Source organism: Raphanus sativus, chromosome 6 (assembly GCF_000801105.2).
Source record: "Raphanus sativus cultivar WK10039 chromosome 6, ASM80110v3, whole genome shotgun sequence".
NCBI lineage: Eukaryota > Viridiplantae > Streptophyta > Magnoliopsida > Brassicales > Brassicaceae > Raphanus > Raphanus sativus.
The window spans coordinates 23,666,776-23,804,420 of NC_079516.1; the positions used below are offsets into that span (position 1 = coordinate 23,666,776).

Below are 137,645 nucleotides of genomic sequence, written 5' to 3' on the forward strand. Positions count from 1 at the left end.
AAGCCAGGACTTGTCATCAGTGTGGTAAGAAAGGGCATTTCCGTGTGGACTGTCCCCAGTTGCAAACTGGACAAGGCAAGGGCCGTGTTGAGAACAACCGGCCAGACCACAAGCAAGGCCAAACTTCAGCACCTCGAGTCTATGAGCTTTCAAGGGATGTGGATGAGTCCGGACCCTTCAAGGCGATCACTGGTATAATTCTAAAACCCATTCTTTTTAAATTTTTAAATTTATTAGAATGGCATGGTATGGAATCTAGGATGGACTAGATACTTAGTTAAGGTCTTATGTAGGGACCTTATGTATTGGTGGTGTGGAAACACATGTATTATTTGATACTGGAGCTACACATAGTTTTGTGAGTCCAGATATGATTGGAAAAGGTATGTTCCAAATGGGAACTAGGGATGATCTTGGCTTGGTGAGTGCAGCCGGTGGGCAAATGATGCACCCACTAGGTCTAGTCAAAGACATCCCAGTAATGATCCATAGTAAGGCAATGCCGGTGGATCTGATTGTGGTCCGCCTTAAGAATCACGAGGTGATCCTAGGTATGGACTGGCTTGGCAAGAATCGGGCCACCTTAGACTGTCATCGAGGAAGGGTGCAGTTTGAGAGTGGGTGTGGACCCCCGATCAAGTACCAAGGTATTAATCCGGCCTCTGGATGCTTAGTGTTATCAGCAGTCCGTGCGGCAAGGATGCTGGAACAAGGTTGTGAGGCTTATATAGCCACAATCACCACTAAGGAGGTCGTAGGGGATGGTGGCCCGGACGGGATACCGCTGGTCAGTGAGTTTGATGATGTGTTTAGGTCACTACAGGGCATTCCCCCTGATAGGTCAGACCCATTCATAATAGAACTGGAACCAGGGACGGCCCCAATGTCAAAGAGCCCATACCGCATGGCTCCAGCTGAGATGGCTGAGCTAAAGAAACAACTTGAAGAGTTGTTGGAAAAGGGGTTCATACGCCCAAGTGTATCACCCTGGGGTGCACCAGTCCTCTTTGTCAAGAAGAAGGATGGTAGCTTCAGGTTGTGCATTGATTATAGAGGGTTGAATAGGGTGACTATAAAGAATAAGTACCCATTGCCCCGGATTGATGAGTTGCTAGATCAACTGAAGGGAGCCAAATGGTTCTCAAAGATTGATTTGGCATCAGGTTATCATCAAATCCCCATTGCATCAGAAGATGTGAGGAAGACAGCTTTCCGGACTAGGTATGGCCACTATGAGTTTGTGGTTATGCCATTCGGATTGACTAATGCACCAGCAGCCTTTATGAAGATGATGAATGGAATTTTCAGAGAGTACTTAGATGAATTTGTAATCATCTTCATTGATGATATACTAGTTTACTCTAAGACCCGGGAAGACCATGAGAGGCATCTCAGATTGGTGTTGGAAAGGCTGAGAGAGCAACAATTGTTTGCCAAGCTAAGCAAGTGTAGCTTTTGGCAGAAGAGCATTGGCTTCCTAGGACATGTGGTGTCTGAGGAAGGAGTGTCTGTTGATCCGGAGAAGATCAAGTGCATACAAGAGTGGCCAAGACCAAAGAATGCTACAGAAGTAAGAAGCTTCTTGGGTTTGGCCGGATACTACAGGAAGTATGTCAAAGGGTTTGCAAGTGTGGCACAACCTATGACACAACTTACTGGAAAGGATGTCAAATTCATCTGGTCAGAAGCTTGTGAAAAGAGCTTTGAAGCCTTGAAGAACATGCTGACCAGTGCACCAGTTTTGGTGTTGCCTGAGGAAGATCAACCATATGTGGTGTACACGGATGCATCCATTACTGGATTAGGCTGTGTGCTCACACAGAATGGGAAGGTCATAGCATATGCCTCGAGGCAACTCAGGAAGCATGAGGGCAACTACCCAACACACGACCTGGAGATGGCCGCAGTGGTGTTTGCCTTAAAGATATGGAGATCATACTTGTATGGTGCCAAAGTCCAGATTCTCACTGACCACAAGAGCCTGAAGTACATTTTCACTCAACCTGAGTTGAATTTGAGACAAAGGCGGTGGATGGAGTTTGTGGCCGACTATGATTTGGACATTGCCTATCACCCAGGCAAGGCCAATCTAGTGGCAGATGCTTTAAGCAGGCGTAGGGCTGAGGTATCAGCTGAGAAAGAAGCAGAGATCCTGGAAGGGATGGTCCGGTCACTACATCTAGACACCATGGCAAGTGAGGATGAGCCTTTGGGTTTAGAGGCTGTGAACCAGGCTGATCTACTTACCAGAATACAACAAGCACAAAGCTTGGATGAGAATTTGCAAAAGGTTGCAAAGAATGATAAGACTGAGTACCAAGTCACAAGTAATGGTACCATTTTGGTACATGGGCGGGTTAGTGTTCCTGGTGACCGGGGACTAAAGGAAGAGATTATGAGCCAAGCTCATAAGTCTAAGTTCTCAGTGCACCCGGGACTAAACAAGATGTACAAAGACATCAAAAGGTATTACCATTGGATCAGGATGAAGGCTGACATTGCTGAGTGGGTGGCAAAGTGCCCTACTTGTCAATTGGTCAAGGCTGAACATCAAGTTCCAAGTGGTTTACTACAAAACCTTCCCATACCAGAATGGAAGTGGGATCACATCACAATGGACTTTGTGACTGGATTTCCCACAACCAGAAACAAGAAGGATGCAGTATGGGTGGTTGTGGACCGCCTGACCAAATCTGCACACTTCTTGCCCATCAAGAAAGGTGATGGAGTGGATGAGATTGTAAAAATCTACATAGATCAGATTGTGAGGCTGCATGGAGTGCCGGCCAGTATAGTCTCAGACAGAGACCCTAGGTTCACTTCTTATTTCTGGAGAGCCTTCCAAAAGGCCCTAGGGACAAGAGTGAACATGAGCACATCCTATCATCCTCAAACGGATGGTCAGTCAGAAAGGACCATCCAGACATTGGAAGATATGCTAAGGGCATGTGTTCTAGATTGGGGTGACTCATGGGAGAAGCATTTACCACTGGTGGAGTTTGCATACAACAACAGCTTTCACACCAGCATAGGTATGTCTCCTTATGAAGCATTGTATGGGCGGCCTTGCAGGACACCTTTATGCTGGACCCAAGTGGGGGAGCGCAGCATAATAGGTCCTGAGATTGTGGAAGAGACCACAGAAAAGATCAAACTGGTCAAGGAGAAGATGAAGGAAGCTCAAGACCGCCAAAAGAGTTATGCTGACAAGAGAAGGAAACATCTTGAGTTTGAGGTTGGTGATCTAATCTATCTCAAGATGATTACCTTCAAAGGTAGGGCAAGAGTTTCTGGAAGAAGGAAACTAGACCCAAGGTTCTTAGGTCCATTCAGGATACTTGAAAGAGTTGGGGCAGTGGCTTACAAACTGGATTTGCCATCTGAAATGGATGCTTACCATAATGTATTCCATGTGTCTCAACTAAGGAAGTGCCTAACGGATCAAGACATTGTTTTGCCAGAAATTCCAAAAGATCTTGGTAAGAACCTCACCTTAGAAACAAGGCCGGTTCGGATCATTGATCGGATGGAAAAGGCAATGAGAAAGAAGACAGTTCCTATGCTAAAGATTGTATGGGAATTCAATGGCAAAGACATTATCACTTGGGAAACAGAAGCAAGAATGAAAGCTGAGTATCCTGAGTGGTATAGTCAGTATGTGGTTGGAGAATCATCAAGTATGAACTCGGGGACGAGTTCCTTCCAAGTGGGGGAGACTTGTCATGTCCCTAGTTCTAACTAAGGCATCCGGACAGGCCATGGTGCGGGGAGATGGGCTGGCCAGGTTATAAAGACCTAAAGGCAAGCGTATCATGGTCTAAACTAAGGGTTAAGTGCATCAGGAAGCTGAGACTTGACCAGAATAAGAAGAAAAGAAGGAAATGGTAGCTGGATGAGTGATCCGGAAGCTGGACATGGTCCGGAAGCAGCTCAATCAGCTAGGTGGAGCTGGTAGGGAGCTCACACAGTCTTGGGCAGCTCACAGGAGCTGGAGGAGTAGCTCACTCAGCTCAGGCAACTAGTACTCAGCTCAACTCAGCTGGACGGAGTGATGGAGTCTTGACCGGTCATTGCGGACCATGAGTGATGGTCATGGACCGGATGCTGGTCATGGGTGTCCGTTGGGTCTAGGTTGCTTGGGCAAGGGAGCTGAGCTTGTGGGCAAACATTTGGGCTTAAGATCGATCAGCCCAAAGGAAGAAAGGGGCGGTTTGCAAGCGGTTGGGCGGTTTTGGGCGAAAAGGTGTCCGTTGGCCAAATGACCAATCACATCGTCCGGACGGTTGCCAAGCCTCTTCCCTATAAATAACCCTCTCCTCTGTCGACATAAATCATCAGAAACATAAGGGGAAACTCTGCCCAAATCTCTACAGAATCAAAGAGAGAAAAGAGAAGTGAGACCGCAAAGGCAGTCCGTGTGAAGCAAAGGAGATTCCGGTGGGTTCTAAGCCGTGGGCAAGTGAAGCTTGATCGGAAATGGATACCAGAGGAAAGGAGAAGGCTGCAGAGAAGAGTGTGGGGGCTTCCGAACACACGCCTAAGGTACTGGATGCAAACCAAGTACAAACCGCCATGAATCATCCATCCGGGTGGTTTGGCCGTTTGATCCATGAGTGGATGGTTGCATCTATTGTTCTTATTCTGTCAATATATCTCTTCTCCATCATATTCTGAAGTTATTTATGAGTCTAAACTCATGAACACGCCACCAAGGCTTGGTTAGATCAGAGTAATCTCTCCATGGCCTTGGTTGGGCATGTATGATCCGATCTCATGCTTCCAGTGGGAGTTATTGGGATTTGGCGTTTGATATCTCTTAGTGGGGATTTATAATGAATTATCAAAGTGATAGAATAATTTTATAACATTGATTTCGAGATGGTACCATGAGACCGGTTAGGTTGTTCATGGCCAAGATCAATATGATCAAGGCCGGTTCTGGGAAATCCGCTTGGACCATTCTCTTAATCATGAATTATCATGATTTATCATGTGTTTTAATTAGTTTTTGGATGAGTAAATCAATGGGTCACAAATCGGCCAGAAATGGACTAAGTGTCCAAACCATGCTTAGGTTGTATATTGCTAGGATATCGGTCATGATTCTTATGCATATGTGTTGTGGGTTTTGATTTCAGGTCCTGACAGGGATCGTGGTAAGGCTAAGGAGCCATGAAGACCTTGGCCGTGTGGGATGTGTGATGTAGTTCATGTTGTATACATTGGATTTATGTTTAGCCTATTGTGCAACTTATGATTTGAATACTATGTATGGATCACATTTGACATATATATATAAGATGATGTTTGCTTTAAGCTTCCGCATTGTTTTTATTATTGCATGAACCTCAAATGATTGAAAAATGACTAAGTAAGGTTGGACCATAACCGGCTGAATTACACTTAGATGTTTAGGTAAGGCTGCGGACTGGTTGGATCATGGGATCCAGGTTTGGGTCTTACATTACCCATAACATCGATTCATGCCTTCTGTAGAGTCTGATACTTCTAGAGAAAGGATGTTTTGATACAATAATTGAAGCATCTAATCATTAATCACCGGAATTGGTATGAATGATGGCGAAAAGTTTATATCAGATCCAATCAAAAAATGACTGGAATTTATTAAAACCACATCAAAAAGATTCCTGAGAAAAAATCGCCTAAGCGAAAAAACAGAGATCGATCTAATCAGATCGAAATTAACAACAAAAAAAAATAAAAAAGAACCATAAATATAAATCTTCTTCCCTTGAAAGATTTTGAAGTGTGAAAAGGAAAAATGGTTTTTCTCTCTCTAAACAGAAGAGAGAAGTTTCTTGTAGCTCTCTAATGGATGTTTTACTTATTGGAGTTCCATGCACATATAATAGAGGTTTTATTCATTGGAGATGCTTTTATGTGTTTCCTATGTTCGTTGTGAAAGATTTCTTTGGGTATAGTGGTAAAGTTTGTTTTGGAGTTCGTTGTTTCTATAGGTCGCCCGAAGTTTTTAAATAGAAAAGTGGGTCGGCCCAAGTTTTTATTTGCAAATTGGACACCTAATTGGAGAGAAATAATTGATGACATTTTTAGCCTTTTGATCCATAAACTCTAAGTTTTTGACTCAGTTAAGTTTAGTTTTTGACTCTATAAACGACTCAAAAACTCTAAGCTCACACGTGTGTGACCCCCTTCTCCTCCAGTCCTCCTCCGGTGACTCCCAAGATCCCGTTGCCTCATCCTTTTTTCTCCGAAATGAAATACTTTTTTTTAAATCTCTCGATCTTCCTTTCTTCTTCTTCACTGTTAACGCTCGTTCGTTAGATTTGTTTCGATAACAAAGGAAAACTCAAGACATTAAGTTCTCCAACTTTTTAGTGTGTAATTTTCTAATTGATTACAATAGGGAAAAAAAAAGAAGATAAATAATCCAGATGAGTTTCATCTGCTCTTAATTTTGGTACAATCCACGACATGAATCAGCATGGCAATTCGGTGAATATGCTATTTGGATAAGGTGTGTTATGTATTTTCCAAAAGACTTGCCTAGGATCAAATAGTACAACGGCCTTTTTAGCAAATAAAAATTATGGTAGACCCAAATCTCCAATTGATAACTTGAAAGTGATCCATATTGCCAATTAAATCGTTTGTTTTGTCTAGTGAATAGAAAGGTTTAAAATAGGCTATTTTCAGAACTAGAAATACTATATTATTTTTTTATTAGAAACTTAACAACTTTTTCGGTTTAAATAAATAAATATCAGTATATCAAACAATATAGGGTCAATTTGGATTCATAGCAGAACCATATATGAAGAATATAGCCATGCATGAAAAGCTGTGTCAATTTGGTACAAAACTAGACAACGCTCTCCTTCCCCGCGAGTGAAAAATAATTAACCCAACGATGGATATCATACTATACTATATTTGTCCAATATATAGTACATAACAATTATTTTATAACACCAACTATTATGAAGAGGATGAAGAAAATAAAAAGGTTGAAAAAGATGAAGGGTTTGTAGAGAGTACACTATACCCTAAACCCAAACTATATACCCTAAACCCAAAACCGAAACCCAAACCATATACACTAAACCCTAAACCCAAACCATATACCCTAAACCCAAATCCTAAACCCAAACTATATACCCAAATACTAAACCTTAAACCCAAACCATATACCCTAAACCCAAATCCTAAACCCTAAACCCAAACCCTAAACCCAAATCATATACCCTAAACCCAAACATTAAACCATAAACCATAAACCATAAACCCAAACTCTGAACCCTAAACCCAAACCATATACCCTAAACCCGAACCATATACCTTAAACCCAAATCCTAATCCTAAACCCTGAACCCTAAACCTAAACCTTTATCTATTTCGTGACTATGCTATATATATTATGGTATAAAATACTCGACACTCCCACAAATTTTGTATATATGAAATTCCCTAAAATTTTTTTAGAGAGAGAGAGATGATGAGTGGCGACAGTGTTGGAGAACAAAACAGTGTAATTGATCAAGTAGTACGTAAGAAGAATCAGAAGGCAGAAAAGGAGATATAAATTACAAAAGAATGGAAAAAGAAATTTATCAGACTATACTGTAATTTAAAATAGTATGGATTCAAAATTGTGATTATGAAATATTATACAAAATTTATAAAATATATGTTTGTTTTGAAATTTTTAAAACATATTATGTGTAGAAAAAAAGACTTATTTTTATTATGTAAACAACAAAATTGTTCAATTGTTTTTACAGAAATTGAAACCAATTAAAAATTGGAGGGGAAACCATATTTATAAAAAAAAAAAAAAAAAAGTAAACCCCATTCAAGGGCAATATAGTAAATATTTCACAAATATCATAGCCTTTACTTTACTATGTACATATGCTTTATTTAAATCCTACAATGTATATGTGATCAAATTTCCCAGTCAGTAAACAAAAATCCTTTTTTATCATGTGCTAAAATGTATGATAGTTCCTTTTTGTTTCTTGACGTCATATTATAAATATTTTGCTATAAAAAATCTAACGACCATATCACGAGGTGCACATGAAGTGATGAAGACAAAGTGCTATGGACGGTGAAGTATCCCCACCGCAATTTCTCATATGTAAAACACGTTAATTTTTTTTCTTTTTTATGATGATCCTAGTATCTGGAATCTCGAAAGGATCCGACTACCGCCTAATGACCGTCCGGATAATCTGAACCACTAATGGTCTATCGGAGCCCGCCGAAAGCATCCAGAAAAACTGGTGATCATCCCATGTAAATCCTACCGGTGGCCACATCTTAACAGATTTCTGCGTATTGGGTTCGAAGATTCCTCAAGATAATCACTTCTCAGCGATGCTCAAACCCATAACTTATAATGTTGAGTTTTAACCACAGGACCACTAACATGTGGTTAAAATTAATTTGTCCTCACTTTTAAAACAAAAAAAATGCATTGTAAAAGTTATAGATGTTTAATCCGGTAAAAATAAATTAAATAAAATAAATAATTCAGATTTGATAGTACCAATAAACCATACAGATGTTCATTTTCAAAAAAAAAAAAAACCATACAGATGTTACTTTAAAGAAATCGTAGTATATGAATATGGTTTGATATATAAACCGATCAAAATAAACCAATTAATTAAAAATATTAGTATATTTATATAAAATCTATAATAGTATTAATAACGTATACATAATTTCTTTTATTAATATTCTAATCATAATCAAAATATTGATTTTGATAATTTTTATTTTGTTTTAAGTTAAAATGGTTATTTTGATTTTCTCATTTTCATCAAATTAAATAAAACAATTTTTTTATTTTTGTCGATAACTCCTTGTGCTAAAATATAATTATATAATAATACTATGATCTTATTATTTACGTACTCTTATATTAATATTTAAATAAAACATAAAATATTATATTTAAAAATTAGACTAAAGAATATATTTATGCTTTTATTATTCTGATTTTTATTCATATAATTTAAAATTTGTTATAAAAATGAATAGATTTATAGTTTTTTGGTATAAAACCGAATAAATAAAAAATTGATAGTATATAAAGACGAACTAAACCAAGTTAAATATGATTCCAATATGGTAACTAATTTTCATAAATCGAAATTTCGAAAAACCGAACCGAAACCGTACCAAAATCCAAATTGAACATACCTAATAAAAATTCAATTTCAAGAATCACTTCCAAACCCCGGAAATTACTCACACGCGATCATTTAAAACTAAATAACACAACTGATGATAAAAAAAAGTAACACAACTATACCTATGGTTGAGACAACTGTAATGTAAATAAAGATTACAAAATCAGCACTATATTTCAATAAATACTAGGTGTTTTCCTACAACATGTGCAGTAAAAAAAAATTTAAAATTAACTTTAACAGATAAATATACAATTTTTTATTAATATTGTAAATTTTTTTCTAATCAATATTTTAATATAAATTTGATTTAACTAACCATTAAAATTAATATAAAAACAATCTTGTTTATTTTAAATTATATTTAAGAATGTGCATGCATATATTTAAAATTATAATCGTAGGTAGATTTTCTATCTGTTTATTTTAATTAAATATATTAAATAAATATGTTAAAATTGCATAATTGTCAAAAACTAAAATTAAACAATATTTATAAAATTTGTATATATATATATATATATATATATAAGAAACTAATGATTTAACTATTTTTGATTTTACGATTTAATTTTTATAATTTTCTTAAAAAATGTATATATTTTTGAAAATTTTATAATTTAAATGATATTTCGAAATTTGAAATGCTATAGTTGAATATATTTATTTTAATGATGATTTATGAATTATTACCATATTCTAAAAAAAATTCAAAGATATAAATCGACAATAAATGTAATATATCAGTTATTATCATATTTTAAAAAGTTTACCAAAAAGATAAATTAACATTAAATGTAATTGTCCATATCATATTAATCTACAAGACATGTCATCAATTTTAGTAGTCATGTCATATTATTTCTGTAAAAATAATTGTAGAGAAGACATGTGGCAAAATCACTTCTCAAATATAGCGTAGGGAATATTTAAATAAAAAAATTATCACCGATCTGCGATATCTACCAAATGATTAAGATTAAGCTATATAAACTACCAGGTCCGTCCCTCTTTTAAAGCTGATAAAGCATTGGCTTTAGGCCACCAAATATAAAAAATAAAACCTGGGATACATCACTAAAATTCTTTTGTAGTTTAATGGTTCTACAAGATTAATTTGACCTCTTAACCTGTGGTTCGAACAAAACCTCATCCGCTTCCACTTACTTTTTCATTAATAATTTTAGTTATATGGGCCACATTATTTTGATGGCTTTAAGCCTCTTGAATGTTTGGGACGGCACTGCAAACTACCAAATTTGAAAATTTCGTTTTATGTTTTTGAGAATTTGCACTTCATACACACAAAATTCATCCTATTTGCATTCCATACGCAATATTTCCTCAATTTTCCTCTCCCATCTTTACCATTTTTCCATCATTCTATGGTATCCTACTTATTTTAGTATATTGAGCTAATTTGCTCTAATCTTAAAGGAAGGAAATAAAATCTGAGTAGATGCTGACTCAAAGATTGGTCAAAAGACTCAAAACACAACTGCTTGGAGATAATTATCCACGTCACGCTGACTTGTTTTCTCCTCCCAACTTGTCAATTTTATTTAATAGTAAATCCTAAAATATCACAAAAACTGAACAACACAGCTGTTCTTCTCGAGTCCTTTTTTTTGCTGCTAAGGACAATTTATTTCATTATTTCACAGTTCAGGACATTATTTCACGTTACATGAGATACACGTATAGGTAAGAGCGCATGATTTTGGTGCAACAAAGATACGGACAAGAGTGACATCTTCTTTTTTTGTAATTTCATTTTGAGGACACAATACAAGTTAAGTTTCTCCTAAGGACTCACACTGTCTCCAAATATGCAGGAAGGACTTTTTGATTGGATCAATATAAATACCTTTCTTCATTCTCTTGCACCTCCATCAACATCTTTACAATATCTTCGTCATTTCATCACCTTTTCTGTCTTTAATTTGCGCATCAACTTCCTAGCACGATGACTGTTCTTGTTGAACATTGCGTCTCTGGTAACGTTTCATATTTTTCTTTTAAATTATCAGAGAACTCTGTGGTTAGATTAGTTTTGAACAATGATAGTTTATAAGACTTTTATCCATAAGCATATGGAACTTACGTTTTAACCATTTTATAGATTCAAGAATCGAGGAAAAGAAAACGAAAGAGGAGAGGGGTGATGAACTGGTGTTGGATGGAGGTTTTATGGTTCTAAAATCTAAAGAAACTGATGAATTCGATGCTCCTGATATCAATTTCCTGGGCCACTCTTTTAGGTTTGTGCTTTTTCTTTTTTCTTTTTTTTTTTGCTCTATAGAGGTATAACTTAATTGATTGACGACCCGCATGTATTAATATGTTTATGAATGTTGCGTTTCATGAAAATTTATCACAATCATTTTCTTACTATGGCTAGGGACTATGAGAATGGTGCAAGCGAGAGACAGCAGGGTGTTGAGGAATTCTACAGGATGCAACATATTCATCAGACTTATGATTTTGTAAGTTTAATTAAATTAAAGTTTTATGAGGCTAACTAAATGAAATATCTAGTGTTAATAGAAAGCTAACAACTTAGAAAATTTTGAAACAGGTGAAAGGTATGAGAAAAGAGTATGGAAAACTTGATAAAATGGAAATGAGTATATGGGAATGCTGTGAGCTATTGAACAATGTGGTCGATGAGAGTGATCCTGATCTCGATGAGCCTCAAATTCAACACCTTCTCCAAACTGCTGAAGCCATTCGCAAGGATTATCCTAAAGAAGACTGGCTCCATCTCACTGCTCTCATCCACGGTACATGTCTTCTTCTGCTATATCATAACAATATATATACAATACAAATTTATGTTTATTTTTTGATCAAAAAAAAATATACAATACAAATTTGAACATTTTCAATGTATCGTATATAATAGTTATTCACACAAAAATGACTATTTGTTTCTACGTATTTATAGTTCCAACCTTTTAATTTAAGTCGAGAGGTCCAGAATGATAAAAGGCTGCAAGTTGAACTTGTCTATGGCGCAGCTGGTTGAGTAACCTGAAATTCAATAAATTGCCATCCTCCCACGTTTAAATGTTGCATATAAAACGGCCAACAGTTCCAAAGATTTTTTTGTTGTACCGTTCTCTTTGAAGCAAAACATGTACACAGTGAAATTAATTATATCTAACCTACCGTTTTTTTTTAATACTCTGGATTAGAATACTTGCAAAAGATAAACTTATGTCAGTATTGAAAATTGAATTACTGTTGTTTTTTATACAGATCTTGGAAAGGTTCTCCTTTTGCCAGAATTCGGTGGTCTTCCTCAGTGGGCTGTCGTTGGTATGTGTATTAAATTTGAATTATCAAATTCAAATTTAATATGCCATCCTCCCACGTTATAAATGTTGCATATAAAACGGCCAACAGTTCCAAAGATTTGAATTATCCTATTATAAGTCTTTTGTGGACTATATACTTGTCTAGAATTATATTGTCGTTTAATTCTATAAAATAGCAACAAAAATGTACAGAATTTAACACTTCTACTGAATTGTAGGTGATACATTTCCAGTTGGATGCACCTTCGACCCGGCCAATATTCACCACAAGGTAAAAATATAATAGGTCTATCGGTAGTGTATTTCAGATTCTGTGAAAGACTAGTTCGATTTTAACGTAGATGATGGATAAGTTATGTTATTTAATATATTTACCATCATATATTGCAGTATTTCAAAGAAAATCCTGATAATAACATCCCAAAGTACAACACCAAAAATGGAGTTTATAGTGAAGGATGTGGACTGGACAATGTCCTTATGTCATGGGGTCATGACGACTACATGTATTTGGTAATAATCTTTTTCTTGTTTTCTCTAAATGATTATGATTTATAGAACTACCAATACTTATAATATGATTGATTTGATCATTTAATTTAGGTGGCTAAGGAGAATGGCACAACTCTTCCTCACGCTGGTCTCTTCATTATTCGATACCATTCCTTTTATCGTACGTATTCAAACGTGTTCTTATATGGTTTCACTCAGGAAATTAAGTAAAGATGTCAGATACTATTTATTACTAACATTCTTTTTTTCTTTTGAGCAATATTACTAACATTCTAATAAATAATCGTGCAGCATTGCACAAGGCGGGGACCTACACACACTTGATGAACGATGAAGACAGAGAGGATCTCAAGTGGCTCCATGTTTTCAAGTAAAATTTTATTTATTTGTTTTATGTTTTGTAACTATTATATATTCCAATATTTATTATTCTAACGTATTTGAAAAATAAAATTGCAGTAAATATGACCTATACAGTAAGAGCAAAGTTCACGTTGATGTAGAACAAGTGAAGCCTTACTACATTTCCCTTATCAACAAGGTAAAAGTAATTTCTGTATACAATAAAATATGTGTTAAATTAATATCCAAATTTGTAAAGATAGCTTGCATTTTTGTGTCTATACAGTATTTTCCGGCGAAACTAAAATGGTGAAAGATTAAAGTTGGGAGATCACTAATTACATATTTTACTTGGAGGACAAGACAGAAGGTTGATGAGTTTCTACTGCATGAACGAGAGTTTAAATTATCTAATACAAAAGTTATAATTTTCTTTTTTTCTTTCTTTTCGCAGTCACTTTAAGAATAATGTTATATCTTATCAAAATAAAATAAAATAAAATAAAATAAATTGACCTATATATCTTTAAGTTTCTCTAAGTCCCAAATTTTATCTTTGATATTCGATATCTTCGATCAATTATTAAATAAATAGGATTGGTGAAAAAATCCATTCTCCATCTTTGTTAAGTAAGCTACGATCGTAGTCATGCATATGATATGACCCTAGAGCGTTAAGGTTTCAATGAGGACCACTAAATTATGTTGAGTTGCAAAAGATAGTTTATAAATAACGAAATTTTCTTCAACTAAAGAATGGAAAGATTCGCCATAAACCATAATAATACAGTTGGAAACTACAATACGATATTAATACTTCCTACACATTCACTTCATAACATCAATACACATTCAATACGATATAGTTTAGTCTTTATTGAAAGCTAATGCTTATCATTCACTTCATAACATCACGTCAACAACACATGTATTCAATGCCAATTGGTTTGCTATGTTTAAAGTTTGAATCAATAGGCGACATTGTTCCTTCTCGTGGAGGTTTCTGTAATATTTTTGATTATACATTTGAAAAAACTAGAGGATAAAAAGAGTGATTTTGTTTAACGTGAGTCTAGATGGGTGGGATCTTCCCCACATAACATCCCTACTCTAACCACTAACATTCAAAGCATGGAAGAAAACAAATTGTTCTTTAGATTCGAATGGGACAAACGAGTGAAGAAGTAATAATATTACAGAAGTTGTCTCAACAGTGTGCTGAAAAGGAAAATAACAAGTCTTTTGAAATTTAATGGGCTTTGTCCATGAGCTGTATAGGCGAAAGTATGTTGGCTTTGCTAGTCTCGACAATGCAACCATTCATCACCATTTCCTCGAGCATGAAATGAGCTTTCTCCAGATGGAACATTATGTCCAGCTCACACTGCAGGCATGACAAGAATCACACATAGAAGACACAAAACAAGACAAAACTCTATTCAGTTAGAGACTACTAAAAACTTACCACATTTCCAAAATGCTTGTCCATAGTCTCGACCAAAAGATGTATGAACTCTAGAATCGCCAGCTCGTTCTAGAACAAAACTCCAGAGGAAAATGCGTTATTTAGTAAAATTAAAATCAACAAGCAAACACACCTAGATCATGTAGAAGGTATGGTATAAGAATAGACTTACTTCATCGTCATCAACGCCAACCATGAAAAAGAGAGACGCATAACGCCTGTAGACGATCTTGTAGTTGCGATGCTCCACAAACGAACACTGCTTGTTTAAGAACCAATCAACAAACGAAATCAAACATCAATTGAATCTAATCACAGGGCTCAATGTAAAACTAATGGCGGATCGATCTAACAAAATCAAAATTTCACAATTGATCAAAAAGGCCAAATTCCACGAGTCTAACAGAATCGAAATTGAGAGGAGATCCGAGCCTAAAATCAGGGATCGATCAGATCGAATTGGAAGAGAAAGAGAAGGAGGAGGTTAAACCTGCTGGTCGTTGCGAGCGAGGCATTTACGAACGATCTCGCCTTCGAGAGCACGACGTTCCTCGAGGGTGAGCCATTCGTAGTACTGAGCAAGGCGAGTCTGCCCTTGCTTGTTCACCATCAATATGAACCTTATTCCCATCTTCTCTTCCTCAGCGTTCCTCTCTCAGATCTTTCGACTTTTCTTTTTTTTTTTTACTTCTTCTTGAGGATACAAACGTCATCACCATTGTTTATTATTGTTTTTTTAACACGAGAATAAATTAAATTTTTCTCCGAAATAACTTTTATTTATCGGCCCATATATATATAAAACCAAAACTAAGCAGGCTTAGCTCAAACTTAGCATAGCTCATAGATATATAAAAATTATTTTATTAATTGAAAATTGTTGTTGTTAATCTTATTGGCCTCGCGCGGATATTTTTCTTTTTGCAAATTTTATATAAATATGTGAAGACGCGGATGTTGTTTAAGCCAATAATTTTTTTTTTTTGGTTTAGTACAGCCGATTTGATTTTATTCACATGATATATTTATAGTAATCATTTTTGTTGATGAATTTTACAAAATTTCGATGTAGACATTTACATTTTATAAATATTTTTCAAATATACTTACTGCGTTAAAGTAATAGAGATTTATGTATAAATTATTTCCTAATTTCGAAGATATATAATATTTTATATCTTGTTAGATCCATAAAATCTTGTTAACCTTAATTTATATTGTATTTTTTTACTTTTGAAATATTAATAAGGAAAAAAAAAGCAAGAAAATAAGGAAATATGTTTAGAGATTTTATGTTCTTAAATGTCCAAAATACTCTTAATGAATGACACATTTTTTTTCTTTTCAAGTTTCAAAAAAAAAATTAGTCAAATAATTGTAAGTTCATGTTTTTGTATATTTTTAAGCTTTTATTCAAATGTGAGAAAGCATTTGGAGTTCAACATTGTAGAGAATTGTTCATGTGTTTCACATGGTGGCAATATTCTCCTCATTGAACTCGAAAACTTGACTAATAACCGGTTTTGCAGTAGGAAAAACGTTAATAGGGGCAACCTACCGCGATTTTAGCTACTCGGCACAGTAAATGGGTAAAGATTTTAACATAACTTAACACTATTACTCAGATTAATTGCCGAAGAGTAATAAAAATAAATTGTTTAAAACCACTTAAAAAGATAGGTTTTGGGTTTACTATGGCCCGTGTGATTTTACTCAATCAAAATAGCATGCTATATTTATAGTAATCATTCTTGTTGATGGGTTTCACAAACTTTTGACGTGGGACATTTACACTTCATAAATATAAAGATCTCAAATATATTTAATGTTTATAGAGATCTCCAACATTAATTATTTCATAAAATCTCGAGGATATATAATATTTGAAATCTTATTAGGTCAATAAAATATTGTTAATCACGATTTATATTATATTATTTATTTTTAAAAAAATATTAATAAGGAAACAAATAACAATAAATTAGCGAAATTTGTTAGGTGGTTTAATGTTTTAAAACGTTCAAATTACCATTAACGAATGCCATGTTTTTTTTTCTTTGTAAGTTTCATACAAATGTGTCAAATATTTGTTAATTTATGTTTTTTTATAATATTAAAATTTTATTCAAAATGCAGAAAATGCATTTGAAGTTCAAGGTTTTAGAGAGTTGTTCATGTTTTTCACATGGTGACAATATTCTCCTATTTGAACTTCAAAAATTGGCCGATTTACCGGTTTGCAGCCAGAAAAACACTAAAAGAGGTCACCCACCGCGATTTTAGATGCTCGACACAATAAATCAATAAAGATTTAAACGGTCGATTCAACATAACCAAACACTATTATTCGATTAATTTTCGAATAATAATAAAAGTTTTATTGTTTAAACCCAATCAAAAAGATAGGTTTTGGTTTTACTGCGGCCCGTTTGATTTTACTCAAGCAAAAGAGCATGCATATTTATAGTAATCATTTTTGTTGTTAAGGTTAACAAAGTTTCGATGTGGGACAATTACACTTTATATATATATATATATATATATATAAAGATCTGAAATGTTTAATACTTACAGAGATTTTCTGTATAAGTTATATTGCCTAAAATCTCAAAAAAAATATTAATATGGAAACAAAGATCTAGTAAATAGGGAAATATGGTAGGTTATTTAATATTTCTAGCATTAAAAAGAGAAACAATCGCAGACCGGAATTGAATTAGGAAATCACGGTTTAATCTCAAACCAACAAAACGGTTAAGAAATAAACCGACGCGAAAAGTCGAAATTACCCTTAATGAAAGAGAATGAAAAGCTAAACCGCTAAGGACAATTAGAGTAAAAAATCCGAAGTGTATCATGTTTTAATAGTATACTAGATCTTGACCCGCTCTTTTAAAGGGTGGGTATGTTTCCTTTGACAAATTTATATTTGTAACAAATGTGTTTCAACATAAAATGTATATCAAGTGTCTTAGGGGGATGTATTCAATTTAGCATTTGATGTGATTTGATTTTTAATGGAGTTTTAGATGATTTTAATAAGTTGTAGAGATTTAGGTGATTTTTGTTAAAGTACTCTAGAATATCACCTAAAATAATGAGATTTGAGTTTTATTTTTTTTAACTAAGAAACTCCACCCAAACACCCTAAAATCACCTCAAAACTTTAAAATCCCACAACTTAAAATATTTTCAATAACAGTGGATTTCAGAGTACTTTACAAAATGTCAAATTCAATAACAGTTGGTTTTAAATGAGTTTTTAAAATTCATGTTTGAATAACAGTGAATTTGTAATTTTAATACAAATCACCTGAAATTCTCAGTTGAATACACCCCCCCCCCCTTAATGGTTTTTTTAGGAGTTGTTTTTAGGTTTATGTTTGTTTACATTTATACAAAATGTTAGTATTGTGAAATAATAATATTTTTATTGGAAACTGCATTAAGAAATTAAACTTAAAATTATTTTCAGTAAAATTAATTTGTACATTTACTTGTAAAATTATACAAAAGTCTAAATGAATTGTAATATTATTTAGATTAATAATGGCTATGGATATGATACACTATATTCATAATCAAGTTTTTGAATGGATACTCGAAAATATAATATATTCAAAATGTTTAATATCCATTGTGAGAACTCCTGCAAATCTAGATTTTGATCCGCTCTTAAAAATGGCGGGTATATTTTTTGTTGGAAAATTTATTCTACGTAATAAAATTATGATTTTTGATATATTATATATTTTAACTTTTTATGAACTTTATGAGAGACTCTAAAGGAGTTTTAAAATTTTTAGAATCCACTATTATTGGTTTATAGATTTTAAAAGTCTTACTAAAATCCATTGTTATTGGTTTGATGACTTCTAAATTCCACTCAAATCCTTTGTTATTCATAAAGTTTAGTTATTATGGATTTTACTATTCCATTAAATTCTATTGTTATTGGAAGGTGGATTCCTTATATTTTTACTCATGAGACTAGACTTTGAAAATATCACTTATACTCATAAAATTTCTGAAATCTGTGAAGTAGGAAAAACATACACATATTGAATATTTATCTACGTAAACACACTACACCAAACTCAATAATGGTGAAGCAACCAAACTCACATGATCTGTAATTCATTATATTTTTTTATAGTTTCATATTTGACAAAACAATTGTTTGATTTAATAATGGTGAAGAAATATAACTCATACGATAACTAGAATAGTGTTTCGAGAAAATCACAAAAGTCAAAGAAAATAAGACTGATTATTATCACAAAAAAACCAATAAAAAGAGGAACTCACCAAACATAAGGAAAATGAGAAATGTGTATCATTGTATCAATTGATGTTTATATATATATGGTTTTTTCGAGATTTTATTTTTGGAAAAGTTCTAGAGAGATTGTATATATTGCCTTATAACTAGAAATATTTTGAAAAAAATATATTATGCAAATCCATGATAATTAATAAAATCTGTTGAAATCAATACAAAGTATTTGATAGAAATTTATTAACTCTACTTAACTTCTAAAAATCTGTCAACTTTTAAAATCACTAAACTCCTTCCAAATTCTGATTCCAATAACCCCCTAAGTATTTCAAAATCTACGACCATCTTAATCATCTCTCAAATTTGACTTAAAACATTCAAATTATTGAAAGTGATGGGGCAGATGTAAAGGCAATGTTAGGTGTCACGCAATGACATATGATTGTGATCTGCAAAGAGAATATCCACTCTGTATTCGGAGAGAAGTAGAGAAGGAATGAATGGTGGGCACATTATGGCATCCCTCAACTTCTCTTTTGTGTCGGATAACTGAAAAAATCTATAATTCAATCATGTTTACAACTAATCGTCTAAAATATTACATTAGAAAGCCAAATTTAAATATATTAATTATTGTGCTTAGATATATGATATGAGCCACTGCGTTTACTCAGCAAAGTAATTTCGATTTCACTTACAACTAACCAAAATATAAACCAGAGAATATCGTATAGAGATTTTTTTTTGAGCAACTAAAACTTTATTAAAGTGATAAAAGATAATAAAAAGAGGAAAATATTTTTACAGCAATAGTTCTTTCTTACAATTTATAAAATAATGTTTTAGAAAGCAAAGTTGCTACATCCATTCTTTTAAATTTTTAAGTTTAGCTTTGAAAACTAGATAAAATAAGATTGATAACTTTTATGATTGTAGATATAAATTAAAACTAAAGTCACTTGTTACATTACAGCTAATCACCCTTATAAAATTTTAAACATTTTGTTAAAAATGTACCACGTAAAGAAGCATCAATCAGGATTAAAACGGAATCCGACGGCGGCACGGACGCTCATCCGCGGTGTCTCCTCTCCATCTTCTCCGGCTTCCGCCTTGTCAGAGTTCTGGCCAGTCACCATCCGCGGTGCTTCTGTTCGTAGAGTAATGACGCGGCGGCGGGTTTGAAGGCGTGGTGAAGATGCGTGAAGCAAGAGTTCCATCTCCGGGAGTTGGAGGCTTTCTCAGCTCCGGCGCTGCCGGCTTTTGTATCCGCGACGGGGAAGCTTCTTCGGTTCCGGCGTCTTCGGCTTTAGTATCCGGGGAGCGAAGGTTTCTATAGCCTTGCGCCGCCGGCTTTCAGTCCCTAGTAGTTTAGGGTTTAGTTTCTTTCTTCTTTTTTTCTTTTTGTTTCGTGTGTTGGTGGTTGGGCGTTCTCGTCGGAGGAGGGTGATGTACTCCGACGGTAAGGAAGGTGTAGCATGTGAAGCTTGATGGCTTTGGGTGGTTTGAGATCGCGAGAGACGCTCGATGAAGCTCTCCATGAAAGTCAGGCGAAGCGAAGATGATTGTAGCTACGGCCTCCGGTGTTTTCTGATAAGAAGAACAAGCGTGCGCCGTTGAATGAGAGGTTCCGGCGCGGCTGTTTGACGGTGAGGCGTAGTGGTATTGACCGGAAGGCGAGGGCTTGACGCGTGTCTCCTTGATGCGGGAGATTGAAACGCGTGGTTGACTAGCCTCGTTGGTGTCGGTCGTTGAGTGGGCCTGGCAAGATTGGGCCTTATGGCCAATTTGTCTGTTTGTAATTTTCAGCCCTTTGTTTGTTGGGCTTTCGGGTTTTTTCTTGTATTGGACTTATGGCCTTTGAGCCTTTTAATATAACTTTGACGGAAAAAAAAAAGAAGCATCAATCAAAACATAAAACTATGTGGTAATCTATACTTTTAAAATAAATTAAATAAAATGTTAAGATACAGCCTGTTTTTTTTTTTTTTGACGGCAAACGGCTATTCTAGATACAGCCTTTTATATAACTAACTAGTGTAAGTTAAATGATTATTTTCCTCCATTTTGCAAATATTTTGTATGGTTATAGTTTGCTTTGATTTCTCTCTATATATATTTTTCTTCACTTTAATAAATTTATATAGATTGTCAACTTGTTTACACACATATACCATTTGTGACAAAATTGTTCTATATGTTTGTGCATATCTTCTTATTGTTATTTTTTAGTTTCATGTTTCCCATTCAAATTTTCCACTTTCCTACAAATTTTTGTATAGCAAGAATATATTCATTTTCTTATAACACACAAGAATATATTCCAACAACTTTTTTTGTACTGGTAAGAATACATAAAGTATTAAATATTTAAAAATAAAATCTGCAATAAAATAATTTATTATAAACTATAATTAGTTTGATTTGACAGCCCAAAAACAGTAATTAGTTACAATTAAGCAGAAAAACATTTATTATGATTATAAATTTCTTTTCACAAAAATAGAATTTTATATTTTATAAGATTTTATTATTATAATAAAAAAATTTATTATTTTAGAGAATAATTGAATTTGCTGAGTTATCATTGGTTGAATTTAATTAGAAAATTAATAATAATAAAAATTATTTGTGAAAGGGAGAGAATATAAATTTGAACCACAACATTTCCTTTGTCTACGATCAAAAGCTCACATTAAGAGAGAGAAGTAGACAACAAGTCTTTCACATTAAAAAAAAAAAAAAAAAAAAAAACCCACCGGAGAAAAAAAAGAAGAAGAAGATGTCGTGGCAATCGTACGTTGATGACCACCTCATGTGCGACGTCGAAGGCAGCCAGCTCACCGCCGCCGCTATTCTCGGCCAAGACGGCAGTGTCTGGGCTCAGAGCGCCAATTTCCCTCAGGTTCCTCTCTCTCTCTCTCCTCTCTGTTTTGTGATTGGATCTGAGGAATCTCGGATCTGATTTCGATTTCACCATCTCGGATCTGGATCAGTAGATTGAGTTCAACCCTAGGGATCTAGAAGATTCTTTAGTTCTGGTTTTGAGATTTCAATTGGATCTAATGCGTGGATCTTCTTGATTACAGTTGAAGAGTGAAGAAATCAAAGGAATCACAAAGGACTTCGAGGAGCCTGGGCATCTTGCACCAACCGGACTCTTTCTGGGTGGAGCCAAGTACATGGTTATTCAAGGTGAGCCAGGAGCTGTGATCCGAGGCAAGAAGGTAGTAAACATGATTCTTATCTCTATTAACTAAAACCCCTTTGTTTTGTAGATCTTATGAATTCATAATCATGTGAATGTCTCTATGTAGGGACCTGGAGGAGTTACTATCAAGAAGACGAATCAAGCATTGGTCATTGGCATCTACGAGGAGCCCATGACTGGTGGTCAATGCAACTTGGTTGTGGAGAGGCTCGGGGATTACCTCATCGAGTCTGATCTCTAAATTTTTCAGTTTCAAAAGTCTCTTCTTTTCATTGTGATTGAATCGTAATGCTATCAAAACGCAAATCAATTTGAAGCTTTTGAACCAATATCTTGTTGTTGGTCTTTGTTACTACCCGGTTTGTGTGTCTTATGTAATGGCATTTTGATCATCTTTTTATCCCTCCATATGCATTGTGTTTTTTTTTTTTTTGGATTTTTATATCTCCATAGTTTTATTTTCCTTGAATTGATCTGCGGTTGGTTTACGTTTTGTGGTTTTGAAACATATTCGTGTACAATGCTTACATAAAAGAACGTTTTGTAGAAAGATAAGCTAGATGAATTTACATAAAGAATGTGTCAATGGAGAAATAGTTTAGGAACTTGGACTTTTTATACTAACGCTAGTTCTTCATCCCATCCACTAGTGCCCCTTAAGTACTAGATTCACGTTTGAAGGAGGAAACACAAAAAAATTCTCGGTCTTTTTTTTGCTTCTTGACATCTTCAAGAACCCACAAAGTAACAATCATCATTAGGCATGATCATCCTCGATCTCCCCTCTAACTTACCATGGCTGTTTATCAGATTTCTTTTATCCTTTTTGGTGTCTCAGTGACATATGATCAAAACTCACAGTTCTCTTGCCTCTCTTACTACTGTGAGTTATATAATACACAATTTCATTGATGCATACTTCCTTGCTCAACGTTCATGGCCGTTTTAAACACGGCTGGATAAAACATTCACATTGGTCTTCAAAAATTTTAAAGTTATTACACATATCAATTTAATTAAACTAGGTGATTTTTCCGTACTCATGCACGGATATAAATATTTATAAAATAAATATACTATAATAATTGATTGCTTTAATTTTTATGCATAATTTTTATTAATAATATTACAATACTTTAATTAGACATGTGATTTTAGATATGTTATATCAAGTCAATTTTTTTACAGTCGATTAAATTATCATTTAGATATATTGGATTACATTTATTTCTCTCAATTCAACTATTATATTTTTATTCTAAATATATTAAAATTTTGATTAATTTTCTTATTTGGATTTAGGTTGATTAGTCGAGTCACTCATATTGTGAGTATATTGAGTTACATATATTCTTTTAAATTGAAACTGAAATATAATTTTTTTTATGGTTTACGTGGTCGGACTAATAAAATTAAGTATACATGCTCTGTTTAGCAAAAATACAATTGATAATTAATATATAATATATATAATTAATTTAAATCAAATTAATTTTATTTATCGTTTAAATGTGCATGTATGATCATATTTTTTTGTCATCGCATGTATGATCATAATATTTATGAAATTATATGTTCATTTAAATATATATATATTCGAAAATAAAACGATGATCAATAGGAAGTTACATACATAAGTAACTGATACATTTTTTGGAAATTCATGAACACATATCAATATATAAAATTATTAAAATATTTTATAAATTCTAAATAATTAGATTTATTGAAAGATAAACTAAAATTTGTTTTAAATAATCTAAAAATGAGAATTTATTTTTACTTTGGTATTTTGGTTATGGTTATATTAAATCCCACAAACATAAAAACATAAAATTTAAAAGAAAATTTAATATTTGGAAACCATATAATTGTAATAATGAAAAGTATAATATATCTACCTCGTTAAATTTTATAGTGTTATGTTAATTTAAATATTTTATATTTATTTGATCAAAAGATGTTTATTGTTAAAATGATAGTTTTTAATATCTCTTAAAAATAAGTAGGAAAAAATTGTGATTGTATTTGAAAAAATTATATTATATAAGTAAAATATCATTTATAGATATTTTTCTGTAATTGAAAAATATTATAGTCAACAGAATATATGAAAAATAAATAAAACATTTCAATAATACTAATGTTAAACTATTTTTAGTCAATTAAATATATATCAGTTTATGTTACTTAATTATTTAATGTAATCATCTAAGAAATTAGATAGATATATCAAAATGTTTCTATTACTTTGAAAATATATATTTTGTATTCTTTAAAATTATGTTTGAAAATAAATAATATTTCTTTTCCTAATATCAAGATTATCTTTCTGAAATTATTTTTTATGAAATTACATTATATACAGATATATATATATATATATATATATATATATATATTTCATATAAGAAACAATAGATATAAAGCAAGTATTTTATTACTTCAAAAGTATATTTTATGTTATTTAAAATAGAATATTACTATCTTGTTAAATTTCCTTTTTAATGAAATCATATTATATATACATATATTTTTGTTTTTAAATTCGATTTCTAAAATTTATAAATTTTTCCTTTTTAATATATATGTTATATGGAAATTTTTTAAAAAGAAACTAAATAAAAATAATAATAATTTTTAAATGTAATATTTTAATTCATTAAAGATATCAATTCAATGTAATCAACTATCGTGAGAGTTATCTTTTTGAAATTATTTTTTATGAAATTACATTATATAAAGATATATATATTTTTCATATAAGAAACAATAGATATAAAGAAAGTATTTTATTACTTCAAAAGTATATTTTATGTTATTTAAAATAGAATATTACTATCTTGTTAAATTTCCTTTTTAATGAAATCATATTATATATACATATATTTTTGTTTTTAAATTCGATTTCTAAAATTTATAAATTTTTCTTTTTTAATATATATGTTATATGGAAATTTTTTAAAAAGAAACTAAATAAAAATAATAATAGTTTTTAAATGTAATATTTTAATTCATTAAAGATATCAATGTAATCAACCATCGTGAGAGTTAACGTGAGCGCGACACATAGGAAACTGACTTCTCAAATAATATTATAGAGATATGTATATTTTAGTATAATATATTATGATTCTTAAGTAATACATTCGATCTTGAACTCGAAATTAGAATTAAAAAGTAAAAAAAAAAATAAGTAAAATATGAGAAAACACCTTTCTTCCTTTGTCTAAGAGGGATGTATTCAATTTAGCATTTGATGTGATTTGGTTTTTAATGGAGTTTTAGATGATTTTAATAAGTTGCAGAGATTTAAGTGATTTTTGTTAAACTACTCTAGAATATCACCTAAAACAATGGGATTTGAATTTTATTTTTTTAACTAAGAAACTCCACCCAAACACCCTAAAATCACCTCAAAACTTTAAAATCCCACAACTTAAAATATTTTCAATAACAGTGGATTTCAGAGTACTTTACAAAATGTCAAGTTCAATAACAGTAGATTTTAAATGAGTTTTTAAAATTCATGTTTGAATAACAGTGGATTTGTCATTTTAATACAAATCAGCTGAAACTCTCGGTTGAATACACCCCCTAATAGTCGGTCATATTGAGATTTCACATCTCCTAAACACTATTTTAATTTGGATAGTTTCTCTCCTTCTTCTTTTCCGCTGTAAAACAAAATTCGATAGTTTCCTTTTGTTTTGGTCGAAAATTGGATAGTTTATTAAATGAAATTATTTCATATGATATTGCCATTATTTTAACCAAACAAAACAGCTTCGTTTTCTCCAGGGCACCACCCTTTTTACAAATAAACCCTAATCACATCTGGAAATCAAAAATCTAGAAGAAAAAGAGTAGAGGAAGATGAATTCCTTGGCAGATGATCTATGGGCATTAATATTTGTCCGATTACCGCTAAAGAGCATCGCCACTTTCAAACTGGTCTGCAAGAGATGGAAATCACTACTCGAATCTCCCTTTCTCCGCAACCTTTTCCTTTCTCACCATCAAAACTCGCATTCTATGTGGTCGCTCATGCTGAAAGATAACCAGCAAGAAGCCGTTGCTCACTACGGTTGCGAGATTTGGGGTCATCCACCGCAACAACTTGGCTCTTACATCGCCACTTTCGTTACCGAATTAGCCTTCTTTAGCCACAAGGAAATATACAGACACGCAAGAGCCGTGGCTTACACGGATGTCGGGTTGATTCTGATCCGTGTTGTGTCTGTCCTCAGGAACGTATCCTTGTACGTGGCTAATCCCGTTTCACGAGAATGCGTAGAAACTGATCCTCCTTGGGTTGAACCAGAGGAGGACTACTGGAACCTAGGTTTAGCCACACGAACGGACGAAAACGGCGGCGTTTTGGGTTACAAAGTCGTTCTGCTCTACGATGCAGAAAGCCGATGGACAAACAGCTTTAATTTGCTGATATATTCGTCAGAGACTGGCTTATGGAAACAAGAAACCGTACAGTTTCCTTACTCTTTTCACTACCGTCACGAGTTTAGCTATTCCATTAGCATGAACGGACATCTTCACTGGGTCGCTCGCGATGACGTGAATGATGATGAAGTGGTTGTATCCATCGACTTCTACGGTTCTGATCATCCCGTATGTCGTGTTACGAGTTTCCCTGATCTAGGAACGTCTCCACTATTCCAAAGATTCTGCACTGTTTCTCAAGGGAGTCTAATGTATATGAACATTGCCAGTCAAGGCGATGAGTACCATAAGTTAAGCGTATGGAGGCTAAAGAGCAGCTGGGAATGGAACCTAGTGTCTGAAATATCCTACATTAGTTATGAACACACTTATATCCCGTTGGCGATAAACCCTTTTGATGCTGAAACGGTCTACTTTTGGAGCAACGACTTGGACGACCAATGTTTGGTATCTATGAACTTGGGCATTGGCGAGTTTTTCATCCACGGTAAGTCGGAACGTGGCAGCACTGATGGTTGCCTTCTCAAGACCCCTGAAGGCAAGACTTTTATACAACTCGCCCAAGAATTTTCATCGTTCGTTTTACCAAAGTGGCTGTATCGGATCCCCAACACGGTGACTAATAATAGTCGACAGCCCTGGTTCATCTCTAATCCTACTTTCATATGGTGACCGCCCATGATAAGATACATGCAGCAAAGTAATCACGTATAAGAGTTTTGTGGCTTCTCATTCATTTGTTTTACTTCTCTTTCATTTTGGGTTTTACGTATTCTCTTCAAACTCATAAAACAGTATTCTTCTCTTCACCTCTATTGTCAACTGTTTTCGGTGCAAGAGTTTAGACTAGACTAATAATATTTTCTTCACCTTTATTGTGTAGTCAACATTCTTGTTGACGTAATATAAGCAAACTCATCAAAATTATCCAAACTATTTCTTTTTCAAACAAAAAAAAGAACTTTATCCAAATTATCTCTAGTGTATTTCGTTATTTTACTCTAATATAGATTTTTTTTTTGGCAATAAATTGAGATATGATCTAATTTATATTTTCTAAAATTGCAGTCTCCAATATACTAAATGATATTTTTTCTTTTATAAATAGAAACGAATAAATTTATTTCTAAATGCTATTATAGATGTAGATATATAAGTAAATGGAAATACATTTCTTTGTGTTAAAACAGTTATAAAAGACATCAATAATTACAAATACGAAATTTTTTACTCTTAAAAACTTAAAATTTAAAATTCTTTTTAGTCCATACAATTTATACATCACATTATGATTTGAAATATTTTATCTTTTACCATTTAATCTTTAAATGTTGTATATCTCATAAATAATCAAATTTATTTTTATAGATTTAAGTTATAATAAAAACTTTAAAATATGTTAATTATGTATTTTTCCTTGTCATTTAATTATGATTTATATTTTAATTCAAAACTTTATTAATTACTATCGACGTAGTAATTTGATATACTAGTTATTTATAAAAGTTATAGATTTAAATTAACGGTGACAAGTGTAAAGATCATGGCATAAAATACAAATATTTTAAAAAAAAAGTTTGAAACTTTGTTTCAGAAGAACATTTTTGGCTCAACAACATTCATTGGCTTTGTTGATAGACAAACGAGCCATTAAAAATAATCAGAAAACCATAATCAAAAGGTGAAACAGTTCATGTCTACTTCTCTGATGAGTTTGGTCCTCTCTTCTTGCCAAAGCCAACAACTGAAGATAACACAAACAAAATCGAATAAGAACCCAATTGATTATTCACTTACGAAACAAACTTATTAAATCCCATGATTAACCAAGAAAAAGTAATAGATAGACTGGAACAGAGATGACAGAGTGGAATCAGTGATCACACCGTGTTTATTTTTAAGAAAATATTATATCAGTGATCGAATATTAAGAGTGGACTAAATCATCTCTAACAAACTTTATATGACACAGAGACGCGGTAGTGTATCAGTCTTAAGACAAATAGAACAAACAAAAGTAAAAGATTATGCAATTAACCTAAAGCAATCTAATGATGAACAGCACAGACAAAACATACTAACTATTTATTGGTTGGAATCAGATTTGCTCAAGAAACTAAAATGGAACTCATAATTTACACACTAATTTTGTGATTCAACTGAATCAAGTTAAAATGACTAATCACAAGACCTAATAAGTTCAAGAACGATCAACCAACCCCTAATTCATCTTCAGAGATTGATCTCAGTCTTAACGACAACGCTAATCTAGCTGTAGAGCTATCAAATGATTTTGATTTAAGAATGCGGATTAAAAGTATTTACCGGCGGTGACGAAACGGCGGTTGTGTTGCAAACGCTTGTGAGCACGGCCACGGGGCTTCTTCTTCTTGTCCTGCTTAGCTACTTTCGGTGTCTGACCTCTCACTTTACCGGCACGAGCCAATGAACCGTGCACCTTCCCTGCGATTCATTACGAGACACAAAATCAGCAACATTTCCGAGGACAATCACCAAAATGTATTTCGAAGCAGAAAGAAACAACAAGACGAAAAGAATCACCCATCGTCGATTACGGATACTCTTGGTTTCTCTGCAGGAGGCGACGAAGGTAGGTTCACTTTTTAGGGTTAGTTGTACTTAAGACTGTAGTTTATATACTATCCACGTTATATGGGCCATTTTGGGTTTTAAATGGACCATTTTGGGTTTCAAATGGGCCTTTAATAAACCAATTGTGTATCCAAAGTTTATTTAGCTATGGTTCAATGTTCTTACGACCGAACCATAGTGTCCGTTCTACCTGTCTAACCATTAGCTTTCGTTAAAGGTTCTTACAAAACAAGCTCTGGAATCCGGACTCACTACAGGTGTTCTTGACATTGTCACTGGTACCATCCATGGTAGTTTATGAAACTGAAGAATTTTTTTTTCTTATTTTTATTTAATAGAATGACTTACTCTATGATTTATAAGCATTTTAATTAATGTGGTAATCATTTCACGAGTCTGAAACAAAAAGGAGATAGTAAACCAGTCAGGCAAGGACTCACAAAATGATAAGACCAAACTCGAATCTGTTCTTTTGTCCGGAACTTTAAAGCAAAAGAAATAAATTTACAAAATGGGAGACCGGGCAAGTGATCAAAACAAGCAAAGTCTTCTTCTATTTATGTCTTTCATCTAAAGATTAACGGGAAAAAAAAAGGAGAGATTTACATAAAATGACACATTATGAATTTATTTTGCACTAAAAAATACATAGCAACTTTGACACACTTTGTTATGCCACCTGTCTTTATTTTGACGAAAATAACATTGTTTTTTGCTAAGAAGAAGATTGTTGGTTTTAAGAAAGCTAACCGTAAGTGAACTGGTTGCATTATAGTTGAAATAAATGATAATAAAATAATAAAACAGAAAATAGATATATGGATTTATGAGAATAGACCGTGGACATCAGATCATTTAGAAAAAAAATATCCAACGGCTTGGAAGAAGCATGCCTTCTGGGGTGTAATAAACATACATTGTGGTAAGTTGGACAACAGTTGAGAGTGTTGTGGAAGGCTTCCGGTTTGGAAAACAGGGGTGGATGCAGGGGATTCTGGTGTAGTATATATGGCTGCAGGGAACAGGTTTCTAAGACTGATGTGAGTTGGTGAGCTGTGGTCGAGTAAGTCATGGTCATGTGTTTGTTGTTCAGCAGCTTTGTGGTCAAAGTTTTGGTGGACGAGTGATGTGGTCATGAAATTGTTGCAAGATGTGTAATTAGGCGATGAGTAGTGGTCAGACCGTCAGAGGTTGGGTGGATGCGTGATGTGTGGTCAGGAGGGGAGTGGTTGCGCGATGTGTGGTTAAGGACGAGTAGTGGTCATATAGGTTGTGTGGTGGTGAGGAAACAAGGGTTGGTGCTGCAGACGTTTTCTTATAATCACTGCTGAAATGGGCATGTTGTTGGAGCTCATATTGGCTGACTACAGGTAATTTAGAACCACCATACACATCTTCTTTTATCTTAACATCCTATGTGCGAACGTAACCACATAAGCACAAATTATCATTGTTGACATTAGTGATGTTGTGGTGTATAAGAGATGGCCAACTGGTTGATCTAAGGAGCGGAAGGGTTTGGAGGCGCATGTATCTCAGAAACAACTGAGTTGTGGTCAAATAAGTTGTGGTCAGGCGTTTTCTGTTCAGCAGGTTTGTGGTCAGAAGTTTGGTGGACGGGAGTGAAGAGGTTGCGAGATGTGGTTACATTTGCGAGAGGAGAACTCTTCCTTGGCGTCTTCATCGTCGTTTTTCTTACGAGCAACTCGGACTCTGACTCTTCTAGGAGGACCATGGATTCCTCTGCTCCATATCTGCTTGTCGAGCTTAACATCCACTCTAACATCCTTTGTTCCCATTGTTTTCAATGCAAACTTCCTAATCTCTTTGATGGCATTGGGTGCCTTCTTCTTGGACGTGCTGCGTACGTAATAATAAACGATCAAAACAATCAGCATCTCTAAAACCACATGGATCAATCATGAAAACGAGAGGAATCCTGATGGAAATGTACAATAAGGAGATGCTTGCTGTTCATGGCTCATCTTAAGACTAATCTTCTTCTTCTACAAACAAATGAGATGTCAGAATCTACAGACATTCAAAACATTTTACCAGCTATGAAGGCGTCTGTGGAGATTGATGGTGCACTCCCTGGTAACAATCTCCTCCTTTCTTCCCTTCCCTTTCTCCATTTTCGTCTGATATATGTTTCTCTTCAGACGGCACAAAGGAGAGAAAATTTATAAAAAAAACTACGAAAACCTTAATATAAAGTTAAGCAAGAAGTTTACAAAAAAAACCTTAATATAAGGGGGTTACTGGGAGATGAATTTTCATGAATTTTGGAAATTTTGAGATTCCTTTGTTATTGGTTCTTGGATTTCATAAATCTTAATAGAATCCATTGTTATTGGTTTAAGAATTTTCAAAATCCATTCAAATCCATTGTTATTCAAAAAGTTTTGTTATTATAGATTCTCTAATTCTAACTAAATCTATTGTTATTGGGACATGAATTCTATTCATTTTTATTCATGAGACTCAACTTTCAAAATATCATATGTATCCATGTGATTTTCAAAATCCATGTGCAACTTTTACCAACTTATGTCCAAATCTATAATTCATTACATTTTGTATATCATTACACTTTTGAAAACATAATTTATATTTATAATGTTTATCATTTTCAATATATAATTATATTTATATATATAAAAACTTTAAATAAAAAGTTTATAATAGTTTGGAAAATCATTTTCGAATTTCAAAAAGAAAATAAAAAAAACAAAAATTTTATAAAAATGTTAGAATTTGAAAACTATAATTCAAAAATTTTTTAAAGTTTTTTTATTATTCTTTATATATAACAAGTGTGCCTCTTTAATGAAACCTCTCTTGGTAATCCAAGTTAATGAAAAGCTAGACAAATCTAAGAAAATCATGATCAAATTCTATAAGTCAATGTATATACATTTTCACAATCCACATAACTTTTAAAATCAATCAACTCTTAAAATTCACAAACTCTATACAAATTCTTCTCCCAATAACCCTCTAAAGCTTTCTGTATTATTAATGTTTGGGCCTTATGAATGGGCTTTATGGTTCGCAAATATTTTGTGTTCATTCTAAACTATAGTCTATTCTCATTTAGTTCAAATATAAGTCCAGGGTATGTCAAATGGTATAGTATTTTGGAAAGCTATGATGGATTAATGGGAGCGAGCAATACTAGAGACAGTCAGTCACCTTTACACTCGAAAATAGAGGCTTTAATTTGGATAATGGAATATATGAAGAACTTATGGCAATTTAATATTACTTTTGCAACATAATATACTCAATTGGTGAATATGGATTCAGAACTAGAATAGTGACTCGTATTTGCAAGTTATTTGAAAGACATTTTGATCCTGAAAGATAACATTTACAGTTTAGAACTCATTCATATACCACATACACAAAATTCAAGAGCATAAAATATAGCACGAAGTGCCAGGAAGTAACCATAGTTTGTTATCTATATGGATGTGGAGTTGTCACTTTGATTTGTAGAGTCTATGTGAGTCTGTTTAATTTAAACAAATTTTATATAAATTTGTTTAAATTGATGACAAAAACCGCAAATACAAGATTTATTTTGAAAAAAATGCAAATAGAGAATTTAGTTAATTATAAAAATACATTTAATTAACTATACAAATAAATCTATCCAAATAACAATATTTGAATTTCATATATTTTATACATGTTTTTTATTTTAAATAAAATATTTAACTATACAAATATATTTAATTTAAATAAAAATATTACTATATTTAAAAATAAAATCCGAAAGAATTTTAGTAGTTAAATTTTTTAACAAGAATATATATACACATTAGAATTTGTATTATAAATTAATTTTATTTTTTTAACCTTATAAAAAATATGACATTATCACTAATCAAACAAATTTAATTTATACTTGTATTAATATATTTATTTTACATTATTTTTTTATCAAAACCGCAATACATTTTTTTTTATCAAAACTACACTATTTTTTCTATCAAATCTGCACGATCCCGCAAACTATAGTTGAACTATACCCACTTTAATTGAGCACTGCTTATATTATTAAAATTTCAATCACCATTCGAACTCATTTTCTGCTTAAAGGGTTTTAAATATGTTGAACCGAATCTTTGGACACATCTCCAACAATGAACATAAAGTCAATAACGGTCACAGTGATGATGTCCTGATTCGTGCTACTTTAGAGTTTAGAGTAACTATGATGATCACATGTATAATTCTTCAAAAAAAAAAAAAAAGATCACTGATGATGTCTATGGTTAGTGTAGGACGAAAGGTTGCTACAGTTTACGCGTTGATTGAACGAGTCCTTGCTTGCAAAGCATCACTCAATTTGATAGGTACACATATAAGTCCACGATGGAACCCACATACTCACTCACCACACAATACTTCAATTATGCACCCATCTCGCAGCTTCTCCAAAATAAGCAATTCAATTTTTTTGTTTTGTTATTTTTTTCAATTCCAATGAACTGTTTTATTTTCTTTGTTTTCTATATTCTTGTTTCCTCTTCCACCACCGGAGGAGAAGGAGAAACAGAGGCATGCAAGCCCACGGATGTCTTCCTCATCAATTGCGGCGCTACCTCCAACACCTCCGACACCACCGGCCGAACTTGGACGCAGGATCAGCAGAAGGATCATGCATTGAATTCAGTCAACGCGTCATTCCCTTCAGAGGCTTCCAAACTAGAATGGCCGGTTCATCAGGTTCCTTACAAGACCGTTCGGATAATCCGATCCAAATTCACTTACACTATTTCAGTCTCTCCCGGCTGGAAATTTGTCCGGTTGCATTTTTACCCGACCCGTTACGGATCCGACCTCGACGCCGTCAAGTCTCTTTTCTCCGTCACTGCGAACGGTTTTACTCTCCTCAAAAACTTCAGCCCCGGTTTAACAGCAAAGGGTTCCAGTAAACCGTTCGTTATCAAGGAGTTTATTGTCCCTGTTTTGGGTGGACACAAGACGACGCTAAACCTCACGTTAACGCCGTCTCCGCACACTCTCGCTTTCATTAACGGCGTGGAGATTGTCTCTATCCCTAACCGGCTTTACACAAAGGGAGGATTTGATGACCGCATAACAGACGTTGGTACCAACAATGACTTTGAGATAGACGCTACCACGGCACTCGAGACCGTTTACCGCGTCAAGGTCGCTGGAGATGAGGTACCTGAGATAACCGACCCTGGAATGTTCCGACAGTGGCCTTCCGATTCTGAAGCCATACAAAAAATAGAATCTGTTGATACCTCAATAATTAGTAGGTTTGCGGGTTTTGTAGAGCAATATATCAATTATACTAAGAAAACGCCTGCCTGCGTAGCGCCTAAGGCCGTGTACGGGGGGACCTATCTCGATATTGAGAACGAGAAGTACCCTAAGCAAAACCCGGATTTTGGTTTGACATGGCTCTTCCCAGTGGACGCTGGATTCAACTACCTTGTCAGGCTTCATTTCTGTGACAGTACATGGAAGAGAGCAGCCTTGCCGAGGTTCTCCATCTACATCGGTAACAAGATTGCCAAGGCTGAAACCGACGTAAGAAACCTGAGCGGTGGTCCTATGCTTCCAATGTATCTAGACTTCAAAACATTTTTATCCGGCAAAAGTGGAAAGAGACCTAATCTACGACTTGACTTGCATCCTCAAAACAAGGAAAATCAACAGTATGTCGATTGTGGTCTGGGTGGTATAGAGATTCTCAAGCTTAGTGACTCCAAGGGAAATCTCTCCGGATCTAATAAAGGTCCAATAGCTTTACATGTTCTGGCAATCATCCTCATAGCCACTGGTTCCGTAGCTGGGCTGGCGACTTTCATCATTGTCCTCATGCGCCAAACTAAGAGGAAGAATAAGAAGGACAATAATGTCGTTGTATTAAAGGTATTGCTAAAACAGTACACTTATGCAGAGTTGAAGAAAATAACCAAATCATTTTCACACACTCTTGGGAAAGGAGGATTTGGAACCGTATATGGAGGTAACCTTTGTGACGGTGTTAAGGTCGCAGTAAAAGTCATGAAAGATCTGAAGGGAACTGGTGAAGATTTCATGAACGAAATCGCAAGTATGAGCCAGACATCTCATGTAAACATTGTTTCTCTGCTTGGTTTCTGCTATGAAGGTTCAAAAAGAGCAATTGTATATGAGTTTCTAGAGAATGGGTCTCTTGATCAATTCATCTCTGTTGCAAACTCGAGCCTGATGAATGTGAAAACATTATATGGAATCGCGCTAGGCATTGCTCGGGGATTGGAATATTTGCATTATGGTTGCAAAACAAGAATTGTGCATTTCGACATTAAACCTCAGAACATTCTGTTAGATGGTAATCTTTGTCCTAAGCTCTCAGACTTTGGACTAGCTAAGCTCTGTGAGAAAAGAGAAAGCATTGTCTCATTGATGGACACAAGAGGAACTATAGGTTACATTGCACCTGAGGTGGTCTCAAGAACGTATGGTGGAGTCTCCCATAAATCAGATGTGTATAGCTTTGGAATGTTGGTCCTCGATATGATTGGAGCAAATAACAAAGAAATATTGGCAACCGCTGCTTCTAACGCCAGTTCGGTTTACTTTCCAGACTGGGTTTATAAGGAACTTGAAAATGGAGAACAAACATGGAGATTTGGTGATGAAATAACCATAGAAGAAAAAGAGACTGCAAAGAAGATGGTCTTGATTGGTCTTTGGTGTATTAAACCATGCCCATCATATCGTCCACCCATGAATAAAGTTGTTGAGATGATGGAAGGAAGTTTGGATGCTCTTGAAATCCCTCCTAAGCCGTCTGTACAGATTTCCCCAAGACTTACTACTGAATCTTCCTCACTTTCTGATAGTAACTGGAACGTTGATTCTGCAGCATGATGGAAGTCAAACACTTTTTATGATTTGCAAATATTTTTATTTTCTTTTGAATGGATAAAAAGAAATGTAAGCGAAAAGGATCATCGTAAAATTGTTTTGTGTTTCTTTGTTAAGCAATCTTTTTATTTTTGTAACACCGTTGTTAAGCGATCTACAAATCTATAAAGCTAAGCAAATTCCTTTTTTTGTTTCTCAGGAATAAAACAACAACTCTAAAATATAAACAACACAAAAATGCATAGGTATGTGTCACATTCATAGTCAATCTAACAAAGATGATCCCTTGTTCATTTATATGTTACAAAATGTTGTCAATTTGTTATTGATAAATTTTTTGGGTTTCCAATTTAAAATCAATTGACAGTAAGTAGAGTGGTCTAAGAGCATATTCAACGCATAGGTACGTTAAGAGTTGCTAAAAGACAAAAATATTAAAATTATACTATTTTTGTTTTTTTCATTTTTTTGTTAAAAGGAAAACCAGTAATTGAATGTCACATATACTAGTTATGTTAACAACCGTAGCTTGAGATGCTTGTTTTAGCAACGTTTTTCTTCCTTTTTCCTATTTTTGCTTTATTTTTTATTATTTTTATTATTTTTATTATAAGAAATGCTGTTTAGCAACCTGCTTTGCACATGTTCTAAGTCCTTTATATATTACTTAAATCTCATACATATTCTAAAATGTGGGATATTTTCTCTAAGACCCTCCTTCAAGATAATAGTGTTTATAACTATTAATTTTGCAAAATCCATCATATCCCTCTTGGATTAATCGAACCATTGTTCAGACCAGATTTATGGATCAGGGCGTAGGTCCACGCTGATATCATAAATTTATGTGTTTCCAACTTAAAATCAATTGACATTAAATAGAATGATCTAAATCTCTTATATATTACTTAAATCCCAAACATATTTCCAATGTAAGATCTTCTCTTTACCAGTTATGTTTAGCATCTTGCTACCGCTAAATAAAGATTTAAATCGCTCTTTTCTTTTCTTTAGAAGTGGACTAAATCCTGCAATTTATCACAGTAACTGCCAAACTGAATATAATGTGTCTTGTATTATTGACAATATAGTTCAAATAAATAGAGTACATGGTAATAGGGTATAGAGATCCTAGAGAATATACAACAAGCAGTGACGGAGCCAGCAATTTTTGTACTGAGGTCCGAATCATTTTATGGAGTTAAATTTTATTTTTAATGAGAATATATTTTTTCTTAAAAAGATGAATATATTTTATAAAATAGTGGAAGCTGATCCCACTCTTCCCTTCAGAGCCTACGGCCCCTGACAACAAGATTGATAGAATATATAAATACCCCAATTTGCCTTATAAGAATCGAAATTGTTATTTTCAAGGGCTTTTATGAAGATGTCTGCTAGTTGTTCATGAGTAGTGGTGAATTTGCAAGATGTAATTCCGTCACGAATGAAGGTTCAATGTGTTTAGTTCTTTTGTGAAACACCGGATTTAAAGCAATAAAAAACAGATTTGTTGTCACAAACAGGCTTCATAGGCTGATCATGTTTAACACCCAGAATCAGAAGCACTTCTTTGACCTAAAGTACTTCATGGTATGCCAGGGCCATTACACGATGCTTAACAAAAGAGCTTGAAATAGTTCTCTGTTGTTTTTTTTCCAGGAAACAGGGGAATCTTCAAGAAGCACGATAGTTCGTCGAAATAGCTGGTTCATTGAGTTGTGGGCATGCTGCCAAACAGAATCGCTAAATTCTGTGAGATGAAGGTTTTTTTTGCTGAAGAGAGAAGTACAACTTGTCCACGAGACCTTCTTAAGTAGCGAGCTAACCTTAGAGCAGCAACCCAATGGCCAGAGCGAGGAGTCTGCATAATTTGAGGGAGAATATTGACACCATAAGAGATTTCAGGTCGTGTATGAGTGAGATACACGAGTCGTCCTAGTCCCATTAGCTATATAGCTAACTAACTTTTTTAATTATATATTTTTGTAGTTATATAAATTGGACTTAAGATTTAATGGAAACCAAAATATATAATATTATTTAGAAATAATTTTTTTTATTTTTCATATATATTTTAGGTAATTTTTTTATTTGTCATGTTTTCTTTTGTTTATTTGTCATGTTTTCAATAATTTTAGCTAGTAATTTTGCTTATTTTTCATATTTTTAATTATCTTTAGCTATATTATTAGTGTTCATAATCTATATTACTATTTATAACTTTATTAAAACCTGCAAACATGTGACTTAAGACAATTCTGTCTGCATAATATTTTATTTGTTACTATTTTTATGTATGTTGGTCTATTCTTATTTTGGGTGATTATTTTTTCTTAAAGATATTTTATCAAATAAAACTCTATGTTATTGAATTTATCAGTGCAAATATTATCATTCACTTAGGACAACAAATATATATTGTGTTATTATTTAAAAATATTTTTATCATATATTGTATATTCTTTTCTCAAAGATATTTTAACAAATAAAATGCTATGTTATTTGGATTTTTTCAATGAAAATATTATCATTCACTTAGGACAACACATATATATTAAAAATATTTTATATCATAAAAAATTAAATTTAAGAAACAGGAAATGAGGATTGGTAAAAAAAAATTTAACTCTAACATTTATACCTTAGATGAGGGTCTAGTGAAAACATTGACCATTTATCTCCAATATAACATAGGACATACTCAATATCTTTTTATCTTTGATTTTTATGAGTTATGACTCATGACTATACATACAAGTTAGGGCCGTACATTCCAAAAGAAGAAGAATATATTGTTTCTCCAAAATAAAAATGAAACATTATTTGGTAAAACGAGAAAAACAATAATGAATGTAGTGTATAAAATCTTTATAGAACTAGGTTAAGATATGCGTTTTGCGCATGATAAATATTATATATATATATATATATAATATATATATATATATATATTTTTTACATATTATATGTTTTTACATATTATAATAAATAATAAATATATATTGAATAATTAAAAATTCAGTGACTGCTACGTATATATAAATTGGTACAAATACATAAATAAATTTTATTAATCGAAACAAACAGTTATTCTATTTTTTGATTATTTTTATTTTTTTTTAACAAAAATTTTAAATTACTGGTAACAAAAAAAACTGTGGGGTGTTTAATAATTTTAGTAATTTATCTCTATAAAAACATTCAATGCAAGTTTAAAATATATATATTAAGTTGTCAATATCTATTCATTTTTTTCAAAAAAGTCAAAGAAAATTTCGAAACTAAAATAATTATGTATTTATATGGTAAATAATTTATTTTAAACAATATTAATATATATACTAATATTTATTAACTAAAGTTTCCTATTTATATAATTTTGTAATCATTTGTATCTTGTTATAACAGAAATTTTAAATCATGGATCACAAAATTTAATGTGAAAATTTTAACAACTTTATTTATTTATAGTCATTTTTAAAAATTCAAAATATAACATACAGAAAAATCTAAAATTTTATATATAGTTTATGTGGTTGGTTAATTTATTTCAATAAGTTATAATTTTTAAGAAATGATAGAGAATAGACTAATTTTATCAAATAATTATTATTGAAAATTATTAATTGTCATATATAATTAAGTTAGATTAGGTAATTCCATGATTTTTATATAAAGAAACAAATGAAAAACATTAATAGTTAATTTATAGGTGGTTAATAAAAACTTATTATATGTTTAGATGGACCGACATATTTTTCTAAGGATTCTAAAAATAATTGTGGATGATGATATGGCTACAAAATGTTATAAGACTTCTCTTTAATATATAAAAAGAATATCTGAGATTTTCAACATTCCTAAGTTATTTTATGCAGTAAATAGTATACTACATTAACAAATACCTACATGAATGAGTGTCTAATTTGTTATATTAATTTTTCGAACGTATAAACAATGATTTTGAGTATTATTAACATGTGTAAATAATTTTTCCCGCATATACAGGCAAAACATTTATTTTAATAAATAAAATATGTAAATGCATTATCAGATAACAAATATTTCAGGTTGAGTAAAGTTAAGACGTAATATTCTGTGATGTGGTTAACAAAAATATCAATCAAACCACCATGAAAATATTTCCACTCTAAGAACAACAATGATGTTTAAACCCCTATCAAGATGTTCCTTGAATATCTTATCGAATGCATGTTACATTTCCAATGTGTACCTGAACATGGGAACGAGACCAGCAGATTTAGCAAAGAGCAAAAAAGGTACATTTCATAGATGAGAAATCGCTAAACACTTAAAGAGAACAATACGTGATATTGTTCAGATGAGCTAACTTTTACATTCTTCTATCCCAAAAATATAAATTTTCTTTAAAAGACTTACATGCTAAGTATTGGCGGAATCAACTGCTCGAGTTATTTCTCCGCCATCAGATAGGGAAGAACATTCCGCAATGAACCCTCGGGATATATGCATAGAAGGATTAGGAGGTACTTCAAGAGCATCCAAACTTCCATCCAGCATGACGACCACTTTGTTCATAGGTGGACGATCTAATGGGCATGGTTGAATGCACCAGAGACCAACCAAAATCATCTTCTTCACAATCTTTTTTTCTTCTATGGTTATTTCATCACCAAATCTCCATGTCTGTTCACCATTTTCAAGTTCCTTGTAAATCCATTCCGGAAAGTAAACCAAACTTGCATTGGAGGCGGCGGTTTCTACTATTTCCTTGTTCTTAGCTCCAACCATCTCCAGGACCAACATTCCATAACTATACACATCTGATTTATGAGAGACTCCGCCGTAGGTTCTTGAGAACACCTCAGGTGCAATATAACCTATAGTTCCTCTTGTGTCTATCAATGACAGAATGCTTTCTCTTTTCTCACAGAGCTTGGCAAGTCCAAAGTCTGAGACTTTAGGACAAAGATTACCATCTAACAGAACGTTCTGAGGTTTAATGTCGAAATGCACAATTCTTGTTTTGCAACCATAGTGCAAATATTCCAATCCCCGAGCAATGCCTAGCGCAATTTTATATAATGTTGTCACATCCTGAGTCGACGAATTTTCTCTAGATATGAATTGATCGAGAGACCCATTCTTCAGAAACTCATACACAATTGCTCTTTTGGAACCTTCGTAGCAGAAACCAAGCAGAGAAACAATGTTAACATGAGATGTCTGGCTCATACTAGCGACTTCGTTCATGAAATCTTCACCAGTTCCCTTCAGATCTTTCATCACCTTTACTGCAACCTTAACACCGTTGAAAAGCTTTCCTTGGTAGACAGTTCCAAATCCTCCTTTCCCAGTGTGTGTGAAAATGATTTGGTGATTTTCTTCAGTTCGGCATAAGTGTACTGTTTTAGCAGTACCTTGAACGTGACAACACTATTGTCCTTCCTATTCTTCCTTTTGATCAATAAGATGGTGACAGTAAAGAAAGTCGCCAGTCCAATGGCAGAACAAACCGCTATGATGATTATCACCGAAACATGTGGATGTTGCTTGCTGCCACCTCCCACTCCCAACATTATTGGATTAAGCTTCTGTCCGGCGAGATTACCCCTAGAGTCATTAAGCTTAAAGATCTCTATACCATTCAGAATAGCATCGTTAGAATACTGGTTGGGACACAAATCAAGTCGTAGATTAACTCCCTCTCCATTTTTGCTTGTGTTTGAAGCCAAAAATGTCTTGAAATCTAGATACATCGGAATCAGAGGGCCACCGCTTAATAAAACCACGTCGGTCTCAGCCCTAGCAATCTGATTTCCAATGATGATAGAGAACATGCGTTGGCCCGGTTTTGTTATTTTCAGCATAGTCTCACAGAAATGAAGCCTAACGAGGTAGCTGAATCCAGCGTCGACCGGGAAGAGCCACGTCCAGTTCAAATTCATGTGGTCCTTGGCGTCCGGCCTCACGTAAAGAGTTGTGTACACTTCCCTTGGCGCAACATAGGCTGGTGTTTTCTCCGTATAGTTGATCGGAAAATCAATTATAATCGCATTTACCCAATCCCCGAGTGGGGAACCGTGATCGGGAAGCCATTGTCGGAACATTCCAGTGTCTTTGACATAACCACCAATGCTGTTTCCACCTCCGCCAACATCCACTCGGTACACCGTCTCGAGTACTGTGGTATCATCTATCTCAAAGTCCTTACTACTACCGACGTCTGTTATGTACCCATCAAAGCCTCCCTTTGTGTAAAACCGGTCAGGCATGGAGACAATCTCCAGACCGTTGATGAAAGCTAACGAGTTTGGTGACGGCCTAAACGTGAGGTTCAGCGTCTTGTTTCCACCCAAAACAGGGACGATAAACTCCTTGATTAGACGGCCTGAGGCTGAAGCATTTACCCTGAAGTTCTTGAGGAGAGTGAACCCGTTGACGGTGACGGCGAAGGACTTGACGGCGTTTAAATCCGATCTGTAGGGGCCAGGAAAAAAATACAACCGGAGGAATTTCCAGCCGGGAGAGACTGTAAAGCTGTAAGTAAATTTGGATCGGAATATACGAACCGTCTTGTAAGGCACCGCGGGAACATATATCCACCATTCTTCACTTTTGGAAGCCTTTGAAGGGAATGATGCGTTGACTGGATTCAACGAGAAAACCTTCGGCTGCTCCGGCGTCCAAGTTCGGCCTCGGCTGTCTATGGTGTTGAAGGTAGTGCCGCAGTTAATGAGAATGACGTCGGTGGGTTTATATGCGGCCGTGTCTCCTTCTCCAAAGAGAACAGATAAAACAAACAAAACAAAACAGATCATCGGTCTTGGAAAAAGTTATAATAATAGTAAGAGAGAGCAGGGGATGAGAAGAAGATAAGAGATGAGTTGCATAATTGTTTTGTGCCGACAAAAAAGGGTCTTGTCTTGTATAGAGATGAGTATATGGATCAACCGTTGACTGAGATATTCGGGACCATTATTCAGTTCTTGTTTATCTTGCATTGGCCGCATAGTTTGATTTAATACTATCCACATGACCATGTCTAAGTAGAATCATAAGCATGTGTGATTTAGGCATTTAGCTATGAGCCATGACCAAACTACAACTTAAATATCATAAAAATTTACCAGTCAGTTAATTTACAAAATTGTAGTTTAGCTGAGAAGTCCCATAAAAGTTATGATTCAGTCATTTTTCTCGGAACATACAAGTTTGGTTCTCTAGAAAAGATCTCAAAGAACACGTTCCTGATTTTGATTTCAGTAGACTTACTGAGACTTGTGACACAAGAAAGGTTAAGACAATGGAGTTTGGATGTTCTGGCTACATGCTTACTTTGTCATCTGGCGGCTGAGAATCAACAACACTTGTTTGTTGACAGAACACAATTTTTATATTCAAACTTGGAACGGGCCATGTGTTACTTAGAAGAGATGATGGTGATTACAAAAGAAATTATGGTTGGTGAAAAAGTGGCGGTTGATATGAAATAAACGATGATGGTTATGGAAGAAGCGGTGGTGACAATTAATAGAAAAAATTATGTTTTTTAAAGAATACTAGAGCTCGATCCGCACATCCATGCGGGTTTTGATTTTGATTTTTTAAGTTCAACTAGATCATGACCCGCTCGACTGAGCGGGAGTCAATTTTTTTTTATCTTTATTTGTACTAAATGTTATACATGATTGCAATGTGTATTAATATAAAATTTTGTTAAATAACAATGTGTACTAATGTGTTTAAATAAGCAATGTGTTTAATTACTAAATTTGATTTTTAAATTTTATGATAACATAAAGTAGATTTTTTATATATATTATTTAAAATATATAATGTTATATATTTTTTATTTTCAATATTTTATCATACAAAATTTACATTGGGGTATTATATATATGAAAATATGTGCAACATAATATATTTATATATTATATAAACATATCTACGATTTTCGTAAAGACCATGCGCACCCGCACAGGTTTTATTTTTAAAATGTATTCTATATTTTTAGCTTTGTGTAGTATCGAGTTTGTATAATTCAATTTTGTGTTTAAAGAACAATATCAAAACTGTCTTTCATATGTAAAAATAACACTTTGCAAGCACGAGTTATGTCTTTTTATTGTAATACAAAATTTGATATACAACTTATGTTTTTTTGTACGTTACGAAGTTTAATTTTTTAAATAATTATTACATAATTTCAATGTGAATTTTATCTCTGAGATCTAATACATTTTGTGTGTAATGGTTCAAAGCATTTTTGATATATATTATATTTTAGTTTGGTTTGTTTTTAGTATTATTGTATATGTATAATACTATACAATATTACTATATTCTATACAATATATAAAGTTATGTGTTATTTGTTTTAGAAAGTAGATTAGGCCCAACGTAGTTAAAGAGTAGTCATATCTTTATGTATTTATGTATGTGTCTATGACTTATCTACTTAATGTTATTCGTACTAATAAAATCAATATGGCTAATGAAAGTATACTGATCAATTTAAAATGAATTGTATAGGGTAATTTTAGTACTATTAATATTTTTAGTATTTTTAATATCTATTTTATTTAAATCGACATGTAATAAATGTGAAAACCATGTATGGAATATGGACAAATAGAGGAATTGTATTTAAGGAAATACATCAATGCAAAGTTAGACTATGATACATATTATATATAAGGAATAAGACATTTAATTTAAATATATGAGGTCCACCTTTAAAATCCACCTAGAAAAAGTTGTAATGTTTCTGATTTAATAAGATAGATTAGATTTGGATCCGCGCAACCGCGCGGGTGTTAATTTTTTTTGTTTTTTACATAAATATATAGTTTTTACTTCAAGAATAGTATATATTATTATTACAAATATGTTTATATGCATTAAACAAAAATAAGTATGTTTTTTATCTTTGTTTCTATATTTTTGTTTGTTGAATAAGTGTTTTATTTTTATTTTTTTGGTTTTGTATTTTTTTGTCAATTTTTTGTATCTTTGTTTCTATATTTTTGTTTGTTGAATAAGCGATGTAATCTTTGTTTCTATGTTTTTGTATCTTTGTTTGCATGTTACAAACTTAAGTATGTTTTTGTTTTTCCATCAAATCAATTATATAAAAGTGTAACATGTTTTTGTATCTTTGTTTCTATATTTTTGTTTGTTATATATTTTTATAAATTTTTAAAATATGTAGTTTGGTAAAATATAAAATAATTTTCATTACTAAAAAAACATGGTAACTGGCTTGAAAATTATAAATTTTAACAAAAATTCAATTTATATCTTCTTTGATTATAATTAAAAAAATAATTGATTAAACAATTAGTATTTGTTTTTGTTATTTTTAAAGGTGAACTATCGGATATCAAACAAATAACATTGACATATATTAAAATAAATTACATACGATGTATACTATTAAACATATATTAAAAGTCTAGATTTAGTCTAAATATTAAAAATAAAATGCATTTGAAAAATTAAATAAATCATAGATATTTAAAATATAGTATATATTATTTCGTATTAATAGTTTTTACCAATTAAATGGGACAATTTTTAAATCAAAATAATATACTTAACCAAAAGTAATTTTGCATTCTAAATTATCTTTAAACCAATATACAATTATTGTAAGTTCAAATAAATAACCTAACTGAATTTTTTTCCGGGAAAAAATAACGTGATCTAAATCTTCAGTCAATCAATGATCATCATCTCGTGAAACAATAACGTGCTATAAACATAACTTCAATCCTCCAATCTTATATACCATATTCTCCAATAGGCGTCATTGATTTCTTAGTATTGATATATTGTTTGTATATCGTTAATATATATCTTTTTTTTTTTTGCTAAAAGGTAAATATCATATATGAAGAGAAGAAATTACAAGGTAAAATCTTATGTTTGCATCAAACTTGGCAAAAAGAAAGAAAAAACAAGGTGATGCATAAGAAGAAAACAAATTGCTAGAGGCCTAAGACAGCCACTTGGTCATAAGGTTTCTGAAACTTTTAAAGTCCTTCCTAGAGGAGATGATGTTTCTCAGCTCTCTATCAATGTTTCTGAAAACCGTCGCCGCCGGGATGGAAACAAGGTTGTGCGTCAGGTTGTTACGCTGTTTCCATATGTGAAACACCAGTGCTTGTGTTGCTAGTCTCCTCAGCAGTGATGTGCTCTTAGAGCGCGGAGCTCGTATCCATGATAAAAGCTCAGCCCAGTCTGTTAGAAGCCTGGTTGGCGGTAAGCATCTTCCAAAAATGTAACTCCACACCTCTCGGCTGTAGTCACAGGTCAACAGCAAATGGTCCCTAGTTTCTGGTTCTTTGGAGCAGAAGGCGCAGAGTGGTGAGATCGGCAGACCCCATGATGCAAGCCTTGCTCTTGTCGGCATCCTGTCATAGTTAGCAATCCACATGGTGAATGCGTGCTTAGGTAGCGCTCCCTTGAACCACACCACGTCGTGCCAGTCTTGGATCTCCCGTCTCGGTTTTATGGTTTCCCATGTATCAAATGCACTGAAAACAGAAACAGGAGAATCACCAGCAATCCATTCATAAACATCAAGAATATCATGAGGTAATGGTAGAGTTATAGTGGTGAGATAAGAGTGTAGATCAACTTCCTGTTGTGATCGTGGATGAGGCAAGTTCCAATTCGATCCGCTGATTGCATCCGACACCGATGAATCCCTTCTTACTCTCAGCGCTCTTGGTCCCAAGGGACCTATATGATTGATAAGCTGACCGAATGGGGTCCAAGAGTCGAACCAGAAGCTGGTAGTCTCTCCATTTCCTAAAACTGACTTGCAGAATTGGATCGCTAGAGGTCTCAATTTGAGAATTCTTTTCCATGCCCAAGAATCTGTTTGTGCCGCTTCTATTGACCAGAATGACTGGTTGGATAGGTGGATACTACGGTGCCAGTCAGCCCAAAGAGACGATGACTGAGTGAGCAGTATCCAGACAAATTTTAAGCACAATATTTGGTTCCAGATCGAGATGTTTCGAAGCCCCAGGCCCCCTTCCTGCTTTGGGAGACAGACTGTGGACCATGCTACCTTAGCCATTCCTCTCTTCTCGATATTTCCAGACCACAGAAACCGGATACATAGCGATTCAATATTTTTTATGCATCCTTTGGGCAGTATAAAAATAATACACTACAAGAAAACATGACTTTAACGACTACAGAATTGGTAGTAAATTGGTCGTTAAAAGGGATTTACAACCAAATTACGACCAATTGTGATTGGTCGTTAAACGCTGGTCGTAATCACCAATTGGTCGTACATTGGTCGTAAATTTACGACTCAGAGATTTGGTCGTAAATCAGTCGTATATTTACGACTACGAGGATTGGTCGTAAATCAGATGTACAATTTTAGTGGTAAATTAGTCGTAAAATGTGGTCGTATATTAGATGTAAATTAGTCATGAGTTTACGACTAAAGTACATCGACGTGGAGGTAAAATGGTCATAAATTAACGACTACCTTACATCTAGATCATATATACCTTAGTCGTTAGTTTAAGACTAATTTACAACGCACAGTAAAATTTAATTACTAAATTATTTAAATAAAATAAAAAAATAATTAAATAATTAAAATTCATAAAGTTAAAAAAAAAATACAAATTTGATATATTCCATAAAACATAATATATAACATTCATGAAATTAAAATATTCAAAATACAAAATAATTAAAACTGAGTTTGGCTCTCGGAGACATTGTCTGAAGAGCGGGAGGTAGAAGCTGATGGATCCGACGTCTCACCGAGAAAGGTACTCCCATATGAGGTCCCTCGGTTTCTAAGTCTCTTTCTACCGCTAGCCAAACAATATCGTCAATCTGAAAAAAAATATGGATGGTTATAAAAAATTCAAATAATTATTTAAAAATAATCTAAAACAAATAATCTAACTTCATCCTAAACTAATTCCAAACCTAAACTAATTACATCCTAAACTAATTCCAAACCTAATCTAATCACCTAACTAACCACCTAGAACTAAAAAAAAAATACCTAGAGAGAGAAGTCGATTGGTTGTAAGGGAGAGGGAAGTGAGATGTGAGTGTGCAACCAAATGGCTATGCGATGGGTATATATAGAATTTTAGGGTGGTCGTAAATTGGTCATATATGTACGACCAAATAAAGACTAATGGTCGTACAATGATCGTAAATGTACGACCAATTTACGACTAAAGGTGCGTTTGGTCGTAAATTGGTCGTTCATTAAAGACTAATTTACTACCAATGGTGGCATTGGTAGTAAATTGGTTGTTTATTAATGACTAATTTACGACAAATAGTGCATTATACCCAAAACTCGAAACCTAAACCCCAAACCTCATAACCTCAAATGTTCTAACATAATTGTGTTTTACTATTATTAAACTTTTGGTATTGCATTTCAAATTATATATAACTTATCATCATGTTTGCTCAATTATATATGAAATTTTGTTTAAAAAATAAAACTTTGTATTTTGAGTATGAAAGTGTATAAAACTTATGAGATTTGGGATATGATATTTGAGGTTTGGGGTTTAGGATTTCAAGTTTATGGCATAATGCACTATTGGTCGTAAATTAGTCATTAATAAACAACTAATTTACTACCAACGCCACCATTGGTAGTAAATTAGTCTTTAATGAACGACCAATTTACGACCACACGTGTCATTGGTCGTAAATTGGTTGTTTATTAATGACTAATTTACGATCAATAGTGCATTATACCCTAAACTCGAACCCCAAACCCCAAACCTCATGACCTAAATTGTTCTAACATAATTATGTTTTACTATTATTAAACTCTTGGTATTGCATTTCAAATTATATATAACTTATCATCATGTTTGCTCAATTATGAAATTTTGTTTAAAAAATAAAACTTTGTATTTTGGGTATGAAAATGTATAGAACTTATGATATTTGGGATATGATATTTGAGGTTTGGGGTTTGATGTTTAGGGTTTCAAGTTTAGAGCATAATACACTATTGGTCGTAAATTAGTCATTAATAAACAACCAATTTACTACCAATGCCACCATTGGTAGTAAATTAGTCTTTATTGAACGACCAATTTACGACCACACGTGTCATTGGTCATAAATTGGTTCTTCATTAATGACTAATTTACTACCAATAATGCATTATACCCTAAACTCGAAACCAAAACCCTAAACCCCAAACCCCAAACATCATGACCTCAAATGTTCTAACATAATGAAACTTGATCACTCGTCATCAGAAACATCATCCACTTCATCATTTTCTTACTTATTTGTGTTAGACCATTTGTGTTTTACTATTATTAAACATAATCCGGGATATAAAGAACTTTCAGAAGATACAACGTTCGAAGCCAACGAAGATGAATTTGAAGAAAATGATGAAGTGGATGATGTTTCTGATGACGAGTGATCAAGTTTCATTATGTTAGAACATTTGTGTTTTACTATTATTAAACTTTTGGTATTGCATTTCAAATTATATATAACTTATCATTATGTTTGCTCAATTATATATGAAATTTTGTTTAAAAATAAAACTTTGTATTTTGGATATGAAAGTGTATAAAACTTATGATATTTGGGATATGATATTTGAGGTTTGGGGTTTAGGATTTCAAGTTTATGGCATATTGCACTATTGGTCGTAAATTAGTCATTAATAAACAACCAATTTACTACCAATGCCACCATTGGTAGTAAATTAGTCTTTAATGAACGACCAATTTACGACCACACGTGTCATTGGTCGTAAATTGGTTGTTCATTAATGACTAATTTACGACCAATAATGCATTATACCCTAAACTCGAAACCCAAACCCCAAACCCCAAACCTCATGACCTCAAATGTTCTAACATAATGAAACTTGATCACTCGTCATCAGAAACATCATCCACTTCATCATTTTCTTACTTATTTGTGTTAGAACATTTGTATTTTACTATTATTAAACATAATTCGGGATATAAAGAACTTCCAGAAGATACAACGTTCGAAGCCAACGAAGATGAATTTGAAGAAAATGATGAAGTGGATGATGTTTCTGATGACGAGTGATCAAGTTTCATTATGTTAGAACCTTTGTGTTTTACTATTATTAAACTCTTGGTATTGCATTTCAAATTATATATAACTTATCATCATGTTTGCTCAATTAAATATGAAATTTTGTTTAAAAATAAAACTTTGTATTTTGGATATGAAAGTGTATAAAACTTATGATATTTGGGATATGATATTTGAGGTTTGGGGTTTAGGATTTCAAGTTTATGGCATATTGCACTATTGGTCGTAAATTAGTCATTAATAAACAACCAATTTACTACCAATGCCACCATTGGTAGTAAATTAGTCTTTAATGAACGACCAATTTACGACCACACGTGTCATTGGTCGTAAATTGGTTGTTCATTAATGACTAATTTACGACCAATAATGCATTATACCCTAAACTCGAAACCCAAACCCCAAACCTCAAACCTCATGACCTCAAATGTTCTAACATAATGAAACTTGATCACTCGTCATCAGAAACATCATCCACTTTATCATTTCTTACTTATTTGTGTTAGAACATTTGTATTTTACTATTATTAAACATAATCCGGGATATGAAGAACTTCCAGAAGATACAACGTTCGAAGCCAACAAAGATGAATTTGAAGAAAATGATGAAGTGGATGATGTTTCTGATGACGAGTGATCAAGTTTCATTATATTAGAACATTTGTGTTTTACTATTATTAAACTCTTGATATTGCATTTCAAATTATATATAACTTATCATCATGTTTGCTCAATTATATATGAAATTTTGTTTAAAAAATAAAACTTTGTATTTTGAGTATGAAAGTGTATAAAACTTATGATATTTGGGATATGATATTTGAGGTTTGGGGTTTGGGATTTAGGGTTTCAAGTTTATGGCATAATGTACTATTGGTCGTAAATTAGTCATTAATAAACAACCAATTTACTATCAATGCTACCATTGGTAGTAAATTAGTCTTTGATGAACGACTAATTTACGACTACATGTATTAGTTGTAACTTTACGACCAATTTACGACCAATTGTGCTTTAGTCGTAAGTTGGTCGTAAAGTGGTTCCAAAATTACGACCACGAATCTGTAGTCGTTAATATTGGTCGTTAACGCCACGTTTTCTTGTAGTGATAGAAGATATTCTTCTTAGTTGTTTCTATATTTTCTAGCAAAAATTTAGGAAACAATGAATGAGGAGTCCATGGGTTAAGTTCAATCAGTCTGTTAAGAATATTTTTTTTAATAATGTTGAAGTAACAGGATATTGTATGATAATTAATATGTGATTTTTTTTTCAAGTTTTTAAATAAATGGTTAGAGTACTCTATATTTTAAAAAAGTCACGAAAATCTTCTACAATTTAAAAGTAGATTTTGCTTTGATTAGTTATAACCGAATATGAGTTGATATTTATTTCATTTTAATAATAATGCAAAAAATAAATGCATATATTATTATTTTTGAATTAAGAAAGAATAAATGCATATATTATTCTAAAATTCTTATAGACGTTAACAATGGATATCATCTTCTCCAAATGCATCAATGTGTTTTCCAAATTATTCACATATGTTCAGAGATCACAATTAAGCAAATAACCTTTAGTAGATCATAGGACAACTAAAACAACGTTAAACTTTACAGCAACCAAGTGAATATTATCCACTATGAGAACACAATATGTCAAATAATCTGGAAATAGGTATGTGAATGGTTTATATAGTTCGATGAATTTACAGTCTGGTTTTGCTAGAGTAGATATTGAGTAATGGTTCATGTACATCCCCTATATATTAATCCTGGAACATTGCAACATTGTTTGGTAGCCACGTGTCATCATGAGAATTATTCTGAGGATTGTTAGAGAAATAAGTTGGTCCATCTACACATATATTATAGTTTTTATTAAATAACTATTAAATCAATTATTAATATATAAAAGAATATTCTCTATTGTTTCCTTAAATAAAAGCTACGGAACTTCCTAATATGATTGACATATATATCACCATTAATGATTATGAATAATAAAGATTTGATAATAATTTTTTATCCTCTATACTTTTCGTTTAATTTTATTTGTTAAAAAAAATTAAACAATCACATTAAACATATAATAAAAAAATTTATATTTTTTCTTATATGTTGTATTTCGAATTTTTTAAAACGATTATAAATTACTAAAAATGGTACAAGCCTCACATTGAAAATTTTGTGATCAATGGTAACTTTTTTTCAGTTCAGCCTATCGTTTTTAATGGGTCTTGAACATTTTTTAATGATTAACTAAATAAATCACGTACATAAAAGAAAGTGTTTTGGTTTAAAAATTGTTGCATACCTAAAATCAGTATGAACCATCGTCACTTTCATTTAAAATTTGGTTACAATAAAAAATATATGGTTGGGAAAAAATTCGAATCCAAATAACCGAACCAAATCCAATCTACAAAATAGTATAGAACTTTAATCAATTTGGTTAGAAATCTAAACATGTTTAAAATTTTGGTATCTAAAAACCAGAACCGAACCCAATTCGGACCAAAATATTTTGGGTATCCGAGTATATTCGAATCAAATTTATATACTTAAATATATTATTTAAAAAATTAATATCTCAAAGAAATAAACAAAATACTTAAGTTGTTTTTAAATTGTCCAAAATATTTAGAAATATATAAAAATAGTAAAAAATATATATTTAAATAATTAAACATTACTCAAAATACCAAAATACTAAAAATATCTATTCATTTTCTATCCAAATATTTAAGTTAAACCAATTTTTATGTTAAATTTAAGTATTTTGGTATACATTATTCAAATTTATATGTAACATATTATTTTTATTTTTATGTTTTGAGAAATTTAAAGTATATATGAACTTTAAGTTTTTAAAAAATTAAATGGGTTATCTGAATCTAAAACCAAACCGAATATATAAAGATCATGGTTATTTTTCATTTGTACTTCACTTTTAACAGGATAGATAGATTTGCACTCTATGCCTACAACTTTTACCATACTTGCACTTCTTACTTTATTTTTCCCCAAATTTTTTTCCTCCTACATCACTTTTTTCCCACAATATTTAGGTATTTTCCTAATTACTACATTTTTCTTATATTTTCAGCAAATTTACCCTTTTTTAAAACTGGTAAAAAATATAATATACTTAATATATATTCTAAAAATATCAGAGGCTTTTTTTTTTATACGTAGATTTTTAATTACACATATATTTGTTTAGTATACAATCCAATTTTCCAAAATAATAAACAGACATAACAAAATGATACCCATTTCATTACTTAATCGTTCATTTGGGCCCATGTGAACAATCAGGCTATATCTATCGCATTTCAAGTTTCTTCTCCCGGAAGCTGGCGGGAAAATCTAAAACTTTGGCGCGAACCGAAAAGCCCATCTGTGCTTTCCTCCTCGAATATCAATCTTATATTAAAAACGCAACCCTACCAAGTGCTCGACGGAATCTCGAAGATGTACGTAGTGAAGCGTGACGGAAGGCAGGAGCCTGTTCACTTCGACAAGATCACAGCTCGTCTCAAGAAGCTCAGCTATGGCCTCAGCGTCGATCACTGCGACCCCGTCCTCGTCTCCCAGAAAGTCTGCGCCGGTGTCTACAAAGGCGTCACCACCACTCAACTCGACGAGCTAGCCGCTGAAACTGCCGCTGCCATGACCGCCAATCATCCTGACTACGCCTCCGTGAGTCTCGCTTTTGATATTCACCCAGAATCCAATTCCAGTGTTCAATTGAATCTTCATGATTAGTGTGAACGCATAGAGAAATGTAATCAAAGCTGTTGAGATGTTTATATTTTGATTGTTTAAATGGTTTGTACGCATAGAGAGAGACGAAGCTGTTGAAACTAAGAAATTGTTTTCGTTTTAATGTTAATTTGATTGTTTCAGTTGGCTGCAAGGATTGCTGTCTCTAATCTCCACAAGAACACTAAGAAGTCATTCTCTGAGACGTGAGTCTTGTTTTTTGATCTTATGTTTCAGTGATTGAATATGAGTTAAGTTTGATGGATTTTGTGGGTATCTTGTTCAGGGTTAAAGACATGTACAATCATGTCAATGAGAGATCTGGACTTGAATCTCCTCTAATTGCTGATGATGTGTTTGAGATCATTATCAAGGTATAAAGGATTTTTTTTTTTTTGATACGAGGGAGAGGTTTACTTTTGAGTTTTACTCATCTCTTGTTTTTTATTTTGGTAGAATGCTACTCGTCTGGACAGTGAAATCATCTATGATCGTGATTTTGAATATGACTACTTTGGATTCAAAACTCTTGAGAGATCATACCTCTTGAAAGTCCATGGCAAAGTTGTTGAAAGGCCACAGCACATGCTCATGAGGGTCTCTGTTGGCATTCACAAAGATGATATTGATTCTGCAATCCAAACTTACCATTTAATGTCTCAGCGATGGTTTACTCATGCTTCTCCCACTCTCTTTAACTCAGGAACTCCACGGGCTCAAGTAATCTACTTTTTCTTTTCTTTTCTGTTTTTGCATCTGCATTAGAGCTTTACTCATGTGCGTTGTTTGCATTTGCAGCTAAGCAGCTGCTTTCTGATCTGCATGAAGGATGATAGCATTGAAGGAATATATGATACATTGAAAGAGTGTGCGGTTATTAGTAAATCAGCTGGGGGTATAGGTGTTTCAGTTCACAACATCCGTGCTTCTGGAAGTTACATCCGTGGCACTAATGGAGAATCTAATGGTATTGTTCCAATGCTGCGGGTTTTCAATGATACTGCTCGTTATGTCGACCAAGGAGGAGGCAAGAGAAAGGGTATATACATTTCGTTGCTACTATTATCATGATTGTTTCTCAATTGCTAGTTGTATCTTGTCTTATGTATATTTATTTTCAACTGGTGAAGGAGCATTTGCTGTATACCTGGAGCCATGGCATGCTGACATTTTTGAGTTTCTCGAGCTACGAAAGAATCATGGGAAGGTACTCTCGCGAGATCACTCACTATCCCTACAATATAATCTTGAGTTTGTTTAATACACTCTACATTACACTTTATTTTATTTTATTTTTCAGGAAGAACACAGGGCTAGAGACTTGTTTTACGGTCTTTGGATACCAGATCTTTTCATGGAAAGGGTCCAGAATGATGGGCAGTGGTCGCTCTTTTGTCCTAATGAAGCTCCAGGTTTGGCAGATTGCTGGGGTGCAGATTTTGAGAGGCTTTACAGTCAGTATGAGAACCAGGTGAGTGATTTAATCTTGGGGTTTACTACTTCACTTTGAGAATTCAAACTCTTAATATCATAATACCTTTTCTATGTATTTGTTTTTATCTTTAGGGTAAGGCTAAAAAGGTTGTCCAGGCACAGCAGCTCTGGTACGAAATCTTGACATCCCAAGTTGAAACAGGGACACCATACATGCTGTTCAAGGTAAGAAACCGTCCGTAACTATGTAGCCACTCGCTATAATTATATAACCTCAGGTTCTCACTCTTCATTTTTACTGCAGGATTCATGTAACAGGAAAAGCAATCAGCAAAATCTGGGTACCATTAAGTCTTCCAATTTATGTACTGAAATCATCGAATACACAAGTCCAACGGAAACTGCTGTGTGCAATCTTGCATCTATTGCTTTACCCCGATTCGTTAGGGAGAAGGTGAGTTGAAAATGGTGTTTCTTGTGATTGATTTTGCTCTGTCACTTGGCGCATAAGTGTTGACATGTCTTACCCCGCACAACAGGATGTACCCTTGGACTCACATCCATCCAAGATCGTAGGTAGTCTGGGCTCCAAGAATCGCTACTTTGATTTCGACAAGCTAGCAGAGGTCAGCGCTTAGCTACTTAATCCATTTTGATAGGTTTCCATATCTGTAATTTTGATGTTAATTTTTTAAACTTATATTCTGTTTCTTCAGGTGACTGCAACCGTCACCGTTAATCTCAATAAGATAATTGATGTGAATCACTATCCTGTGGAGACAGCCAAAACTTCAAACATGCGTCATAGGCCTATCGGTATTGGTGTACAAGGTCTTGCCGATGCATTTATTCTACTGGGAATGCCATTTGATTCCCCTGAGGTAACCTTTTTGAGATGATTGAATCAACCTTTCAAAGTAGTTTGTTCTCTGGTCTGAGCAGCCTTTTGCAATAATATCAGGCTCAACAACTGAACAAAGATATATTTGAAACCATATACTACCATGCACTCAAGTCATCGTCAGAGATTGCTACAAAGGAAGGTACATATGAGACTTACCAAGGAAGTCCTGTGAGTAAGGTATGTATCTCTCTCAGCAAGTTATTTTTTTAATATCTGTTCAAGATTGTCATAAAAACTCTTGTTGCTAATTGCCTTGATGATTCTTTTAGGGTATTCTTCAACCTGACATGTGGAATGTAATACCTTCGGACCGCTGGGACTGGGCTGCTCTCAGGGATATGATTTCAAAGAATGGAATTCGAAATTCTCTTCTAGTAGCACCAATGCCAACCGCTTCAACCAGCCAGATTCTTGGGAATAATGAATGTTTTGAACCGTATACCTCAAACATTTATAGTCGCAGAGTCTTGAGGTAAGCTGAGTAAAAGAGTACACCACAAAGTTACGTTTCTGGTTTCTCCATAGGCTCAATCATTGCTCTTTCCTGTATTTTTTTCAGTGGTGAATTCGTAGTTGTAAACAAGCATCTTCTTCATGACTTGACTGACATGGGACTCTGGTCTCCTACTCTGAAGAACAAGATAATCTATGAGAATGGTTCTGTTATAAATGTCCCGGAGATTCCTGATGACTTAAAAGCAATTTATAGGTATAGGTTTTGCTCATTCTTTTATGCTCTGATTACTCTCGTGTTCTAATTTTTTAAACCTGTGTGCAAATGACTCAGAACTGTGTGGGAGATTAAGCAGAGAACAGTTGTTGATATGGCCGTTGATCGTGGATGCTTCATTGATCAAAGCCAAAGTTTGAATATACACATGGACAAACCCAACTTTGCCAAACTCACTTCCTTACACTTCCACACTTGGAAAAAGGTAACAACTTGTCTTAAAAGCTCGACTTAAAAACTCTCAATAAGAATGTTGATGAATCTTTTCAATATGATCGCATAGCTTCAGAAACTCTCTTGCTCCCGACCTGACAAAATTGTAAATTGTTGTGAATATTGAAAGGGTTTGAAAACGGGGATGTACTACTTGAGGTCACGTGCTGCAGCAGATGCTATAAAGTTTACAGTAGACACAGCAATGCTAAAGGTAAAACAACCAACACTTGTGTGTGTCACTGTATTTACACTTAAACAGCGAAGTTGACATTTGCCCGTGCTGCAGGAGAAGCCTAATGTAACTGAAGGAACAGAAGAAGACAGTGAGACGAAGATGGCACAGATGGTTTGCTCTTTAACAAACCGTGAGGACTGTCTCTCTTGTGGAAGTTAAAACACAAAGAAACAATAGAAAGTTGATCAAAACGCCTCTTTTACACTTTTGTCTTTTTTCGTATGTTGTTTTATCATGTATGGGGTTAATCACAAATAATGTAATCTAGTTCTATAAAGTTGTCTTTTCGTGCGTGAAAGTAAAATGTAATCGAGATGCTGGCATGGTGCGGCAGTGAAATATCTATCTGGTAGAAGCTTAGGTAAATTATATAAAGCTTTAATCATTTTTGTACTTTTGCAAATGACTATCTGACCTGTCTTCAGGATCCTATCTGAGTCATGTTCGGGTTCTAATTTTTGGTTCATCAATTTTGCACAGCCCTAGTGGGTATGCTTACATCAACAGTTTACATCAAAAAGTGATTTCACAGTTTACATCAAAAAGTGATATCTCAAAAAGAGCTTCATGGATACCTTCGTCTTCGTTCAAACCGTAAATTTCAAATGATCAACTTCTTGATTTGATTTAAAAAAGGTGCAACACGAAACAAATGCATAATAAGAGAAAGTTCTAACTCCTTGTTGAAAAGGGTAACGAAAGGAGCATAGCATAGTGTTGTGGTTCAACTTCAACAAAAACAACTTAAATAAAAACCCTTCGGCTAAAGCTTTTACTCAAAAAAAAAAAAAACAAACAGTTTCTGGAATAAAAGCTTAAGCTTGACGGTTTCTTTGCTTGGCACCGGACTTGGCAACCCTAATGCTTTTGCTGATGACACTGAGTCTGGCAAGAGCGAATTTCTTCAAGTCTGGCCTGTAGTAGTTGTCAACCACCTGATTCAATTTCCACACAATTAACCCGGTTATGACAAAATTAACACATGTAAAACCAATACAAGTAGGCATTATTAGACGTCTAGTTGAGACAAATGACACTAAGTTATCATAAACAGAATCATTATGCAGAGATCAATGCCAAAACCCAAGTGTGACAGTTCATCTAAGACCCACGCCAAAGGACCCTTACATGAAAACAAACATCTAAAAGTAGTGGAGATACACAGATACCTGGTTAACAACAGCCTTGGACATCCTGGGGAATTCCTTCTTAAGGATAGACTTGTTGACAGAGACCTTAGGCTTGTTCTGCTTCTTGGTCTTGGTGGTGGCAAGGACAACACCTTGTTCCTTGTCAGCTGGCTGGATGGTCACTGTCTTCTTGTTTGCAAGACCTGAAGACAAGACGAAAGATAGAGAGACATTTTAGTCCAGTTCAAGCAGCCAACTCAAATTTTGTATCAGAGAATCCATAGCAAAATCTATAACGATTCCTTAAAACACAAAACATAAATACTTCTAAAGTTTTAAAATTTCAATAAATAAATACTAATCACACTTCATGTGAACCCTTCAATAGATAGAAAGTAGCCACATTTCTCATTCAGACAACCATATTCAAGAGTAAGATCAAGCTTAACTAAAGCATCCGATGTTAAACAATAATCTTATATTCAAGAAACAAGCTATGCCCATACACTAAACAAACAACAAGTTTCAATTCCAATACAATATCTAATCGACAAATCAAGAGAAATACAAATCATTTACTGAATATTTTACCAGAGTGCTTGTAGGAGTTGAGGTTGCAGAGATTGTTCTTCTCTTTGCTGAAGAGAACTTTGGCATTGCCTCTACCGAACTGTTTGACCAAGAAACAGTTGTTTCTCTTAACGATCTCCCATACCAATTGTCCCGGTACTGTCGCCATTTCCAAGACCTATTCTAACATCAAACCAAACCAAACCAATCGAAATAGAAATGAATACTACTAAATCAACAAGAACAGATCGATGTAGATGCTACTGAGAACAACTGAGAGACTGGATATAAACGCTCACCGTGAGAGAGACTCGGGTTTAGATGGTGATGATGCCGGAGCGGAGCTTTTTTGTGATTTGACGAACAAACTAATTTATATATGACCTCCGTAAAACAAAACCCTAATTTAAACGAAAAGTCTAAAGTACCCCTAAACATCATTAAAAAATTTCGAAAATGCCATAAATCGTGAACATTAGCTCAGCGGTTCCTTAATCAAAGTTGAGGGTTTTAGATCCTTTGATTCATTTCTTGTTTGACCGAATTAGAGAGATAAATGGGGAGGAGGATACTGAACGACGCGTTGAGGACGATCGTGAATGCGGAGAAGCGAGGGAAAGCTTCGGTGGAGTTGAAGCCTGTCTCTACCGTTATGTCTTCCTTCCTCAGAATCATGAAGGAGAAAGGTGCGATTTTTCACTCTGATTTTCTATGATTCTTTCTTCTGGGAACAATTGGGTTTCGATTCGTTTCCTTGGTCAAGATTTATGACATAAGTTTGTGGCTGATATGTTTGTAGATAGTATTCATATGCTCAAAATTTTCTCTCACTCGTAAATGTATGTACAGGTTACATTAAGAACTATCAAGTCCATGATCCGCACAGAGTTGGAAGAATAACTGTTGACTTACAAGGAAGGGTTAATGATTGCAAAGCTCTCACTTATAGGCAAGACGTCAAGGCTAAAGAGATTGAGCATTACACCGAACGCACTCTTCCAACCCGCCAGGTTTCTTTTTTTCCCTTTTCAAAGATCTTGAATATATGCATCTAAAAAATAGTAGCAGTAACTTAGACCTTGTTATATTATGTGCAGTGGGGTTATGTTGTAGTTACAACTCCTGATGGCATTTTGGACCATGAAGAGGCTATCAAGCGGAATGTGGGTGGTCAGGTCCTAGGTTTCTTCTATTAATAAGTTGCCGGAAAGAGGTTCAAAATCTGAGACACCATGTCATTTTGTCTGATTTTTCATCATTACTTGTTTGTTTCTTGCACTTGTACTTCCAGCAAAATGGCAATTAGATAACAATAATACTTAAATCTCTTGTGACAAAGTTTCCATTGTTCTATAATATCTTTAGCTTCACAAATAGAGATGTTCCTATTCTGTTCATAAGCACCAAGAGTAATATAGGCAAAAAGGAAAGAAACAAGCATAGTCACAACACCAAATGCTTCAATCTGTATAATGTGTATGAATATCAACTTCAGTCAGAGTAAACACCAAAACGGCAAAAAAGAAGAAAAGAACATGTATTATCACACCACTGCTTCAATATGTATAATGTGTATGAATATCAAATTCAGTCAAGAGTAAAGAATGAGTTTGGAGTGATCTTTGTGACAAAGAGTAAATGTATGAACAGACGGAGGATGAGCACATTCAGCGGCGATTAGGAGTACGAAGAGCTCCAAGCCTTGCAAAGATATCATCACAATCTGGGAGGTTGGGATGAACATGACTAGCCCTTGAAGGAGTCTCTGGATCTGGTGATTTTACAGTTTGTGGAACAGGGACTGTCTTTTGCCCTGAAGTTGATTTTGGAGATGGCTGGTCACGAGACTCTTGGTTGGTTATCGTTGGTGTAACTGGAAATGAACGCTTCTCATTAGCTTTCACTTGCCCCTTTGTCCTTAGAGAGATCCCAGCTGTTCTAGCTGGCTTGGCACTGACTCTTTCGACTTCTTCTTCATCATCTTCATACGAGGTTGAAGCTGGGATCTTGAAGGTTGACCTATTTTGATCTCTCACTCTCGTTGTTGGAGTATGAGTCTTCTCTTGACTTCTGGCAAAAGCTCGTGCTGGAAGTTCTTCCTCTGAGTCATCATGGCTGAAACGAGAATGAAGATATGAGGTTTGAGGTTTTGTTTCTCTTCTTCTTGAACGAAGTTGGATCTCTGAGTCATCGTCATCACTAGAAGATGGTTGTGGTGGCGTAGAGCTTGGTCTCTTCTCACTGATGCTTGCTTTTCTGCTACTTCTAGGAGTAGACACCGACTTGCCAGCATCATCAGTTCCTTTATGTTCCTTTCCAGACTTGGAAGGTGCTTCGTTTCTTGCCAGGCTCATTCTATATGGTGGGAGTGTCTTTTTGTTCCTGAATCCACCGACCAAAGGTTTAAAACTCAGACTAGTCTGAGCATCTGCCTCAGAATCTGATTCATCCCGTGTTTTTGACTCATCTCTGCGCTCATCTGTCTCTAAAGGGAAAAACTCACGTCCCCCAGGATCAGAGACTTCAAACTTCTGAGATCGATGAGATGTCAGATTCACCGTTTCATCAACTTTACCTCTGTGTCTCGGCTGATCATCTTCACTTTCTGAATTCTGATCATAGTTGTCAAACTTAGCATGGCGATCTGGCTCATGGTAAGAAGCCGGAGGACTTGTAGGGACATCATCAAATAAAGGAGAACTTGGTCTCTCTTGGAAGACTTGTGAGCTTGAGCTATGATTTCCATGAGACTTACTATGGTCACTTTTGAAGCTCCATGAAGCAGCTGGTGTTGAGGTAAGATTAGGTGCGTTGCTGCCAAGTAATGAGAATCCCACCCCATGATCATATTCATCTTCTTCAGCATCGAATTTAGGTTTGTCAAAAAAGGAGCTATAATCATGAAAAGTACCAGCAGCATCATCATCATGTCCATGATCATCGAAATCTTTATCTTTAAAGCTGCTCTGAGATTGGTGATCATATTCAGTGGCAAAAATGTTTTCCTCCACGGCTTTTGGTGACTTTATATAATCAGAGTCAATGACATGCTCATCAGAATAATTGCTAGAATGTGAATGAGATGAAGCTCTGCTTAACTGCTTCCTGAGATGAATATCTTCCAAGTAACCAACATTTAAATCTATCTGATCATCCTCGCTTGGCTGCTTCTCTCTACCTGTTTTACCAAAGGAACCGCTCTTTCTCGAGTTATCCATGTAATGTCTTTCTGATGGCTGAACTACATGAGAAATCTCAGGTTCCTTTCCCCTATCATATCTATCTTGTTGGGTTCTGTCCATATCTTCATTCTGCATCCTAACATTGTGTCTTGGAGATGAATAATCTCCAGAAAAACTCTGGCTTTGTACATTCGATCTGTCACGTCTATGTGAAGGCTCGTTTCTGAAATTTACAGATGCAGAGGATATATGAGACTCTGCTGAATTCTGCCTCGTCATCCTTTCTTTGCTAGAAAGTTCAGCAGCTGCTCTAGCAGCAAAACTTGCTCTCTCAGCGGCTTCAGCAGCCGCACGTGCAGCATCAGTAGAATCAACAAACTCTGTTTCCCACCTTTGCTTACTTTCGCCATGATTTGGATTTCTACATTCTCCTTCATCAGGCCTAGACCCTGTCAAACAAAACCAACTTCTTTGAATGATCCATATCAAGAAACAAAAGCAGAAACAGCAGGAAGGAAACCACTTACGAGAAGGTGTTGCATGTGGATGATGATAGTCCTCAGCCGTCCCAGAAGTAACATTGTTGGTACGGCTTGAAGATCTTCCATCACTTGCGTAATAAGAGTTCTCTGATGAATGATGCCTTTCGCTTGTTTCACGTTGAACATTGACATGAGCTGGAGCTGGAGCTGGAGCTGGAGCTTGGACGCTTGGATATTGTTCCTTGTTTGGGATTCTAGATGAATCCACAACGTTTACACTACTCGCTGACTGAAACGAGCTTGCTCCACTCTACGACACAAGTAAAAAGTTTACGGTTGGTGTTAAGGATGCCTTAACACTAGACAGACATGTTATTGTTATTACTTACCAACAACTTGTCTTTTGGATCCGGTTCAACAAAAGACTTTGCTTCCCAAACGACATTATGCTCCTCAGCTATCTCCGTCAAAATCTTGACCTTTGTTGGACCATCAGGGGCTTTGACAGACAATTTATCCACCAACTAGAAACATAAACAAGATCATAATCAAGAAACTGTTGGTTAATACAAAATCAACAACAGGAACAGGATGCAACCCACTTACCAGGCGACTGACACCAGAATCTGGACGCAGCTCAATAGCAGAGGTAGCAAAATCCTTCCCGTACTTGGTAGTGAATTGCTTGACGATCTCTGAGAGCTCTGGAACATCTGATAACCTCTGGGAAGCGAATAAGACGCTCGCGACCGCTTCTTTCAGATCAATGGGGCAGTTTCTGTAAGTAACATATCACAAACGATCAAGCACATTATACACACAACAAAGAATGTATAACAGTGTTCACCAAAAAGGAGCAAAGTTTAGCTTACTTTTGAGACTCGATAACACCCAAACGAACAACAATGAGTTCGCAGTAGATCCCAATGAGCTCATAGGCAGCCACTGTCTTCTCTTCCCTCACCACATGTTCCACCTGAGAGAAACATAACGAACCACAGTAACAAACAACATAAATATAAGTGTGGTTTTGACTGAAAGACATAAAACAAAACACATTCACAATGCCATCAATACAGAACATGACTGAAAGAAAGAAAGAAAGAAAGATTCAGAGTTGTTCTTACCCTAATTCTAGCGGTAGGTGTGTTCCCAGCTTCGAGCAATTGAGCCAACTCTCGCCTCAGCTGTTTAATCTGAATCTCCTTTTTGTTCTTGAGGATCTTCAGGCGTGAATTCGCCATTTGCAAAGCTGTTTTGCTACACACACACACACAAACATACAAATCAGCATAGAAAACAGATGAAACAGTAACATAGAAAAGATCAGACAACAAACGCTAGAATCATAGCAGAATCTGTAATTGGTTTTAACATTATTCTCAAGCAAGAGGAATCGAATTAATTTTTACCATTTAGCAGGCTTAAAGCCTCGATGAAGAACCTTCTTCATGGAACGAAACTTAAGCAAACACACACAGAGAGAGAGACGAAGATCGGAAAGAGAAGCTGATCGAATCTGGTGATAGAAAGAGAATAGAGAGAAACTAGGGTTTGGAATTTTCCAAGGGGACAAACCCCAGAAGAAACGTATATTGTTGTTTGATTCAGAGGAGGATGAGGACGGAATATGAGAATAGAATATTAATATTAGGTTGGACTTTGCCCGAATATATATGTTTTGTCAGCGACGTGTAGAGAAAGCCGTGGACACTATGATCAAGAAAGGACTAGGAAAGTTCCTACTCGTCGACTTAATTTTAATTCGGACCTTATTAACTTCTTCTTTGGCATGGACACATTTACCAGAAACCGGAAAAGTCGAACCGCGTACAAAAAACCGAAAAAACCTAAATCACAAACGAACGGAACTTTTAAAATATTTAAAGGAATCCTATATTTCTATAGTTCGAAAACTGAAACCAAACCGAAACCATCAAAATTTTAATATATAACTATAACTTTATAATACTATATATACTTTTTATCCAAAAAAATTACAATTTTAATTATTTGTTTAGAAATAACAAAATATTCTAAAAATACTATTTATAAACTAAATTACCACAAAAACTGATAAATTATCCGAATAGTTTTCTGTTATTTATAATATTTCAAACTATCCGATATTTTATTCAAAAACCTGAATTATCCAAAAAAGTTTCCAAAAAAACTGAATGATTTAAAAACTTTACCAAACTAATCGACCGTTAAAAAAATTGATATCGGATTGAACCCAAGTTTTTCTCAGATACTAATGATTCTCTAACATTGCTTTCCGAGCCGAAAATCAAATACACAAACCAAAACCAAACCAAATATCATAAATACAATCTCTAAAACCCAAAAATCGTAAACAAAAAGAACTTACCGAAAAACAGAACCACTACCAAAATACTCAGTCCTAGTAGGAAAGGCTAACTCGTATTTCAATAATGAGCAGTTTCGATCTGGAGATGCAATCACATCATATCTCGCACATTCACTCTTTGAAAAAAAAATTATATACCTTTAGTTTTTTTTAACCAGATAAGTCATACGCAAATTGTTGACGTATCTACAACAATTTTAGGTAAGGAATGTCAACATGTCATGGTTGAAAACTTGAAACCATTAGCTCAGGAATACCAACATGTTTTGGTTGAAGTTATAATTTGTAGACAGAAAAGTATGATGATTACTGGTGCTCATATTGTACATGTGGAGCTTGTATTTACGAATTGATAAAAATTAATAGAAAAAAAATTATTTAAATTATCAACATCAAATATGGTTGAAACAAAACACAACATTTACGTAGATAAAAAATAAAATTTTGCTGATAAATCATTTTAATCATAAACTTTCTATGATCATATCATTTTATTTATATCGTTATAGTTAACTAACACCTTAAAATGATTTTTATTTTTAATGCAGATAATTTTTTGGCAAAAATATAAATCAAATGTTTTTCGAAAATTAGATGTTAACTTTTAGAATAAATTATTTAGCAACTTTATTGTATGAATATGAATATTGAATAAATAAAATTATATTTTTTCAAAATAAAATTTATATATTTTCAATTAGACTCTAAAATATGATCTATTTTTCCACGATAACTATCATATAGCATCAGATCCCCACCAAACTATGACCTAGTGCTAGACCTCCATGAAATAAAAATTGTAGACATATTTCTCTCTGAATTGATAGTTTGGAACTTAATTATCCATAGACCAATGATTTTAATTGTTTTACTTATTTTAATTGGTTTATTTTTAACCAAATGATTTAAATCAATTAAATAGAAATTGAATTTTTTAAAAACATATAGATATAGATATATTATTTTCACTTTAAAAAAATAAAAGTTTATGTTTAATAATAAAAAATTATTTTCAATTTTCTAAAATATAAGAAATTAACTATATATAGAGAAATAAATAAACAAAAATCATATACTACACATTTTAAAAAATTAAGTCCTTTATTTAGATAATATGGTTTACTTAATCTTTAACATATAAAAAATTGTACTTTATTTTAAATAAAAACAAAAAATATATAATAAATAAAATAAAAATTTATTTACATATCAAAGTAATTTATTTTACATATCTTAAATATTTGTCTATGATTGTAAGTAGATGTTTTATATAAGAACTGTGATCCTTGGTCTAAAAGTGCAAAACATGAATTAATTTTATTTTTGTATTTACTATTCAATTTACTGAATTTTTATTTTATTTATATTTTATAATTTCTTATTTAAATGATGTGAAAATAGTCGACTTACTGTAATTAAAATTACATGTTATTGATTCTTTTATATGTTACAGATTAAGTAAACCATATTATCTAAATAAAGGACTTTAATTTTTTAACTAAGTTTTATAGATTAATTTGTAGTATATGATTTTTATTATTAAATAAAAACTTTTTAAAGTAAAAATAATATATATATATATATATATTTTAAATTTATTTTTTTGTTTAATTAATTTAAAATCAGTTAAAAATAAACCAATTAAAATCATTGGTCTATGGGTAATTAAGTTTCAAACTATCAATTCGGGAGAAAATACATCTACAATTATTATTTCATGGAGATCTAGCACCATGTCATAGTTTGGTGGAGATCTAATACTATATGATAGTTATCGTGGGGAAATAGACCGTCGACCCGATAAAAATTAGTAGAAATATATTATTTAAATTATCAGCATCAAATATGGTTGAAACAAAACACACATTTACGTAGACAAAAAATAAAATTTTGCTTATAAATCATTTTAATCATAAATTTTCTATGATCATATCATTTCATTTATATTGTTATAGTTAACTGACACTATACTTAAAATGATTTTTACTTTAACATCTGAAACGTGAATAACTATGTAGAACTTTTTTCCCAAACACAAACAGATAATTTTAAAATCAATATCAAAGTAACGAAATCCTTTTGTGTCATTTCAGTTTTATCTAATGCCTTACGAAACAAGTTTTATTACATGAAATGAAATGAAATACATGAAATGAGTTGTTTCCTTTACATGTTTGTTTCAAATAAAAGTGACAAAAGCAAACTATAAAAAAGTTTTTCATTCCTAAGCAAGATACAGTAGAATTTGAATGATGAGGTTAAAGATTTCTATATTTAATACTAGGGTCGGCCCGCCCTACGGGCGGGATGTGAACTATAAAATAATTTCAACAGCTAATATATAAATTAAAAATATTAAGATCTGGATACTGAAATTTTAGGCATGTATATCCGGATCCGGACCAGTTATATATTTTTAAAATATTTAAACATAATTATATCTATATATGTATACTATAAATATTTAGTTTAAAATGTTTATTTTTATTTTGTTTAACATTTAATATATACTTATTTTAATGTGATGAGTTCTAATTTTTATTTGATGTATATGTTGTGAGACCATACTATTATAATTATTATTTATATTTTTTGTTGTGGGTTTTTAGTTTGATGAAAACATAATTTTATTACAATTGACCAATTTTCCTATACAGTATAGTTTTATTTTAGAAATGAGAATATCCAAATATGTTTTATTTGTTTATTTATATTTGATCTAACTTGTATTGTCAATGTTTTTCCCTTTTATATCATCTATATCATTCACAATGTGTAATTATAAAGATTTATACATCATATAAGTTTTTTTATTCTACTTCATCTATTCCTATTCTTAGAAGAAATAAGATTAATCTTCTATGTCATTTGATTGGATTTTGTAAGTTATTCTATAACAGTGATTTATATTTATATTAAAGTTTATTAATATTTTTAAAAGCATTAATACATATAGAACTTATAGAAATTTCATTTGCGAAAACATAGTTAAAATATAATTTATATTTTAAATTAATTTTGTTTGTATTTATAATCATACATTTGCAAGTTAAACTATAACCATAAAATAAATAATTATATTCCACGAACGGATTATGAGCCTCACAAAATTTGGAGTATTTTAAAGCTGGAAAAGAAAAAGAAAAATTGGAGTATCTTATATATTTGATAAGATATCCAAGGTTTGAGAATACCCATAAGCGTATGGACATTGTATAGTCAGAAAGCTTGAAGTTGTGGTTGCTCCGGGTAATGCCAATGGTCGCTGGCCTCACCTGCTCGCCGACGAATAGTTTGCTAACCCCACAAGACGCTGCTTTTTTCAGAGAGATGAAGAGATCGCGATCTCCGGAAGATTATAGATTTTGCCGGAAACGACGCATCAAAGGTTTATATATATAAGGATCTAGCAGACGAAGAGCGCAATAGGTTGATTCGTAGTGGGATGGAGAATAAAGACGATTTAAGATTAAACCACAAACACCGTTACAGAATCTAGAAAGTCTCAGCGCCAAATGAAAACAGACGAAGAACACGAAGGAGAACATCTGTTTAGGGATTCCGTAGAACAGTGTCGATGGGCCTAGTGCCGAAGAGCATTTTATTTGCGCTGGACGAAGCCCACTGCGAAGCCCATTTCGAGAGAACAAAGTTTAAGTGATACGGTGCGTATCTGATGTGTCAACTCGTGAGACTTCTAATTTATGACGTGGACGCTGATGTGTCAGCATGAGAGATTCAACTCTCTTTTATATATATAGATTCAATGCCAGTAAATAAGCAGTGATAATGAGAAGTGTATATCTGTATAATATTTTGGCAAAATATAAATCGAATGTTTTTCGAAAATTAGATGTTAACTTTTAGAATAAATTATTTAGTAACTATATTTTATGAATATGAATATTGAATAAATAAAATTATATTTTTTTTCAAAATAAAATTTATATAATTTTAAATTAGACTCTAAAATAATAAGTTACTATATCATTACTGTAATAATTATTTATTACATAATTATCAAGATTTGTTTTTAAAATATTTACGATTATTATACCACTTTTTGTAACTATTTGTATAGTCCTAATTGGATTCGTTTTCATAATCTTATTTTCAAAAATGTAATTTTGTTTGAAAAATATTAATATATCGTGAAGTCATATTAAATGGTATATGGATTCTTCGTGATTCCAATGATGTAGCAACATTTTGAAATTTTGTAACACAAAATTGTATAAATTTTGTAACACAAAATTATATAAATTTTGTAACACAAAATTATATAAATTTTGTTTGAAAATATTTATATAAACATAAAAAATCATGAAGAATCCATCAACCAATAATTCTTTTTATTTGAGAATCAAAAGTTGAATTAACATTTCACTAACAAATATTTTCACAGTAAAATTATAAAACGTAAAATTATATAAGTAGCTAAAAATTGATTGTAAATAATTATTAAAAGTTTTCATAATCATCTTATAACTAAATACTCAATTAATGATAAATTAACTAATTATTTTAGAACATAAATGAAAATTATATAAATTTTAGTTTGAGAAATTAAAAACTTTTATTTTTGGTTTGAACTATTTATTATATATATGATTTTATTTATTTGTGTGTTTAATTATTAAAAATATATTTTTAATATTTAAAATATTGAAAAGTGTTGATTTATATTTGTGCAAAAAAATATCAACTTTAAAAGCCATTTTAGATTTATAGTTAGTAAACTATAACAGTTCACTAATGATATGATAACAGTTAACAAAAATTAAGTGTTTTTGGTTTATTTTTAAATAAAGTTGAAAGTTGATTTAAATGACATTTTCACAAAAATTAACTGAAAAGAAAAATGCAAATATCGTAAAGTGCACCAAAGTGATTGGTATGGATTTTTATGTACTAGGAGGATTTCTAGAACTATTTATGGCGACCGAGGGCTTGAAGCCTTGAATACTCCTACACAAAAACTAATATCAATTCTGGACCCGTATGTACAATTCATTAATTCATGACGAATCAGTGAAGAAAAAATTGAGATCTGACTATTTAGAGAGGATATAAGAAGGTATGGCATGATCTATAGTTATTGGAAAGATGGGACATGAGATTGAGTTGATAAATGCTTTCAGAAAATTTATAATTTGAACATAAGAATAGAAAAAGACTATCTGACCAAGACTAGCAAATCACATAGCGACTTATAGTATACAAGAATAACATCTTAAAACCATTCAGTGGAACATGAATAAAGCTAATCTAAGCTGAGACTTGCAGTGGAAGTAGTTACCAGTAATCACCATCACCACCAAAGAATCTTCTAAAACTACCAAAGGACCAATGTGATGGCCTTGTAGGCCAAGAGTATATGCATAGCAAAACTCAGAGCTCTGTTCTCATACCATTGCCTAGTTGACTGAACATAATGCCGATATCCATTCCTTGATTAACCGTTGGTATGACTACCGAGTAAGGGCATTGTTTTGAAAATCCAACTTTTTTGTTTTTGGATTGTTTTATCGATTTGCTTAGCTTGTTTACGCATTTCTGGAACTTCTTATGGCAGCTTATGTTAGTCATACCTGCCCAAATGGGTAAACAAATAACCAGAGGTTTCAGCGTAAGCGTGTCAACTCAAGACTATAAGGTTTAACATCTACAATTCGTTTAAACTATAGCTTAAGAAAGAAAAAGCACGGTAGTATGCTTTAGATCACTAAACTGTGGCCACTAAACTAAACAAAGTATCATCATATGAAGAAAGCAACAAGGAAAGATAAAAGATCCCTAAAGCAGTAGAGTCACTTAAGATCACCTGAACTTGATCATACTCGATATCCTATCACTCTGCACTACTAGGCCATTTGTTGAGAGAGATCGAAAATATCTGACTAGGTACATTCTAGTCTAATTTTACTTGTATACTTAATCTGTAGCTACAGGAGTTAATTTCAGTTTATAAGGCTATTATCATATAGGAATATACTGCACACAGAGCCGGCCCTTAGTAGAAGCTGACCAAGCACCTGCTTCCGGCCGCTAAATAATAAGTATTAAATCGGCCACATATTTCAAAAAGTTTCATTAGCTTAAATGGTTACTGCATAACCTTTGACTTCGAAAGGGAAGGGGTTCGAATACCTCCTCCTGCAACATTTGATTTTGATTTTTTATTTGTAATAATAGGCCAATTTTCTTGTTTTTGCTTTCAGCCCCCCACTTTCTAGGACCGGCTCTGACTGCACATATCATTCTTCTCACAATTCAACTAAACTATAAGAACGGTAGTGAAACTTATGATTTGCATACTTGAATGATCGAAACAGTAAGTGATTTGGGTTCTTGAATGGTTTTACCTTTGGCCTCAACGCAACTGTCATGGACCATACAACAAGCATCAAGATCATCACAAGGCTCCTCGCCAGGACATCCAGAGTGTCCAATCCCACAATACTTTCCATATCTTATAGAAAGTGCTGTAAAGGAATATATACGCAAGTGAGAAGTTAAAAACAAAAAGAATGTTTAAGACAGAACAAAGAAACACACTTACTGTCGCAATTCTGTGCAATGCAGGTTCTTGTGCACTCCTGTCACAATTTGATTCAACAACAAGACGACAAAACAAATCATTAACGAACTGAAGAGAGCAAATCATTTTGAGAATCTGAGGTTCCATTTATTAGTCAGTTTACGACAATGTTTTTTTTTTTGTCTAATCTTGGAAACTCAGATTCAGAGGATGAAATGTCAAAAGGAAAGAAAGGTCAAACCTCGCAGCTAACGACATCGACGAAGAAGATGACAAGGAAGAAGAAAGGTCCCGCGAAACGCGTCGAAGCAGAGCGAACCATCATCGTCTCTGTCTCTGTCGTCGTTGACTCTCTCTTTAGGTGATTGCCTAGTAAGAAGAAAGAAGCTTCTGGATTTGATTTTTATCGTCCTTTTGTCTTCTTCGCTAAGGTTTCGATCTCATTGGTCTTCCTCCTCCTTTCTCGCCGCTCCTTCCTTAATTCATACCATATATTTTATTGTTTTTAGTCAACCCAAATAAATTCATTTCGAAATTAAATTAACTGAACCGGATCGGTATAACAAATCAGACCGGTTATGCTTTCAAATTAAATCAGACCGACGGTTAAGTAACCGTGAATAAGTAACCGTGAACATAAACGTTGTTGTCTCCCTAAAACCCTAGACCCTTTCCTATTCGAATCTTCTCTCCAAAACCCTAATCCTCTCTCTCACTCACTCACTCACTCACTCACTGTGTGCAATGGCTAGTACGAAGAACAACCACAACGAGCAAGGCTCTGATCAAAATCAGAACACAAAGTTACCCTTCGAATAATAGTTTGAATAACTCAGATGGTTTATTGACATGATATACAGAGGTATATAAAGCCTCGTCTGTTACAATCTCGTATCTACACTTCCTATAATACAGGAGTTGTTATTTGACAAAGTCTATCTATGCAGGAATATAGAAGGCATATTCTATCACCCTCCCTCAGTGTAATCGTCGGGTTGTCGGACGGTTAGACTGGTACGAAATTCTTTGAACAGCGAGGAAGGTAAGCCCTTTGTGAAGATGTCTGCATACTGTGAAGTTGTGGGAACATGAAGCACCTTTACTTGTCCAAGTGCCACCTTCTCACGAACAAAGTGGAGGTCTAGCTCGACATGTTTTGTACGCTGATGTTTGACTGGGTTTGCAGACATGTAAACAGAGCTGATGTTGTCGCAGAAGACCAGAGTTGCTCGTGATATGGGATGATGAAGTTCCAGAAGTAAGTTCCGTATCCAGCAAGTCTCTGCAACAGTGTTTGCTACTCCTCTGTATTCGGCTTCAGCGCTCGATCGGGAGACAGTTTGTTGGCGCTTGGAAGACCATGAGATGAGGTTGTCTCCTAGGTAGACACAGTAGCCTGAGGTTGACCGGCGTGTATCGGGACAGCCAGCCCAATCAGCATCAGAGTATGCAATGAGACTGTGTTCCTTGGACTTTGACATTTGAAGTCCATGATCTTGAGTTCCTTGTATGTAGCGGATGATGCGTTTGAGAGCCGCTAGGTGAGGAGTTCGAGGATCATGCATGAAGAGACAGACCTGTTGAACGGCATAAGCTATATCAGGTCGTGTAATGGTTAAATACTGCAACGCCCCTGCAAGACTCCGGTACTGCTTTGGGTTGTCGATTCTGTCTCCAACTTCCGCTGAAAGCTTGGAGTTGACATCCGATGGTGTTGATATTGGCTTGCAGTTCATCATACCCGCTCTCTCTATTATTTCCAAAGCATATTGCTTTTGTGAAAGGAAGATGCCTGACTTGTTATAATCAACTTTGATGCCCAGAAAGTAAGATAAGCGTCCCATGTCTGTCATCGGAAATTCTTGCTTCATTTTGGCAGTGATATGCTGCAACAAAGAAGAGCTTGAGCCTGTTAACACGATATCATCAACATATAGTAACAGAAACGCCAGGTCATTTTTGTCTTTGTAAACAAACAGTGACGCATCAGATTTCGTTGTGACGAAGCCAAGGCGTGTCAAGAAGCTACTGAACCGTGCGTTCCAAGCACGAGGCGCCTGTTTGAGGCCGTACAGAGCCTTCTCCAGTTTGCATACATAATGTGGATGCTTCTTGTCTACAAAACCCGGCGGTTGATGCATGTATATGTCCTCCGAAATAGAACCGTGTAAGAAAGCATTTTTCACATCTAGTTGCTTCATTTCCCAGCCATGATTTACTGCAAGATGTAACACTGATCGGATTGTTGCAGGTTTGACTACAGGACTGAAGGTCTCGTCATAGTCAATGCCTTCTTCTTGTCTCTTTCCGTTAGCCACCAATCGTGACTTGTGTCTCGTCGGGTTTCCATCTGCATCATGTTTCAACTTATGCAACCACAAAGAGTTAATCACATTAACACCAATAGGCCGAGGCACCAGCCTCCATGTCTTATTAATAATTTGAGCATCATATTCCTCTGTCATCGAGGGATTCCAATTGGGATCAGCTAAAGCTTTAAGAGGATTGGTTGGAATTCTAGAGCTCGATGAAGTAAGAAGAGAAAAGATCTTTTTCGGTTTGACTATACCTAGCTGACCTCTTGTTGTCATCCGTGGAGGATTAGGAATGACCGGAGGAGGAGGAGGAGAGCTAGCTGTAATCGTAGGCAGAGAAGCTGTGTTTGGTGTAAGTGTTTGAACAGGTTGGTTTTGTAAGATAGCTTGAAAAAGAGGAGAAGGTTCACAGTCTAGAAAAGTATAGGATGAGAGATCTGTCGCATGTTTCTGAGCACCTGGAAAGGTAGTCTCATCAAAGACGACATGTCTAGACATTATGATGCGATTGGTTTTAAGATCAAGACACCTATAGCCACGATGATTGATCGGATAGCCCAAGAATAAGCATGGTGTGGACCTAGCTGAAAGTTTGTGAAGATGAGAGTGATTAACATTTGGAAAACAGAGACAGCCAAATACCCGAAGGTGATCATAAGTAGGCCTGCGACCAAAAAGAAGAAAGTGAGGTGTTGTATGATTTATAGAAGAGGAAGGCAAGATATTGATGATATGAGCAGCAACATGAAGCGCTTCAACCCAATATGTTGGCGACATTTGAGCTTGAAAGAGAAGCGAGCGGATGGCATTATTGATTGTCCTAATCATCCTCTCTGATTTCCCATTTTGTTGAGAGGTGTGAGGACATGAGAACCTGAAAACAGTGCCCTTATCGGCCAAGTGTTTAGTGAACTGAGAGTTGTTATATTCCCCTCCATTATCGCATTGTAAAGCTTTAATGGTTACCCCAAATTGTGTTTTAATGAAATTAGAGAAATGAAGGTATTTGGAGAAGACATCACTCTTTTGTCGCAATGGATAAACCCAAAGATAGTGTGTAAAATCATCAAGAAAGAGAACATAGTACCTAATACCACTTAAGCTTGCGATTGGTGATGTCCAAAGATCAGAATGAACAATATCAAATGGTTTAGTACTTTTATTCGAAGATAAAGAAAAAGGAAGCTTTAGGTGTTTACCCAATTGACAAGCATTACAAAATGGTATGCTGTCTTTATTACACGAAAAAGAGTTTGAAGAAAGGAGAGACTTTAAAAGCTCATTATTTGCGTGTGCCAAACGCTTATGCCATAAAGAAGGAGTTGCTGCAACAAAAGCTGAATGTTCTTGTGATCCAGGAAGATGCTGAGGAACAGAATAAAGATCCCCTGAACTTTCACTGCGGAGAAGAGTTTTCCGAGACATGAGATCCTTCACAGAAAAACCAAACGGATCAAACTCCACAGAACACCAATTATCTTTAGTAAACTTTCGAACTGAAATAAGATTTTTGATGATATTTGGTGCAACAAGAACATTATTCAGATGAAGAGGACGAGTGGTAGAAGGAATAAAAGATTTTCCACTCGAGAAAATAGGGATAGAAGAGCCGTTACCCACGATGACAGTGTTTCTGGTGTTCAACTTATCAACAGACTGAAGGTTACCTGGGCTTGACGTTAAGTGCGACGTAGCTCCCGAGTCCATGTACCAGTTGCTGGTTGGTTCCGCTAATGTCATGGTGTTGAACATCTCAGCAAAGTCTCTGGTGGGCTGATAAGCATTGTCCATCAGATGTGCCTCAGTGGGGGCTTGAGATGCCGCTCGTGGAGGTGCCTGCTGTCGCTGAGGTTGCATCCATTGGTTCTGTTGCTGCCAACCGTTGTAAGCATTCCAGAACTGAGGGGGCATGTTCCATGGCACATGGGATTGACGATTGTTGTAGTTGTTGTATCGACCTCTTCCCCTGCTACCACGTCGATTTCCTCTGCCACCGCGATGTTGGTGACGATGCTGATTATCATGACGCTGGGCTGGAGCAGCACTTACGAGTGCTGTTGAGGAGGAGGCATGATCAGCGTGAGAGGCAGTGGCCCTGTGTGGTTTCTTTAGACGAGTCTCCTCCAGCTCAAGCATGTTGCGAGCTTCTTCAAATGAGGGAAACGGTTTCTGATGTTTGATCACGTTAATGATGTGATCATACTTCTCATTCAACCCGTTGAGAAGATACATAACAAGAGTCTTGTCAGGTACAGCTGCATCAACATTCTCGAGAAGATCAGCAATGGACTTCAAACCTTGAGCGTACTCGCGGATTGATTGATCGCCTATCTCCTTCGTACGGAGATCATTGTCCAATTGAATTGCACGAGACTCTTTGTTATTGCGGAACTGATTCTCGATACGAAGCCAGACGTCCCTAGCAGAACCACCGGCTTTGAACGTTGATTTGAACAGAGGCGGCGCAAGAGTTCCATAGATCCAGAGTTTGACAAGGCCGTCACGCTTCTTCCACTGCAGATCATCATCGTCTGTGGGAAGGGATGTGCCATCAACGTGCCCTAGTAGATCACACGTGAGGCAGTGCATGTGAAAAAGTTCTCTCCACGCATCATAGTTAAAAACATCAAGATCAAGCACCAATGGAATGTGCGTCTTGATATTCGTCACTCCAAACCCCCTCTCGATTGTAGCCATTATGATTTGATCGAAGAAGAGAAGTAAGAAAGATAACGATAGAGAAATTCAAACAGAAAAGAAAAAGAAGCAGAGGATCAAATAGAATCCTGCTCTGATACCATAATAGTTTGAATAACTCAGATGGTTTATTGACATGATATACAGAGGTATATAAAGCCTCGTCTGTTACAATCTCGTATCTACACTTCCTATAATACAGGAGTTGTTATTTGACAAAGTCTATCTATGCAGGAATATAGAAGGCATATTCTATCATCGAAGAAACTGATGAAACAATGTGCGATGCAGATGTAGCTGATGACATAACCAGCGCCGATTACTACTTCGATTCTTACTCCCATTTCGGTAAAAAAAACCCTTGAAAATATTCATCCTTTAAGCTAACTCTGTAAAGTGCTGACTAACTCTGTTTCCATTTGATTTGGTTTTTGCAGGTATTCATGAAGTAAGTGTCCCTTTGCAGTTTTGATTCGAAACCCTCTGTTCTGTAGTTTGATGTCTGACTTAATGATGATTGTCTTGTTTATTCAGGAAATGTTGAAGGATGTAGTGAGGACAAAGAGCTACCGTGATGTTATTTACAAGAACAAGTTTCTTGTCAAGGACAAAATAGTTCTTGATGTAGGAGCTGGAACAGGGATCTTGTCTCTCTTCTGTGCTAAAGCTGGAGCTGCTCACGTTTACGCTGTATGTATAGTACACAGCTATGTTCTTCTCCTCCTGTAATCAATTTTGGATACATTTGATTGACAAATGATTCTTTGAATAGGTTGAATGCTCTCAAATGGCTGATACTGCAAAGGAGATCGTTAAGTCAAATGGGTTTTCTGATGGTAATAATCTGATTGGAGTTGGCTGTAACAAGCTTTGTTGTAAAGTGTTCGTAAACAGCCTTGTTACTAACAACTGTTTTGGTTATTTTGGGAGGCAGTTATAACGGTTTTGAAAGGGAAGATTGAGGAAATCGAGCTTCCGGTTACTAAAGTGGATGTGATTGTCTCTGAATGGATGGGTTACTTTCTTGTTTATGAAAACATGCTTGATACCGTCTTGTATGCTCGCAATAAATGGCTTGTAAGTGGAAGTTTTCGCCTTGTTAAACTCGTGATGATGGTTCATTATAGTTTTAAAAACTTCTTGTTTTTTGTTGTTGTTAGGTTGATGGTGGAATTGTTCTACCAGATAAAGCTTCTCTCTATCTTACTGCCATAGAGGATGCTCATTACAAAGAAGACAAAGTTGAATGTGAGTGACCTTTTGCACATTTCTCCAGTAATTTATTTGTTTCCTTTAATTTACAGCCTCTTGTTGTTTGTTTCTCCTAAACAGTTTGGAACGACGTGTATGGGTTTGACATGTCATGCATCAAGAGAAGAGCAATCACTGAACCTCTTGTTGACACAGTTGATGGCAACCAAATCGTGACTGATAGCAAGCTACTGAAAGTAAGTAAAGATTATACTAAAAGTAGTTACTGATAGCCCTCTTTAGTTAGTTACCTTTTCCTAATGCAAAATCAAATTTGTTTTGGCTTTTTTTTTCTGAAGACAATGGATATCTCTAAGATGGCTTCTGAAGATGCTTCTTTTACAGCTCCATTCACGCTTGTTGCGAAACGGAATGACAATATTCATGCTCTTGTAGCCTACTTTGATGTATCGTTCACCATGTGCCACAAGCTGATTGGTTTCTCAACAGGTAACACACTTTTGATGATTATATGATATTCTGAAACAGCAGGCAAAAGTAGGTTCATGCTATGGGTTCTTTGTCGATGTTTGGAACTCATGAGACAATCACAAAATGCATTGCAGGACCAAAATCTAGAGCTACACACTGGAAGCAAACAGTGCTGTACCTTGAAGATGTGTTAACCATATGCGAGGGTGAAATGATCACAGGAAGCATGACCATCGCACCTAACAAGAAGAATCCCAGAGATGTCGACATAGAGCTAACTTATTCTTTGAATGGCCAGCATTGCAAGCTCTCAAGGACCCAACTCTACAAAATGCGGTAAAAGCTATCTCAAAAGGAAGCAGTAGAGCTAACCTTCCGCAAGTTTCATTCATCATCTTGAGTCTGAGAAAGACAATGCTCATTTGTAGTTCTATTGTTTTCCATTTTTTGCAATTTTTTAGAACAGAAAAAAACACAAATCTCTCCCTAGCTTCTGTTATAAGCTCTGCCTCTCTCTCTCTCTCTCTCTTTTCCTGGAAACTAGACGTGAGGATGGACATAGTGGAGAAAAAACATTGAACTAGAACAATCTATTAATATTGCTTTTCGTTCTGTAGTTTATTGACAGTTTCTGGAGTTACAGGCATACCCTAAAAAGGTATGGAACTCAAGGTTAGATCATTCCATGAGTGCTATCAAAGAAACAAAATCGAATGAAAAAATTGACAAATTTACCTACATAGATTTCAAAATTTTTGTCCATCTCAGCATCTTGATGTTTTTGATACAAATGGTTCAACTGTTCAAGACCATCAAATGCTCATGATCTAAATGTTTTTTTTTGTCATCGCTCAAGATGTACTCTGATAGATTAATCATTCCACAAGCTTCTTCTTCTACTACTTCCTTCTCCCTCTCTGAATTTTCCATCTCTTCTTGTTCATCTTCATCCTCCATCTCTTCCATGACCTTGTTCTCATTTAATGATGGTTTTTGGCGCAAATGCTTCCCACAGAATTGGATCCTATCCGACATAACAAACCACAAGTAATGAAACAACTCATACATCAAACCAAATTCCACAGTAAATTGACAATCAAAATATGTGTACGTACATTTTGGAACACAGAGGTGGGTTCTTGAACGGATGAGTCAGTTCTTGCTTTCACTTGTACTATACTCAACATATTAATTGGGTCTGAGTTACCAATAGCCTAGTACAACACATTCAATGTAAGTCTAATTTTTTTTGTAAAGGTGATTTCACTTAGTTGGGTCGTTGGATCAATCACGACATGTCTTTGGTCAGTCTTTACGCACTAAGGTTAATCTTCAATGTTCATTCTATTTTAATTTTTTCGTGTACAGCAGATGTCCTTGTGAACATGTTTACAGTGCCGGAACCGCCTCTAGATTCTCCTCTTCTGGTTAGCTTTCTAACCGTGCGTGTATGCTATTCTCTTAAGTTTGTACATAGTGGTGACAGACAAACTGAGAACCTTTGACTGGTGAAGGAGGTTACTTAGTATCCATCTTTACGCTTCAGCCATATATATATATATTCGCCTTTTCGAGTGGAATCACTTACGAAGTTACAGTTAAACCTCTGCCTATGCAAGAGATCTGAAGAAAAAGTTGTTCATCTGTTAATATTGTGAGAATCATACTACCATGCTATTGTTTGGAGAGTGACTAAGTAGATACCTAGGATAAGTGTTCCAACGGTTATCTGGCCGTGTAGATCACTTATGCTATTTATTTCCATTAAAAATTTCGAGACCTGGTAAAAGAATCATGGCAAAGTAATACTAATATATGAGGATCAAGCCTAAAGAGAAACTTACGGAGACATAACTGATACAACAAAAAAAAGAATAAATACAGTGAGAGTGAGTAAACTATAACAGTTTAGAAGACACAAGTGTGATATTAGAATATACCACCGCCGTTGATATCATCGAAAGAAAAGCACAAACGAATATTCGTTCACACACAAAAAGCCTAATAACTCATTCTTACTCGATTGCTATTACTATTTAGAAACTAAAACATACCGAGGACATGAAAAAAGTTTTTTTGAAGAAGACCTCCTGGAATAGCTACTGCACGAACTACACGAAGCTGCGAGCAAAAAGTACAATAACTCTCTCAAATGTTTCAAAAGAACAGAGAAAGCAGAAAAATGTAAGAGCGTGGAAACATGCAAACCTTAACAAAGTGAGCTACTGTTTCAACCTGTGCAATATAAATGGGTTACTGGAATGATTTATGGGCTGAAACGAGCAAAGAGATGAGACACCAAAAAAGGGTTATGGATGGGAGTGAAACATCAATTGGTTATTGAAGAAGGAACCCTGCTGGACAGCTAATGCGGATTTGGAGACAGAGCTACAAGGAAGAGTTGAAATACTTGCTCAACTTAAGTATCATTAATTGCAAACAAGGTATGGAAGATCAAGCAGTGCATACATATATACATGATGATCAGTCTGAAACTGGACAGATGGATGTTGGTCTTGAAGATGTAACGCTCATTCACATGCTGGCTGAATGTAGAACTATCGGGCTAAGGTTCCATATATAGACCTGTCCATATGTCTAGTCACAAAAGCTGTACAAGTATGTGTTCATAAACAGAATGGAATGTTGAAAAAAAAGAATATGTGCTTTTATGTTGAAAAATATGTGCTCAGGTGGAGACGCCGCGGAGAATGAAAGATTAGAATGAAACCGTTTATTTTATTTTGTATTTAAAAGGGCCATTAAAGTAGAACAAAGCCCCTCCTAAATAGTCCATTTTGGCCCAAGAAACCAGTGCTAAGTGCTTCTGACCTAGGTTTATATTATTCTAAAACCTCTAGTAGTAGTAGTGACCTGCGCTTTCACCCATTCTCTTTAGCTCACGCCTCCTTCTTCTCAGACTATAGATTTCAGCTCTCAATAGCTTAAGAATCTTTCTTTCTTTTTTTCTTTTTTTTTTGGGTCTTAGATAAGCAAATGAGCATGGAAAGAGTAGAGTTGCCACAACTTCACGAGCATCCTTTGATACCTTTCAATCGCTTTGTTTCTAGTCGGTGCGACAGCGGCTGCAGCTTACTCAGTTACTATATCTATGGAGGGTACCGTTGCAATGAGCTGGGGTGTGAACAAGCTGTGTTCCATAAAGATTGTGCTAATATCAACCACTCTTTCCATCCCGACCATCCTCTCAAACTCATCATCCCTACCCTTCCCTTAGAAGATTCCCAACGACATAGATGTTTCTGTGGAAGAAACCACTTGTTCTTCCTGAAAATTCCTACGGAGGAGTTCACGAGCATCCACTCAAACTCGTCTGTGACCCTAATTCTTATAGGAAATGGCCAATCTGCAAAGTGTGCAGGAGACCTGTATACATAGGAGCCCATCTTTATATAGATGTCAGGAGTGCGAAGAATTTTTCATCCATATAGACTGTCTTGATCATTTTCATGAAGCATACCATACTTTCCACCCCCAACACCCACTCAAGTCACTTGATAAGTCATATGTCCCTGATTATGCCGATAAAAATTGTCTTCTCTGCGGGAAGAATTTGAATTTGGTTCACCAACTTCACCACTGTGATGTTTGTAATGTCAGCATATGCAGATCATGTATGAGAAATCCACCACCGGTTGACGTTGACTGCCTGAAGACACATGAGCATCAACTTCATCTTGTTCCAAGACTCAATTGACTTCACTTGTAATGCTTGTGGGACTCAAGGTAGCCGAAGCCCTTATTTCTGTCTTCCATGCAATTTCATGATCCACCGTGAGTGTATTGATTCACCACGTGTCATCAACATCAACCGCCACGATCACCGTATCTCTTACACCCCTCGCCTCGGTCATGGAGAGTGGAAATGCAGAGTTTGCCGTAAGAAAGTGGATGGATTCTACGGGGCTTATACTTGCTCAAAGTGTCCTAGTTTGGCTGTTCATGCAAGATGTGCATGAACACTGGTGGCCCTATGCTCAGAAAATTAACATGAAGGCGAGTACGTAGGATAATACTGATACTTATCAGATATCATTTTCTGCAAAATTCTTTCTTTTTCTTTTGTTTTGGCACAAGATTGTAAATCTTTCGGAAATGCACTCTTGAAACCATGTCTTTGTATAGACTATGCTCAAAGAGATTGCTCTCGGGGAAGATTTCAATGATTGCAAAGGCGAACATGGTTGAGGGCGAGCTTTTTTATTCTTGTTGTTGTACTCTTTATAGTTGCATTGTATTTGTTGTTGTACTCTTTATAGTCGATTAACTCGAAAAACTCTCTACGTAAGAGATGGTAATTTTACAGGTTGGTATCATTACAATACGTTGAAGATTGTTCTAAATTTCTTACCATTTGGGTCTTAGATAAACAAATGAGCATGGAAAGAGTAGAGTTGCCACAACTTCACGAGCATCCTTTGATACCTTTCAATGGCTTTGTTTCTAGTCGGTGCGACAGCGGCTGCAGCTTACTCAGTTACTATATCTATGGAGGGTACCGTTGCAATGAGCTGGGGTGTGAACAAGCTGTGTTCCATAAAGATTGTGCTAATCCCTTGAAAGAGATCAACCACTCTTTCCATCCCGACCATCCTCTCAAACTCATCATCCCTACCCTTCCCTTAGAAGATTCCCAACGACATAGATGTTTCTGTGGAAGAAGTTTCATATTCGGATATTGTTGCTCAATATGTGATTTCAAGTTGGAATTGGGGTGTGCGAAGAGACCAGAACCACTTGTTCTTCCTGAAAATTCCTACGGAGTTCACGAGCATCCACTCAAACTCGTCTGTGAGCCTAATTCTTATAGGGAATGGCCAATCTGCAAAGTGTGCAGGAGATGGAGAGCTCGAGATCGAGAGAGATGGAGTCATGGAGAGCTTGAGAGTTGAGATCGAGAGAGATGAGATTGGGAGATAAGAGTGACGGCCAAGTGAAAAAAATGATTTTCCCCAATTAAAAACCCTAGAGATTTTAATGATTTGGACGGCAAATGTCCATTTGGTCTTGTCAATTGGTCTTTGGGCGTATTTGGGCGTTGTCCAGTTGGACAACAAAATATTTTGGACGAATTTGGGCATGTCCATATTAGTCCATATTAATTTGGACATGGACGTCCATGGACAGAGTGTCCAGTTGACATCCCTAAGGAGACGTGTATACATAGGAGCCCATCTTTATAGATGTCAGGAGTGCGAAGAATTTTTCATCCATATAGACTGTCTTGATCATTTTCATGAAGCATACCATACTTTCCACCCCCAACACCCACTCAAGTCACTTGATAAGTCATATGGTGGTGAAGTCCCTGATTATGCCGATAAAAATTGTCTTCTCTGCGGGAAGAATTTGAATTTGGTTCACCAACTCCACCACTGTGATGTTTGTAATGTCAGCATATGCAGAGAATGTATGAGAAATCCACCACCGGTTGACGTTGACTGCCTGAAGACACATGAGCATCAACTTCATCTTGTTCCAAGACTCATTGACTTCACTTGTAATGCTTGTGGGACTCAAGGTAGCCGAAGCCCTTATTTCTGTCTTCCATGCAATTTCATGATTCATCGAGAGTGTATTGATTTACCACGTGTCATCAACATCAACCGCCACGATCACCGTATCTCTTACACCCCTCGCCTCGGTCATGGAGAGTGGAAATGCAGAGTTTGCCGTAAGAAAGTGGATGGATTCTATGGAGCTTATACTTGTGCCAAATGTCCTAGTTTTTCTGTTCATGCGAGATGCGCAACAAGAAGTGATGTATGGGACATGGTCGAACGAGAAGGGACACCAGACGAAGAAGAGGAAATTGCGCCTTATGAGGTGATTGATGATAACACCATAAGACATTTCAGCCATGATCATCATAACTTACAATTCAACAAGGATGAGATGATTCTATCGGAAAACACACTATGCAAGGCATGCGTCTTCCAGATTGGTGAAGAACCCTTTTACATTTGCAAGCAACAAGAATGCGATTTCATTCTCCACGAAAAATGCGCAAACCTTCCACGGAAGAAACGTCATGTGCGCAACAACCTGCCTTTCACGCTTCGTGCAGATTCTCACTCCTATTTTCGGGGTGTGACTTGTGATCAGTATTCCACAGGTTTCAGGTACGAATCTGTAAATTCTGTGCCTATAGATGTACGATGTGCTTCGATTTCAGATTCACTTGATCACGAAAGCCATCCTCATCCTTTATACTACTACAACTGGGCCATTGACTATCGTAAGAGTTGTAGTAGATGTGGTAAGGTGGACACCATTTACTTTTATTGTGATGAGTGTGAAGACTATAAAGTGGATGGCAAGTGTGCTATGTTACCGAAAAAGGTATTGAGAAACAGATATGATGATCATCCTCTCTTCTTGTCATATGAAGACATGAATGTGGATGAAAAATATTGGTGTGAGGCATGTGAAACCAAAGTAGATTCAAAGAGAGGTTTCTACACATGCAATGATTGTGGAGTCATTTTGCATATTTCATGTGCACTTGGAGACTTCTCATATATCATGCCAGGTTCCTTTATTTCTGTTAACTTCGATTTTGGATACATATATATCAGGGAAGGTTCCATGACAAGCTCCAATGAAGAAGTGGTGTCCAACACCTCTATTTGTAGACCACTTTGTGCTGTGTGCAACTCTCGATGCAAACTCCCTTCGGTTCTTAAGCTTTCCAAAAGCGGAGGAGTTGTTCTATACTTTTGTTCTTTAACATGTCGTGAACACTTTGGGCGTAATCAATAAGCATATCTATCTTATTAAAACAGAAACATTATGACTTCTTCTAGGTGGATTTTTAAGTTGGACATCACATTATTATTCTTAGTCTAATCTTTCATTTAAATATTTCCTTAAAGAGTTAGATATCAACCATCCATTAATTAACTCCACAATAAGATCTATGTCTTACATTATATACATCTATTAAACAAAATATCTATTCTTTTCGTTAGAATATACTCACATTATCATATTTATATTATATCATAGTACAAATATAACAATCCCTCTCTTTTATTATAGTCAAATGAATACAATAAACCTCTCTTTTATTATAGTCAAATGAATACGATAAATGTCTCCAATATTTACACGAGTCTGAGTTATTAAAAATAAAAATATAAATAGATAGAAATAAAAATAAATATTACACATGTTATTAAAAATATAAATATTATTACACGAGTAGGTTGACAAAAAATTACAAAAATTACACGAATCTTTAGCCAGTCATTATACAACTAAACCAATTGATTCAATTAACCAAATAACTCTCAACCTACAATATCGGATTTAAAAAACAATTATTTGGCATCAAATACTGATGAATCTTTAAATTTTTAAATAGCTTGATACATAACTTTTAAAACTCAATACTAAAGATATCAGAATATATTTTTTTGATTCTCAAATAATCGAGGTTTACTTTGAATATACACTGAATAGAATATACTAACGTATATTCTTATTTCAAAAACATCAATTTATACTTTTAAAAAAAATCGATTATTGAAAAACCTCTTCACCAAGTTGAGTCTACTATACCTAAAATCTCGGTTACAATCAAATATTCACAATCAAATTGCCAGATTTGAAAAATCATGAATATGGAAAACCCTCTTCTCCAAGTTTATTCTACTATACCTAAAATCTCGGTGTCAATAGATTTTGTATTTATTATATCTAACTTAATAGGTTAGAAAATATTCAATTCCTCCCACTTAAAATGTGTGTACAAGTACTTGCCTTCGTATTTATCATTGGACATTCACAAAACATTTAGAAAAAACTCCCAAAAAGCACAATGTCAAAACCAAATCGTATTGTTTGATATTATGTTAGTGTTTTCACCATACAGTTATATCTCTAATACACCAATGAAAAACTATTAATAGAAAAAACAGTTTTAACATTTTTCTTAAACAATGAGAAAACTCGAAATTATATAAAACCATATTATGTGAAAATGACAAACTTCAAATTATATTAACTATTATAGAATATATGTTATGTGTTAAAAATAAAAAATAAATCCGCGCGGTCGCGCGGATCATGATCTAGTTTTAATTAAAAAAGAAAACTTTGTATCACTGTTCTAAATTTCTAATGGAAGTTATAATATCTGTTGTATCAAACGGTGTCTCGCCTGAACACTGGTGGCCCTATGCTCAGAAAATTAACATGAAGGCGAGTACGTAGGATAATACTGATACTTATCAGATATCATTTTCTGCAAAATTCTTTCTTTTTCTTTTGTTTTGGCACAAGATTGTAAATCTTTCGGAAATGCACTCTTGAAACCATGTCTTTGTATAGACTATGCTCAAAGAGATTGCTCTCGGGGAAGATTTCAATGATTGCAAAGGCGAACATGGTTGAGGGCGAGCTTTTTTATTCTTGTTGTTGTACTCTTTATAGTTGCATTGTATTTGTTGTTGTACTCTTTATAGTCGATTAACTCGAAAAACTCTCTACGTAAGAGATGGTAATTTTACAGGTTGGTATCATTACAATACGTTGAAGATTGTTCTAAATTTCTTACCATTTTAGCCATAAAGAATCTCAAAACATTATAGAGAAGAATGAATCAAAGTTACAAGTTTGTTTAGTGGTTATCTTTGTGTAAGAGATTTTATACAGTTTCCTCTTCAGTCATCTCCTGATCTCTTAGAAACATCTATACATCCGGCGACGGTTCTCCATTCATTGTATTTGCCTAGCTTGAGATCAAATGTGGCTTTGATGTTGTGTTGTGTCGTGTCTTCTATTGAATCAACATCAAGAATCGTGAAGAGAACCTTGGATCATTTGTGATATAAGCTTCGCACTCTCTGAACGATACAAACCTCCTTTGAAACCAATCTGATGATACAGATGAAAGAAAAGACAAGTCTAAAAGTTGATTTTGTGCCAAAGGTGTCTAGAGAAACAGAACGACGTAGATGTTTTAGATATACCTCAGTTGAGCTATCGGGAGAGAACCACCGTAAGAGCACTCCTAAATGTACAACGGCCGGTATCAATTTGAATAGAAATGGTGTCGTTACCTGCAACATATTCACTTTAATTTTTTAAATCACCATTGAGTTTGTTTTCATGTACATGTCAAATTGTCGTATGTAAAACTGAACTTTAATTGAATATGGTGTGGATGTGGACCATACCAGGCTTAGAGCAGTTGTTCCCAGAAGCAGGAGGTACAGTTTGCTCTGCAATAAACACAAAACATATGAGCAAGCTGTTATTATGGTACCACACGGTGACTGGAAGATACAACCTTAGTTGCATCAAAAGAAAAAACTAAAGAGGCATTTGATTGCTTACCTCAATAAGGTGAAGATTAGATGCTCGACTTAGCAGAACAAAAGCAAATTCCCCAATCTGCGCAAGCGACATTCCAACCTATAGACAAGAAATCTGTTAGGCTTCTCACTACGAGAAAGTTTTTGAGGCAATGTGGAAGGGGGACAAAGAAGAAAAGAAGGGTTCACTTCTTACAAGTACTGCAGTTTTGTTATTGTATCCAAAGACTTTAACAACGATTGCAACGACCACAGTCTTTATCACTATCACCAGTAACACGGCTGCTACCAGAATGTCAACATGGTTCCACAAGAAGTGCATATGTATCAGCATTCCAATACTAGCGAGGAACAGCGCTGCAAAAAAGTTGCGGATGGGTTCCACCTGAAAAGGAAGCACGGCAACGATAAGAACAGCTCTATATGGTAAAGAGTAAAGAGAAGATGGGAAAAGATCCTCAAGTTCGAAAGAGTTAAAGTTGGCTTCTTACTTGTTCAAGAGTATGCTGGGCGAGATCAGTTGTTGATATCATCACTCCTGCCGCAAAGGAACCCAACTCAAGACTTAGACCGAGCTTGTCACTACACTGAAGAAGCAAAAATATAACTGAGTATATCAACTGACAAATTGAGATCAGACATGTGCAAACACCCAAATAGATACGAAGAACAAAAGGATCAGACTAACCCAAGCGACAAGCAAACAAAATGCTACAGCGGCCAACTGGTAGAGCTCGTTAGTCTGCCAAAAGATTGAGACTAACGCTTACGTTGATAATCATTTCAAAGACCAAAAACGGAAGCAGGTAAAAATGTGTGTATACCTGAGAAGAAAGGCTTGTCATAAGCTTTAGAAACCAAGGTACCCAGGTACGTGACAATACAAACAAAGCAGCCAAAAACGCAATCAAAATAGCCAACCTAGAGAGAAATTACCGCACGGTCAAAAGAAATGAAGTAATAAAAAATTGTCAATATTTTTTCACAGAACTTCCCGGAAAATAGAAGACATACGATTTAGCCATGGACAACATTCCTTGAAGGACACCAGATGTGCCACCAAGAACCGGAAGGAGAGCAAAAAGCAAACCCACAGCACAATCCTAGAGATTCATGAAGCCATATATTAAAAATCTAATGAAAGCAATTGTTGCATACAACATATTAATAGCTGAAATCCAGGTGTTGAAATACTATGCTATTTTTTGGAGAGTGACAGAGTAGATACCTGAAGGATAAGTGTGCCAACGGTTATCTGGCCATGTAGAGCACTTATACTATTTTTTTCCATTAAAAATTTCAACACCTGGTAAAAGAATCATGGCAAGGTAACAATAACATATGAGGATCACGCATAAAGAGAAAATTAGGGAAACATAACTGGTACAAAAAAAAAGATTAAATACATTGAGAGTGAGCACAAGGAGTAAAATATACCACCGCTGTTGATGACATCGAAAGGAAAGCACCAACGAATATTCCTTCTGTTAGTTTACCGCCGCATAACTGCAATGCAATGAAGAAGCAGCTAAGTCAACCCAATGCATTCGTTTGCATGATTCATACCCAATACGCCTAATAACTCATTTATAATCAATTGCTATTACTATTTAGAAACTAGAACATACCGAGGCTGTTATCCCACTCAAGCACATGAACAAAAAAATTTGAAGAAGACCCCCTGGAATAGCTACTGCACGAACTACACGAAGCTGCACCAACAAAATAACTGTCTCAAAAGTGTCAAAGACCAAAGACGAAAAATATAATAGCTTGGAAACATGTAAACCTTTGCTGCAGAGAACTCTAATCCTAAAGCAAAAAGGAGAAAGATTACACCAAACTGAGCTACTGTTTCAACCTGTGCTATACAGAAAAAAGAAGTAATTAAGTCCTTATCGACCATAAATATTAACAGTCAATCTCTTAGTGATGAAAACTTCCGTACAAATGTAATATGAAGAGATAAAGGAGAAACTTTGAAGAACTAAAGCAGTTGTAAGCTACCTGCACCATTTCACTAACAAAGCTTAATCCACCCGGTCCAATGACAGATCCAGCCAATAGATACCCAGTAATGACCTGCCATGTAAGTAGTGTATACATACTAAATATCGCTGTCACTGTTCGATGATTCAAGGCCAACAAAATCAATTCTAGACTTTTGGAAAGAAGAATACTCAAATGCTAACGTAATAACGTTGAAATTCAAAAGCTCCCGCAAAGGAAGCGTGTACTCACCGGTTGACCAGCACAAGCAAAGGCAATTCCACCACAAGTAGCAGAAACAATGACGACCACCAAATCTGATATCAGCCTACATACAAATGTACCGTTTAAGAGAGATGTCCCCAACAAACAAAAAAAAAATGTTCGGTCAGTTCTTATCAAATTAGAAACAATCAAAGAACTTACTTCCTTAACGAATGATATACTTACCTTAAATCTAGCTGCAGTACAGGGTACTTGGATTTTGGATTGGACATGATAAAAACGTTGTCCTGGATTTGGAATTGCAGAAAATTCACAATTCACGAAACGGGTATACATAATAGATTTATATTCGTTCTTCAGAATATACATGTGTAAGCTTACCTTCCTATCAATGAGCCTTGGAGTATCTTCTACGCCATTCTCGTTATCCAGATTAAAGAATGATCTATAGAATAAAAGGAATTATTATGTTATAGTTTGCTTTTAGCCTTTGAAACAGAATTAGATAACAGTAACTGCACAAATCGACTCGAAAAAGGGTAAAGTATGCATCAGAAAGACTCACTTCTCCTCCTTGGTCTTGGTCTCATTTTTCTTGGGCTTAACTCGAGCAACAGTCTCCAGAACAGCCTAATGAGCATATAACTAAATGGCTTAATAAAAAGAAAAGAAACAAACAACAAACATTGAGTAGTTTGCTGTGTATAAAGCAATAAGACCACAATTGAACTGGAACGAAAAAAAAAAGATAAAAAAAAATTTGCAATTAACCAACCTGCTGATCAGCAACACTATTATTAAAGCTTCCTGGATCAGGAACTGCAAAAGCAAAACAAGACAAAAGCAATTCACAAACAGCATCTTCAAAGAGTTCGACAACATAGTGTATATAACGAAATTTGAACAAGCAACCCTACTAGACCATCCAAGAGTTATATCCACTAGACCAATCAACTCTCCATTGGTCAATAACTTTACCATTTTTCAACACGCAATTCATTAAATTCTAGAAGGCATGAGTAATCTATACACCTACTAAGCAGACACAACTTCTCCAATGCATATATAATACAGATGTCAGCATTAGCTAAATCAATGATAAATCCCCTAAAGAGGATCAATTTTCACCAAAACTAAATCTGAGAGAAACTGAAATTGAGTGGAGAACCAAAATCAAAACCCTAGTCTCCACAGCGAACCAAATGTTAGAGGACTGAAAGGATACGAACCATCGTTCTGGTCATTCTCCGGAAACTCCTTCTCAAGTGCCCGATCGATCATATCGGCGAAACTGTCCTCCTTTGGTTTCGCGTTCGTCGCATTGGACTCCGCGGCGGTTCCGTTGATCTCGCGTGCGATAAATGAGTCAGCCTCGATATCGGACTCGGCGGAGAAGGCGAGAGAGAAACTACAGATCAGGAGAAACGCCAGAAACCTCATCGATTCCACGGAGATGAATTCGCCGATTTTACACCGCCGCATCTCAGTGATGGTTGTGGCGCGGCGGAGAGAGAGAGGGAGAGAGTGATTGTGAAAGATAGATTCTGCTTCCGTCTTCTTCTTCTCTCTTTCCGGTGGTTGGAGAACAAGAAAGAAAACAGATCGAGGGAAATTTAATATTAATTTAATTTAATAATAGTAAAGAAAAAAGGTGACATTTGCTGAATTTGCACAATAAATACAACTTTTTGACATTTGTATTTCTTTGTAAGCTTTTTTATTGAAATGTTTCGTTTGGTCTTTTGGATTGTATTGTTTGGAGATTTCTTTACCAAAACAACAATTTTTTATTTTCTTTGATAAAGATGAAAGACTTATAAATATATTCAATTGTTTTTGCTTTTTTTTTATTATACTAAATAGCTTAAATTTGCTTAAAAACTGTTATTTCAAATGAATCTAAGTTTATTGATAGGGTTGTACTAAGCATGAAATTTGGTATGAAAAAAAAAATATTTTCTGATTTGTAAAACATTTTTTTGTTGTAGTTTTAATTTTTCTAACTAGAAGCTAAAAAAAAAACTAAAAGCTAAAATAATAGAGGTAAAATTTTTAGCTAACGCAAGAAACTACAAAAAATTACCTCGAAAATGAAAAATTATATGGTAAATTGTGGTTTTAACATATTCATGACAATATCGGTGTATGTTTTTCTTTGTTTCTAACCATTTCATATTTGATGTGAGATTAGATGCAACAGTTTACAGGCTGTCAACCTAGTCAAGAATGTCAAACTAAAATCGAAGATCTGAACAGCAGATTGTACGGCATGAGACAAAGATATTTGAGGTGTATTAATTTAATTTCTTGTATATTAAACTATCTTGCCCCTTATAATTCCTTTTAAGCTATAAGATTTATTTGCTAAATAACGCTATAAGATTGTTATTCTAAACTTACGTTTAAACTGAGACAAAAAAAACTCTCTGCGAGTTCGGATACATAGATTTATTTGGATCGGGTATTTTCGGTTTTGGTTTAATCGGTTTGACAACAATTCTACCAAAGTGAACCGAAAAACTTGTTTCAGTTCAATTTGTTTTTCGGTTAATTTCGGTTTTTATTATTTACGATCAACCAATTTTTTTTGTTTCGGTTAGATTTTGATGTAATTTTCTTAAAAACTTCACATATTTTCAGTTATTTTGGTTAAAACTTAATTATGTTTTGTTATTTTGGTTAATTTGGTTCGGTTTTGTTTATTTTCGGTCATTTTCGGGTATCTTTGCTTTTTATATTAGAATGCTCAAAACAAAAAATCAAATCAAACCGAACTGAAAAATGAATTAATTTTCAAAACCTTACCAAACTAAACCGAAATTAAGACAATAACCAAACCAAAAACATAAAATATCAGTTTGGATCGGTTTGGCTTGATGAAAAATTGGCATACAGTTTCATATGAGCTGAAAAGCTTTGGAAGTCCAGTTCCTCGGATTCGAGTTGATCACAACAAAAATTATCAGGCTGGTTTTTATTGGTTTTCCAACTAATGAATAATATGCACGTGCAGTTACATAAATGTATGTTTTCATGAACAACTCTATGATGATTATACTCTACGTAACACATGGATCAATTGTGTATACAATTCTACATGCAATACAATAAGATTTTCAGTAAACTTTGCGTGTACAAACAACCTTGAAAATAATATTGTGAGTATCAAACTCTAAACCTAATTTAACACTCAAACATTTGTCCAAGGAGTTTTCACAAGATAAAACAAGTTAGATCATACATAATTGGTAATTGGCTTTACAAATTAAAATGACTAGTATGAGCTCCCGTGCTTCGCGCGGGTGAATTGATTTACTGTATTACAAAAAATTTAAAAATTAAACTGTAGTAATAACATATCAAGATAAATTATTAATATTTAGTCACACATTGACACATAAACTTAATACATTGTATAAAACTATACGTTTCATAGAACATGTTTAATATATAAATGTATATAAATATTGATTAAATCTCTTAAATGAATATTTACTGCACACACGTTTTTATATCTAAATTATATATCTGCAGAAATTTCATAGCTAGATTAGTAAAGTTAATAAGATTTAAAATTATATATACATATATCATTAGTATCTCAATTGGAATCTGGTCTCCCTACGGAGCTTCAGATATATGACATGATAGAAATTAAATGCACTCTAATTTTCCTAATTTCATTTTAAGTTTTATCATGTTTTTTTTTCACAAAAGCTTGAATTCCATTTATTTGCTGTATAAAAATGTACACAAAGTTTAGTTTCATTTGTTAAAAAAAGTTTAGATATCATATCAAAATTAGAATGTATTAAAACTATTTTTGGTGTATATTGTGCCTTATGAAACTTGAATACTTATACTTAGTTAAAATCAATATATTTTAAGATAATGTAGAATTCTAGATCCAGTGAGGTAACTGATGAGATCCTTCACACAATTTATGTCCTGATATACTGCTATTGTAATTCTAGATTCAGGCATTTTTGTTTTTAAGAGAATTACAAAATCTGATAACAAAATATGTACGTAACGATTAAAAAGTTAACAAATAACATCACCACATTTCTATAAAACTATAAGCACAAAAAATGATTACCAACCTCACCAGATTACGTCTTCATCAAGATAGTAGACATGAGTGTTTCTCGTTGGACGTTGCCCTTATTACATGAGTGTTTTTAACTCCCATTTACTGCCTTCTAATTATCATTGATTTTTTTTTTCTTGTGGGACGTCTCATGTCTCTTAAGGGCCTTTTACGGTTGTATGTATGCTTTAACGCGAGTCTCTCTTACAGTCTTCCTTCCCTAAAATATCATCATCACACAAAAAGCACATTTCAGCAAAGAAAATTTTGATTTAATCTATTTTCAAACTGCTATTGACTTATTTTCTTCACAGCTTATCTTTTTCATGATGCATTATGTAGCGCTTGCCTGTATCTATAAAATCAAGAACAAAAAAAAAGCTATAAACAGATTAGAAGAGAAAATTGTCTATGAAGAAAAATCAAATGGCAGAAATTATAATTTGAGCAAGAACAGTTTAGACTTTTAGAATTACGAACCTGGACTTTAACGTTCATTTGGCAACTTTGGTGTATGTTCCGCGTATCCGCCATCCACAACAAATGTGTTTTCTCCACGTCCTTGAAAGGATTTTTCCAAGACTATTGTTATGCAACTTTTGGCCAATAGAAGTTTTCGATCTATCTGGTTGGGATTTGAAATTTTTACCACACTTTGAAGAGAGTTAGGTGCCGAGCCCTTACAAATAATATTGGAATATTACAGTTTCCAGAATAATAAGTGAGTTAAATCTTCTGTAGAAAGAAAGAAAAACTGCTCCAAAAATCGTGAGAACATGGGAGTAGTGGAAAAATATCAGGGATTTCTTTGTATAAGAAAATAGAAAATAGTTAATAGACAAACATACGCAATTATTTTTTGATTTATCTGTATTTGCATTTTTAATTTGTAAAATAAATTCCACATGTCAAAATTGTATACAGTTTTTTTCCAGGTTTTGTAAAAAATAATTATTTAAAAAGTTTTTTCCACATATCGGATTCTGATTCGCAAGGCGACTTGCGCTTTAGTATATAGAGATACGTCTTTGTAGACTAGGTATTGTCAGGGTCGTGCCTGACAATTTTCGGTGTAGAAGCTAACAAATTTTTTTTTGGCCCATGATCTAATAAAACATGAAAAATATTAAAAAAATATATCCAAGTTTTTCGAACCCCAGACAGAGAAATATACTTTACTTATCTTTTATCACCATAACTAATGAGGAACTGATTGCAATGATCAAAGAACCTTATGTTTGGCCAAATTTTGCTACGAAATTGGAGAGGATAGAGACACTGCTCATATGCTTCCCGGACTTCAAGATTTCTTATGTTCCAAGAGAGCGTAATCATATTTCAGATTTTTTAGCTAAGACAGCTAGATTCTTCCATATGAAGGTACATTTTGTTGGTTGTTCTATTTCGGTCTGATTATCCAGACCACCTCAAGATTGAGTAATAGAATAGCCGTTTGCCGTAAATTAAAAATTAGTGAGGAACTTCGGCAACAATTGTGCCAACAGTCCCACTAGACTAAACTCAATGTGCCGCCACGGTTGAATCCGCTTGACCACCAAAATAGATTTGTCGGTGTGATTTTATAAATCATCCGATAGTCTAGAATATTCAACGCTGAAAGGAAAAGATAACATACACTAACCGGGACTTCTAGCTCTAGTGGTAAAGGGCTCACAGCTGTGAGTTCCGCCACCTAGGTTCGAATCCCGGCCACTGGAGAATTAACATTTCGGCATCGCCAGAGACAGAGGACCGACACGTCACTACAACAAATATGGACATTGATAGCAGACGATTAGCGCTATGTTAATATTTTAATAGCGTTTTTATAAATGCTATTACATCCACCGCTATAATAGGATGACAGGTTATGATAGCGTTTTTATCAAGTGCTATAATAGAGTAACATATAATAGCATATTTGTTAATGCTATTTTTTATTTATTAATAACACATGAATCGTGCTATATTAAACTATATAATAGTGGATATACGTTGCTATAAATAATTTATTTGTAGCTATATTTCGTTGCTATGATTCATGTTATGATAGCCCATTTTTGGTGTGATTATTTTATGTTTAGTAGCACTGATATTGAATTGTATATATCTCTATTTAAATAAAAATATTAATTAAATTATTAATTAATATATTTTAATCCAAATTAAAATTAAAATTGATTTTTATATAATTGATAATTGGTTTTAAAAAGTTAATATATTATTTAAAAATTGTTTACAAATGCCGGTTTAATTATTAAACCCGGTTTCAGACAAATTCGGTTTAGAAAACAAAATCTAAACCGTTCACAAAAAAATCTAAATCTAAACATAATTAACCCTAACTAAACCTAATTAACTTCTTCAGTCTCCGCCGCTGCTCGCATCTCCACTCACGACCATGCTGCTCGGATCGCCACCGCACGACCAACACCGGCTTACACCACCGCTGCACCACGCTTGACCGGAGACGAGTCTGCCGCGCCTCACACCAATGCCTCTCTTTCACTGCTCCTTAATAAATCTGTATACAAAACAAAACTCAATTAATCATAAGTTTATTAGAAGATGACGAGAAGAAGAGAGCAGATAAGAGAAATGTGAAGTGAGTTGACCTGTGGTGCTCGAGTCTTCTGTTTGTTTCCAACCGGAGTGGTGGTGGTGACGAGCGCCTCGTTGGTGGGGGTGACGAGCATGTCGGTGACTGTAGTGGTGGTGAAGAGTGCGAAAAATCGAAGGGAATAGTGGTGGCGGTGGTGGTGACGATTTCGTCGGCTCCGATAAGTGTAAAAGGACGAAGCTTTCTTTTGATCAAAACTTAGAGATGAAGAGAATAAAGAAGATCGATGAGAGGAAGCAGGGTAGAGAAAATGTGTGAGAGAAGAACTACGAGAGATATCTTTTAACCTTATGAATTCTTGTCCATTAGATTTAGGATAATCAACGGTTGTGATTAAAAGAAAGACTGATCTGCATCCTTGTATATGATTGGTCCATTTGTAGTTAAATAATAAAAAACTCGATTAAGTTATATCCGTTAGATTGAGATCAATCAACGGTGGAGTTGATATGTTAGTTATCCTCACCATTCTTCCTTATTGGTCAAAGTTTTTTCTCTTTTTTTTTTTATTTTTTTCTGCTTTTTCTTTGTTATACTGTTTTTTTTTTAAATTAAAAAAATTTGGATCTTTAAAATTTTAATAACTGATGTTAATAATCTTATATTAGATTAATGATTTTGTATACAGAGTTCAAGTTTGGGTTTGGAGTTTTAATATAGGGTTTGAGATTTAAAATTCAACTTAAAAGTCTATAAATATTAGAATTATTGAAATGTATAGTTTATAATTTGGAGTGCGTATATAGTTTTATATATATATATATATATGCCAATCTCCGTCTAATAACATCACACTAAACATACAAACCCCTAAACTATTATTGTTTAAGAAATACAATTTAGGGTATATAATCATGGTTTTGGAATTTTGAATCAGATATATAGTCGGAGATTAAATTTTTCAAAAATTACTAAACTTAGAGTTTTATATTTAATTATTGCTTTTAAATTATTAATAAATATAATTTTCTCAAACAAAACACAAGTAAATCATAAAATAGCATGTAACTTTCATTAAATTTTAAAACATACAAAGTCAATACATGAAAACATGATCATAAAGCAAAAGACATTGACACTCATCGATGAGTTTGGATACGAAGTTGCAGAGACTGCAAAGTATCACAAGAATACAAAACCAAGTTCAATTTCATAATCTCTCTCGCTTGAGATGATACATTTTCCAGTGGCCTTCCAGTAGTGGCTCGATTCACCCTACTTCCACTCGGACACTTCGATGAAGCATACGTAATGCTCTGTTGATGATACCAGTCGTTAGTTTAAGGGAGTGAAGCTGGAATCATCTTAGAAACGTAGAGCATGAGAGGGCCATTTGGATCATAGTTCCTGATGGCAGTGGCATACGATCATCAAGGGGACCTTCATACAAGTTCTCAACACGGTTCCTTTGTGCAGTATGGGGAGATGGAAGGTGAAAAATCATCATCTCAAGAAGTGCAGTACTTCATCTGAACACCAATCTTCTGCAACATAGGCCACAACATGTCCTTATGGTCATTCATGCAAGTAGCAATGATTTGCTTGTTGGGTTCATAACAGAACTGGACAAACCCACGCATGCAGATAGCAGAACCGGTGTTTTTGCTGCTCCACTTTCTGGTGGCAGGGTCAAAGAAATTCTCACCCCACAGCCTCTCCATTATTTTAGTCTCATCAACACCAAACTAAAAGACCAGTAATCCACCGATATTGGGTCTTCAATCAAAAGACCAGGGGAAGACACTGAATTATAAAGGAGAGAAGTAATCTGTATTAAGAGACAAATAAAAAAAGAGAGCTAGTATTTTACATTTGGCTTTGATAACAAATCGCAAAGCTCTAGGAGAGACTAGTGGAGCAGAAACGAAGCTGAAGCTATACGGAACAGCTTCATGAATTCGTCAGACACTGAGGAGCCGCCAACTGAGAGACACGGAGTAAACAAGTTAGGGTTAGGAGCCACTCTTTGAGTTGGAACAGAGTCGACAAACGGAGGTTGAGATCCAAAACTACAAGTTGTACGGACAGATCTGAGAAGGGAAAGAATAAAAGAGATGACAGATCCGACTGTTCTGGTGGGTCTGGAGGGATTGGTGGCTCTGGAGGTTCTCACGGTGGTACATAGAGCAGCGGGAGATGGTGGTGCCACTGCCAGACGAAGCGGTGGCAGCGACGTCACCGGCGAGATCTGAGTTTGGTCGAAAACTCAGTGAAAGAGGATGGAGACATCCATCATTATCATGACCAGTACGTTCTCCATCGTTTTCGTTTATCACCACCATTAAAAAAATAGCTTAAGAAAAAAGTAGTCTTTTATCTTTTTTCTTGGAGACGAAGAAGACGACAAAACAAGACAATGTTTTGTTGTTGTTTTTTTCTAATCCTATGAAAACCTACGATTTTGATATTTGGCAGCGAAAACCCTTTTATTTTCCTAAGTGTTGACGCTAATTGGAAAAACTATGATGATTTGTGACTTTTTAATTTTCGTTTACTGATTTTGGGCATAGCATAATTATAATGCTGTAACTTTGATATCCAGACTTTCAATTACCTTTTCATAGCAGTTACGAAAATTGTGCTATTATAATCTGCTATTAATACACATATTTGTTGTAGTGCGTGGCAACACGTGACTAGTCTGGACCATTTAAGTGGGGTCGGGATACCTCTGTATAATTCAAAAAAAAAAGATAACATACACTAATCAACATCCCAATCCCCTATATATTAATCTTGGAGCATTACAATATTATTTGGTAGCCACGTGTCGTCATGAGAATTATTCTCAGAATTGTTAGAGAAATAGGTTGGTCCATCTACACATATATTATAGTTTTTATTAAATAACTATTAAATTAATTATTAATATACAAAAGAATATTCTATATTCTTTCCTTAAATAAAAGCTACAGAACTTCTTAATATGATTGACATATATATTACCATTAATGATTATGAATAATAAAGATTTGATGATAATTTTTTAACCTTCTATATTTTTTCTTTAATTGTATTTGTTAAAAGAAATTAAACAATCACATTAAACATATAATAAAAGATTATATTTTTTCTTATATGTTGTATTTCAAACTTTTTAAAACAACTATAAATTACTAAAAATAGTACAAACTCCACATTGAAAATTTTGTGATCAATGGTAACTTTTTCAGTTTAGCCCATTGTTTTTAATGGGACTTGAACATTTTTTTAACATTAACTAAATAAATCACGTACATAATAAAAAGTGTTTTGGTTTAAAAATTGTTGCATACCCAAAATCAGTATGAACCATCGTCACTTTCGTTGGAAATTTGGTTACGATAAAAACTATATGGTTGGAAAAAATCTGAATCTAAATAACTGAACCAAATCTAATCCAGAAAATAGTACAGAACTTTAATCAAACTGATTAGATATCTGAACATGTTTAAAATTTTGGTATCTAAAAAACTGGAATCGAACCCGATCCGGACCAAATTATTTCTGGTATCCGAGTATATTCGAACTAGATTTATATACTTAAATATATTATTTTTAAAAAAAATTAATATCTAAAAGAAATATACAAAATACTTAAGATACTTTTAAATTATCCAAAATACTTAGAAATATATAAAAATAGTAAAAATTATATATTTAAAATAACTAAACATTACTCAAAATACCAAAAATACTGAAAATATCTATTCATTTTCTATCCAAATATAAGTTAAACCAATTTTTATGTTAAGTTTAAGTATTTTGGTATACATTATTCAAATTTATATGTAACATATTATTTTTATTTTTGTGTTTTGAGAAATTTAAAGTATATATGAACTTTAAGTTTTTAAAAAATTAAATGGGTTATCTGAATCTAAGCCCAAACCGAACATATAAAAATCGAACCAAATTTGCAAAGATCCAAACTGAACCTAACTAAACCAAATGATACCTACCCGCATGTCATCTCTAATCAAATGTAAAAAAGTTATTGATAACAAAATATGTATTATTTAAAATATTTAGATATAACATATTTTAAAAAAAGGTTACCCCGCGCAAGGCGTGGATTATCATCTAGTTATTATATAAGAAGTTATAAAATATTTTTTTTGAAAATGAAAAAAAAAAGTTAAAACCGGGTCTATTAAAGATACAGATTTAATTCCCGGGTGGAAGTATAACCCACGGATAGATTCTATTTTAGACGTTCAAATGAGTCGAAAGCAATAGCTCATATCCGTGTGGTCGGTGGATTTGAACCCGGGTTCGCTTTATTGGGTTTTTTAAAGTATCTATTCAAAACCAAGAGCGCCCACAGGAGTGAAATAGCTCTTTCGCTTAATCCCGCTTAGACGCACATGGACTTTTCCATTGTCGGATTGAGCCATCAACCTAACATATTTTAGCTGAGTTAGTTTATTCTATTTCTCGAGACTTATTAATTAAACAATTAGATAAAAGATTTTATTGTCTCAAATCTTTTTAAGTAAGTGAGTAGATCGAAACCCAAGAACAACTTATAGACCTAACTTTAACACCAACCATACAAAAAAATGTATTAAGCACACAATACAATGAAGCATGATGGGGTCTAAGTCCAGCGAATACTGTATAACTTATATGAGCTAGTGGTAAGGAAAAAAAAAAAGCTAGTGGTAAGGAAAAGCACTTTCCTTGTAAAGAAGAAAGAAAATTCACATAAATTAGGTTAGAAGAAATCATAAAAGAAAATTCAAAACTTTTGATCACATGGTTGTGTGTAGGACTGAACTTGGACTTTTCTTTAATCCTATTGTTCATTTTTTCATTTTCAAGGAAGATACTTTTACTTATGTTCATTTTATTTAATTGTAATGACACTCCCAGAGTTAAAAACCAGTATTGAAAGAAGCAAATGGTTTTGCCTCTCCAAGTAGGCAACTATGGCTCCCAAAGAAAGAGAGACATCATACTCACTCCATGACTATAAATACTCCTCAAATCAATAACTTATCCATTCAATTTGTGTCTGTGAACAAAAAGGCAAAAAAAGAAGATGGGTTTAATCAAAGAGAAAGAGATGGAGATGCCAGTCATTGATTTTAGTGAACTGGATGGAGAAAACAGAACCAACACTATGTCACTTCTTGATCATGCATGTGATAAGTGGGGCTTCTTCATGGTATGTAAATATTTTAATCCACAAATCAAGTTCCTAAGTAATAGTATGCATATGTAAACGTTCCTAGATCCAGTTGTAGTGTATACCCTTAAATGCGGGCTGATAAATTGTCAGGTTGATAATCATGGAATTGATAAAGAATTGATGGAGAAAGTAAAAAAGCTGATTAACTCTCATTATGAGGAGCATTTGAAAGAGAAGTTTTACCAGTCAGAGATGGTCAAGGCTTTGAGTGAAGGCAAAACCTCAGATGCTGATTGGGAAAGCACTTTCTTCGTTTGGCATAAGCCGACTTCAAACATATCCAAAGTCCCAAACATTTCAGATGAACTCATGTAAGTAACTAAAAAAAAATATGTATATCCACTTTTTTACCAATTTCTTTATTTGGACAAAGTTTTTACCATTTATATGTCTTGCCTATTATAATAAACAATGTGTGGGGATGAAACTTATATTGCAGCAAGACAATGGATGAATATGTTTCTCAATTGCACAAGTTTGCAGAAAGGCTCTCTAAACTCATGTGTGAAAATCTTGGTCTCCCTCAAGAACACATAATGAATGCGTTCTCCGGTCTAGAAGGTCCAGTTTTTGGGACAAAAGTGGCTAAATACCCAGAATGTCCTCGTCCAGAGCTCATTAGAGGGCTGAGAGAACATACTGATGCTGGAGGAATCATATTGCTCTTGCAGGATGATCAAGTGCCTGGTCTTGAGTTCTTAAAAGATGGGAAGTGGATTCATATCCCACCATCTGAGAACAATACCATTTTTGTCAATACTGGTGATCAACTCGAGATATTGAGTAATGGAAGGTACAAGAGTGTTGTACACCGTGTAATGTCGATGAAGCAGGGAAGTAGACTGTCGATAGCTACATTTTACAATCCAGCTGGTGATGCTATAATATCTCCAGCTAAAGAGCTATTGTACCCAAGTGGCTACCGGTTCCAAGACTACCTTAAGCTTTATTCAACCACTAAGTTTGGAGACAAAGGCTCTAGATTCCATACCATGAAGAAAATGGAGAATGGGGATTCCGTCTAGGATGCATCTGAACGTAACGCTTCTGTATTTCACATAAAATTCTATTTTTATCAAAACTTTGTCTTCTTCTTGTGTATCTTTCATAAAGGAATAACAATTATGTAAGGATCATGCTGATTCGACTATTATGCTTTATTAAACTTTGAAGGTTCTTTTGTACTTTTAAGGATGTCTTTTTGTAAAATATTTTGAAGGATGTTCTTAAGATATTAGTTTGTTTTGGCTAAAAAGATTTTATATCTTTTCAATTTTTTTTTTTGTTAAAGATTTAACTTTTTATCTATTAAAACAACAAAAACACAAAAGATATTTCATGTTAATCGATAATTCAATATGAAAAAATTATTAAGAGAATGATAAATTAGTTACCAACATCCATATGGTCGTAAAAGAGAACTTAAGACAATGAAAAAAGATGTCAAACCATAAAACTTAGACAATGGTGAAACAAAACAGTCTTTTGTATAACTTTTCGAGGGATCAAAGTATCAAACTCGCGGTTGCTTCTTTTTTACTTACTAGCAGACCACAAACTAAACCAAGTGGTATTATGTGTAGCTGTTTTTTCAAGAGTAAGGACTAATGTTGTTCAACTTAGCAACATAATAGTTGATTCCTTTTTTGATCTTCCAAATTTGTTTCTACATGCACTTCAGTCTTCAACTTATGGCCCAGCCCAACATTTGCAAGTTTATTCATTGTTTGGTTGTTTTGGGCTTATCGTCTTCCTTTTCAACATTTTCAATTTTACTGACAGTAAGTTTTAGTTCACTGCAAATGAGTTGGGTTCGCGTGCCTAATTCCCGTTGGGGTTAGGAGTGATACCTTCTATTTGGATGAATATTTTTACCATTTAAAACAGTTACAGCGTCAGTGGGACGTTAGAAAAACAAAAGTTACCACAAGTTCATTCCCTGTAAATCAGCACCAAACCGGATTGACTGTACCGGACCGAACCTCGTCTTCTGTAAATTAGCATTAAACAATTCTCACACTTCCCATCATCTCTAACCAGTAACCAGTCCACTGAGGCAACTCTTTGTTTAAGTGAGGAAAAACAGAGACAGTCCTCTCACTTTCACAACTTCTTTTCCTTTCTATTTATAAGCAACCAGAAATTTAAAAAAAAACTCAAAATTTCGAGAGTTAATGGCGTTAGCGAATAACTTAACGGCGATACTGAACTTAGTAGCGTTACTCTGTTCCATACCCATAACGGCGTCAGGAATATGGCTCGCCTCAAAGCCCGACAACGAGTGTGTCAATCTCCTCCGCTGGCCCGTTGTCGTCCTCGGCGTTCTCATCCTCGTCGTCTCTGCTTGCGGCTTCATCGGCGCCTACCAGTAAGTTTTAAAATAAAAGACAGAGCCTGACAACGCTCTGAGCTCACTTTGAATCATTTCTCAGGTACAAGGAGACTCTGCTGGCTGTGTACTTGTGCTGTATGGCCATACTTATCGGACTTTTGCTGGTGGTTTTGATATTCGCTTTCGTCGTGACCCGACCCGACGGGTCTTTTCAAGTTCCGGGTCGTGGTTATAAAGAGTACAGGCTCGAAGGGTTCTCGAGTTGGCTGAGAGAGAACGTTGTGGATTCGTGTGAGGTTTGGTCAAGCCCATCGGACTTGTTCATCGGCTGGGCCGAGTTGCACAAGTTACGCGTGGACAACCTATGGGCCTAATCGTTAAAGCCCATTAGGTTAAGTGCTGACAATACAAAGAAGGAGAGATCACGACAGAGATCTCCAAGCTAAGCTTCTGGGAGGCACGAGTCTCAAGCATCCAGAGGGAGCTTCCATGGCATCTCTTAGAGAGATAGAGTAAGCTAGAGATGATATGTTGTTCTAGTCTTAACTCTTAGCCATGTACTCTTGTATTATCTCTTTATGCTCTCTAGGATTTGTATATCCAGGAACAGAGCGAGTAATGATCTTGTAAACCACATCAGAGGTGTTTTCCGATACTTCATAGTGGATGTTGTGGATCCTGGATCCACCCCAGATGTAGTGTGTTGCGGCCGCGAACTGGGTTAAAAACTCTTGTGTCATGAACAAGGATTGAATCAATGGGAAAGATCAAAGGGACCAGGGGATGTTACGAATCCCCAAGGAAGTCTTGTTAGAGTTACGATTGACTCTACAAGTGGTGTCAGAAGAACCACGAATTCCGCAACAAGTGGTATCAGAGCATAGGCTCATTGATTCATGGAGTCCACGTCTCGAGGAGGAGAGACATATGAAGATGGTGGTCACGTGGTGTTACCCTAATCAGAGTAATACACCGAGATCAGATCAGGTGAAAGAGATATTTCGGTTTACAAGAGAAGAAGAAAAAACTGTTCGACTTTCTTCGCGGCAGTTGCACAAGTTTACGGAGGAAGGATTCACAAGTCAGTTGAATCGGTTGAGATGATTTCGAGTTTATGAAATCAGGGTTTCTCTACAGTTCTCCAAGGGTGCAAGAATCTGCTACTATGTGAGAAGGGTTTCAGGCTACTCACAAGTCGAGATGGTGGCAGGCTGCTAGCATAAGAAACAGAGGTTTCAGAGCTGTCTTTGATCTGCAGTCACAAGGAGTGTGTGACAGTTACAAGGCGTGTGTGACTATATGCATTAGAGTTTCAGATTTCTTCATATTCTGCAAGTTATTGGAGTTGAGAGCATAGTGGAGCACAAGGGATTTTCGCACTGGTGTTTTGTATGGGATTATCTGAAGATTCAGTGAGGGATTTCACGGTGTTCTTGGGTTATCTCTACATGGTATATCAGTCGCAGGTGGTGTGTTAATCTATGGGGTTATTTCAGCTCGGTATCTCATGGAATTCTTGGAACTAAGGGACGCCTTAGAATCTTGAATGATATGAGTGTTTCATGGCTGTTCAGATGGTATTCTTTAGTCAGCGTGAAGGGTGTTGCAGAAGGGTTTGAAAGAGATCGACTCATGCGGGTTCGTCTATGTGAGATCACGGAAGTCTACAATTGGGTAGAGGTTCAGAGAACAAGATACCACAAGGCTGATATTTTCAGAGGGAATGCAGTGTGGTTTTTCTAAGCAGATATGTGTTTGGCATAACACATAGTTTTCTGCTGGGATGGATCTGCGAGAACGAGGAGTTACTTGTTCAAGGCAGAGTTCGGCTGAACAGGTGGCGGTGTCAAATCGATATTGATTCAAGATGGAAACAAGTATGTTTCGGGTTTTCTGCTTGGGATTCAGTAGTAGTTTGTTTTGGCTTCTCAGGCATATGAGGGGAAACAAATGGGTCTACAAGGTTTCACGGTTGCAGAGGTAATGATTTGTTTGAGCAGAGGTTGAGCAGGAATTCTTTGCGTCGAAAGTCTTCTTAGCAGGTTGAGCTAAGCGGCGGGTTCTGTTGGCAACAGCAGCGGTTCAGAGAGATGTTCAAGGAAAGGTGTTCATTCAGGTTGTTACAAAGGAAATTCTCAGGATGGGGAGTTTGGTGTCTACAGGCTATTGAGGTTTGGGATTGAGTCAAAGAGCTTCTGGTTTGAGGCAATGGTGATTCAGATTCTGCAAGAGCTTCAAATTAGCATCGACATCAGCTGGAAATTCTGGAGAAGAAGAATCAGTAGATTTGTAGTCACAATCACATGATTATTTCAAGAGTGACGAACCAGGGATGATGCTGAAAGATAGGCATTGTCAAGGAAAGAAGCAGATGGCGTTTGTATGTGGTAGGCAAAGACAACGTCAGAGACAGAGGAAGAAAGGTTCGCAGTGGAAAATCTTAATGCACGTGATGGTTTCAGGTCTATGAAATCATGATGAGAGACTTGCAAGGGATGCAGTGGTTGTTGGCAAGAAAGGGAAGACTCGCGCAAGCTGCAGCAGAACAGCTGCACAAGTGGGCGTGTTCGTGATCAGAGTGTTAGAGATTGATTTGAGTCGTTTGGGATGTATGATATCTCAAGGAAATACAGACTCATCTTAAGTCAAAGCTAGGCTTAAGGAGAATGAATCAAAGGTCGTCAATCTCACAGTCACAAGGACTGAAGGTTTTCAGAGATCACAAGGAATAGAGGTTATCTTTGCGAAAGATGATCAACGGATCTTGCAGCTGCACAGGTTGGTTGTCGTGTGACAACAAAGTGTCAAAACAGAGGTGATTTGTTTTGGGTCAGTACAAGTCAGGCTCGTGGGTGCATGAGAGGAAAGGTTTTCTGGCTGGTAAAAGAAAGCCAGAGAAGTCACCAAGTCAGTGTGACAGGAATATGTTGTACCTCCACGAAGAAGAAACTAGAGTATAGGATAAGTGTGTAAAAGCCTACACAAGGGTATGTTGGAGCAAATGGCTATTTGTGGTAACAACATGCAGAAGCTTTAGTTAGGTCGTGTGAGTGACGGGGAAAACCTAAAGATAAAAAGGTGATTCAAGGTTAGACTTAGCTTGAAGATTCTGGTCAAAGGCAGAGGAAAATGCGCAGGCAGAATCGGGTTGAACAGGTTGTTATGAATGGTTGTAATCCTGAGGATAACGGATATGAGACAACAGTCATCAACACTTGTTCAAGAAGCAGAAAGTCGCTACCACAGCTAAGAGAAGCGTGTGTGAGTTATACCTAGAGGAATCATCGAGGATGTCTGAGTCGGAAATTCCAGATGAATAGACTCAGAGGAGAAGTAAAGGACGCCGGTTTTGGTGTCACGGCCACAGTGGTCAAGGTGGAGCTCTCGGATAAGAATTGAAGCTCAAAGGCAAAAGGAGAAATTTGCAGACTTGACCAGATCGGAACTTCGTGCTTGAACAAGTCAGGGTTCAAGTATAGCTACAGCTTGAGAAACTCGTCATGGGTTCGAGTTTGACACGACAGAAGCTGTAAGGGAGTATCTCAGGAGCATCACAGTAGATGATGAGAGATATGTTCAAAGGCCGACAAGAACATTGAACAGTTGCATAAACTTAGTTACAAAGACATGGTACTTCTAATGGGTTATTTGATTCAGGTGGAGCCACTGAGATTATATAAGGATTGATGCATCAGGGATATATATATATAATCTGATTCAAGGTGGAGTGAGTTACTGGTTTAGAAGATGTCTTGATTGGTTCAGCTGAAAGGTAGAAGTTTCGGGTTAGCAACTTTGTCAGCTCAAGGGAGTAAGAGCTGAAGGGGAAAGGTTATATCCATGATAAGGGGCTTGTGGATATGTTCAGAATGTCAAGGCCAGGAGTGTCAGGATCAGTTAACAAGTACAAGGCGCATCATCAGAAGATTTGTAAGAGGAGTCTTACATAAGGGAACTTGTAGGCGAGACAAGTAAATCGGCATATGTATCAGGAATACACTGCAGTGAGGTTGATACAGAGGACCACGAAATCTGAGCCGAGTATGATGCAAGAGGAAACGTGGTGAAGTGCTTGGTTAAACTGAAGGGAAGTAAGTATCAAGAGATACTGAAATATTGAGCAGTGAAGATGAAGAATGGTGAGATGAAGCAAAGTAAGAAACTGTTAGAAGACATTGCAGGGATTGCAGGGAAGTGTCTTACAGTTTGCAGAGATTGCAGGGAAGTGTCTTACAATTTGTCCATCTCAGGAAGAGAAAGACTTGTTCTCCACAACTAGGTTCATCTTAAGCTCAAGTCATGGAACTGAAAGAAGCTTCATGAAAGTCTAAATGCAAGGAAAAGCCGATTGCATTTAAGGGAACATAACAAGTGTAGTTCTGGATATATGGTTGCATCATAGAAGAGAGGAAGTTTCCTCAAGGAAGTCCATTGGCTAATGGCAGGTTCAATGACTAGCAGGCGTGTTCAAGTCGTTGATGGTGATGCACATGTTTCGGCATTGGAGACATCTCAGTACAAGAAGGATATTGAGGAAATTAATTCACAGCTGAGTAAAGGAGGGATATCAGGCATTCTAGATAAGATATCACAGGCAGCTAGTGAGGAGAGCCAAGGCGTATCATGGTGAAGATGGTATGAAGCTCGGTTCATTTAACTAACAGTGGGGTCTAAATCTGTTAGTGGGGTTCTGTAGTTGCAGAACAGGTTGATCAGATGGTGGAGCAAATATATTTGTGTCGAAAGTCTTCCTAATCAGGTGGTGTTAGGCGGCGTGTCCTGCTTGTGCAGCGGTACAAAGTGATGCTCAAGTGCAGTCTGTTCAAGAACATCAAGGGTAAGTTAAAGACTGTTTCAGAGATATGGAGCACGAGTGACTTCAAGGGTTTGCGGTTGATTTAAGGAGGATTATGTGGTAGCAATGTTTGTTAACAACATAAAGGGTGAACCAAGGTTGTGTCGAAAGTCTGTCCAGCAGTGATGGTTGGATGGCGGGTCCTGTTCAGAGTAACAGCGGTACAAAACGTGTTCAAGGCTGGAGTGTTTAAACAAGTAGAGAATCAGAGGTTGTTTCAGGTTTGAAGCATATATGGTTCGAAAGCAGCTGCACATAATTCAGGTAATTTTGGTTCAAGGCTCAGTGCACATGACTGGAATCGAAAGGACAAGGAGAAAATCAATTTGCAGAAAGATGTTCAGGTTTATGTTCAAGACTTGAACAAGTTCGTGGTTTTGACAGCAAGGCTTTGTTGTTGATAAGTTCACGAGGAGTAAGATATGAAGTAACACGACTTCAATGAGGAGTTGAGCTTGACACTTGGAGTGTAGCAGCTGGGTTAACAACTCAAGACAATGGATGAAGGTGATGGAAATTCAGAATGACAATGGGATTGTCACATACCCTTCATCAAGCATGATGTCTATTTTTCATTGATGGGGCTAAGTGGATTTAAATATTTAATCTACAGCAGTTGTGGTGTATAAGTGTAAGCTTATGCAGGTTTCAAGAAGATCATGAGAGGACTTCAAGTTAAGCTCAAGGTGGAGCTGAGAGAAGTGAGAAGAGATAAGAGAAGACATGGAGATGCAGAGGATGAGCAGATTTGCTCAAGTTTCAAGAGGTGTCGAGCACAAAGGAAGGGTTATGGACTTGGACCAAACAGGTGGAGATTTGTGAGGTTTGGTCAAGCCCATCGGACTTGTTCATCGGCTGGGCCGAGTTGCACAAGTTACGCGTGGACAACCTATGGGCCTAATCGTTAAAGCCCATTAGGTTAAGTGTTGACAATACAAAGAAGGAGAGATCACGACAGAGATCTCCAAGCTAAGTTTCTGGGAAGCACGAGTCTCAAGCATCCAGAGGGAGCTTCCATGGCATCTCTTAGAGAGATAGAGTAAGCTAGAGATGATATGTTGTTCTAGTCTTAACTCTTAGCCATGTACTCTTGTATTATCTCTTTATGCTCTCTAGGATTTGCATATCCAGGAACAGAGAGAGTAATGATCTTGTAAACCACATCGGAGGTGTTTTCCGATACTTCATAGTGGATGTTGTGGATCCTGGATCCACCCCAGATGTAGTGTGTTGCGGCCGCGAACTGGGTTAAAAACTCTTGTGTCATGAACAAGGATTGAATCAATGGGAAAGATCAAAGGGACCAGGGGATGTTACGAATCCCCAAGGAAGTCTTGTTAGAGTTACGATTGACTCTACAAGTGGTATCAGAAGAACCACGAATTCCGCAACAATTCGAAAAACTGGGGGAAGATAAGGGCTTGTTTGGCTGATTCTAATGTTTGTCCTAAGCTTAGCCAACAGTTCATCACTGCTGACCAGTTCTTCTCTTCCTCTTCCATCACTCCTCTTCAGGCATGTTCTCTCTTCTCTCTCTTCCTTTTAATTCTCTTTTGAACCTGAAACTTCTAGTTTGTTACATTTTGGACCCAGATTTTTCGTTTCCTATTTTTTAAAATTTTATTTAGTAAGCAATTTGTGGTTAATTGTGGTAGGTTAGGACTTAAGAGTGATAAATCACAGTAAATGGAGTTAACTGCGATACAACGCTAATTAACATCAACTTAAAGTGCGAAATCAAAATGTAATAGTGAAAAAAATGTAATAGTGCAATAAGAAACGTTAGTCATTAACGCGGTAAATTTGTCAACTAGTCAATCAAAATCATAATATCACTCTTGACATGATTATTGTGATGATTTTTTAAAAAGAAAACTTATCAATTAAGATTATATGCTTAATGAAGATAAGATGCGATGGTACCATCAAGGTTATGTGAGACCTACGGTTTTATCATTTAATGAAAAAGAAAGAGAAAAAGGTCTCATCATTCAAAAATTAAAACAGAGGTCTCAATTCATGAAGTTTATAAAAATTCACTTTAGCTTTTGTGAAGTTCAGAAGAGCATTTTACCAAAAAAAAAAGTTCATAAGAGCATTGTTCTTATTCTCTACGTTCCTTTTTCATAATGGCCTTTAACGTTTAAGTTCTCGTTTGAAATTTTTAGTTTTAAAAAAATCCTCATTAAGATGGAACAATCTATTCGAAGTAAAATGGTTTCTGAACAAATCAAACTTTATGTTTCAGTGTAGGAGAGGAAATCCTATTAAATATCTGAACGTATTACTCAAATTCTAGGCATATGTAATCACACTTATTGAAAACATATTAACAGGACAAACTGCAGAATTAATAGAATAGATAGATGCTATCCAAAGAAAATTGAAACTAAAAGATGTAGAAAGACTCTTTTCTGCATTTTAAAAAAAATATTATTATTTTGAATGAAAAAAATCTTTTTCAAAAAAAAAGAAAAGAAAACATACAATTGAAAGTTGGTTATATAAAATGCATATCTAGTCCTAGGAGGCTGGTGTAGAAGTTCCTGGAAACCAACAGTCCAAAACAAAATATAATAAGATAACTGGAATGAAAGTCAAAATAACACACTTATCTTACATAGGGACCCACAATGCACCAACGATATGGTACATGATAAAATAGGTTTTATCTGTCTTTTTCATCAACTCATCTTTTTTTATCAACTTCATCAACTCACCCACATTATTCAAAGATACCCATTCTCTTTTAGAGCATCTCCAAACACACTCCATAAATTATGCCAAAATTGAGAATAGAATTGAAAATGGAGTAGAAAATGGAGTGATGACCAAAAAATAAAAGCATTACTCTATAAATGAAGTAATGCTTTTATTTTTTGGTCATCATTCCATTTTCTACTCCATTTCCAATTCCATTCTCAATTTTGGAGTAAAATATAGAGTGGGGTTGGAGATGCGCTTAGAGTTTATATGGTCTTTTTCATCTCGACTTAAACTTAACAAAATTTTCAAGTTTTTCCTTTCAAAAACAAATTAGAGCACTCTTAACATTAACTGTCCTAATTAACATTTTACCAAAAAAAAAAACATTAACTGTCCTGTCTTTTATGCTTAGAACATGGAGAGATTAACGACATAGCTTGCGAAATTATGTTCAAACAAATACTGACCAAAGTGGTTACTACAGACACATATATAATATGTATCTGAATAAGATTAAATTTTTCTGATATTTGTCATCAAATACAGTATAACCTCTATAAATTAATATTTCTATAAATTAATACAATTTCATATTTTTAAATTGATTTTTGATTCAATTAGTATCTTGATAAATTAATAATCTCTATAAATTAATAAAAAATTATAATTTTGATGTACTTCCAATATTATTAATTTATAGAAGTTTCACTGTAATTTTCCACGTAAATATGCAAACGTTTTAGATCAGTTAAATGATTTTATATCTTTAGTTCTAGCAACATCCAAGTTGTAACAAAATGGGAACCACTAATAATTAGATAAGCCTAGTTGATGAGATTTTGCTGATTGTATATGTCTATAGTAATTAGACATTATTCAATGTTGGACCAATTATTTGATTCAATAATTACAATCACAAGTTTTTGTCCCCATCAATAAGCATAATGAATAATTATACCTCTCCCATGTTCTACCATTTACATTAGGGACTTGGTGTGTGTTTTCTCCATATGAACCCACAGCTCCTACCATTGGAAACAAAAAATACTATTCCCTCCGTTTCTAAAAGATTCATATTCTAGAGAAAAAAATTTGTTTCTAAAAAATTAATTTTTGTATTTTTAATACATATTTTATTAAACAATCAAATTTAATGTGTTTTTTAATATATATGAAAATCTTAGAATATCAATATTTTAGAAACGAATGGAGTATACTTTTAAAATCGTTAAATGTGCTCCCTTAAAATTTTGTAATTATGGACTCCGAGAAAACGTATATTTTAGTCTCGCTGTTTATGTTCAGTGCTTTAAAATGTATGTCTTCTCCAATTGAACTCACCGTTCTAACTATTTTAAGCAAAAATAATAATTGTTAGCTTAAAATGTTCAGAACTTTGGGTGCATTTAGATAAATTATACACTAAAAGTAAACACTTGTGTTTGGTATTAGCTTTTATATGCAAAAATATTTTATAAAACATTGAAAAAGTCAAGAGAAATATCCTAGGATATCAATAAAACATTTAGTTGTTACAAATATAAATTCTAAATATCAAAATAACTAATTTTTTTTTATTAAAGAGGTAAATATATATTTGTATCATTTGGGTTAACTAATATATACCTTATGATTTATAGTTAAGGAGTAGAAATTTGGGATTGAGATTTAAAATTTTATAAAATAAAAAAAATATTAAATTTTTGAAATGAAAAATTTAAAAATAGTTTCAAACAATATTTTCGAATTTCAAAAAAAAATTGAAAAAATGAAAGAAAAAGTTTTTTTTAAACAAAAATTATTAAAAGTTCGAATTTGAAAACATATAATCTGAAACTATAATTTAAAAAAAAATATTTATATTTATATATCTATGGTATAAGAGTATTTTTTCTATTAAATGAAACATTTTGATCAATTTCTTCCTTGTATCTCTTTGTGAAAAAACTTGAAAATAGCCTAAAAATAGAATTGACCAAAAGTTATCAGTAGTTAATAAAAATTAAAAGGCTGTATATTTCAAAATTTTGAGTTTTTTTTAAATCTCATATAAACCTAAATGCTCACACAAAAAAAATCTAAGTCTTGAATTTCCGAATACTTCCCCTAAATTTTCCAAATCCTTACAAGAGACAAGACCATCTGATTATTTAATTACTTACAAGATTTTTTTTTTTTTTTTGAAACTTACTTACATGATCTTCAAGCTTGCATAACAATTAAATACGTTGAAAGATATCTCAAAACTGTCATTATCATATTTTCATTTGTTGAGGAGCTTTTGATCAAATCTAAATTTGACACTGTTTTTCTATTTGTACAGTCCGGATGCTGCAAACCGCCGACCGTGTGTGGCTACAACTTCGTGAACCCGACACTGTGGCAAAACCCAACCAACATGGCTGCAGATGCAGACTGTTACCTATGGAACAACGGTCAAAGCCAACTTTGTTATAATTGCAACTCATGCAAAGCTGGTCTTTTGGGAAACCTTAGAAAAGATTGGCGCAAAGCAAATCTCATACTTATCATCACTGTGGTTGTTCTCATTTGGGTCTATGTTATTGCGTGTAGTGCGTTTAGGAATGCTCAGACTGAGGATCTCTTCCGCAAATACAAACAGGGTTGGGTCTAAAGTGTATATATTTGTTTGTAGTTTGTTGATATTGGAGTATATTGGAAAATAACTTGTGATATTACTTTGTTTTTGGAAAGGCCTTTTTCTTTTGCATGGATTTTGTATTTATGTTATATATGTTACATCGCGTGTGAAGAAAGAAGATATGTTTGAACCAATTTATACAGTCAAGTTAGTCTCATTGTTCTGGATTGGAGTGTAAACCGATTGAATCAGGATCCATAATCTTAAACGTTTCCTTGTGTTTATTAGGATCCACACTCCACTTCTTCATCTATACCTCTCCTAAACGTTTCCTTGTGTTTTGTCTATAACAGATGTTGACTATGTTCATTCGAAACTAATTTGTGTTTGATTGGAAAACGGTTCTATGCTAAATTAGACAGATTTCGATTGTGGGTTTAGTCGAAGACGTTTTTATTCAGATGAGAAAAAGTTTAGTCGGTGTACAAAAGAGGAAACAAGCGGTGAGAAAGAGAGACCGGAGCTCGGAAGCTATCGGTCGAAAAAGTATAACGGCAAGAATACAAGATGAAAACTATAATTCTAGCCGCCAGGTGAGTGTGTGTGATCTCGGATCCTCTCCTCGTTGTCCCCTTGTTTCCTTTTATAGCTGACGTCTCTTGATCTCGTGACCTAATCTTCGTGACCTAAACCTCGTGGGTTTTCGTCTATTGGACCGAGTGTTCATCCTCGTTTGGTGGGCTTCGGGGTGCCGCTTCCTCAGGAGTCGAGCCGTCGGCTAAAAGTAATCTCTAGCCGAACAAACGAGAACGGATCCCCCCAAACCGTCGAGCCGAGCCAATGTGAAGTCGTAAATGAGCTGGACCATCTATCTTTCGGACCTTGTGGGAGGATGTAAATCATGTCCCTACAATTTGTATCTTTTATATACGTAGGAAATTAATAACCATCTTTATTTGTTGTATTCTTAGGCGTTACTTTAGCACTACGTACTTTTCTAGGTTATACATCCACCTGTGCATTGTCTATACATTTTGATTAAGATATATCGACTACTTCTTACAGTTTCAAACTAAGAAATCTTAAACCTTTGGTTAAAACATAACTATCAACAAAGACTTATCTTTTGTTTAGGCTTTCCAAGTCTCGTCTTATAGTCGAAGTGTATGACATAGGCACAAAGCCCTTCTCATCCATCTTTGATATCTTGTCATTAACAATAGCAAAGGCCTTATGAACAGAGAAAAAAATTGTGTTTGACAATTATTATTATTATTATTATTATTTTTTTGCTAAATGATTTAAGTGATTGACAATTATTTTGGATCTCAGTTAAATTATAATTTGATAACTCTGGAATTAAAATGTAGAAAATGATCAAAACTTGGCTGTCACTATAGCTTAATGCATTTCTTACCTTTAAAATAATATCATCTTGAGATCATTGTAGTTTCCTAACGTGGTAGAAACTACTAGGTAAGTTCCTCTGATCCATAAAATAGTTGTATATGTTAATTTACGCTGAATGGTTACGATTTTAACATTATAAACTAGAGTTTGACCCGCACGCCCGTGCGGGTGTTATTTTTGTTTCATAGATGTTGAATATTAGTTGTACAATCTATTTTTTTCTGGCTTGTCCTCTTTTTGTTAACTTCAAAAAAAAAAAGTTTATGTTCATTGATCGATGACATATTAGAGTTTCTGGCTTTAGGATACCAATGTTTTTGTCTCTTACTAATATTATATTTCTAAATTTACTTCCAATTTCTTTATTAGAGTTTGTGACTTTAGGATATCAATGTCTTTTTCTTTTACTGAAATTGTATTTCTAAATTTACTTCCAATTTTTTTGCCATGTTTACATATTTAAACTACTCAGTAATAAATATCAAAACCATAGAAGAAAGATGTATCATAATGTTGTTTATAAATATTTGTTTGCATTTGTCATATTTTCATTTTTTTCACCTTCAAATTCCAAATGAAAATAAATGGATTAAAAATAAAATTTTTAAAGTTGATATATGAAATTGGATTTGTATTGTATTTTTCTTGTATATATTGAAAACCTTTTTTAATAATGGTTATTGAAAATATTTTAGTAAAAATAAATTCTTGAATATATGTATATTTTTTGAATCAATTTTTTATATAAATAAATATTCAATATTATTTTGATTTGAAATATATATATATATATAAAAGTATGCATTCATATTTTCAAACAAATCTATTTTTCTAACTGCTAACCATATTTCAATACAAATTTTGTTTTAACTCCTATACATATTATCAAACAAACGTTTATTTGTAGCATATGTTCTCAATTCAGATTATGTTGTCTAATAATGATATGAAAACAATAATCTGAAACTGAGTTTTTTTTTCAACTGAAACTGAGTTTTTTTGTAATAGAAATACATTTTGTAATCTCTTTGTAATATATTACTTGACGTATTGTTGTAAGTATATCGTTTATAATTTTTCATCACATTTTGTATATATATAATAAGTGATTAAAAAGTGTTAGCTGAAGTGGTTGGTGTGCATTTTTGGGCCAGCAGATTCGGGTTCAAAGCCCAGAACGTTGATTAATGTTTAATATTGCTCCGTTATTGTTATCCTCGAGTAATGTTATGGTTTAAAAAAAGTATGTTATGGTTTAGTATTGTTGTAAAACGGTGTGTTTTATATCAATGGCATACAATTGTAATTTTTGTGAAAAATTTAGGACTAAATACTATTTGTACTTCAGTTTTAATAGATTAAATATCTTAGGGGATATATTCAATTAAGAGTTTGAAGTGATTTGTATTTAAATGACAAATCCACTGTTATTCAAATGTGGATTTTAAAAAACACTTTAAAATCTTATATTATTGAACTTGACATTTTATAAAACACTCTAAAATCCACTGTTGTTGAACAAAATTTAAGTTTGAAATTTTAGAGTGCTTTAAGTGTTTTTAGAGTATTTGAAGGGAGTTCATTAGTTATAAAAATAAAAATACAAATCCCACTGTTTTAGATGAGATTCTAGAGTATTTTAACAAAAATCACGCCAAATTCTCTAATTCTCCTGCAATCATCTAAAAACTCATTAAAAATCAAATCACTGCAAATTTCAGATTCAATACACCTCCCTTATTGCATATAACAATCCAACTATTGTGTGATAATGTAAAATTCACATTATATTTAAATTCATAATATTTAAATGTTGTTTTATGTTTTCTGAATGAAAGAAACTTGGTTTTGTATTTCATGATTAGACCGGAAGGTGGAAAACCAAATCGTATTTCATTTGCGTAATATAGTTTCCCACTTTGTTGCTATCTATAAATAGTTTCCGTCCAGTGAGTACTGAGCATCCATCTCGTGATCCTCATTTCCCGGATCTCCAAAACTCCGACCCGACCCATTTACGCGACCCGAACCGGGTCAACCAGAACAATGGATAAGCCTACCTTCGTAATCTCACCGAAAGAAGCTGAATCCGCCGCGAATCAACTCGGCGTCTCCGTCCTCCAGCTCCTCCCTTCGCTGGTCAACCCTGCGAAATCCTTCGCCCGACCACCGATCTCAAAATTCCACGTCGGAGCCGTCGGACTCGGATCGTCGGGTCGGATCTTCCTAGGAGTCAATGTCGAGTTCCCAGGCCTCCCTCTCCACCACTCCATCCACGCCGAGCAGTTCCTCGTCACCAACCTCACCCTCAACGACGAGCGTCACCTCCGTCACTTCGCCGTCTCCGCCGCGCCGTGCGGACATTGCCGCCAGTTCCTCCAAGAGATCCGCGACGCGTCGGAGATCAGGCTCGTGATCACCGATCCGAACGCCGCCGCGGCGGATCCCGACGCCGATTCAGACGGATTCCTCCGCCTCGGGAGCATCTTGCCGCACAGATTCGGTCCCGAGGATCTTCTCGATAGAGACTTCCCTCTCATCCTCGAGCGCCACGATAACAACCTCGCGATCTCGGATCTCGATCCGATCTCCAACGGAAACGCCGCGGAGTTGAAACGTACGGCTCTGGCGGCGGCGAACAGATCGTACGCGCCGTATAGTTTGTGTCCGTCGGGTGTTGCGCTGGTGGATTGCGACGGGAAAGTGTATAGAGGTTGGTACATGGAATCGGCGGCGTATAATCCTAGCTTGGGGCCAGTACAGGCGGCGTTGGTGGATTACATTGCTAACGGAGGGGGAGGAGGTTACGAGAGAATCGTCGGAGCTGTGCTTGTGGAGAAAGAAGACGCGGTTGTGCGGCAAGAGCACACGGCGAGGTTGCTTCTACAGATGATATCGCCGAAATGCGATTTCATTGTCTATAATTGCCATTGACCTTTTGAGATAACATACACCAGAAAAAAGAAAATAAAAAAACGAATATAATAAAAATAAAATGGACTTTCTATTCGTAATTATTTGGTAGCCCCCAAATAAACAAAAAAAAATAGTAATTATTGAAACTTAAAAGTTGAAAGCGATGCCTTTGCTCTGAATGATGAATGGATGGTGATGAGACGTAAGAGAATATAAGAAGACTGTTTTATCTTATTTGTATTATATATTAATTATTCGAATACATTATTACGTTCTTCTGTACTCGGAAAAATTATATTTGGTTAATCATCTTTTATTTTTTTTCATTCAAAATAATAATATTTTTTTTAAAATGCAGAAAAGAGTCTTTCTACATCTTTTAGTTTCAATTTTCTTTAGATAGCATCTATCTATTCTATTAATTCTGCAGTTTGTCCTGTTGATAAAAGTTGTATCCATTTTTTAAATTTTATAACTCCCTTTTAATACATTTTAATACACTTTATCTATACACTTATAACTGTCCGTGCTTTTAATCTAAACAACAACTTCTCTTCCATCTCGAAAATTAACTGACCTTACACCTTTATATCTCGGTCCAATTGAATAGATTTTAAATCAGACTCATTACTATTAGTCTAGTGGGTTGACTATCACATAGAAAGACTCAAAATAAAATCAGGTCCATTACGTGTGAGTTAGGTCTTGCCGCATTTTCTTTAATACATTTTGCGCTCTAACTTACATGTCAACGCCTTTCTTCATTTTTATTTGTAAATTTAATCAACAAAGTTATTTATTTTTAAAATATTCAAAGCCTAAAAATATATCCATCCTCATAAGTTTGGTCCAACTATTTGAAAAATCGATTTATAGATGCGGGTTATGAGTAATTTATGCGGAATGAATGTGGGTTGATGAATGTTGGATCGTGACTGCCCGTCGACCCGCGAAATATTAAGAAAATAAAAATTAAAAAGTAAATTTAAAAAAATACAGGAATTTAAAAATAATAATTTAAAATTTAAATCATGTATAAATTTGTATTATAAATATACTTTAATAATAAAAATCAAATAATAAATTTAAATATATATATATATATATATAACCCGCGGATAACTACAAAATTAAGCAGAGCGGGTGCGAGTACAAAATTATTTGTTTGTGGATTGTGCGGATCAGATTTTTTGACCAAAACAAAATTGAAAACCCATGGATTAGCGGGTCAGCGGACGAGTTCGACCCACAACCCAATTTTAACCGTGCATATACCAGATCAATTTTTAAATTGCTATTATTTAATAAAATATATTTTGATTAATATTTATACATAAATATGATTTTAAAAACAACACAAATATAATCACAAAGAAAAAATATCAAAAATTAAATTTAAAACAAATATATACCCGCCCTTTTAAGGATGGGTCAAAATCTAATATCTATTTTAAAACTCAATACTAAACAAACATAACTAAATAATTTTAAAATAATTTTGAGAGATTCGTTTAATAAAATCTCTAATAATAATGTTATTACTCGCACCAGTGTTTGTTTTAAATTTTATACATATATAGTTTTTAAACATGAATATTGTTAAATTATTCTTTTGTATTGAATGCCGTTTTACTTTTTATTATACACAATTTTTAATTTTGGTAAATGTGTAGTTTCATTCGCTTTTTAATTGTATTATAAATTCAAATATAACTCACTTCGTTTAGATTTGGTGAGTGAACAGTTTCACGTGAATTCACCAGTTTATTTTAAAAGGTTTGACATCTTTAAAAAGAGATAAATTTTCTAATTAGATATGTTTTCTATTAAAAGGTTTGACATCTTCGATGTCTGTATTGTTTATGGTAATATGGATTATACTCTGATTTCCATCTAACCGGTTTAGTGTACATTGCAATTAACAAACTTGAATGAGTTATAAACAATTTGTAACCAACACAAAGTGGTTTATATTTCCAAACTAAAATAGAGTGTTAATTGCAACACAAACCAAAATCCATATATGTAAATTAAAATCACGTTTTATGATTGTTTTAAATAAGAAAAATGACAATTAATGCTAAAAAGGATTAATTAGTTTTCAATGACATTCACTTGTAATTATAAAGGTGAATTATGATTTAATTCCAAATTGTACTCCAATTTTAATAGTTTAAGATATTCCTCTCTAAAGTTTAAATGTCAGCTATCACATCACAAAAGCATGGACGTATATGTGAATCAAACAGAAGAAATTATTCTGTTTGCTTATGCTTGTTTAGCTCAAATCAGAGAGAAAAAGATCCTATCTTTTCAAATGAACCAAAGAAAATTCAGTATTAATCCGGTATAGTTCTTCTCAGCTGGGCGAACAAAAGGAATACCAAAATCGAAATCTCAAGGTTAGCCATATCATCCTCTATTTTTGTTACAGATAAAATAAGACTACTTGTCTTGGCGAAATTTTATGTAGATGTAGTGTATGATGTTGCGTGGGCCACTTAATCAAGGACAATGAAGACATCGACTTATCAATAAAAGAATAAGCTATGAATGTTGTTTACACCATCAATGTAAATATTGATGCCTTAACATGAATTTTCGAAAAGCAATAGTAAAATAAGATGGTCCACAAGCAACTCCTACTATGAGTGGTTAACAATTAGTCTAGAAATTTTAGATCACTAATGTTCAGATGGAAGATAGTATACTTTTGTATAACGTTTTTTTTTGTAAAACACTTTTATATAAAGTTAAGCCTTGGGGTTTATAAATTCAGGGTTTATGATATATAAAAACACTTTATAATAGATGCCGCAAAAAAACACTATAATAGTTTGAAAGCATTATAGACCATATATTCTAACCAATAGCTAAGTAAGCCATGAATCCAAAGCTAAACCATGCAACAAGCAAGACAATAAATAAAAATATGATAATGACAGTTTTGACTTTTGAGATATCTTTCAACGTATTTAACTTTTATCAAAAAAACTAGCAATGCAATAATCAACATAATCAAGTCATTATTTAGAATGGAAACAACTAACTTCTCGTTTGAAACATTTATTAGTTGGGTTGAGTCTAAACCAGTGTTTTAACTGGATCGGACCGACCGGTCGAACCGGTCCGACCGTGACTCGCTGAAGAAGCTGGATCCGGTTCGGTTTAAAATCCGGATTTAATAAAAACCAGTAAAACCAGCTGAAACCCGGTAAAACCGGTGACCCGGTTTAATTTTAAAACCCGATTCTTAAAAATTAACATATAATTAAGTGTTTTTATTTTACCATATTCTTAAAATTTGAAATATTAGTTGTAAAAATAAATAAATATGATTGTTTTAGCTGTAAATCATTTGTTTTTTTTTCACTTTTTAGTTTACATAGTAATCAGATTTATGTTTGTTGTTTATTTTGAGTTAATAAAAGAAGAATATAGAAAGTATTATATGTAGAAGTAAAGTCTATATAGTATAAATATATAATTATATACATTTTTATATAAATAAAAACCCGGTTCGAACGGTTGAACCGGTCTAACCAATCAACCAGTAGTTTCACCGAGTTGGTGTCCGGTCCGGTTTTCAAAACATTGGTCTAAACATAACATTATATGATATCAACAATTACAAATAGTTAAACTACTTACAAAATATATTTGGAAAACATGTATTATAGTTTTGCATCAAAATATATTTCAAAAAGTAATTGATATTTTACTAACTGTTCCTATTTTTTTTAAAAAAGAAGTTAAGATGGTATATATAATTCGACCATATTAGAAAATTAAGATCACATTCAGACATAACAACGAAGGATTAGTGAACAAAAAAAAACTTCAAAAACGAATAATAAAAATAAAATGTACTTTCGTAATTATTTGGTACCCAATACAAACAAAAAATAGTAATTATTGGAACTTAAAAGTTGAAAGCGAGTCTCTTGCTCTGAATAATAGTAATTATTGGAACTTAAAAAATAGTAATTATTGGAACTTAAAAAATGGATTGTGAACTGTGATGACTGATGAGACTTAAGAAGACTCTTTTTATCTTATTTGTAAATGTGTTGACAAAAAAACACTGTTATGTTTGCTTCTACTTTGTTAAATTATATTTGGTTAATCATTGACAAGAAAAATATTTGGTAATCATCTTTTTGAATTTTTTTTTTCTTTCAAAATGAAAATAATGTTTTCAAAATGCAGAGAAGAGGAAAAGAGTCTCTCTACTAAAATATTCTCAATCAATTTTCCGTGGAAAAACTCATTATTATATACTGTGTTCTTTTTTATTAAAATATCTATTTTAAAAGTCAATATAAAACAAACATATATTACTTAAAAATAATTTTGAAAGATTCCTTTAAAGAAATTCTCTAATAATAATATTTTTGTATCCCTCTCCAAAGTTTAAATGTCGGCTATCACATCACGAAAGTAAGTATGCTTATGTGAATCAAACTCAAATGGAAACACAAGAAATTGTTCTGTATGCTTATGTTTGTTTAGCTCAAATCAAAAAGAAAGGATCCAATCTTTTCAAATGAACCAAATAAATTTTCAGTCTAATCCGGTATAGTTCTTCTCAACTGAGCAAACAAAAATGTGGAATGATAAAATCGACGCAAGGAATAAGACTAAATCTTAGGTTAGCCATATCATCCTCTATTTTGGTTACAAATAAAGCAAGACTAATTGTTTTGGCAATTTTTATGTAGTGGATGATGTTGTGTGGCCACTAATCAAGGACAATGAAGACATCGGCTTATCAATAAAATAATAAGTTATGAATGGTCTCTACAAAATCAATGTACATATTGATGCCTTAAAATGAAATTTTGAAAAGCAATAATATAGTTAAGATGGTCCACAAGCAATTCCTACTATGAGTGGTTAACAATTAGTCTAGAAATTTTAGATCACTTAATGTTCAGACGGAAGATATAGTACACTTTTGTATAAAGTTTAGCCTTAGGGTATATAAATTTAAGGTTTATTATATATATATAAAAACTTTGTAACAGTTTGAAAGCATTATAGACCTTATTCTAACCGATAGCTAAGCAGGACATGAGTCCAAAGCTAAAACCACGCAACAAACAATACAATGAAAACAGGTTTAAAAGGTGCAATAATCAACATAATCAAGTCACTATTTAAAACAACTAACTTCTCGTTTGAAACATTTATTACTTGTGTTGGGCCCAAACACAACATTATATGACATCAACAATTACAAATAAAAAAAAACTACGTACAAATTTGGAAAACATGTATATTATACAATAGTTTAGCATCAAAATATAATTCTAGAAAATAATAGTTAATTTACCAACTGTTCCTGTTTTTCTTTAAGTGAAGATGGTATAATTCGACCATATTAAAAAAATCAAGATCACATTGAGACTAAACAAAGAAGGACCAATAGTGGTTTGGACAACAAACTAAAGTGCAAGATCTATGTCTATTTGTTTGTCAACGAAAGATATATGTCTAATAAGTGACATATTCTTAATTCTATCCTTTTTAAAAGTTACAAAGATTCATAAAACATTATAACAAGAAAGTATCATCTAAAATAAAATTTCCATACTAAACTAACAAATACTAATATATACCAAATTATAGAAAATGGTTACATGTGGAGTAAATAACAGACAATACAAATTCAAAAGGATAGCTAAATTTATCTTGAAACAATAATGCAGAATATGTACTAAAATACGGTTCCTAAACCGCAAAAAAATAATAGACATAAAATTTAGCCTACCTAAATAATATAGAACATTAAAACACACATGTCATATGTTTACAAAGAGAGCAAAATTAGAGTCCAGCTAGTATTGATTTCTTGATTTTTGACATCAATCATAAAAATATTATTTAAACATAAGTATCATAGAGAAACCGAGAAATATCCATTAACATTCTAAAAGAATACACCATGATTCAATAGGTTTTCCAAGACCCATCAACTATGTACAGCTAATATATTAATCTTATATATGAATCACGATGCGGAATGCCACAAGTGCTCAAACATCCAAATTTAGCTATAAATTTGAGCTATAAATTTGCAAGAAGATGCATATTTCGGAATGTATTGTAAAATGTAGAACACAGAAGTGTAAAGACATGAAGCATAATGTAAAATGTAAGACGCTCAATGCACAAGTCTATTGTAAGATACAAAATGTATTATAAAATATAGAATGCAGAAGTATAAAGACATGATGCAAAATGTAGGACACTCAATGCATAAGTGTGTAAATTCAGAATGTATTGTAAAATATAGAATGCAGAAGTGTAAAGACATGATGCAAAATGTGCATACAACAACCAAATGAATGCAGAAGTGTAAAGACATGATGCAAAATGTGCATACAACAACCAAATGAATGCAGAAAGCGAAATGTAGGAAGCTCATACAACAGTTAAATTTAGTAATACAACTACATGATTGTCATTCCCCCAAATTCAGAATGTTAAACAAAGGGTTTAGTGGATATAACCCATATAGTTTCTAGAGTCGAGCAAGTTAAGAAGTTTGAAAAGCAAATACCTGTCACAGAACTGCTACACTTCAAATTTCCTCAGAATCTCTTAAACAACATGCTCCTTCTGAAGCACAAACCTGAAGAAATAAAAATAATTAGTCTTTACTTACTTAGTATTCCCAAGCTTACCTTGTTCCTTCTAATACTTAAGCCGTTTGGTTTTATCCCCAAATTCAGAATGTTCAACAAACGGTTTAGTGGATAACCCATATAGTTTCTAGAGTCAAGCAAGTTATAAACTACATCAGACTAAAAAAGTTACAAAGAGGTTTGAAAAGCAAAATACCTGTTGCATAAGTCTGATGCACTTGAAATTTCCTCATAATCTCTTAAACAGCATGCTCCTTCCGAAGCACAAACCTGAAGAAATAAAAAATAATTAGTCTTTACTTACATAGTATTCCCAAAGCTTACCTTGTTCCTTCTAATGCTTAAGCCGTTTGGTTTTATCTGCCAACCCTTGATAACTTGTTACAATCAGCTGGTCGTTAATTTCCATCCAGCAAATCTTTTTTTGTAAGCCATGAGGAGTGAAGCCATGGGTAGTAAATCACAGTCTTTTGCCTTGAGACTTATGAGCCGTTTGGTTTTAATTGCCATCCCCAAACAACTTTTTCTAAGCAGCTGGTCGTTAACTTCCATCCAGCAAGGCTTAGAACTGCCCCATTGACATTGTCTTTCGTATTATGTTTCCATCCAACAAGTCTTTTTATCGATCTGTCTTTTGTAAGCCATGAGTAGTGAAATAAGGAATCTGTTTTCAATTAGTAGTCTCTGTCTTGAGATCTTAAGACGTTGGCCATTACTCTATCCGTCCATATAATCTAAAACAGATTCTGTCAAGCCGTGGGTAGTAAAAGTGTTCGTCTTAACTCATAAGACTTGTAAGCCGTGTGGTCTTTTTTTTTTTCATCCACCAATGACTTTTTTTCTGGGTTATTGGTCGTTATATCCAATCCAACAAGTCTTAAACCTCCTACATTTTCTTTGTCTTTATCAAGACATTTGTTAGCCGTGGGTAAGGAATCTGTTTTCAGTTATAGTCTATGTCTTTAGACTTCCTCAAACCGTTCAAATAACTGAAAATAGATTCTCATCAAGCCGTGGGTAGTAAATCTTTGTAAGCCGTGGGTTGGAAGGAATCTGTTTAAAGTTATAGTCCTTGTCTTAAGACTTCCTCGTAAAAGTCTTTTGTCTTTAAGACTTGTAAGCTATGTGGTCTTATTTTCCATCCACTAATGACATTTTCTTGGGCTGTTGGTCGTTATTTCCAATCCAACAAGCCTTAAACCTCCCACATTTTTTTGTCTTTGTCAAGACATTTGTAAGCCCTGAGTAATGAATCTGTTTTCAGTTATAGTCTATGTCTTTAGACTTTGTTCAAATAACTGAAAACAGATTTTCATCAAGCCGTTGGTAAGGAAGGAATTTGTAAGCCGTGGGTAATGAATCTGTTTTCAGTTATAGTCTATGTCTTTAGACTTTCTCAAACCGTAACCATTGAAATAACTGAAAACAGATTCTCATCAAGCCGTGGGTAAGGAAGGAATCTGTTTTCGGTTATGGTCCTTGTCTTAAGACTTCCTCGTAAAAGTCTTTTGTCTTTAAGACTTGTAAGCCGTGTGGTCTTATTTTCCATCCAATGACGACATTTTCCTGGGCTGTTGGTCGTTATTTCCAATCCAACCAGTCTTGAACCTCCTACAGTTTCTTTGTCTTTGTCAAGACATTTGTAAGCCCTTAATGAATCTGCTTTCAGTTATAGTCTATGTCTTTAGACTTTTTTCAAATAACTGAAAACATATTCTCATCAAGCCGTGGGTAAGGAAGGAATTTGTAAGCCATGGGTAATGAATCTTTTTTCAGTTATAGTCTATGTCTTTAGACTTTCTCAAACCGTAACCAATCAAACAACTGAAAACAGATTCTCATCAAGCCATGGGTAAGGAAGGAATCTGTTTTCGGTTATGGTCCTTGTCTTAAGACTTCCTTGTAAAAGTCTTTTGTCTTTAAGACTTGTAAGCCGTGTGATCTTATGTTCCATCTACTAATGCCTTTTTTCTGGACTGTTGGTTGTTATTTCCAATCCAACAAGTCTTAAACCTCCTACATTTTATTTGTCTTTGTCAAGACATTTGTAAGCCGTGGGTAAAGAGGAATCTGTTTTCAGTTATAGTCTTTGTCTTAAGACTTTTTCAAAATGTAACCATGAAAATAAACTGAAAAGAGATTCTTGTCAAGCCGTGGGTAGTTAAAGTCTCATCTTTAAGACTTGTAAGCCGTGTGGTATTATTATCTATCCACTAATGATTTTTTTATGGGCTGTTGGTCGTTATTTCCAATCCAACAAGTCTTAAGCCCCTCGCATTGTCTTTGTCTTTGTCAAGACATTTGTAAGCCGTGGGTAAGGAATCTATTTTCTGTTACAGTCTTCGTCTTTAAGACTTTCTCAAACCGCAACCATGCAAATAACTGAAAACAGATTCTTCTCAATCCGTGGGTACTTAAACTTCTTTTGTCTTTAAGACTACTGAGTCGCATGCTCTTATTTGCCATCCCCTAACATCCTTCTTTGTACATGCACTACCAACCCATATTCTCGGTCAAATTAACAATCTTACAATAGGGGATGGCATAAGTTTCTTCTAGAGGTAACAAGGGACAATGTTCCCAAATAAGAATCTAACAGAACACTATTAGATTAGTGTCTGTCTATGATCTTTTTTGTAAGCCAAGTGGAGTGAAGTACGGAATCTGTTTTCAATCTTAGCCTTTGTCTTAAGACTTTCTTAAGCCGTTGGTTGTTACTCCATCCATCAATAGCGATCAAAAACAGAATTTTGAAAGCCGTGGGTAGTAAAAAAAAGTCTTTTGTCTTAAGACTTGTAATCTGTGTGGTGTTATTTCTATCCAGCAAGTCTTATATTTACCCCATTTTCATTGTCTTTTATCTAAAAGATATTTGTAAGCCGTGGGTAAGGAATCTGTTTTCAGTTCTTAGTCTTTGACTTAAGACATTCTTAAGCTATTGGTCGTTAACAACTCCATTCCATTCAAATAACTGAAAACAGATGGTGGATAAAGCCGTGGGTAGTAAATCACAGTCTTTTGCCTTGAGAATTATAAGCCGTTTGGTTTTAGTTGCCATCCCCAAACAACTTTTTCTAAGCAGCTGGTCGTTAATTTCCATCCAGCAAGGCTTAGAACTGCCCAATTGACATTGTCTTTCGTATTATGTTTCCATCCAACAAGTCTTTTTACCGATCTGTCTTTTGCAAGCCATGAGTAGTGAAATATGGAATCTGTTTTCAATTAGTAGTCTCTGTCTTGAGATCTTAATCCGTTGGTCATTACTCTATCCATCCATATAATCAAAAACAGATTCTCGACAAGCCGTGGGTAGTAAAAGTGTTTTGTCTTAACTTTTAAGACTTGTAAGCCGTGTGGTCTTTTATTTTTCATCCACCAGTGACTTTTTTTCTGGGTTGTTGGTTGTTATATCCAATCCAACAAGTTTTAAACCTCCTACAGTTTTTTTGTCTTTGTCAAGACATTTGTAAGCCGTGGGTAAGGAATCTGTTTTCAGTTATAGTCTTTGTCTTTAGACTTTCTCAAATCGCAACCATTCAAATAATTGAAAACAAATTCTTCTCAAGCCGTGGGTAGTAAATTTTTGTAAGCAGTGGGTAAGGAATCCTTTTCCAGTTATAGTCCTTGTCTTAAGACTTTCTCAGTCCATACCATTCAAATAACTGAAAACAGATTCTCGTAAAAGTCTTTTGTCTTTAAGACTTGTAAGCCGTATGGTCTTATTTTCCATCCACTAATGACTTTTTTTTCTAGGCTGTTGGTCGTTATATCCAATCCAACAAGTCTTAAACCTCCTACAGTTTCTTTGTCTTTGTCAAGACATTTGTAAGCCGTGGGTAAGGAATCTGTTTTCAGTTATAGTCTTTGTCTGTAGACTTTCTCAAACCGCAACCATTCAAATAACTGAAAACAGATTCTCATCAAGCCGTGGGTAGTAAATCTTCGTAAGCCGTGGGTAAGTAAGGAATCTGTTTTCAGTTATGGCCCTTGTCTTAAGACTTTCTCATAAGTCTTTTGTCTTTTAAGACTTTCTCGTAAAAGTCTTTTGTCTTTAAGACTTGTAAGTCGTGAGATCTTATTTTCCATCCACTAATGCCTTTTTTTAGCCTGTTGGTCGTTATTTCTAATCCAACAAGTCTTAAACCTCCTACAGTTTTTTTTGTCTTTGGCAAGACATTTGTAAGCCGTGGGTAAGGAATCTGTTTTCAGTTCTAGTCTTTGTCTTAAGACTTTTTCAAACCGCAACCATTCAAATAACTGAAAACAGATTCTCATCAAGCCGTGGGTAGTAAAAGTGTGGTGTTTAAGACTTGTAAGCCGTGTGGTATTATTATCCATCCACTAATGTTTTTTTCTGGGCAGTTGGTCGTTATTTCCAATCCAACAAGTCTTAAGGCCCCCTCACATTGTCTTTGTCTTTGTCAAGATATTTGTAAGCCGTGGGTAAGGAAAGAATCTGTTTTCAGTTATAGTCTTTGTCTTTAAGACTTTCTCAAACCGCAACCATACAAATAACTGAAAACAGATTCTTCTCAAGCCGTGGGTACTAAAACTTCTTTTGTCTTTTAAGACTACTGAGTCGCATGCTCTTATTTGCCATCCCCTAACATCCTTCTTTATACATCCACTACCAACCCATATTCTAGGTCCAATTAACAATCTTACTACAGGGGATGGCATAAGTTTCTTCTAGAGGCAGCAAGGGACAATGTTCCCAAATAAGAATCGAACAGAACACTATTAGATTAGTGTCTGTGTAGAATCTTTCTTGGGGTTTGAAAAATAAAAACAAAACAAAATCAAAACAATGTTCCCAAATAATAATCTAGCAGAACACTATTAGATTAGTGACTGTCTATGATATTTTTTGGGGTTTGGAAAACAAAATAAAAACGAAACCAAAACAGTGCCCAAACAAGATTTGGTAGAACATTAGAAGAACGTCTACCAAATATTTAGCTTCTGATAAAACCATAAGAAAACAAAAAGCTTTAAAGTCGTATTAAAAGAAGAATCAAAAGGAATCCTAATTTCAAAAATCTCAAAACAAAACTGGAATAAAAGAGCTTTCAAAATAAAGCGGGAAAGTCTAGGACATACATAGAATTTACCTTAGAGAGAGGGTGTGAAGCGGAGTCAAGCGCCGAACAAAGATCACTGCAAAAAGTTAAGATCTTCAGGAACACTTCTGTTATAAATATCATACGTAATGGTATTACAATGCAAGTGTAACAACACAAGAAATATATACCCTTGTTATCCTCACAGGTTGTCATCATTGCTTTTGAGGTAATGTTGTGTCATCTGCTCTAATTCAGACTGCTTGTCACACCTAATCTCATCAATCTCCTTCATTTTCGTCCACCAAAGGCTTCAATCACTTGAATCTTGTTCAGAGCCTCTTCTTCTTGAAGCTTTACTCTCCATTTCTGTTATAAAACTACAAAGGAACAAGATATAAATAAAAAAAGCGAGTATAAAAAGAAGTCACGAACAGTAAACAGTGTCGCAAAAGATGATAACTAGATACAGATCAGCACTGATTGCATATCAATTGCCTCAAACTGGTTACGCGAAACCCTAACTTACAACTTAACCATGATTTGAATAGTTCTGGAAACCCTAAAACAAAATCGCGACATGAGAAGGATTTATACGAAACTTAGAAACCCTAACATAGACAGAGGCGTACCTCGACGACGACGAGCAAGAACTCCTAACCAATCAGATCGGTTTCTGTCGAATAACGAGAGAAAATGAAAATCTGATCAACATCAATTACAAACAAAATTGCGATGAGAGAGAGAGATTTTATGCGAAGTTTTAGCAAATTCACGATTTGTAGAGATCGAAAAACACTTACTAATCTGAAAATTCAAAGGGATTTGTTGTTTCAGAAATTTCTGGAAGCGTCTCGGATCGATAGAGTTCTTGAAAGAAGAGAGAGAATACGAGACTAGGTTATGGAGAGATCAATTGATTTGGGAGAAAATGTTTTTTTTTTGTATTCTTATTGTGTTTCTTTGATAAACATGCCGTCTCTCCCTGACGGTTCGATTTCTAATTTGTTTGAGTCGGTTCTTGATCAAGCGTTTGACAACACGCGATTCTTCTAACGGTTATTTTAAAAAAAATATGAGTTGTAAATTCTAATCAAACCGGTCTTGCGTTATTAGAAAACCAACCTTAAACCGAACCGGTTCTTTTTCCATGATGCCTATATAATATACGCCGTCGTTTTACCCCTATGTAATTTTGTTAATTTCCTTTTTCTTTTTTTTTTGTGCACCTATTTCCTTTTTCTTCTCTCTCTGTGTGGAATAAGAAAGACAACGCAGAGGAGGAGAAGAAAGTGAGAGAATGGCGTATGTTAGTATGGGTGAAGCTCACCGGCGAATCACTGAGTACCTAAACCGCTTCTGCGACGCCGTTTCGTATCAAGACTCATCTATGCTTTGTCGCCTCCTATCTTTCTCTTCCAATTCCCCGTCTCTCATCTCACTCGCCGACGCACTCAACGTCTTCCAGGTGCTTAGATTTCTCTGATTTGGTTATATTTTTCGAGACCCATGTCGTAAAATTAGCAGCTTGGATTCAGTAGGAGTATGAATTTGTGATATGATCCTTTATGTGTGTAAAGTCTGTAGCTTTTAGGTTCAATTTCAATCCAAGATGCTTACAGTATGATCTAATTTGAGTCCTCAATGAGTATGAATCTTGAATTTAGGGCTCGAAAGAGTATGAGTAAGTTCTGTTGGTAAAGTTTGTAGCTTTTAGGTTCAGTTTCAATCTAGGATATCTCTACAGTGTTATCCTCCAGTTGGATACTCCTGTTTGTGGTGAAGTAGTTGTATGTTTGTGATTTTTAATAAGTTTCGGATTAGGGCTTGATTGAGTTCATGTGTTTACTGGATATGATTGGGGTCAGGATTTCTGAGAATGTATGTTGCCAAGCTAGCTAGTCTTCTTTATGTAGATGAATTTGACTCTTTTTGAATGATGCAGGATGCCAGCAGTTTGATAAGACAATCTGAGAAGTTCTCAGAATACGGCGAGATCCTAGCTCACTTGTTCCGTTCTCTACAAAGTTACCGCGTTGGGAATCTAGTCGAAGCATACCTCGCTTTTGACAAGTTTGCAAAGTAAAGTTTTCTTGTTCCCTCTCTCTGCTGTGTAATTTGATCTCAGGGGGTTTTTTTACCTGTTGGAGAATAGATAAGCTTCTCTCTCTCTTTTTGTGTGTTCACAATCTCTGATGTTGGATTCTATATATGTGCAGTGCTTTTGTTCAGGAGTTTCGTAATTGGGAATCTGCCTGGGCACTTGAAGCTCTCTATGTAGTTTGTTATGAGATTCGAATTCTTGCTGAAAAGGTACCCTCTCTCTCTCTCTCTCTCTCACTTCAATATCTCACTCATTCACATCTCCGACTTTGAGTCCTGAGAGCATGTATTGGTTTGCTATGGCAATGTAGGCTGATAAAGAACTGACCTCCAACGGAAAATCCCCTGAGAAACTAAAAGCTGCTGGATCTCTTCTGATGAAAGTTTTTGGAGTTCTTGCTGTAAGCTTCCTTAGTCTTTGTTAATTTTTGACTTTTGTGTTGAGTTTCTTCTTTTGGGGATCCTTATTTAGTTTTCTAAACTGTAGGGTAAAGGTCCAAAACGAGTTGGAGCATTGTATGTGACTTGCCAATTGTTCAAGACCTACTTCAAGGTGAATGAAAACTCATGATAACATGGTTAACACTCGCTTGTAATGTGATCAGCCATTTACTAAAAGTGTGTCCCTTGTTTCTCTATTTTCAGCTTGGAACTGTGAATCTTTGTCGAAGTGTAATAAGAAGTATTGAGACTGCTCGGATATTTGACTTTGAGGAGTTTCCAAGAAGAGACAAGGTCTTGTGAAAATCCTCTGCAATCAGTTTTTTGTTGCCTCCTGATTTGGTTATACATTTAACTTATGTATTCTTTTTATTCACAAACTATGCAGGTTACATATATGTATTATACCGGAAGATTAGAAGTCTTCAACGAGAATTTTCCTGCTGTGAGTCACTAATAGAACGTTCATTTTGTAGTGTTATTAGTTGAAGAGTTATTGATGAGGACATGTTCTTGTTTAAATCTTGCAGGCTGATACAAAGCTATCATATGCATTACAACATTGCAACCCCAGAAGAGAACGGAATATAAGGTATGTTTGTGGTTTTGCTATCTGATTAGTGATTAACCTCATGCGTTTCATTTCTTAATGAGAATAACTGGCTTATATTCAGGATGATATTGAAGTATTTAATCCCAGTGAAACTTTCTTTAGGAATCATACCAAAAGATGAGCTCTTACAAAAGTATAATCTTCATGAGGTAACAACCATTCCTTTTGTTTTCTAAAATTCTCCTCAGTTCTATGTCAAACTTAACTCTCTTTATCCAACTTTTCTATGTGTTCAGTACATGAATGTTGTGCAAGCTCTGAGGAAGGGTGATCTCAGGCTTCTTCGACATGCTCTTCAAGAACACGAAGATCGGTATGTCTTTCTGTTGACATCTTACTGCTGTACTTATCTACATCTTAATGTTAGGTCCTTGTGTTAGACTAGTGTATGAGCATTGTGATTAGCGTAGGTGGCTTCTAGTGTATTGTAGCTGTGTCGACAGCTCAGCAATGACTCGTTAGTTATGGAGTTAACGTGTTAAATGAGAGTAGAGATGCTCCTGTTAGTCAATCTGCATAAAAGATTGTTTAATTTGGATTATTAGGTCACTGAACAACTTAATATCAATCAGGTTCTTGAGGTCCGGTGTGTACCTTGTCTTGGAAAAGCTGGAGCTCCAAGTCTACCAGAGACTCATGAAGAAAATGTAAGTAGTAGTTATAAAACACTCTCAGATTACTTCAGTTTCATAACTCTTCTTTTTATAAATGTTTCAGTTATATCATCCAGAAGCTGAGTGATCCAGCGAGAGCTCACCAACTGAAGCTTGAAGTGATTGCCAAAGCACTTAGATGGCTGGAGATAGATATGGATCTCGACGAGGTTTCTTCTACGTTTCCATCTCTCCTTCATTGCTTTTGATTGCTCTTTGCATAGAAATTTTATAAACTCACAGTTCTGATAACACTATTGTTTGCAGGTGGAATGTATAATGACGATCTTGATATACAAAAACCTTGTGAAAGGTTATTTGGCACACAAGAGCAAAGTGGTAGTTCTAAGCAAGCAAGATCCTTTCCCTAAACTGAACGGGAAGCCTGTTAGCTCATAGAATTTACCTCCACCGTGCAGGCTCTGCCATCCTTGTTGTATTAAATAACACCATGTTTTAAACTTTAAGTTCTTTTTGATAGTTCGATAGATTTTATATGCATAAGGATGATCTAAAAATTATCAGAACATCCCGAATCTTTTTACAGCTTAATGATTCTCTTTTTTTTTTCTTGCTCTACTGTTTCACGAATTGTTGGCTTTTGCGCCTTCAAATAAAATAAAGTTTGACATTTCATAGAACTCTTCTTTAGCTCCGTCCTTGTTAGAGCAATTCAAACAGTTTAAAACCATGCAAGTCTCTAAAAGAAATAAAAATATTAGTATTATGTTTTCTAATAAAAAAATTTACATTGTTATTCAGTCAAAACAACCGATGATGAAACCTTGAGAATTGTAAAAGAGTAAAGTTATTGAAACTTGCAATCAAGAAAACAAAAAGTTGAGTAGAAAAACAGATTCAGAGAAACTACTGTATCCCAAAAGTTTTTCATATCACAAAAAGACTTGAGCTTTTCAGGCAGCGAGATCAGGAAGTGTGTTTTGAATGTTGTAAGGCATCAAGATGTTGAAACCATCAGCCGCAGTTGAGACGATCATCCCTGGAATCTGGTTGTGCCAGTGAAGTTCCTTCAAGTCCTTTTGCCCCTGGTGAACGAAGAGTAGCTGAGGAGGCAAGTCTTGAGGTGTGTTGACTTGTTCCTTGGTCTGTGCTTTGAACTCTGCTTCCTCTTCTTCATCCTTCTCTAAGGATAAATCCCATATCCTGAAGATTCAACAAATAGCCAAGAAAAACATTAGACAGTGTTATCGGTTTTACTGGGGATTATCAATGTTTTCTGTATAGAGGCATTGTGGCTTACGTGAGCTGGTTATCGCCGGAAGAGACTGCAAGTGTGGAGGATTCATGAGGGCTCCACTCAATCGACGTGATAGGTTGCTTATGATACTCAAAATGTGCTACCTTAGCTTTATTCACATCCTAGTTCAAGATTCAAATTCTTTCACATCAGAATCTTGTTAAGATATTGATATAAAAACTATAAAAAACTACGGTCTTCAAAGTACACTGATAGCTCTAAGATCATGGATAGTGAACGTCCCGTCATCACTCCCTGATGCCAACATGCAACTAGCCAGCCTTCAATGAAAGAGGAAAACCAACGAATGAGACAATTTGCAGGTAACACACAACCAAGTTACACATCAAAGTGGACAGAGAACCTGTTCCATGAGATGACATTCACATCTGCGTTATGTGCTTTGAAAGATAATGCAGGCGTCTTCCCACCTCGGACATCCCATAGTGCAACAGTCCCATCCACAGAACATGACGCAAACACGTTGGCTTCACCTGGACTCCACTGGAAACAGAGGAAAAGAGAATATTAAGCCGAAAGGAGACAAGTAACAATCAACACACAATATAGCTGCAAAGAAACAATCATACTTGTAAATCTTCAACACTTGCGGTGTGTCCTGAAAACGGAATAGGATCAACAGTCCATGAACCAGAAGCTGGCTCCCATAAATGAATCATACTCATGCAGTCACCTAAGGGGTTGAAAAAAAAAGAATTAAATACACCTTGACTATATTGAGAAAGCATGTAACCGTGTGAGAATTGTTGAAATTTTCTGTGACAAAGTATACCGGAGAGGAGTCTTCCAGCGGTTGCAGGACTCCAATCTATAGCGTAGCCTTCATCTTTGTGGCCAGAAAAGTTAACTAAGGGTGCTTGGTTTAGAATCGGTGAAGTTCCATCTTTGCCTTCTGTTTCTGATTCCGCTAAAGCATTAAGATGAGAGCTCATGTCCCACACCTTCCCACAAAAACCCGTTTATAAGAGACACATATATAAACATTTACAGCAAGCAGACAAAAAACATAATAAAGACACTATCTTACCTGTACATGAGCAGAATCTGCCCAAGAGACACAGATATGAGGATTTTGTGGCATTGCACGTATGCGGTTAACACATCCATGGTGAGCAACCCTGCGAACCTGTATATCCAAACAATTTTTGAGACAAAGTAACAACCATAGAGACTTTCTCCACTTCAGATACAGACTAGGCGAACGTTACCTGAATATTAGGAACAGAGGAAGCTCCATCTTCGCTTTCCTCATCGCTATCACTGTCCTCATCTTCATCATCCTCATCCACCATACCATCATCACCATTCACTAGCGGCTTGGGCACTACATCACGTCTCTTACCAGATACGTTGCTGATTTTAAATAACCCTATGGAGTTCCAAGGTGCTTTCTCAGCCTAGACAAAAGAGGAAAGAAACCACTCAAACGTAAGATTCTAAAGCAAAAAACACATTCCAAGATATAAAGAAGTACAAGACGTACCTGAGTCCCAGCCACCATATACAATGTGTGTGGAAACTCAGTTCGGTTCAAACCCAATTTATCACCTAAAATATCAAAACTGAAACAAAGAAAATAAAAACCATCAAAACACCAAGCTTACATTTTTTTAAAGACAATTTCATAAATAGAGTATAACTTTCTCATGGAATATCTCTACACGTTACCTCAAACAAGGCCAGCCAACATGGAAGCCATAAAGGGAATTATAAGCAGAAGGGTCACACTGAAGCTCTTCACCCTCTTCTAGCTTATCAACACCTGGCTGCCAAACCCTTGTTGGCATCGATGGAGTTGATGAAGAAGACGCTTCTCCGTTCTTCTATCAAATGTCAAACATCCAAATTCAATCTATCAGGTTTTGATTCGAGAAAAAAAAACATATTGAAAGTTAAAAAAAAGTTCGGGATTCAAAATTCAAAACCTTGTTCTTCCTCTTC

General features: G+C 34.6%; 21 protein-coding genes and 1 long non-coding RNA gene across 29 annotated transcripts in view; 12 read left to right on the forward strand and 10 right to left on the reverse strand.

The window, feature by feature from the left end:
- Positions 1 to 10,749: 10,749 nt before the first annotated feature.
- LOC108807408 (inositol oxygenase 2) lies at positions 10,750 to 13,878 on the forward strand. Of its 3 annotated transcripts, XM_018579692.2 has the most exons (12): positions 10,751 to 10,886; positions 11,018 to 11,179; positions 11,305 to 11,443; positions 11,584 to 11,668; positions 11,761 to 11,965; positions 12,444 to 12,503; positions 12,721 to 12,773; positions 12,893 to 13,015; positions 13,106 to 13,175; positions 13,307 to 13,385; positions 13,475 to 13,556; positions 13,644 to 13,878. In XM_018579692.2, exons 2-12 carry the CDS (start codon positions 11,149 to 11,151, stop codon positions 13,668 to 13,670), a joined length of 954 nt encoding a protein of 317 aa, XP_018435194.1. In that variant the 5' UTR covers positions 10,751 to 10,886; positions 11,018 to 11,148; the 3' UTR covers positions 13,671 to 13,878. The 3 variants fall into 3 exon arrangements, with proteins under 3 accessions (XP_018435195.1, XP_018435194.1, XP_056843948.1); XM_018579693.2 differs by lacking the exon at positions 12,444 to 12,503 and having other exon boundaries at positions 10,750 to 10,886; XM_056987968.1 differs by lacking the exon at positions 10,751 to 10,886 and having other exon boundaries at positions 10,951 to 11,179.
- Positions 13,879 to 14,489: 611 nt separating this feature from the next.
- Positions 14,490 to 15,531, reverse strand: LOC108807304 (AP-4 complex subunit sigma). The gene is made up of 4 exons (XM_018579575.2): positions 15,313 to 15,531; positions 14,995 to 15,081; positions 14,823 to 14,891; positions 14,490 to 14,741 (listed from the first exon to the last, which is right to left on the reverse strand). Exons 1-4 carry the CDS (start codon positions 15,451 to 15,453, stop codon positions 14,607 to 14,609), a joined length of 432 nt encoding a protein of 143 aa, XP_018435077.1. The 5' UTR covers positions 15,454 to 15,531; the 3' UTR covers positions 14,490 to 14,606.
- A 6,249-nt stretch (positions 15,532 to 21,780) lies between these two features.
- Positions 21,781 to 22,741, forward strand: LOC108806395 (profilin-1). Its single transcript, XM_018578497.2, has 3 exons — positions 21,781 to 22,006; positions 22,191 to 22,328; positions 22,419 to 22,741. The coding sequence occupies exons 1-3, from the start codon at positions 21,884 to 21,886 to the stop codon at positions 22,551 to 22,553; spliced, it is 396 nt and encodes a 131-aa protein (XP_018433999.1). The 5' UTR covers positions 21,781 to 21,883; the 3' UTR covers positions 22,554 to 22,741.
- Positions 22,742 to 26,188: 3,447 nt separating this feature from the next.
- Positions 26,189 to 27,445, forward strand: LOC108808127 (F-box protein At3g28330-like). The gene has a single exon (XM_056987095.1). It carries the CDS (start codon positions 26,189 to 26,191, stop codon positions 27,443 to 27,445), a length of 1,257 nt encoding a protein of 418 aa, XP_056843075.1.
- An 869-nt stretch (positions 27,446 to 28,314) lies between these two features.
- On the reverse strand, positions 28,315 to 57,015 carry LOC108809292 (40S ribosomal protein S30). 2 transcript variants are annotated; one of them, XM_056988387.1, is made up of 4 exons: positions 57,003 to 57,015; positions 29,336 to 29,357; positions 29,099 to 29,236; positions 28,315 to 28,517 (listed from the first exon to the last, which is right to left on the reverse strand). In XM_056988387.1, the coding sequence occupies exons 2-4, from the start codon at positions 29,337 to 29,339 to the stop codon at positions 28,471 to 28,473; spliced, it is 189 nt and encodes a 62-aa protein (XP_056844367.1). In that variant the 5' UTR covers positions 29,340 to 29,357; positions 57,003 to 57,015; the 3' UTR covers positions 28,315 to 28,470. The 2 variants fall into 2 exon arrangements, with proteins under 2 accessions (XP_056844367.1, XP_018436939.1); XM_018581437.2 differs by lacking the exon at positions 57,003 to 57,015 and having other exon boundaries at positions 29,336 to 29,412.
- LOC108808129 (60S ribosomal protein L31-1) lies at positions 30,988 to 31,521 on the reverse strand. The gene is made up of 2 exons (XM_018580319.1): positions 31,442 to 31,521; positions 30,988 to 31,246 (listed from the first exon to the last, which is right to left on the reverse strand). Exons 1-2 carry the CDS (start codon positions 31,519 to 31,521, stop codon positions 30,988 to 30,990), a joined length of 339 nt encoding a protein of 112 aa, XP_018435821.1.
- LOC108807413 (probable receptor-like protein kinase At5g39030) lies at positions 33,812 to 36,472 on the forward strand. The gene has a single exon (XM_018579698.2). It carries the CDS (start codon positions 33,881 to 33,883, stop codon positions 36,287 to 36,289), a length of 2,409 nt encoding a protein of 802 aa, XP_018435200.1. The 5' UTR covers positions 33,812 to 33,880; the 3' UTR covers positions 36,290 to 36,472.
- Positions 40,277 to 43,188, reverse strand: LOC108834120 (probable receptor-like protein kinase At5g39030). Its single transcript, XM_018607480.2, is given in 3 exon segments — positions 40,277 to 40,523; positions 40,691 to 41,631; positions 41,634 to 43,188. Coding segments are annotated over 2 exon segments (2,397 nt in total). The 5' UTR covers positions 43,093 to 43,188; the 3' UTR covers positions 40,277 to 40,523; positions 40,691 to 40,693.
- On the forward strand, positions 53,768 to 58,071 carry LOC108805986 (ribonucleoside-diphosphate reductase large subunit). The gene is made up of 17 exons (XM_018577995.2): positions 53,768 to 54,093; positions 54,301 to 54,362; positions 54,443 to 54,530; positions 54,613 to 54,876; positions 54,955 to 55,195; positions 55,287 to 55,363; positions 55,457 to 55,627; positions 55,723 to 55,815; positions 55,895 to 56,044; positions 56,130 to 56,216; positions 56,307 to 56,471; positions 56,552 to 56,671; positions 56,764 to 56,966; positions 57,054 to 57,203; positions 57,282 to 57,429; positions 57,568 to 57,651; positions 57,727 to 58,071. Exons 1-17 carry the CDS (start codon positions 53,866 to 53,868, stop codon positions 57,832 to 57,834), a joined length of 2,439 nt encoding a protein of 812 aa, XP_018433497.1. The 5' UTR covers positions 53,768 to 53,865; the 3' UTR covers positions 57,835 to 58,071.
- A 264-nt stretch (positions 58,072 to 58,335) lies between these two features.
- On the reverse strand, positions 58,336 to 59,812 carry LOC108806660 (60S ribosomal protein L28-1). Of its 2 annotated transcripts, none has more exons than XM_018578830.2 (4): positions 59,675 to 59,812; positions 59,397 to 59,553; positions 58,845 to 59,008; positions 58,336 to 58,610 (listed from the first exon to the last, which is right to left on the reverse strand). In XM_018578830.2, the coding sequence occupies exons 2-4, from the start codon at positions 59,542 to 59,544 to the stop codon at positions 58,491 to 58,493; spliced, it is 432 nt and encodes a 143-aa protein (XP_018434332.1). In that variant the 5' UTR covers positions 59,545 to 59,553; positions 59,675 to 59,812; the 3' UTR covers positions 58,336 to 58,490. The 2 variants fall into 2 exon arrangements, with proteins under 2 accessions (XP_018434332.1, XP_018434333.1); XM_018578831.2 differs by having other exon boundaries at positions 59,397 to 59,558; positions 59,675 to 59,739.
- Positions 59,813 to 59,868: 56 nt separating this feature from the next.
- Positions 59,869 to 60,749, forward strand: LOC108812612 (40S ribosomal protein S15a-5). The gene is made up of 3 exons (XM_018584913.2): positions 59,869 to 60,061; positions 60,225 to 60,385; positions 60,473 to 60,749. The coding sequence occupies exons 1-3, from the start codon at positions 59,932 to 59,934 to the stop codon at positions 60,569 to 60,571; spliced, it is 390 nt and encodes a 129-aa protein (XP_018440415.1). The 5' UTR covers positions 59,869 to 59,931; the 3' UTR covers positions 60,572 to 60,749.
- A 66-nt stretch (positions 60,750 to 60,815) lies between these two features.
- Positions 60,816 to 64,695, reverse strand: LOC108812611 (uncharacterized). The gene is made up of 7 exons (XM_018584912.2): positions 64,452 to 64,695; positions 64,167 to 64,299; positions 63,912 to 64,015; positions 63,646 to 63,817; positions 63,429 to 63,563; positions 63,085 to 63,349; positions 60,816 to 63,006 (listed from the first exon to the last, which is right to left on the reverse strand). Exons 1-7 carry the CDS (start codon positions 64,490 to 64,492, stop codon positions 61,043 to 61,045), a joined length of 2,814 nt encoding a protein of 937 aa, XP_018440414.1. The 5' UTR covers positions 64,493 to 64,695; the 3' UTR covers positions 60,816 to 61,042.
- A 5,829-nt stretch (positions 64,696 to 70,524) lies between these two features.
- On the reverse strand, positions 70,525 to 72,411 carry LOC108836182 (phospholipase A2-beta). The gene is made up of 4 exons (XM_018609372.2): positions 72,193 to 72,411; positions 71,973 to 72,009; positions 71,776 to 71,895; positions 70,525 to 71,001 (listed from the first exon to the last, which is right to left on the reverse strand). The coding sequence occupies exons 1-4, from the start codon at positions 72,274 to 72,276 to the stop codon at positions 70,802 to 70,804; spliced, it is 441 nt and encodes a 146-aa protein (XP_018464874.1). The 5' UTR covers positions 72,277 to 72,411; the 3' UTR covers positions 70,525 to 70,801.
- Positions 72,412 to 72,618: 207 nt separating this feature from the next.
- LOC108808130 (probable protein arginine N-methyltransferase 1.2) lies at positions 72,619 to 79,253 on the forward strand. Its single transcript, XM_056989961.1, has 10 exons — positions 72,619 to 72,762; positions 77,222 to 77,311; positions 77,401 to 77,411; positions 77,498 to 77,653; positions 77,736 to 77,799; positions 77,898 to 78,040; positions 78,124 to 78,211; positions 78,296 to 78,411; positions 78,514 to 78,664; positions 78,781 to 79,253. The coding sequence occupies exons 1-10, from the start codon at positions 72,696 to 72,698 to the stop codon at positions 78,984 to 78,986; spliced, it is 1,092 nt and encodes a 363-aa protein (XP_056845941.1). The 5' UTR covers positions 72,619 to 72,695; the 3' UTR covers positions 78,987 to 79,253.
- A 2,178-nt stretch (positions 79,254 to 81,431) lies between these two features.
- Positions 81,432 to 87,179, forward strand: LOC108808131 (uncharacterized). Its single transcript, XM_056987096.1, has 2 exons — positions 81,432 to 83,546; positions 83,602 to 87,179. The coding sequence occupies exons 1-2, from the start codon at positions 83,041 to 83,043 to the stop codon at positions 85,427 to 85,429; spliced, it is 2,334 nt and encodes a 777-aa protein (XP_056843076.1). The 5' UTR covers positions 81,432 to 83,040; the 3' UTR covers positions 85,430 to 87,179.
- LOC108813353 (K(+) efflux antiporter 4) lies at positions 87,140 to 91,799 on the reverse strand. Its single transcript, XM_018585888.2, has 20 exons — positions 91,431 to 91,799; positions 90,977 to 91,020; positions 90,767 to 90,831; positions 90,583 to 90,646; positions 90,427 to 90,488; positions 90,229 to 90,304; positions 89,995 to 90,069; positions 89,777 to 89,848; positions 89,616 to 89,699; positions 89,425 to 89,493; positions 89,216 to 89,293; positions 89,002 to 89,090; positions 88,812 to 88,908; positions 88,676 to 88,729; positions 88,479 to 88,574; positions 88,184 to 88,372; positions 88,010 to 88,087; positions 87,850 to 87,894; positions 87,643 to 87,732; positions 87,140 to 87,547 (listed from the first exon to the last, which is right to left on the reverse strand). The coding sequence occupies exons 1-20, from the start codon at positions 91,681 to 91,683 to the stop codon at positions 87,464 to 87,466; spliced, it is 1,764 nt and encodes a 587-aa protein (XP_018441390.1). The 5' UTR covers positions 91,684 to 91,799; the 3' UTR covers positions 87,140 to 87,463.
- A 9,973-nt stretch (positions 91,800 to 101,772) lies between these two features.
- LOC108829559 (1-aminocyclopropane-1-carboxylate oxidase 1) lies at positions 101,773 to 103,318 on the forward strand. The gene is made up of 3 exons (XM_018603189.2): positions 101,773 to 102,060; positions 102,175 to 102,395; positions 102,524 to 103,318. The coding sequence occupies exons 1-3, from the start codon at positions 101,935 to 101,937 to the stop codon at positions 103,107 to 103,109; spliced, it is 933 nt and encodes a 310-aa protein (XP_018458691.1). The 5' UTR covers positions 101,773 to 101,934; the 3' UTR covers positions 103,110 to 103,318.
- Positions 103,319 to 104,119: 801 nt separating this feature from the next.
- LOC108831501 (tetraspanin-2) lies at positions 104,120 to 114,775 on the forward strand. The gene is made up of 4 exons (XM_056989058.1): positions 104,120 to 104,452; positions 104,517 to 104,701; positions 110,665 to 110,786; positions 114,301 to 114,775. Exons 1-4 carry the CDS (start codon positions 104,259 to 104,261, stop codon positions 114,610 to 114,612), a joined length of 813 nt encoding a protein of 270 aa, XP_056845038.1. The 5' UTR covers positions 104,120 to 104,258; the 3' UTR covers positions 114,613 to 114,775.
- Positions 114,776 to 117,819: 3,044 nt separating this feature from the next.
- Positions 117,820 to 119,216, forward strand: LOC108831499 (cytidine deaminase 1). The gene has a single exon (XM_018605041.2). The coding sequence runs from the start codon at positions 118,036 to 118,038 to the stop codon at positions 118,921 to 118,923; it is 888 nt and encodes a 295-aa protein (XP_018460543.1). The 5' UTR covers positions 117,820 to 118,035; the 3' UTR covers positions 118,924 to 119,216.
- A 6,105-nt stretch (positions 119,217 to 125,321) lies between these two features.
- LOC130496211 (uncharacterized) lies at positions 125,322 to 131,618 on the reverse strand. 3 transcript variants are annotated; one of them, XR_008935325.1, is made up of 5 exons: positions 131,419 to 131,618; positions 131,248 to 131,291; positions 130,807 to 130,995; positions 125,752 to 130,712; positions 125,322 to 125,542 (listed from the first exon to the last, which is right to left on the reverse strand). It is a non-coding gene; the product is annotated as an uncharacterized LOC130496211 (long non-coding RNA). The 3 variants fall into 3 exon arrangements; XR_008935324.1 differs by having other exon boundaries at positions 131,248 to 131,319; XR_008935323.1 differs by having other exon boundaries at positions 131,248 to 131,618.
- A 206-nt stretch (positions 131,619 to 131,824) lies between these two features.
- On the forward strand, positions 131,825 to 134,995 carry LOC108807231 (enhanced ethylene response protein 5). The gene is made up of 13 exons (XM_018579487.2): positions 131,825 to 132,083; positions 132,561 to 132,697; positions 132,835 to 132,928; positions 133,030 to 133,119; positions 133,206 to 133,271; positions 133,364 to 133,453; positions 133,548 to 133,604; positions 133,690 to 133,751; positions 133,834 to 133,921; positions 134,009 to 134,085; positions 134,345 to 134,419; positions 134,490 to 134,595; positions 134,693 to 134,995. Exons 1-13 carry the CDS (start codon positions 131,916 to 131,918, stop codon positions 134,822 to 134,824), a joined length of 1,242 nt encoding a protein of 413 aa, XP_018434989.2. The 5' UTR covers positions 131,825 to 131,915; the 3' UTR covers positions 134,825 to 134,995.
- A 129-nt stretch (positions 134,996 to 135,124) lies between these two features.
- The window catches only part of LOC108831500 (protein HEAT STRESS TOLERANT DWD 1), a 2,689-nt gene continuing 168 nt past the window's right edge, over positions 135,125 to 137,645 (reverse strand). The window contains exons 1-11 of one of the 2 annotated variants that reach the window (XM_056988084.1): positions 137,630 to 137,645; positions 137,373 to 137,524; positions 137,188 to 137,266; positions 136,913 to 137,101; positions 136,732 to 136,830; positions 136,477 to 136,645; positions 136,274 to 136,377; positions 136,048 to 136,187; positions 135,892 to 135,964; positions 135,687 to 135,805; positions 135,125 to 135,589 (exon numbers count right to left, since the gene is read on the reverse strand). The exon at positions 137,630 to 137,645 is cut by the window's right edge and continues 168 nt beyond it. In XM_056988084.1, the coding sequence (XP_056844064.1) occupies positions 135,340 to 135,589; positions 135,687 to 135,805; positions 135,892 to 135,964; positions 136,048 to 136,187; positions 136,274 to 136,377; positions 136,477 to 136,645; positions 136,732 to 136,830; positions 136,913 to 137,101; positions 137,188 to 137,266; positions 137,373 to 137,524; positions 137,630 to 137,645 (1,390 nt within the window). In that variant the 3' untranslated portion in view covers positions 135,125 to 135,339. Of the gene's footprint in view, positions 135,590 to 135,686; positions 135,806 to 135,891; positions 135,965 to 136,047; positions 136,188 to 136,273; positions 136,378 to 136,476; positions 136,646 to 136,731; positions 136,831 to 136,912; positions 137,102 to 137,187; positions 137,267 to 137,372; positions 137,528 to 137,629 lie in introns of both variants that reach the window. The other variant, XM_056988083.1, reaches the window with a different exon arrangement.

What these genes read in the sequence shown, in the direction of transcription:
- LOC108807408 (XM_018579692.2), top strand. Translation starts at nt 11,149, where the DNA reads ATGACTGTTCTTGTTGAACATTGCGTCTCTG. An exon ending in TTCCTGGGCCACTCTTTTAG is followed by an intron (nt 11,444 to 11,583) that starts GTTTGTGCTTTT and finishes TACTATGGCTAG; the next exon opens with GGACTATGAGAATGGTGCAA. An exon ending in ATGACGACTACATGTATTTG is followed by an intron (nt 13,016 to 13,105) that starts GTAATAATCTTT and finishes CATTTAATTTAG; the next exon opens with GTGGCTAAGGAGAATGGCAC.
- LOC108807304 (XM_018579575.2), bottom strand. Translation starts at nt 15,453, where the DNA reads ATGGGAATAAGGTTCATATTGATGGTGAACAAGCAAGGGCAGACTCGC. An exon ending in TTGGCGTTGATGACGATGAA is followed by an intron (nt 14,892 to 14,994) that starts GTAAGTCTATTC and finishes GTTTTGTTCTAG; the next exon opens with AACGAGCTGGCGATTCTAGA. An exon ending in ACAAGCATTTTGGAAATGTG is followed by an intron (nt 14,742 to 14,822) that starts GTAAGTTTTTAG and finishes TCATGCCTGCAG; the next exon opens with TGTGAGCTGGACATAATGTT.
- LOC108806395 (XM_018578497.2), top strand. Translation starts at nt 21,884, where the DNA reads ATGTCGTGGCAATCGTACGTTGATGACCACCTCATGTGCGACGTCGAA. An exon ending in AGAGCGCCAATTTCCCTCAG is followed by an intron (nt 22,007 to 22,190) that starts GTTCCTCTCTCT and finishes TCTTGATTACAG; the next exon opens with TTGAAGAGTGAAGAAATCAA. An exon ending in CTGTGATCCGAGGCAAGAAG is followed by an intron (nt 22,329 to 22,418) that starts GTAGTAAACATG and finishes GTCTCTATGTAG; the next exon opens with GGACCTGGAGGAGTTACTAT.
- LOC108808127 (XM_056987095.1), top strand. Translation starts at nt 26,189, where the DNA reads ATGAATTCCTTGGCAGATGATCTATGGGCATTAATATTTGTCCGATTA.
- LOC108809292 (XM_056988387.1), bottom strand. An exon ending in CCGCCGTTTCGTCACCGCCG is followed by an intron (nt 28,518 to 29,098) that starts GTAAATACTTTT and finishes TGTTATCTTCAG; the next exon opens with TTGTTGGCTTTGGCAAGAAG.
- LOC108808129 (XM_018580319.1), bottom strand. Translation starts at nt 31,521, where the DNA reads ATGGAGAAAGGGAAGGGAAGAAAGGAGGAGATTGTTACCAGGGAGTGC. An exon ending in CACAGACGCCTTCATAGCTG is followed by an intron (nt 31,247 to 31,441) that starts GTAAAATGTTTT and finishes TTACGTACGCAG; the next exon opens with CACGTCCAAGAAGAAGGCAC.
- LOC108807413 (XM_018579698.2), top strand. Translation starts at nt 33,881, where the DNA reads ATGAACTGTTTTATTTTCTTTGTTTTCTATATTCTTGTTTCCTCTTCC.
- LOC108805986 (XM_018577995.2), top strand. Translation starts at nt 53,866, where the DNA reads ATGTACGTAGTGAAGCGTGACGGAAGGCAGGAGCCTGTTCACTTCGAC. An exon ending in TGTTTGAGATCATTATCAAG is followed by an intron (nt 54,531 to 54,612) that starts GTATAAAGGATT and finishes TTATTTTGGTAG; the next exon opens with AATGCTACTCGTCTGGACAG. An exon ending in TACGAAAGAATCATGGGAAG is followed by an intron (nt 55,364 to 55,456) that starts GTACTCTCGCGA and finishes TTTATTTTTCAG; the next exon opens with GAAGAACACAGGGCTAGAGA.
- LOC108806660 (XM_018578830.2), bottom strand. Translation starts at nt 59,544, where the DNA reads ATGGCGACAGTACCGGGACAATTGGTATGGGAGATCGTTAAGAGAAAC. An exon ending in CAACTCCTACAAGCACTCTG is followed by an intron (nt 59,009 to 59,396) that starts GTAAAATATTCA and finishes TCTTGTCTTCAG; the next exon opens with GTCTTGCAAACAAGAAGACA. An exon ending in CCAAGGCTGTTGTTAACCAG is followed by an intron (nt 58,611 to 58,844) that starts GTATCTGTGTAT and finishes AAATTGAATCAG; the next exon opens with GTGGTTGACAACTACTACAG.
- LOC108812612 (XM_018584913.2), top strand. Translation starts at nt 59,932, where the DNA reads ATGGGGAGGAGGATACTGAACGACGCGTTGAGGACGATCGTGAATGCG. An exon ending in CAGAATCATGAAGGAGAAAG is followed by an intron (nt 60,062 to 60,224) that starts GTGCGATTTTTC and finishes ATGTATGTACAG; the next exon opens with GTTACATTAAGAACTATCAA. An exon ending in GCACTCTTCCAACCCGCCAG is followed by an intron (nt 60,386 to 60,472) that starts GTTTCTTTTTTT and finishes TATTATGTGCAG; the next exon opens with TGGGGTTATGTTGTAGTTAC.
- LOC108812611 (XM_018584912.2), bottom strand. Translation starts at nt 64,492, where the DNA reads ATGAAGAAGGTTCTTCATCGAGGCTTTAAGCCTGCTAAATG. An exon ending in CACCTACCGCTAGAATTAGG is followed by an intron (nt 64,016 to 64,166) that starts GTAAGAACAACT and finishes TGTTTCTCTCAG; the next exon opens with GTGGAACATGTGGTGAGGGA. An exon ending in ATCCAAAAGACAAGTTGTTG is followed by an intron (nt 63,350 to 63,428) that starts GTAAGTAATAAC and finishes CTTGTGTCGTAG; the next exon opens with AGTGGAGCAAGCTCGTTTCA.
- LOC108836182 (XM_018609372.2), bottom strand. Translation starts at nt 72,276, where the DNA reads ATGATGGTTCGCTCTGCTTCGACGCGTTTCGCGGGACCTTTCTTCTTC. An exon ending in TCGATGTCGTTAGCTGCGAG is followed by an intron (nt 72,010 to 72,192) that starts GTTTGACCTTTC and finishes AAATTGTGACAG; the next exon opens with GAGTGCACAAGAACCTGCAT. An exon ending in CATTGCACAGAATTGCGACA is followed by an intron (nt 71,896 to 71,972) that starts GTAAGTGTGTTT and finishes ATTCCTTTACAG; the next exon opens with CACTTTCTATAAGATATGGA.
- LOC108808130 (XM_056989961.1), top strand. Translation starts at nt 72,696, where the DNA reads ATGGCTAGTACGAAGAACAACCACAACGAGCAAGGCTCTGATCAAAAT. An exon ending in GAGCTGCTCACGTTTACGCT is followed by an intron (nt 77,654 to 77,735) that starts GTATGTATAGTA and finishes TTCTTTGAATAG; the next exon opens with GTTGAATGCTCTCAAATGGC. An exon ending in CAAAGAAGACAAAGTTGAAT is followed by an intron (nt 78,212 to 78,295) that starts GTGAGTGACCTT and finishes TCTCCTAAACAG; the next exon opens with TTTGGAACGACGTGTATGGG.
- LOC108808131 (XM_056987096.1), top strand. Translation starts at nt 83,041, where the DNA reads ATGAGCATGGAAAGAGTAGAGTTGCCACAACTTCACGAGCATCCTTTG. An exon ending in GAGAGATGGAGTCATGGAGA is followed by an intron (nt 83,547 to 83,601) that starts GCTTGAGAGTTG and finishes GTGACGGCCAAG; the next exon opens with TGAAAAAAATGATTTTCCCC.
- LOC108813353 (XM_018585888.2), bottom strand. Translation starts at nt 91,683, where the DNA reads ATGCGGCGGTGTAAAATCGGCGAATTCATCTCCGTGGAATCGATGAGG. An exon ending in TGACAAGCCTTTCTTCTCAG is followed by an intron (nt 88,730 to 88,811) that starts GTATACACACAT and finishes ATCTTTTGGCAG; the next exon opens with ACTAACGAGCTCTACCAGTT. An exon ending in CTCCCGATAGCTCAACTGAG is followed by an intron (nt 87,548 to 87,642) that starts GTATATCTAAAA and finishes CTGTATCATCAG; the next exon opens with ATTGGTTTCAAAGGAGGTTT.
- LOC108829559 (XM_018603189.2), top strand. Translation starts at nt 101,935, where the DNA reads ATGGGTTTAATCAAAGAGAAAGAGATGGAGATGCCAGTCATTGATTTT. An exon ending in ATAAGTGGGGCTTCTTCATG is followed by an intron (nt 102,061 to 102,174) that starts GTATGTAAATAT and finishes ATAAATTGTCAG; the next exon opens with GTTGATAATCATGGAATTGA. An exon ending in AACATTTCAGATGAACTCAT is followed by an intron (nt 102,396 to 102,523) that starts GTAAGTAACTAA and finishes CTTATATTGCAG; the next exon opens with CAAGACAATGGATGAATATG.
- LOC108831501 (XM_056989058.1), top strand. Translation starts at nt 104,259, where the DNA reads ATGGCGTTAGCGAATAACTTAACGGCGATACTGAACTTAGTAGCGTTA. An exon ending in GCTGAGAGAGAACGTTGTGG is followed by an intron (nt 104,702 to 110,664) that starts ATTCGTGTGAGG and finishes AATTCCGCAACA; the next exon opens with ATTCGAAAAACTGGGGGAAG. An exon ending in CTTCCATCACTCCTCTTCAG is followed by an intron (nt 110,787 to 114,300) that starts GCATGTTCTCTC and finishes CTATTTGTACAG; the next exon opens with TCCGGATGCTGCAAACCGCC.
- LOC108831499 (XM_018605041.2), top strand. Translation starts at nt 118,036, where the DNA reads ATGGATAAGCCTACCTTCGTAATCTCACCGAAAGAAGCTGAATCCGCC.
- LOC108807231 (XM_018579487.2), top strand. Translation starts at nt 131,916, where the DNA reads ATGGCGTATGTTAGTATGGGTGAAGCTCACCGGCGAATCACTGAGTAC. An exon ending in ACGCACTCAACGTCTTCCAG is followed by an intron (nt 132,084 to 132,560) that starts GTGCTTAGATTT and finishes TGAATGATGCAG; the next exon opens with GATGCCAGCAGTTTGATAAG. An exon ending in AGAAGAGAACGGAATATAAG is followed by an intron (nt 133,752 to 133,833) that starts GTATGTTTGTGG and finishes GCTTATATTCAG; the next exon opens with GATGATATTGAAGTATTTAA.